Source organism: Petromyzon marinus, chromosome 40 (genome assembly GCF_048934315.1).
Source record: "Petromyzon marinus isolate PM22_M1 ecotype Great Lakes invasive population chromosome 40, UKy_Petmar_22M1.pri1.0, whole genome shotgun sequence".
NCBI lineage: Eukaryota > Metazoa > Chordata > Hyperoartia > Petromyzontiformes > Petromyzontidae > Petromyzon > Petromyzon marinus.
The window spans coordinates 8,469,230-8,583,112 of record NC_133706.1 but is presented as its reverse complement, the minus strand read 5'-3'; the positions used below and the strand labels follow the sequence as shown (position 1 = coordinate 8,583,112).

At 50.1% G+C, this 113,883-nt stretch overlaps 2 protein-coding genes across 7 annotated transcripts; both read left to right on the top strand.

The window, feature by feature from the left end:
- Window positions 1–40,923: 40,923 nt before the first annotated feature.
- Window positions 40,924–72,658, top strand: LOC116950682 (myocyte-specific enhancer factor 2A-like). Of its 3 annotated transcripts, XM_032968636.2 has the most exons (10): window positions 40,924–41,080; window positions 46,153–46,356; window positions 56,979–57,137; window positions 61,123–61,327; window positions 62,508–62,588; window positions 63,218–63,498; window positions 65,027–65,050; window positions 66,721–66,790; window positions 68,762–68,867; window positions 70,489–72,658. In XM_032968636.2, the coding sequence occupies exons 1-10, from the start codon at window positions 41,027–41,029 to the stop codon at window positions 70,820–70,822; spliced, it is 1,518 nt and encodes a 505-aa protein (XP_032824527.2). In that variant the 5' UTR covers window positions 40,924–41,026; the 3' UTR covers window positions 70,823–72,658. The 3 variants fall into 3 exon arrangements, with proteins under 3 accessions (XP_032824527.2, XP_032824529.2, XP_032824528.2); XM_032968638.2 differs by lacking the exon at window positions 62,508–62,588; XM_032968637.2 differs by lacking the exon at window positions 65,027–65,050.
- Window positions 72,659–79,636: 6,978 nt separating this feature from the next.
- On the top strand, window positions 79,637–112,098 carry ADAR (adenosine deaminase RNA specific). Of its 4 annotated transcripts, none has more exons than XM_032968965.2 (15): window positions 79,637–80,550; window positions 88,744–88,916; window positions 90,279–90,396; window positions 90,861–91,033; window positions 92,355–92,472; window positions 94,789–95,039; window positions 97,639–97,795; window positions 98,083–98,254; window positions 100,221–100,314; window positions 100,950–101,069; window positions 101,962–102,092; window positions 102,538–102,720; window positions 103,758–103,870; window positions 106,032–106,159; window positions 107,263–112,098. In XM_032968965.2, the coding sequence occupies exons 1-15, from the start codon at window positions 79,762–79,764 to the stop codon at window positions 107,501–107,503; spliced, it is 2,961 nt and encodes a 986-aa protein (XP_032824856.2). In that variant the 5' UTR covers window positions 79,637–79,761; the 3' UTR covers window positions 107,504–112,098. The 4 variants fall into 4 exon arrangements, with proteins under 4 accessions (XP_032824856.2, XP_032824859.2, XP_032824858.2 ...); XM_032968968.2 differs by lacking the exon at window positions 79,637–80,550 and adding an exon at window positions 88,144–88,215; XM_032968967.2 differs by lacking the exon at window positions 79,637–80,550 and adding an exon at window positions 88,240–88,617.
- Window positions 112,099–113,883: the final 1,785 nt, after the last annotated feature.

Genomic DNA, 113,883 nt, shown 5'->3' with positions numbered 1-113,883 from the left:
AGCAGAAGTGATGTGACCTGCGGTGTGGTGAGTTGGTGAGTGGGTGAGTGAGTGAATGTGTTGATGCTGGGCGTGGTGCTGGCCACCCACCCCCTCGTGCGCCGTGCAGGCCTTCATAGGTGCCGCTGGCTAACAACACTTGCAGCCAAAGGGCTGTTAAGGCTACACGGGGGACCTTTGTCTTTTGTTGCGTCTCGCTTGTGTTCAATTCGCTGTGCCGTGCCGGACTAAGCTAGTGCGGGGCTTGTAGCATGATGTTATAAAGGGGCCCTAAATATAAAAAACACAAATATTAAAACACACATTTTTTACTTGCGTGGTAAAGTAATTACATGTTTTCATTTGCTATACAGCCAGATAATACGACAAATCGCTAACCTTAAACACCCAGTCGTTCAAAAAAGTTGAAGGCAGTATAGTACTATAGTAATAGAGCAAGTGCAGAATCACTGAACCGGAATTGATAGCTTCAAAGCATTTAGCCCGGGCCCTTGAAAGTGCGAGGCCCGTAGCTACTACATATGTAGATACTTTTGCTACGAGGATAATCCAGCAATGACGCTGTGCTATAAATCTGGCGATCCGATTTCTATCGCTGCTCACGACCAAGAAGAGCGGCGAATATTTGATCTGGTCCTGAGCCTCCTCTCAGTCGACTCGGCCTTAACACGAGTAGCTGGTGCCGTGCGTGAACTTCAGCGCTGGGGAGACAAAGGTGGCAGGAAGTGGTGCTGGCCACCCACTCCTCTCGTGTGCCGTGACGTACGGGACACAGGCCACCCTCCCGCCACCTAACAGCACTTGCCCCAACAGTCTGATAAGGCTATACGGGGGATCTTTGTTTGGAGAGCGGGTAGCGTAGCAGTTAGCGCTACGAACCCGGCCAATGGAGTTCGATTCCCGCTCACGGCCAACACCGGAGACGATTATCTGAACCCGTTCTATAGGCCTCTCCTAGGTCGACTCAGCCTCAAATGAGTACCTGATCCGGTGTGTAAAACACATCGTGGTGCTGGCCACCCACCGCCTCGTGTACCGTGCCAGCCTTCACAGGTGCCCCGCTAACTGCACTTGCCCCAACAGTCTGTTCAGGCTATACAGGCGGTGTTTGTCTTTGTTTGTTTGTGGGCCTGCTGTGTTGGTGGTTGAACAGAGTGCGGATGAGACTTAAGCAGTCGGGTTCCGGTATTTTGCATTGCATTCAATTCAACAACAGCTCAAACCAATGGCTTAGGCGAGAAGCAAAGGTTCGTGTGGGTTTCCTACAAACTAGCGTCCCCCCCCCCATACAATAGCGATTCGACGACTTTGACGATCGCGGTATAACGAGACTCGTGGCCGCGCTGAACCCATTTGGACCCATGCGCTCAACCTTCAGCAATGCGAGCTGAGCGGAGTTCAAAATAACTCACGCAACGTACTCGTTGGTTCTTTCGGTAAGGTCACGTGGAGTATAACAATAAAATAAATCACGACGTTTCGGGGCGCAACACAAGCGTCCGTCATCAGGTGAGAAAGCGTGGTCGTGAGTGCAGGCGAACAGCCTGGCCCCAGCAGCAGCAGCAGCAGACCATCGCTTTCCCACCTGATGACGGACGCTTTTGTTGCGCCACGAAACGTCGTGATTTATTTTATTTATACTCTACGTGACTTTTACCGAAAGAACCAACGAGTAGGGGATTTTTGCAGTCACGAAAGCTTCAAAGCAACTCACACACACACACACCTTGTGAAAGACCCAACGCAGAAGATTACCCGGGGGGGGGGGGAGGGATGGATTTTGATCTTCCACGAAGCTCGTGGTCCACCCTGAACAGCATCCACTGCACAAACCGTGGCAGTGGATGCGAATTCCTGATGCACAAATGGAAAGTTAAAAACTCTCCAGCAGTAGTGGTGCGGCTGTGGTCATCCAGAACAGACCGTACAGCGAGCGTATAACCCACGCAATGCCCCGATCCACAAATACGAGGAAGGAGACATCGCAGCCGACAACACTCCACTACCGCTCCTGACTCGGCTATCTGTGGCTTGACCACCTCAATGTGAAAATCGATTTCGTTGCTCTGCGTCGACATCAGCAGGAGAAGGCAGCGTCAGACAGAGAGGATCAGAGACGCCTTGGTGCACGGTAGCCAGGGGTCACGAGTGGGTGCAGAGACGCGGCTCCGCGCCCCACAGAGGGCGCGTCAATGAATCGCGGAACATATTATTACAAGATAAAAAGTTACATAATAGTAACAATGATTGGCGGCCCTTTGTCAATCCATCGCAGGATCGCGAGTAAATTGTGGCTTAGGGAGGCCTTCATCCAGCAGTGGATTGACCACGGCCGATGTTGAACAACGACATTTGCATAACATTTTTATGGATCACTTTCTGATTAAACTTGAAAGCGTTAATGCATTAGTCCGGTCCGTCTGTGACCTGACGTGACAACACCTCTCCACGATCCGATATGAACCAGCTGTCGGTGTGAAGTTGTGTCGATCTGAACGTCACCTGAACTCAGTCGCCAATCTCCCCACACTGCCGCTTCCATCACACTCGAGCAGCGTTCTTCATGGCAAGGCCACCGTGGGCCACTGACGGTCCCTGGTGGCCTTTAGTGCGGCCCCTGACGTGCAGGCAGCCGACAATACACAACAGATGTGAAAACACCCCCACATCATCATCATCATCGTGCTGCTGTCAAACCCAGCAATGGTTTTAAATGTGTGACAGCCCTCGCACTGACGATGTCTTATCGGCGAAAGTGCCCCTCGGCCGTCTGAAAATTAGTGAAGAACACTGCCCTATAAGGTCTGTTGAAAAAACGCAGAACAAATATACGTAACGTTGCTTTAATGTGGCCATGGTTGTGGTTATAATAGGGTCATGGTTGTGGTTTTCATGTGGTGATTGTGGGTATATTGTACTTTGTAATGTGGTCATGGATGTCATTATGATGTTGGTATGGTTGTATTACGGCTGTTATTATAGTGTGGTTATAACGTGGTTGTTATGGTTAAAATGTGGTGGTTGTGGTCATAATGTGGTTGTAGTTGTCATTATATTGGTCGAGTTATTCAGTATAGCAGCTTCAATTGTGGTTGTAAAATAGTTCTACGGCTGTTGCTAATATTTATTGTACACGTAGTGCTGATGATGTTAACATTTACATTCTTGTTGCTATGTCATGTCGATTGGGATATATTTTTGTTGATGTTTGTTGATATGAACAATACTCTTAATTGTTGCGGACGTTGATATGTCATTGTTTTTTTATGCAATTGTTGGTAATGCGTCAAAATTGTCGTTGGTGTTGTTGATACAATTATTGATGTTGATTGAAAGTAAGGCCACTGAGTGTCATCCGGAAATAAAAAGTAAGATATCAATTTGTTCAATCATTTATTTAACTTCATTTTGAAATATTCTGTCACGTAGAGTTTAGGTTAAACTCATGAAAAAATGACGTTATTATTATTATTATTCACAAACGACAACTCAATCAAGAAGCAAGCTTTAAATCGGTGGTATTTGTCTAAAAATATGCATGCTCACGCGAGTAAGAAGTGCAAGAGATTAAATTACATGAGCAATTTGAAACATCTACAGAGACGACCAAAGGAAAATAAGTAAGACATAAAGGGAGAGGAAAATTGCAAGCGTCAGCAAATAAAAAAAAATCAGAAGAAAAAGAACAGGAACCAAGAAGCACACACAGCATGTGTAGATTCCTGGAGATGGAGGTGAACCCAGGTCTCCCATCATACCGAACCGTCTTCCGCATGTGTAGATTCCTGGAGATGGAGGTGAACCCAGATCTCCCATCATACCGAACCGTCTTCAGTATCCATAGATTCCTGGAGATGGAGGTGAACCCAGGTCTCCCATCATACCGAACCTTCTTCTGCATCTGTAGATTCCTGGAGATGGAGGTGAACCCAGGTCTCCCATCATACCGAACCGTCTTCAGCATCTGTAGATTCCTGGAGATGGACGTGAACCCAGGTCTCCCATCATACAGAATCGTCTTCAGCATCTGTAGATTCCTGGAGATGGAGGTGAACCCAGGTCTCCCATCCTACCGAACCGTCTTCCGCATCTGTAGATTCCTGGAGATGGAGGTGAACCCAGGTCTCCCATCATACAGAACCGTCTTCAGCATCTGTAGATTCCTGGAGATGGAGGTGAACCCAGGTCTCCCATCCTACCGAACCGTCTTCCGCATCTGTAGATTCCTGGAGATGGAGGTGAACCCAGGTCTCCCATCCTACCGAACCGTCTTCCGCATCTGTAGATTCCTGGAGATGGAGGTGAACCCAGGTCTCCCATCATACCGAACCGTCTTCCGCATGTGCAGATTCATGGAGATGGAGGTGAACCCAGGTCTCCCATCCTGCTGAACCGTCCTCCGCACTTGCTGATTCCTGCAGATGGAGGTGAACCCAGGTCTCCGTTCCTATCGAGGCATCCTCCACACGTGCAGGTTCCTGAAGATGGAGGTGAACCCAGGTATCCCATCATACCGAACCATCTTCCGCATGTGCTGATTCATGGAGATGGAGGTGAACCCAGGTCTCCGTTCCTATCGAGGCATCCTCCGCATGTGCAGATCCCTGCAGATGGACGCTGACCTCCACTCCTGCTGACCTCTGTGTAACCTCGATTCCCTAATTCAACCCTCCAATCCAACCCCGGTTCACGACCTGCGCTGGCTGCCCGCACCTCCCCGATCACGCACAATCGCACACAATCACACACACAATCATAGAATCACACACACAATCGCACACAATCACGCACACAATCACACACGATCACACAAAAAAGAAAGACAAAGATCCCCCGTATAGCCCTAACAGACTGGTGGGGCAAGTGCTATTAGCGAGCATCTATAAAGACCGGCACGACGCACGAGGGGGTGGGTGGCCAGCACCACACCCGACCGCCTTTGTCTCCCCAGTGGCGATGTTTACACACCGCACCAGGTACGCATTTGAGGCTAAAGTCGACCTCGGGGAGGCCCGGCATCGGTTTAGATAATCGTCACCAATGTTGACCGTGAGCGGAAATCGAACTCGGGTCGCCGGGTTCGCAGCGTAGCGCTAACCACTGAGCCACCGCTCCCTACGCAATCACACAATCACCATGCCCTTGCAGAGCAGTGCAACCGTTTCGATGGGGATAGCACGGTTTAAATTTCTGTTTTCATTTTTCAGTCAGTTGTATTCTCCCCTGCGGATGACGTCTTGTTTGTACGGTCGTTTGCTCCATTAGCCTGGCATGTTATTTGCGTGATCATCAATTCTCACACACGTACGGTTCGATGTTTGCATCTTGAGAATTAGAATGTAATTAGTTGATGTCTAATTTTACGTTCCAGTAGGAATATAACACAAAATAACCCAACAGCGTCGTTGTGGAGAACGCGACTAACACGATACAAACATTGACAATGTTCCTCCTACCTGCAATTGAATCTTCAAATATTCACTTATTTATTTGCATATATAGGAGATTATTGAACGCATGGCAATTATTTATAGGTGTTTTATGATCCTTTAATATCACCGAGGCTGCTGTTAAGGGTGTGTGTTAGATTACATTTGTATTATGCATGTTATCTTCCTGGAGGTGTGTTTTGATTAGGATGACCAAATACTATAATTGAACCTTATGGCGGTTCTCCGGGGTACCATAGAACCCCGGTTCTCGCACAATGTCCGTAACGTAGTCATTTTTAGTCTGTTGATGGTCGGCGATGCGGCAATCGACTCATCTCGACGAGCTGCTCACGATGCACCACTATGGTGCATACGAGCATTCAGGATTTCGGCGCAATCGTCCTCGCTGTGTTTCGACATCGCAGAGTGGCACTGATTTCAGATTGATTGGTACCCCAGGCACGGAGTTCAAGTAACACACCTGGAAAAAAAAGTGTCCCAGAAATAAAATATTTAATTGCCTCGGTCATTTTTTTTATTATTTGGTACCTCGGGGTACCGCCATAAGGATCAATTGTTATATTGCAGAATCATGAGAAGTGTCAGTGGCTTGTGGATGCCTTTATCCAGCAGTGGATTGAACGTGAACAATGATGATGACGACTATGATGACCAGATAATCACAAATATTGGCCATTTCCACTGCGGGGTCGAAATTAATGGATATTTCATTTTACACCGCATGTGTTTGTGCCAATCTTCCTCCAGTTGTATCCTTACTGCAGAATGTCCCAGCCTTCTCTGGTCTTAACTCACATAAACACACATATATAAACAAATAACTCTCCATAATTTATGTCGAGGAGCATACATTCTGTACGAACGTTGAGAATTACGGCAAGAGAAGGCGGCTCGCTGGATCGGGTGTCAATCCGCCGAGCTGGCACTGAAATCCCTGGTTCGAGTCCAGGCAGCTGTCGGTGATTGAACCGTGGGCGTGATGATCTCAGACCCCCATCGGCAGTGGCTACACAGAAACCGCGTCGCTTTAAATTAGCTTCTCGCGCTTAATTTTTCGGTATGTTTCCCGCGATGCAGTGAACATTGCTCTTCCGTCCGTAGAAGTGCACAACATGGCAGAATTCTAAATTTGAAGCTTTCGTGACTGCAAGGATCCATACTCTTTGGTTCTATTCGGTAAAGTCACGTAGGTAAAAAATAAAATAACAAAAATCACGACGTTTCGGCCACAACACAAGCAGCCTTCATCAGGTGAAGGCAAGGCAACTTAATCCCTCTCACACAGCTTCAAAGCCGTGGTCTGAGCTTGGCTCTGTTTCACTCAAGCGCAGTCTTCGAGACAGTCTGGTCCCTTCACCTGATGAAGGCTGCTTGTGTTGTGGCCGAAACGTCGTAATTTTTGTTGTTTTGTTTTTTACCTACGTGACTTTACCGAATAGAACCACCAGAACAAGGCAGAAGCGTTGCGACATCTCTCTTCGGCGTAGTACGGAGTTAGACTGATGGCCTTAATCTAAGTTGTCTTGTGGTTGTTGTTGTTGTTGTTGTTTGACTTGCATCCCACTGGGATTTTTTGCACACAGCGTTGGTGTACGGTGCCTTTTTCAGGAATATTTTAACTGTTTTTTTTCCATGGATTTTCTGTTTGCACAGTCACATAGTCACTTTGAGATGTTTTTCCTTGTTCGTGTTTTTGTTTTATTGTTTGTTGTGGTTGCACACGATTCAAGAGCCGAATGGCTCACAGGGCTATACCAAAATAAACTGAAACTGAACTGAACTCCGCAAGATATCCGAATGGATCTCGCGACGCCGATATAGCAATCGGGATATAAACATTTGGGAGGAAGGGGGTGGGTGGGGGGAACAAAAGAAGCGAACGTTCGAGAAATTGCCGCGCCGCGGAGTCAAAATATTAATGGGGGAAAGAAATTGAACATTTGTCACGCAAGTAAGGGGCGCTTATGTAACGCGCGACGGTGAGTGTCCCTTTCTGCAGCACTTGGAAGACTTTTGCGCGACTCAAGCCCAGCTGAACTCACGTCGCCTTCCCTTTTAACGCTCATCAGCGAGTCGCGGCCACCTCGGCAAGAGCCGAGCAGCTACATCATGGGACCTGCTTTGCCAGTACCAAAATACGAGAATAGGTTTTCCCCTTTTTTTTGGCAACAAACACAGGTGTTATGATGTTAAAACACCAAACTGAAACCTTTTACAAGGAATCATGTCTGCATTAACCACAATACTTGTGGTCAGAATGCAAACAAAAAACGTACTTTGATAGCATATGCATTGTCCTTGAAACTGATTGGTCCACACCAGAGACAGCTTTCTTTTGAGCCTCGTCTCAAAACGGTGTTAGACCAGAGGACGCCAAAAAACCCCCGCCAAAAAAACTCACGACGTTCCGTGCGCGAGGGAGCGGTGGTGCGGTGGTTAGCACACTGCGTTTTCGGAACCCTGGCCACGTGGGTTCGATTCCCGTCCACGGCTAAAATTCCATCGTGCGCCATTCCAAACATTCCAGCCACCATATCGGTGCTCGCTAACATCACTTGCCCCAACAGTCTATGTAGACTATACGGTGGGGGGGGGGGGGGAGAGACACGTGTTTGTGTGTGCTCGCTAACAACACTCGCTGTGTCTTGATTTTGTCGCTCGTTTATACTCAAAAAGTATCTCGATGGCCTCTTTAGTGCGCGGGGGCGAGCTTTTGCTAAACAAAAAAGATAAATTTAACGAATGAGTGAACTTACCACATGTGATATCTTTTTTGCTACTTTCTTGTCTGCGTGCTCACTCACAGCAACTTACCCGAACCATCCACAGCGCTATACGGGGGACCTTTGTCTTTGTGAGAGGGTGCGCGACTGGGTAGGTGTGGGCGGATGGGGTTGGCTCATGGGGAGCTATGCCACAGATCAGTAGAATTGTAAACCACAGCAGAGCCCGCAAGACCTGGCCGAGTGCTGCTGCCCTACCGGATCGAGTGTCGTCCACACGACACCTGTTCGGATAAAAATACTGCGGCCCTGACGGACAGAGGCAGCGGGGATTCGAGGGGCGACGGCGGCGGTGGGGTGAAGGGGGGGGGGACTTGGAGTGGTGGGGGGGATGGCACGGTGGTGTGGTGGGGCATGGTGAGGGGGGGGGCACGGTGGGGGGCATTGTGAGGGGGGGGCACGGTAGGGGGCATGGTGGGGGGGGGGGGCGATGGTGCGGGTGCTGTTGAGCTCGGGGCTTGCGAGCTGGCAGTGAGTCTCGCATAGACACACACAGACACACATAGACACACACAGATACACACAGACACACAGACACACACAGACACACAGACACACACAGACACACAGAAACATAGACACACACAGACACACATAGACACACAGACACATAGACACACACAGACACACATAGACACACAGACACACACAGACACACAGACACATAAACACACACAGACACACACAGACACATAGACACACACAGACACACACATAGACACATAGACACACACAGACACATAGACACACACAGACACATAGACACACACAGACACACACAGACACACATAGACACATAGACACACACAGACACACATAGACACACACAGATACACACAGACACATAGACACACACAGACACATAGACACACAGACACACACAGATACACACAGACACATAGACACACACAGACACACACAGACACACATAGACACACACAGACACACATAGACACATAGACACACAGACACACATAGACACATAGACACACACAGACACATAGACACACACAGACACACAGACACATAGACACACACAGACACACATAGACACACACGGACCCATAGACACACACAGACACACACAGACACACAGACACATAGACACACGCAGACACATAGACACACACAGACACATAGACACACACAGACACACACAGACACATAGACACACACAGACACACACAGACACACATAGACACACACAGACACATAGACACACACAGACACACAGACACATAGACACACACAGACACACATAGACACACACAGACACACATAGACACATTGACACACACAGACACACAGACACACACAGACACATAGACACACACAGACACACACAGACACATAGACACACACAGACACACATAGACACACACAGACACATAGACACACACAGACACACAGACACATAGACACACGCAGACACATAGACACACACAGACACATAGACACACACAGACACATAGAAACATACAGACACACACAGACACACACAGACACATAGACACACACAGACACACATAGACACACACAGACACACATAGACACACATAGACACACACAGACACACAGACACATAGACACACTCAGACACACACAGACACATAGACACACACAGACACACATAGACACACACAGACACACACAGACACACACAGACACATAGACACACAGACACACACAGACACATAGACACACACAGACACATAGACACACACAGACACACACAGACACACAGACACACAGACACACACACACAGACACACATAGACACACACAGACACACAGACACACATAGACACACACAGACACACATAGACACACACAGACACACATAGACACACACAGACACACATAGACACACACAGACACACACAGACACACATAGACACACACAGACACACACAGACACACATAGACACACACAGACACACACAGACACATAGACACACAGACACACACAGACACATAGACACACACAGACACACATAGACACACACAGACACACATAGACACACACAGACACACATAGACACACACAGACACACAGACACACACAGACACACACAGACACACATAGACACACACAGACACACATAGACACACACAGACACACATAGACACACACAGACACACATAGACACACATAGACACACACAGACACACATAGACACACACAGACACACATAGACACACACAGACACGCATAGACACACACAGACACACACAGACACACATAGACACACACAGACACACACAGACACACATAGACACACACAGACACACACAGACACATAGACACACAGACACACACAGACACATAGACACACACAGACACACATAGACACACACAGACACAGATAGACACACACAGACACACATAGACACACACAGACACACACAGACACAGACACATAGACACACACAGACACACACAGACACATAGACACACACAGACACACATAGACACACACAGACACACATAGACACACACAGACACACATAGACACACACAGACACACAGACACACAGACACACATAGACACACACAGACACACACAGACACATAGACACACATAGACACACACAGACACACATAGACACACACAGACACACATAGACACACACAGACACACACAGACACACACACGTACGTTGCGTGACGTGCGTGTGTGTGTCTGTGCGTCATCGCCACTAGGGAGACAAAGGCGGCCTGGCTTGGTGCTGGTCACTCACCCTCGAGCGTGCCTTTCCGGCCTTCATAGGTCCTCGCAAACAGAACTTGCCCCGACAGCCTGTGAAGGCTTTACGGGGTACTTGTGTCTGTGTGTATGCACGGGGAGCGGTGGTGCAGCGGTTAGCGCTGCGCTGCGCAACGAACCCGGCCACACGCGAGTTCGATTCCCGCTCACGGCCAACACCCAGTGACGGTTATCTGAATCCGTTCGAGGCCTCCCCTAGGTCGACTCAGCCTCAAATGAGTACCTGGGTGCCGTGTGAAAACATCGCCACCGGGGAGACAAAGGGGGCCGGGGGCCTGGTGCTGGCCACCCACCCACCCCCTCGTGCATCATTCCGGCCTTCGCAGGTGCTCGCCAACAGCACTTGCCCCAACAGTTTGTTAAGGCTATACGTGGGGGATCTTTGTCTTTGTGTGCGTCGATTTGCTCGACGAGTTGAGGAAGTTGGCTCGGCATGGGATGTCGGGGACATTGCAAGGGGCTTGGCGTCTCACATCCTCAGCCCGCCGCTGGCCAAATAATTGATGGGGGCATAGTTGTGGGGCTTTTTTTGTATCTAAGAGACTCATGCCGGTGGCATCATTGTTGTTCGCGAGCGTGGGCACTCGAGATTTGTGGCGTGGCCCAGATGCGATTGTTTCATGGGGTTAGCGTGGTTTATGTGGGTACGCCACGGTGACTAGGAGATGTTAACTACCTCGCCTGGTATACAGACGGTCGTGGGTTCGATCCCGACCCTGACGCCTGCTGTATATTTTGAGCTTGTGTGTCTCTCTCTCATCATCACCACCACGGTGGCTAGGAGATGTTAACTACCTCGCCTGGTATACAGGAGGTCGTGGGTTCGATCCCGACCCTGATGCCTGCTGTATATTTTGAGCTTGTGTGTCTCTCTCTCATCATCACCACCACGGTGGCTAGGAGATGTTAACTACCTCGCCTGGTATACAGGAGGTCGTGGGTTCGATCCCGACCCTGATGCTTGCTGTATATTTTGAGCTTGTGTGTCTCTCTCTCATCATCACCACCACGGTGGCTAGGAGATGTTAACTACCTCGCCTGGTATACAGGAGGTCGTGGGTTCGATCCCGACCCTGATGCCTGCTGTATATTTTGAGCTTGTGTGTCTCTCTCTCATCATCACCACCACGGTGGCTAGGAGATGTTAACTACCTCGCCTGGTATACAGGAGGTCGTGGATTCGATCCCGACCCTGATGCCTGCTGTATATTTTGAGCTTGTGTGTCTCTCTCATCATCACCAACACGGTGGCTAGGAGATGTTAACTTCCTCGCGTGGTATACAGGAGGGCGTGGGTTCGATCCCGACCATGATGCCTGCTGTATATTTTGAGCTTGTGTGTCTCCCTCTCCCCCGTCGTCGCGTGAATTTTTCTCCGGGTCTTCCGATTTTTCCCTAAACATTTAACATCAACATCACGCATCTAGAGTATTTGGCTGCGATACATTTCCACTCGATAAGCCACTTCGTTAAGCTATCGTGTGTGGCCAGGTCGCTTCTAAAAAAAGAGTTACATAGCTCAGTGGACCTTAACTGTAAAAATAAAAATAGTTGTAGTAGTTGTAAATAGTTTACAATTGAAAGTGGAAGTGCTGTGCAACCAGAATGAGTTTCCACACTGTGGACAGTGGCGTTCCTGCAAATGATCAATCAACATCACGCGTCAGTGACGGTACGTACTCACAATGTCACGGTTCTACGTGTCGCTAAATTCTGCTATTAATCGTAGGCCTTTTTTTTTCCAAGCGTGCTGTCTGAAAAAGGATGTGATATTCCCCGCTACATCACTTGTAAGATTATTAAGACCTCTGCATTGTTGGCGATGTCATAAACTCGAGGCCAACATTTGAGAAATTTCCGGCCATTGAATTCATTGACACCGAAACATATTGCAGCCATTATGCAAATTCGGTGTTCAGGTATTCCTCGAAAAATAGTTTATGAATATACACGGTCTCTCAAGTACCTAAATAAATAATTATCGTGCGCCAGTGAACGAGTCAAATGTATTAACAATGCATGCGTTAGAACAATGGTTCTTAACCTTTACTGGACCTTTTGCAACCCCTTGGGTTCTCAATCGTAAAATGTTTTTATAATGTTAATAAATACATGGAGGGCTTGATGAACCAAAGTAGTTGTACTTCAGAATCAGAATCAGAAAGGGTTTTATTCGCCATGAAAGTTCACACAGACACGGAATTTACTTTGGCAGGATGGTGCATACATTCAACATATAGAAATCTAAAATCTTAAATAAGTGGTAAACAAGTCTTACTATAATAAGGGTTCAAAGTCTAACAAACACCAAGGGGCTAAAGTATATAAAATTGAATAAATATCGAATATAAAATAGCTATAAGATACAATCTTAAAATAAATAAATAAAATGACATAAGTTCATATTGGCAAGGTGTCATTTTGTAGATAAAATGTTAAAGTTAGTGTAAGTCCTTGGCCTTGTTTAAGAGGCCAGCAGCGGTTGGGAAGAAACTGTTTTTGTGGCGTGAGGTTTTGGTCCTGATGGACCGCAGCCTTCTGCCGGAGGGGAGTAGCTGGAACAGAGAGTGTCCAGGGTGGGAGGAATCGGCCACAATCTTCATTGCTCACCTCATGGTCCTCATGGTGTGCAGGTCCTCGAGGGTTGGTAGATTGCAGGCAATCACCTTCTCAGCAGTGTGGATGATACGCTGCAGTCTGCTCTTGTCCTTGGCAGTGGCAGCAGCGTATCAGACGGTTATGGAGGAGGTGAGGATGGATTCAATGATTGCTGTGTAGAATTGCACCATCATTGTCTTTGGCAGGTTGGATTTCTTCAGCTGCCGTAGGAAGTACATCCTCTGTTTTGCTCTCTTGGTGAGGGAGCTGATGTTCAGTTACCACTTGAGGTCCCGGGAGAGAATAGTGCCCAGGAAGTGGAAGGACTCTACAATTTTGACTGGGGAGTCGCACAGGGTGATCGGGGTGAGTGGGGCTGTATTCTTCCTGAAGTCCACAACCATCTCTACTGTCCTCTTTGGTTCTTTCGGTAAAGTCACGTAGAATGAGAATAAAATAATCAAAAAATAATAAAAATTCTCACGACGTTTCGGCCACAACACAAGTGGCCTTCTTCCTGTTGGGACGACAGAGTTGGTAGATTGCCTGCAATCTACCAACCCTCGAGGACCTGCACACCACGAGGACCATGAGGCGAGCGATGAAGATTGTGGCCGATTCCTCCCACCCTGGACACTCTCTCTTTCAGCTACTCCCCTCCGGCAGAAGGCTGCGGTCCATCAGGACCAAAACCTCATGCCACAAAAACAGTTTCTTCCCATCCGCTGAAGCTCTGTCGTCCCAACAGGTCTGTCCCTTTCACCTGAAGAAGGCCACTTGTGTTGTGGCCGAAACGTCGTGGGAATTTTTTATTATTATTTTATTCTCATTCTACGTGACTTTACCGAAAGAACCAAAGAGGATGAATCCTTGCAGTCTCGAAAGCTTTAAATCGAAACATGTCTACTGTCTTTAGAGCATTTAGCTCAAAGTTGTTCTGGCTACACCAGGTCACCAAGTTGTCAGCTTCCCACCTATAGTCAGGCTCATCCCCACCAGAGATCAGCCCAATGAGGGTGGTGTCGTCCGCAAACTTCAAGAGTTTGACGAAGAGATGACTGGAGGTGCAGCTGTTGGTATATAGGGAGAAGAGCAGTGGGGAAAGGACGCAGCCCTGAGGAGTTCCGGTGCTGATGGACCTGGAGTCAGAGACTTGTGTTCCCAGCTTAACGCACTGCTTCCTGTCAGACAGGAAGTCTGTGATCCACCTGCGGGTGGAGTCGGGCACGTTCAGCTGGAAGAGCTTGTCCTGAAGCAGGGCAGGGATGATGGTGTTGAAGGTAGAGCTGAAGTCCACAAACAGGATCCTGGCGTAGGATGCTGGGGAGTCCAGATGCTGTAGGGTGAAGTGGAGGGCCATGTTAACTGCGTCGTCCACAGACCTGTTGGCTCTGTAGGCAAACTGAAGGGGGTCCAGGAGAGGGTTTGTGATGGCTTTGAGGTGTGCCAGGACCAGGCGCTCAAAAGACTTCATTACCACAGATATAAAGGCGACCGGTCTATAATCATTTAGTCCTGTTGGCCTTAGCTTTTTGGGCACAGGGATGATGTTGAAGGACTTGAGACAGGCTGGTACATGGCATGTCTCCAGGGAGGTGTTAAAGATGTTGGTGAACACCGGAGACAGCTGGTCAGCGTAGTGCCTGAGGGTGGCTGGAGAGACAGAGTCCGGCCCTGCTGCTTTGCGTGGATTCTGCCTCTTGAAAAGTCTATTAACTTCTCCCTCCTGAAAGGAGAGAGTCGTCTCTGTAGTATGGGTGAGGGATGGGGCCTTTTGGGTGGGAAGGGGTAGTACAGGACAGTCCAATTGTCTTTCAAATCTGCAGTAGAACTCGTTCAGGTCGTTGGCTAGGCGGGAGTCGTTAGTGGTGTGGGGGGCTCTGGGTTTGTAGTTGGTGATCTGCCTGAGCCCTCTCCAGACAGAAGCAGAGTCGTTAGCAGAGAACTGGTGTTTTAGTCTCTCTGAGTACAGTCGTTTAGCCTCTCACCGCCTTGCTAAACCTGTTCTTCGACTCCTTGAATCTGTCTCTATCCCCACTCCTATACGCTTCCTCTTTCTCCAATCTCAACCTTCTGAGCTTTGCTGAGAACCAGGGCTTGTTGTTGTTGAAGTTCACCCTGGTACGTGTTGGGATACAGCAGTCCTCACAGAAGCTGATGTAGGACGTCACAGCCTCTGTGAGTTCATCCAGACTATTGGTAGCAGTCGTGAACATATCCCAGTCAGTACAGTCCAAGCACGCCTGCAAATCTTCCACAGCCTCACTGGTCCACTGTTTAGATGTCCTCACAGCAGGTTTACAGAGTTTTAGTTTCTGCCTGTATGCAGGAATTAGGTGGACCATGGCATGGTCAGAGTGTCCCAGTGCTGCTCGGGGGACGGCGTGGTAGGCTTTACTGACTGTAGTGTAGCAGTGATCCAGAGTGTTCCCTTCTCTGGTTGGGCATTTAATGAGTTGTATGTATTTGGGGAGTTCGTGGCTGAGATTACCTTTGTTAAAGTCACCAAGTACGATAACCAACGAATCTGGATTTGCTCGCTCCACACACAGAATCTGGTCGGCGAGCATGTGTTGGGCCTCTTTAACCTGAGGACACGGCGGCAAATAAACTCCGACCAAAATGAGCGACGCCCGTGCTAAATGATTTACTTTATAAAATGATCTGGCCACGTCCCGCACCCCCAGGGGGTGCGTGCACCCCATGTTAAGAAGAACCACTGGTTTAGAACTTAATTCTCGGCAGACTCTACGACTTCCATAACAAAGACAGAGATCACCCGTATAGCCTTAATATACCTTTTGGGGCAAGTGCTATTAGTGAGCGCCTACGATGGCCGAGTATGGCACTCGAAGGAGTGCGGTGGCCAGCACCACAAGCGGCCACATTTTTATCCCCAGTTGCGATTTTACACACCGCACCAGGTGCTCATGCGAGGCTGATGAGGCTGAGTCGACCTTTGGGAGGTCCAGGACTTGTTCACATATTCGTCGCTGGTGTTGGCCGTCCGTCAGCGGGAATCGAACTCGGGTGGCCAGGATTTCGTAGCGCAGCGCGACCGCTAACCGCGACAACTGCCGCTTCCGAAACGACTTCCATAACACACGCACGCAAACACCTCATAGCTGCTGCTGCTCCACGCCTTCACAATTTTTTCACATCCCATCTCACATCTCCCAACAAAACTGGTTCACAGCAACCTTCTCCCATCGCCACCACCCACTCACTCACTCTCTCGCTCGCTCACCCCACCCCATCGCGCTCCATCCCCACTCCCTCCTCGCAACCCCCTCACGCCCACTCTTAGCACCCTTATCTCTCCACCCACCAACCGGGCCAGGATCTGAGAGAGAGGGGGAGAGAGAGAGAGAGGGAGATAGTAAGAGAGGGTTCGCTCGTGAAGCCAGCTGGTCTGGCTTGGATTCTGCTCTGGCGTGGAGCGGCGGTGACACAAGGTGAACGCAGCACACAGAAGCTACCTCGGCTCGGCGGATTTGCCCTCCTTGTGTCCGGCGTCAGGGCTGGAGAGGGAGGGGAGGCTGCGACTGATTAAAGTGTGGGAGGAGGAGGGAGGAGCGGCAAAATCGGAGTGGGGGGGGACCGTGAACTTGAGCTTGCGGCACACGGGAGGGGAGGTGAGTCGAGTGCGAGCGGAGAGTGTGAGCACGCACACAAGACACACAGGCACACGCACAAATACCCCCGTATAGCTTTAACAGGCTGTTGGGGTAAGTGCTGTTAGCGAGCACCTATGAAGGTTGGCACGGCACACGAGGGGGTGGGTGGCCAGCACCACGCCCAGCCGCCTTTGTTTCCCGAGTGGCGATGTTTTTTTTTTTACACATCGCACTAGGTATTTAATTGGTTGAGTCGACCTAGGGGAGGCCCAGGACCGGTTCAGATAATCGTAACTGGTATTGGCCGTGAGCGTGAATCAAACTCGGGTCGCCGGGTTCGTAGCGCAGCGCGCTAACCGCTGCACCACCGCTCCCCGCACACACACACACACCGTAATACACACACACACGACGAACACGTGCAGCCTCCACTGGCTGTCGTGCACGCGCGCAGTGTCGGATCGAATGTGGATTGACGGGCACGATTTTCGTTTCTCTATCAAGCTGTGGGGTTCAATGGCTCCTTGACTGGTAGTCTCTCGCGTCTTATCTGTGTTACACGCACACGTGCTACGGATGTCAAAACTGTGTTGCGTTCTCTTTTTTTTGTCGGACGGTTCTGAATCATCTGCCCGGGAGATGTTTAGTTTTCAGTTGGGTCTGTAGCGGCTTTTGGCTGCGAGCCATCGAACAAAGTTGGTCACTGCATCGCGCGCTGTCAGATGCGCTTCTGAGGCCGTCTGGAACGCTCTTTCTATCCGATATTAGGAAGCGACTGGAGCTATTCACTTTAAAGTCTAGATTGAAAACTCGTTTCTCTAGAACTGCTTTTTGTGTTTAGTTTCTTGTCCTTCCCCCGTACCTCCGATTAGCACGGTTGGCTACGTACGGTGCAAACTAAGTTCAACATACATACACAACATGTAACAGTGAGTTCCGTGACCCGCACGGGCATTTTATTTCAATCGCATGCCATCGTCTCTCACTCTCGTCCTTAACGTCGATGGTGGACCTTCAGCACTCCTATGACGGCAGCAAGTGTGTCCGTCAAAAACAAATGCGTGTGTTGGGGCTGGCCCGAAATCATCTCGCGGGTCAGTAGCTGTGAAAAGTATTCTACGGGTAATGTCGAAATAGCAAATCTGAATCCTGACCAAAAATTGTCGGAATTTTGACAAATATTGCGAATTTAATTGCATCAGAATGTATGGAGAGAGAAAAAGCCCCCCCCCTCCAAGTGGTCTGTTAGCCTCCCCGTGTGACATTGCTGTGATACAATCGCAGCCGTTAAACTTCAGTGCACAGAGGCACTGAAGTTTAACAATGCTGGCGAGTAAGCGTGCGCGTAACCATTTGTCACGGTACGCGCGTGGGGTAGCGTGGTGGCTGTTGTCGGTGGCTATCGCGCTAGGCCACCTGAATTCAATTCCCGGATAACATCAGTGGTCGGTGGGATCTGCACCCTCCCCACCCCCCTCTCTCACCCCCCCACCCAGACCCCACGTTTCATCAGCCTTCACCGACCAGCGTGGTGAAGTATGGCCAGACAGTCCCCCCATCACGTGACCGGCATAGAATGCGGAGGCTTTCACCCAGCAGTAGATTGACAAAGGGGCTGTAGAGCTTATTGTCCCCTACACGTGTACGTTACATGTTTTGGTCGGTATTAACTTTCACACGGGACATTCTTATCACACGGCAGTGGATAAATTCTCAACGCAACGGCACCTCAACACTCTCTCACCTGTGTCACCGTACAGTCAGTCACGTTTTTAGAACTAGACTTGTGTTTTATTATTATTAAATTTTTTACCAGGCAAGGCCCGCTGAGTTATGTAGCTCTGTTTCAGAGGCGACCTGGACACAAATGATAGCTCAACGAGGTGGCTTAATCCCGTGGGAAATCTGATACAATTTTAAAAGCATGTGGAAACGACAAACCGGAGGAAAAAAAATCCACGCGACCACGGGGAGAACATGCAAACTCCAAATATGGGTTCGATCCCGTCAGTATCGGGTATCGAACCCACGACCTACCTGTATGCCAGGCGAAGGTAGTTAACATTTCGCTATCGCGGTTGTGATCATCCAGAACAGAACCGTGACACGTGCAACGATCGACTCGCGGTCCGATTCACAGACACGAAGTTGGAGGGAGGAATTGTGACAGAGCAGCGATGTGCCACTCCCGAAGCTAGCACGTGGCTCATTAACCACCTCATTGTACAATTTGAGCTGTTGCTCTAGAGTCCACATCAACATCATCAGCAGCCGCCGCACGAAGATCAAAATAATATTATTAGTTTCAATTTATAATTTTTATTTTATTATTTTTGATATTATTTTCAATTTATGTAAAAAAATATTATTCTATTTTTTGGTATCGCCGTGACTTTACCGAAAGAACCAAGAATATGAATTCCTGCAGTCACGAAAGTTTTAAGTCAAAATTTAGCCAACAATCTGTAATTGACGCGTAGGCTTTCGCGCCATTATTATTCATGATATAGGTTTTTGGGTTAGATCGCGTTATTTATAAATGTGTCGTAACCCTCCACCACCCGACACGGCCAATCAGCAAAAAAAGTGTCACGTTGACAAAAGACAATTAGTTCACTACTTTAGCCCACCGGTGTGTTGAAGAGTGAATCCACAACATTTACAGTTTGAGTACGACGTTTCGCTGGTAATTACATCCAGCATCATCGGGCGAATTGCGAATTGCCCGATGATGCTGGATGTAATTACCAGCGAAACGTCGTACTCAAACTGTAAATGTTGTGGATTCACTCTTCAACACACCGGTGGGCTAAAGTAGTGTAGTAAACTAATTGTCTTTTGTCAACGTGACACTTTTTTTGCTGATTGGCCATGTCGGGTGGTGGAGGGTTACGACACATTTATAAATAGCGCGATTTAACCCAAAAACCTATATTATGAATCTGTAATTGACGAGAAAACGCCATCGTGACGGGGGGGGGGGGAACCTGCTGTCATCTCCAGTCAGATAAATATATTCCATAATTGATTCGCGCGGTTGTGCACACGCGTGATGTAAAGTTATTTGTCCTGTGGAATGTGTGGACAGGTATTGCTGTTTCTGTTTGGTTATTCCTCGTCAATGTCTAGACTCATCCTTCGCGTGACGCTCTTCGAATGCCGCGTGAGTCTGCGCTGATGGGATTTGCGAGGTGCTTTTAGCAATACATTTGGGCCAAACTGCCGCATGGCATCACCGTGCGCAACGTGTGTTTTGATTTTTCTTTTATGAATGTAGAGGTCTAATGTAATCGTTTACTTCTATATACACATTCGTGTGGACTCTCTGGCTAACGCCTGTTGAGGAATGTACATAGCGTATAAGCATGCGTATTTGCACGTGCATGTATGTGTGTAGCGGTAGTGTAACGGTAAGCGTGTCTGCGCTACGAACCCGGCGAACCGAGTTCGATTCCCACTCACGACCAATATCAGTGAATAATATCTGAACCGGTCTTGGGCCTCCACTAGGTCGACTCAACCTTAAATGGGTACCTGGTGCGGTATGTGGGCAAAGACGGCAGGGAGTGATGCTGGCTACTCACCCCTCGTGTGCTGTACCGGCCTTCATAGGTGCTCGCTAGCAGCACTTGCCCCAACAGTCCGTTATAGGCGATTTCTAGAATCTTTGTCTTTGGAGCGGTTGTGTAGCGATTAGTGCGCTGCGCACTAATTCCTGCTCACGGCCAACACTAGTGACGATTATCTATACCGGTCTTGGGTTTCCTTCCCTAGGTTCAGCCTCAATGAGTACTTGGTGCGGTGTGTAAACATCGCCAATGGACACCCACCCCCTCGTGTCCCGTGCCGGCCTTCAAAGGTGATCGCTAACGGCACTTGCCCCAACAGGTTGGTAAGGCTATACGGGGGAGCTTTGTCTTTTGTTGTGTCTCACTTGTGTTCAATGACGCTGTGCTATAAATCCGGCGACCCGAGTTCGAGAAGAGCGGCGAATATTTGATCTGGTCCTGAGCCTCCTCCCAACACGAGTATTTGGTGCCGTGCGTGAACTTCAGCGATGGGGAGACAAAGGTGGCAGGACGTGGTGCTGGCCACCCACTCCTCTCGTGTGCCGTGACGTATGGGACACAGGCCACCCTCCCTACGCATGTAGACATGCAGACCATTGGTACAAAGCGAGCGTGAGTGTCAGCAGACTCCACTGTTGTACTATACTTCTATGCTCCCGTGCCCGTAAATTTGAAAAATAATAACGTTGCACTGTGAACCTGGTAAGCCGAGTTAAGCTCCCGGTCGCGGCGAACATGAGCGACGGGTGATGTCTGCACCGTTGCTGTGGTCTCGGCCCCTTCACCATACGGTGGAGTATGGTCAACGAACTCCCTACACTGAGCGCACCCTGACCCTGGTGTTGATCTGCAGCAGTGGATTTACAAAAGCCCCTGTGTGCGTGTTATGTCAATATGCAGTGCCGGATTATCCTAGTAGCACAAGTAGCTACACTTTCAAGGGCCCCGCGCTAAATGCTTTCAAGCTATCAATTCCGGTTCAGTGATCCTGCACTTGCTCTATTACTATAGTACTATACCGCCTTCAACATTTATGAACGACTGAATGTTTAAGGTTAGCGATTTGTCATATCTGGCTGTATAGCAAATGAAAAAAATACGATTACTTTACAATGCAAGTTAAAATGTATGCGTTTTAATATTTACGTGTTTTTTAATATTTAATTTAGGGCCCCTTTATAACATTTGCTACAGGCCCCGCACTTGCTTAATCCGGCACTGTCTATACGGCATTGCCATCGCTGGCTCCGGACCTACGTATATCTATCTACCTACCAGATGTTAACGAGTTTTGCCCCAACATTGTTCAGCCCGTCCACATTTGCTCAAATTTATTTTGCTAGTGACCTAAGACAGCGATGGTCTTACAATTCAGTTCTGCAGGAACTGCACGATGTTTTTTTGTTAAATGCACAGCGCACCCCTAAAGGGGTCGCCGCGGTGGCGAGCTGTCATCTCCGTCGCTGGGTATGCAGGAGTACATGGGTTTGATCCAGGACCCAGGTGATGGTGACGCCTGTTGTATATTAGGAGTTTTGCGTGTTCTCTCTCCCCGTGGTAGTCGAGTGAACTTTTCACCTGGTTCCTTCGGGGTTTCCTCCCCTCCCTTCACATTTACAAACATGCGTTTTAGATTATTCGGCTGCGATTATAAATTCCCACACGTGGTGATGATGATGATGATATCAGTCACTTCACTGTGGCGAGATGTTAACTGCCCCGGGGGTTCGATCCCGACCCTGACACCTGTATATTTAGAGTTTGCGGTGTCTCTCTTCCTGTGGTCGCGTTGATTTTTCTCCGAGTCCTCCGGTCTTTCCCTCCACATTTAGAATAAACAACGCGCGTTTACAGTATTTGGCTGCAATAAAATTCCACGCGATAAGCCACTTCGTTGGGCTCAAATGTGTGATGCCCAGGTCGCTTCTGAAAAAGAGCTGTACAGCTCCTTACCCTGTAAAATAAATAAATAAATAAATAAATAAATTTTTATTTTAACCTTTCGTGACTGCAAGGATTCATCTTCTTTGGTTCTTTCGGTAAAGTCACGTAGAATGAGAATAAAATAAAACAATAAAATTGTCACGACGTTTCGGCCACAACACAAGTAGCCTTCTTCAGGTGAAGGAACAAAAACTGTCGGGACGACAGAGCTTTAATGAACGCTGCTAAGATTCGTAGCGTCTTTTAAGCTGGTTGAGAGAAGTGAGGCACCTTGACAAAGGTGTTTACATTTCAATGCTAAATTCTCCTGTTTGACATGTAAACCCCCTTTATCGTTCATTAAAGCTCTGTCGTCCCGACAGTTTTTTGTTCCTTCACCTGAAGAAGGCTACTTGTGTTGTGACCGAAACGTCGTGAGAATTTTATTGTTTTATTTTATTATTTTATTCTCATTCTACGTGACTTTACCGAAAGGAATCAAAGAAGATAAATAAATAAAGTTGAATAGTTCGGTTTTGTTTTACTTCAATCAGCTATCACGCGCGGCCAGGTCGCCTCTGATGAAACAAAACAAAAACAGCAAACGGCTCTCAGTGGGCTTTACCTGGTAAACAACAACAACAACAACGTCTAGCATTGGTGGGCCCCCATGAATTTGCGCGTGCGTCTGTGCGTGAGAGCGAGTGAGTGAGTGAGATAAACAAGCAACGTGCAGGGGGGGGGGAGTGGAGGTAGGGGGAGGGAGGTCAGTGTCTCGCAAAGACCGACACATGGGAATGAGTCATTGCGGCGTGTGCGTCACTCCCGTGGGTGGCAGAGGGGGGAGCTTTTTTGTAGGGGGGGGGGCGGGGGGGGCAAGAGTTGTCTGTAAGTTCAGGGGGGCGCGCGTGCGTTTGTGTGCGCGTGCACGTTCTGTGCTCACGAACGCACAGCCCTTAGCCATCCCGCCAACCGCATGTAAGAGCCTACACGGGGGGGGAGGGGGGGCGGGGGACGTTTGCCTTCGCGGGTTGTATGCATGTACTCCGTTGAACTTCTTTCCCACCGTACGTAGCCAAGCGTGCTATGTCATCGGAGGTTTGGCGACAGACGCTTCAGGGCACTGCGCCTAAAAAACCCGAGCCCGCCCGAGTTTGATTCCCCCACCGAGGCTAACAATTGGTCACGGGTCGTATTCTCTGAGCCACGTTTCTGGGCCTCCGCTAGGTGGACTCTGCCGTAAATGATCATCTGGTGCGGTGTGTGTAAATACCAGCACTGGGTTAAGACATGCTGTAGGTGGAAGGTCCGGGCGTTATGTTCTGGCCACGCTGATGCCCGCGTGCGTTGTGCTTTAGGGCCCTTAATAGGTGCTCGCTAACAGCGCCTTTTCTCAACAGTTAAGGTTATAGAGGGGATCTTCGTAGTATTTGCGTGGGTGTTTGGGGAACAGAGGCAGACCCGAAGCCGGTTGAAGTATCTTTGATCAGTGTTCACTGTATGCGTGTTGAACTTCTTTCGCACCGCACGTAGCCAACCGTGCTCATCGGAGGTGAACACCGATCAGTTGTTGACCGCTCACTGTTCACCGCATCGATCCTGATTCAAAAAGATCCCCCACCACCACCAGCGTTCACCACCAACATTTCGCTAACGTGACGGGCCACACAGGGGCCCAACAAGTGAGTCGGCGCGAGGAGGTTTGCTGCGTTGACGAGGCGCAGTCCCATTCCACGATCCGCGTGTCATCGTAGCCATGTAACAACTCGGCGATTCGCCTTCACGCATCGTTAGCAAGATGACCGAAGCAGCTGCGCGTTTACGTAGAGCAATGGCGGTGGCCGACCTGCGCCAGACCCAGAGCCACAAAGTACCAACATGGTCTACAAACAGCCAAGTGTATATATATAGCACATTATATCAAACAAGTTATCGTGCCACTTTAATTCATTATCTCTTTGCTACTACCGTGATAGTGCTGCGTTCTTCGTTATGCCTCTTCGATGGAGCCGCGTGTGGGTGGATTCAGGAGCTCCATGCGGCTCGGGAGAGACGCCAGTCGGCCACCGCTGATGTAGAAACTAAACTTGTCACTTTCAATTTTTTCGGGGTTTTTTTTCGCACACACACAAAAGTATTCTCCAAAAATCCTGATATCCTGGGAGTCTGGTTTTCACAGATTAGCTGCGCAATGCCGTAATTTCCTCCCGGGTTATCATAGCCAGCGGCTTCAATGAGTGGCTCGTAATCGGGGACAAGTGGCACAGCTGCCCCACGACCAGCGCAGCAAGCAAGCTATGCGCCTGGCTTCTGTTGTTCATCGCTGTGGCTCCGACAAGCCGAGAATAAGGCGACCAAAAGGGTTCAGTTGTTAATTTGGGGAGGTTCCCGTAGAGGCGGACCTAACGGCTCGCCCGGGTTCGCTCCATGGCGGGGCGATGTATCGAGAAAGTCTGCGGGTGGTGCCACTGCCTCGAAGTCCACGGTGCCGGTCTACGGTGACCCCAGGGCCCATGCCAACCGCGTTGCGCTCACTCATAAGGGACGTGGGTACCGGGTTTGGTGCCGGTCTACGGTGACCCCAGGGCCCATGCCAACCGCGTTGCGCTCACTCATAAGGGGCGTGGGTAATGGGTTCGGTGTCGGGCTACGGGCCCCACTGGCTTCATGGACACGTGTGTCCGTCTTGCGGGAGGTTCTTTGCGCGTGAGTCTCAGGACCTATATTTAGCCAGTGCGTCCGACGTGCGTGAGACTTGGGCACAAGACACTGCTAGGTCTGACCGGAGTCTCATCTGACAAGCAGCTCATCGCCAAACTGTCCGGTTCTCTTGGGTTTTTCGTGAGAAAGTGGAGCGACATTCCCACCCACCCACCCGTCGAGGCACGGGTGGGAAGGAATTCGCCCGCCTTCTATCCCATGGACAAGGTGATCCATTTATAGATCTCTTCTTCTCCCGTCCTGCCACTTTTACAGAGGACGTTGGAACCATGAACTTCAGGCAGCAGTAGCAGCAGTAGCCTTCCGCTTTTTGAGAACATCATTATATAATCATCATTAGATGATGATCTGATGATGATGATGATGAGGGCGCCACGGTGGCGAGATGTTAACTACCTCGTCGAGTATACAGGATGGTCGTGGGTTCGATCCCGACCCTGGGATCGTGTGGATTTTTCTCCGGGTCCTGCGGTTTTTCCCTCCACATTTAGAAACAAAATGCGTTTAGAGTATTTGGTTGCTGTAAATTTCCATGCGATAAGCCACTTCTTTGAGCTTATCATTTGTGGCCAGGCCGCTTCGTAAAAAAAGCTATATAGCTCAGTGGGCCTTACCTGGTAAAATAATAATAAAAATGCGTTTTGGTGATATGTCATCCCGTCTGCGTCTGATGTTTCTCGTCATTTTTCTACCCTCTTTTCAGTTTCAGTTTCATTTATTTGGAATAACCCTGTGAGCCATTCGGCTCTTGATTCGGGTGCAACCACGACAAATAAAAAAAAAATACAAGATACATTTAAAATGTACTGTACGAAAATTGAAAACATCCACCAACAAGAACAATAAAATCTTCCAGAAAAAAGCACCATTTGTTTATGCTGCGTACTAAACTGTGCAAAAAAGTCCCATTTTTATATTAGATCACAAGAACAATCATAATTAAATTTAGATTAAAATTAAAGTCTCACTATATTACACAAAAAATCGGGCTAAACTAAATCTTTCTAGAAATTACTAAAATAATGCTATAAAAACAATGTAACAGTGATCGTAAGAAATGTGATCGAAAGTTAACAATAGCGAAATCCATAACATATATTATCACTAAACCTAGCATCCTTCGCGAGCTGCATGAGTCAATCCATAATAGCAGGAGTAACAATAGTAGTAGCAGCACACTATAATCTAAATACATGATAATTTCTCGCCTTGGTCATCTATAGATATATATATTTGATTTCAGGCCACTGGATAGCAGTGGCAGCTAGGGTTGTACGACTCCTCATCCTCCTCCACTCCCATCAGTCCATTCCGTTTTCCTTGGCCGTCCTCTGTTACCTTCCACAGACGTTGCTATTGCTTTTATCTGGATTCCTCTTTGGTGACATTTGCCTCTTTGGTGGCATTTACCCGATATGTCCCGTACCACAGCTTTTTTTTACATGATTCACATACAGTACTAGTATACCCCGCCCCTTGAAATAATAGGGACACATTAATGGATCTGAAAAAAATATCACTTTCATTTCATATCCTGCCCTTTTTGTGTCACTCAGCAACCTCACTCAACACACCAGTTGCATTCATACGACCTCCCTGTTGCCGTCTAAGATACAGAGACCATCGCTTCCACTGTACAGTATTACATCACCTACTTATGCCAGAAAGAAGACATCAGTGGCGTATACATATGCACGTTGAACTTTTTTCGCGCCGTACGTAGCCCACCGTGCTAATCGGAGGTACAGGGCGATTCATGTGAATGGATCACGGTCTATCCTTTTGAGGGGCTACGGGGTCTAACTTCATGAACGTTCCAATGTGTGGTCACGGGCTCTGGGGTTTTCGCTGGCGAAATGAGGCTGCCGCTGCTCAATCCCGAGAGAGGCGTTTGTGCCTCTCTCCCGGTAAAAAAAAAACTGAACAAATTGTCTAAGCTCTTCGCGCCCCGCCTCCCACCAGCGGAGTCTTGCGAGCGGCACACTTGGCAAAGGCGTCTCTTTTCGTATGAAAGTCGCCGCTCGGTGTGCGCTTTATGCTGCTGCTGCTGTTGTTGTTGTTGCCCGGTGCTTGCTCATTGATTTCTGCCAATTGATTTCTAGCAGTCCAAAACCATGTCACGGTAATATATAATCATCACAATAACCTCTATTTGCTAAAGCGCCTTTCATATTGAAGTATCTCAATGCGCTGCACGTAAAACTTACAACTACGCTCACAAAGTAGAGATCAAATCCCAGCGAAATAGAAAACTGATCATAAGAATATCGCTAACCACACAAAAAATTTCCTCTCGAGCGGCTCTCTCGAGCTCCCCTTTCGCCAGCAGTGACGCGAGCGAGCAATGGTAGGGCTGTACCTTACCGCGATCATCGGCAGGCCAAGCGGCGCCACGTGTGTGCGCGCGAGCGTGCAGCGATTCCTATGCTGGAGCGGCAGTGTCGCGGTTAGCACGCTGCGTTACGAACCCGGCTGCCCGGGTTCGATTCCCGCCCATGGCCAATACCAGTGACGATTTTTTGAACGGGTGTTGGGCCTCCGCTAGGTTCGACTCGGCTTCAAATGTGTACCTGTTGCGGTGTGTAAACATCGCCACTGGGGAGACAAAGGCGGCCGGGCGTGGTGCTGGCCACCCACCCTCTCGTGTGCCGTTCCGGTCTTCATGGGTGCTCGCTAACAGCACTTGCCCCAACAGCCTGTTGAGGCTATACGGGGGTGTCTTTGTCTTTATCTTTGCATCTATGCGTGGGTGGCGTGCGGTGTGTCTGCCTGTATCCGAGTGGGTTCGTTCGCAAGTGCTGTGAGAGCTGAATAATTGAAGGGACGGCAGGATGAGACGATGGTGACGTCATGGTCTCGTGGGTTTGTTGGGTGCGGTGGGGGGTGGGGGGGTGAATGTGCGGGGGCGCAACTTTGGCGAGATGTCATCTTTCTCCCAGGAGGTCGTGGGTTCAAACCCGGACCCTGACGATGCCTGCTGTATATTTGGAGTTGGGGTGTTCTCTCTCTCCCCCACGTGATCTCGTGGAGTTTTATCCGTGGTCGCGTGGAGTTTTATCCGTGGAGTTTTATTCGTGGTCCTCCGGTTTGGTTTTTTTTTGCCCTCCACATTTAGAATCGACGCGTGCGTTCAGATTATTTGGCTGGGAATATAAATTCACACGCTTGATGGTGATGATCAAAATCTACTTCGATGAGCTGTCATGTGTGGTCCAGGCGCCTCTGCAAAAAATAAAAAAAAACCCCGAATAACTCAGTGGTAAAATAAAATAGTTGAGTTAAAATTACACGCGAAACCTACTCTCAGCTCGAGTGTATGTGCCACGAGGTGGATCGTGGGAGGTTGAGGCCATCATCCAGCAGTGGATTGATCATTCCTGGTAACATCTCACAGTATTGTCACGGCATACTTGCTGGCTTGCAGGTGGCAGTGATTTCCCCCCTGCCCCCCCCCCCCCCCCAGTAATCCCCTGCCATTTCCTACTGCATTTATTATGTAAACTAATGTACACGTATATGCATCATTTATGTGTGCATACAGTTTATTGTGTGCATATGCACGCACGCCAAAAACAACCCCCCCCCCCCAACAAATGCAAGTAAATGGTTTTTAAATGCATTTGAGTAAGGCGAGTTGTGGAAGTAATATTAGCTTGCTGCGAACGTATTTGGGTGACTTTTTGCTGTGGGTAAATTTATCTGTGTTTGTAAATATAGCACGTATGAAATGTAATATTTACGTACGATGCAGAACAACTTAGTTTGGAGGTCAACTGTGATGCGAGCTGTGAAGTCGTGAGGTCTTCAGCTCCAGATTTATCATCCTCAACATCATCATCATCATCACTGCCGCCATCATCATCATTGTCAGTATCATAGTTACCAACACCACTGCCATCATCATAATCATAATTACCACCATCAGCACTGCCATCGTCATCATTATCATCATCACTATCATCATCATGGTCCCTCTGGGGTTGGTAAAATGAGTTCCATCTTGTAAGTCCACACTTCGTGAGGAACTCAATTGCACTTTACATATTTAAAAGTGTCCGTCGCAGGAATGTGCACGTTTCAGCACTGGCTCAGCAACACCGGTGGAAATTAACACCGCCAGACGCACATCGGAGAACGCAGGGATACTTTGATTTCTCTTCATGTAACAAAAATCCGTGCGCGGTCAAGCAACACGTTGAGCTACTTTCGCACCGTGCGAAGCCAACCGTGCTCATCGGAGGTGCGTGTGGAAGGACAACGATCCATGTGACCCAATCACCCTGAACAGACTCAATCTCGCCGGACCTCCTGAGCTCAGCCGGATTTGGCCTGATTCACATCTTTTGGGTCAGATCGTGTGTCGTATACCCTTCTCCACCCGACACAGGCGACTAATGAAGTTGTCACGTGACAGAAAAAAAAACGCGGCAAATTGTATTACCGAAGTCGCGGCAGCGCCGCTGTGTTGGACATCGATTCGCACACATTCCACAATTGGGTACGTTCGGACGTGTCGCTGATAGTTGCAACCGGCATCATCAGGCAGTTGCCATAATCATAATATTGGTCGCAGCAGCCTACACGTGTGAAATGTCGGCTTGAGCCCGTTCACTGCTTTATACGGGACACTGCCAGGCGATAGCAGCTGCTGTCGGCTTGAGACCCGAGGTGGCCAAGAGATCACAGAACAACAGTGCATTCTTGAATGCCTCGTACGGGTGCTCTCCGGATATTCGAATTTCCTCCCGCATGAAAGCCAAACGGCGACTTACGGAAATTGGTCAAACATCCCCGATGCGGGATCCTCTTGAAAAATATATTTACAGCTCATTGAGGGCTCGTCGGGATAAATAATTGTCGTGCATAATATTACACTAGCATCCATTAATTCAACAACACATACTGTACACTCCACACACACACACACGTGCGCGCGCGTCCAGAATTTATGCACAAATTATGGAAATATGTCAGCGTTTGGGGTGCCATCGCACGCCGCAGCCATTACCCCTTCTCGCTGTCCCACGCGGGCACCCTCCGTGGGCATTAGTGTGGCTCAATGAGCCCCATGGGGGTTGTGGGTGGGGTGGGTGGGTGGTGGTGGGGGGGACTTAGCTCCCCTAGAGAACACCAAGAACCATAATCACCCACACTCCCACAGGCATCGTGAGCTTGTGGGGGGGAGGGGGGCACCGCTCTGTTGCCATGATCACCCACCCGTTGAGAGGGCTGGGAGGGGAGGGGGGTTACAGCCACTTATAATTGTGTCTCTTAGGAGTGAGGGCGGAGGGGGGGGGTGCAGAGTTTGGGGGGGGGGACAAGAGGAGGGGTGGGAGAACGTCGTGAAATTGTTGGATGACGCTGCTGATCATTATCAGTCATGATTAATCCACTGCTGGATGAAGGTCTGCAGTGGATTGATCACAACCCCTGTGATGTGCGTGTTGGAGCACGTGGGACGGTGGAGTGGCGTGGAGTCTGTATTCGCTGCGATCTCACCGCGATCGTGCGCGCTCTGGCAAATCAGCGTTGGTGGTGCGCGAGTGGACGAATAGGAGAGAGACGTTCGGCCAATTGTTGTTGCAACTAGCTGGCCCGCCCCGGCTGCGCGTCTGTGAAAAAAAAGAGCCTTATAGCTCATTGGATTCATCCGTACCAATTTTCTGAATTCCATGAATGAGCGTTTGGCTTGATGCGCAAGGTGGGAGCCGGAGTACCCAGATAAAACCCCAGCGCACACACGATGGGGTGACGCTGAACGATCTGTCAGTTCGCTGACAATTATAATTATTTAGGTAAAACATACGATTTATGACGCGTGCACGTTTCACGAATCAGAACTCGGAGGTGTGGAGCCAGAGCTCAAAGCTCATTGTAAGCGCAGCGTGAACAGATGAAAGACTAAACAGGTGAGAGTCTGGATAGGTGAGAGCCGGTACAGGTGAGAGTCTGGATAGGTGTGAGCCTAAACGACTGAGCCCCTAAACAGGCGAGATCCTGGATAGGTGACAGACTGAACAGGTGAGAGCCTAAACGACTGAGCCCCTAAACAGGTGAGATCCTGGATAGGTGACAGACTGAACAGGTGAGACCCTATAAAAGAGAGCGCCTAAAGTGGTGAGAATCTGGATAGGTGACAGCTTGCACAGGTGAGAGCCTGGACGATTGAGTGCATTGTGCTGCTGCTTGAAGGTGGATGATGATGATGATGCTTGGAAGCCACTCAGCCAGGACGGGTCCTGCTGTGAACATAAGACATGGAACGATGCATCCGTTAATTGGTTAAAATGCATTACCTATACCCCAACGATACACGCACAGAATTGTGTGCGTAAGAAAATATATCTTGAACGAAAAATGTCGGTGGAACAGTTGCCTGCAGAGTCGAGGAGTCGAGTTATAGCACTGGCCACAATTCACACAAGTGGCGAGTTGTCCCACCCATCGCCTTCACCAGCCTGACTCGTGCTGTGAAGTATCAAGTATTGTCCGTACGACGTATTAGCCCGGCACGTCACGGGGAGGGCCCCTCGTTCGGCAGTGGGTTCACAAAGGACTGACAATGGCATTTCAAATTATAGACATTTGACGTCGCGATGTACACACCGGACGCAAACCGCGACGTCAGACGCCAATGCAAATGGAAGACAAAATAGAATCAACGCTCGAATTGATAGGCGACGCCGGATTAAGATGCCGTGATTCGTCAAGTCGTTGTTGGGGGTGGTGTGCTTGGGAATTGAAAGATCCACACGCCACTGAACAATGGCCCATTCATTACGTGTACACGAGTGCATCACACACACCACACACACACCACACACATCACTCACACATCACACACACATCACACACACCGCACGCACATCACACACACACATCACGCACACACACATCACACACATCCCACACACACATCACAAACACACATCACACACACACATCCCACACACACATCACACACACATCCCACACACACATCACACACACATCACACACACACACACATCACACACACCACACACACACACATCACACACACACATACATCACACACACACACATCACACACATCACACACACATCACACACACATCACACACACCGCACGCACATCACACACACACACATCACACACACACACATCACACACACATCACACACACACATCACACACACATCACACACACACATCACACACACACATCACACACACACATCACAGGCGGACGTGTGTCGGGGTGCTAAACGTCGCAGTCGTTATCGTACAACAGGAATGGGATTCATCACGAGAAGGCTGCGCCACTTTGATCCCAGCGCGCCTTCGGAGAGCACGGGGACATTTAGAGGCCCTGGCAAACATTCGTGAAGTCATTTTTTTTTGGGGGGTGGGGGGGATTGGAGAAATATATATTTTTTTACCTCTTTGAAAAGGAGAATTCACCCCCCACCACCACCACCACCTCCACCACCACCTCCCTACTGCCGCCCCCACCCAAAGACAACATTTGCGGCGCTAGTGGAGTGGGGGTGCTCGTGTGCGCGTTCGTGCGCGCGCGTTCGCCGCCGTTTCCGCTCCGGCGGGCGCGGACGGGCGGCTCGCACGCCTCGCCAGCGACAATTTCAAAGTTTTGTTGTTGTTGTTGTTCTTGTTGTTGTTCTTGTTGTTGTTGTTCTCCCAATGCGCGTGCTCCTCCTCCTCCTCCTGTGTTGGCTGTGTTGGCTGTTCGGCGCACGATGTCCGACGTTTCACTGCACGCGCTGGCAGCGTTGTCGGGAACTGGACGGCCGTCGGTTGTGGCAACGCTGCGACTGTTGCTAAAACAAATTAAAAAAAAAACACAAAACTAATTCGCGATGCCGCATCCAGTTCGCTGCAGCCTTCGACACGCTGCCCAGAAAGGCGGTTGTCATTACGATGATGACGGTGATCTTTTATATGAGAAGCAAAGCTTCACCGAGTCCCAGGACTTTGTCGGTTTGGTGCTGTTAAGGATGCTTGGCCCATTTCTTCACGAGTTTTCGGCTGCGGTTTTGTTTTTCTCCCGCATGGCACCGCGCGTTCGTTCGCCACGATGTCAGCCCGACACGAACTGAATGTCGAGTTCCGAACGAAGCTCGCCGGCACGTGGGGCGTTAGCGTCGGAAATTCCTCGCGAACGGCAACGCGGCAGGACCCGAACAGACATCAGTGAAGTTCATAGTTCAGTTTCATTTATTTGGTATAGCCCTGTGAGCCATTCGGCTCTTGAATCGGGTGCAACCGCAACAAACAAAAAACAAAAACATGAACAAGAAAACATCTTAAAGTGACTATGTGACTGTGCAAACAGAAAATCCAGGAAAAAAAATATGAAAAGTATTCCTGAAATAGCACCGTACACCAACGCTGTGTGCAAAAAATCCCAGTGGGATGCAAGTCAAACAACAACAACCACAGGACAACTAAGATTAAGGACATCAGTCCAACTCCGTATACAATAAACAAAAACATGGCCAAAACAAAAAAACGTTTTCGAAATCACCAAAATAAAAGCCATAAATGCAATGTAACAGTGATCATAGGGACTGTGACCGAATTTTTAACAATAAACTACATAAATTATAACACCAAAATCTATAGCCATATTTTAGGCCACTGAATAGCAGTGGCAGCTAGGGGTGTACAACTCCTCTAGAGCAGTTTTGAGTGAAGATCTCATAGGTAGTGATTCAAGTTGCAGTTTATTGGCAATAGCATTCCAGACCCGCGAAACACAACGCAGTCTCATCGGTCATTAGGGGCCGTCCATAAATGACGTCACGCGATTTTAGACGATTTTTGACCAGCCCCTATTCGTCACACGGCGTCACAAAAAATCAGGCCCCCCCTCAAATATGACGTCACAAAGCTCTGCCCCTCCCCCCAAAACCATATTTCCATTTTGAAAATAAAACATGCTTCAAATCGCTTGAAACTATTGTCATCGTAGTGCGTATTTAATGCGGCGCTGCACTCTGATGTTGTAGGAGTGTTGTTATAACAATTAGTGTTGTTATCCCAATTCCATATTTATTGAAAGTTGCGCATTTTGACGTCACATTTCTCAAACCCCCCCCCCTCTTCGTCATACATCGTCACAAATGTCTGACCCCCCGCCCCCTAGGTGCGTGACGTCATTTATGGACGGCCCCTTATGGTTGTGGGGTGAGTCGATGATGCCCATCTCTTGCGAGTTGTGACCCACGTTGATTTTCGTTTGGTTGCGCCGTGGGGTTGATTCCCGGTCACGGACGTGCAAGGACGTGGCATGTGAAGCGCTGTCCTGGGTTTCTCCAAGATCGACTCTGCATCCTCACACGAGTGCACAGTGCAGCTTGTTACCATCGGCATTGGCGAGACAAATGTAAGTTGTTAGCATTTGCCCCAACAGTCTATTCGGCTATGTGGATGTCTCCTGCCTCTGTGCGTGTGACACCACTGGCTTGTGCTTGCGTGGCTGAGCGTGTGGAAGGAGTTTTGAGTAAGTGGCGCGCAGGTTGGTACGGTGCGTTGCGTTGTGTATGCAGGATTTTGTGTTGTTGGCTAAAGCTCAGAAACTTTAATTCCACCCACCGAGATTCAATTCCTGGACAAGTATTGTCATTGCGATAAGCATTTGGCAATTACAGAGTGACGCCCACAGGTACGGTTTTCCTAGGTTCGATTCCCAGCCAGGGATAACACCAGCGGCAAGTGGTATCTGAACCTGCCTTGGGTCACCTCTAGGTTGACTTAGCCTTCAATGACTAAGCCTTAGTGTGTAGTGTGAACATCATCTATGACAACAAAAAGGGCCACTGACCGAAATATCACCAATTTTAGATCTGTTATAATATAAAATTGTGTTTATATATAATGCATTCCTCTTTAGGGTAGTGTCACTGACGGACGCGTCCAATTTTTTGCCATTTGTGCTAGCGCAACAGTGGCAACGCGGAAACACGAAAGTTTGTTTACTGGAGAAACAAAGGTGGCCGGGCGTGGTGCTGCTTCCGCCTCCTCCTCCTCCTCTCTTTGTGCGCCGCGCCGGCCTTAATAGGCGCTCGCTGACAGCACTTGCTCCGGCAGCTACTCCAGGCTGCAGGGTGGGGTGTGTGTGGCGGGGGGGGGGGGGCTTTGTCTCTATCTGTGAGTGTCGGATGTGTTTGCTCACAGGGGTTCCTGCTATTGTGTAGGGGTTTTAGGAAGAGGCCTGGGAATGCTCCCCTCGGTGTCATTGTATCTCGGTGTGTCTCTCTGCGTCTCTGTTTTCCCTTGCCCACTTGTAAGTGCCCCCCGCCAGTGCGACGGTCGATGTACGTTGAACTTCTTTCGCACCGTACGTGCTAATCGGAGGTGCGGGGGGAAGACATGAAACTGAACACAAAAGGAGTTCGAAAGAAAATGAGCTTTCCGTTTAAGTGCACAGCTCCAGTGGCTTCCTAATGTCGGAAAGAAGAGCGTTCCAGACGGCCGCAGAAGCGCATCTGAAAACGCGCGATGCAGTGGCTGGCTTTGTTCGATGGCTGAGCTAGAAGCCGTATGTACGCCGAACTTCTTTCGCACCGTACGTAGCCAACCGCGCTAATCGGAGGTGCGGGGAAAAGGACCACACAAACTAAACACACCAAAAAAATCAGTTCTGAAGAAGTGAGTTTCCCCATCTAGATTTTAAAAGCGCATAGCTTCGGTGGCTTCCTGATACGTCACGTTAATCTTTTTTTCACAGCATAAATGAAGAAAAAAACCGCCCCCTTTATTATCCACGCCTAAATAGACGCTCGCCGATCCGTTCGTGTTTGCAAAAAAATGATGCAGTGCAAACGGTCCTCCGGTCGAAGTTGGCTTCGATGCTCGCGGCACGGTGCCCCCTTCATAAGTCGCAGCGCGAGAAACGATCATTTGTGACGCCCGCAAAGTTACTTGAAAGTGATAATGGCCACATTCGTTTGAGGTGAATAGGGCTAGCACAGCTGTACAAGGCCATTTTTAAAATCTTGATTGAAAACTCACTTCTTTAGAACTGTTTTTTGCGTGTTTAGTTTGTTAGCCCCCTCCCCCCTCCCCCACCGCACCTGAATAGCGCGGTTGGCTACGTACGGTGCGAAAGAAGTTCAACACACATTTGGCTTTTGGCTGGTCATCGTACAAAGACGGCGGTCACCGCATCGCGCGGCGCTTTCAGATGCGCTTCTGCGGCCGTCTGGAACGCTCTTCCTTCCGATGTTAGGAAGCCGCTGGAGCTATGTACTTTAAAATCTAGATTGAAAACTCATTGCTTTAGAACTTTTTGTGTGTTTCGTTTGTTATCACCCCCGCCGCACCTCTGATTACCGCGGTTGGCTACGTACGATGCGAAAGAAGCTCAACATACATACAAAGAAAAGACACACAATGCATAATTGAAACGGTAAGAAAAATTATAAGAAAATAAATATTGAATCGAATTGTGACCCCCATCCCTGAATCGCGACAGCTCAATCGCCGGGGTGGCGAATCGTTTAAATGTATAATTTTACATCTTACTGACGTATAATAGTAGTGTCCAACATCCACACACACCGTGAATTCATTCTCAATGGAAGGCCTCTGTGTTGTGGCGTCAACATGTTAGCCTTTTCAAACCAATCCATAATGAATATGAAAACAAGACACACATTTAAGGTTTTTTTTACTGTTCTGCCTTACCAACACGAGAGAGAGGCTCGGTATTGAATCGAGAATATTAACTTCCATGGACAAATTGCATGTCACGGTGGAGTGATATTGTTATGTATGGCTGGAAGAATAAATGCATTTTGTTTTGCATGCTTGTGCCGTTTACCATAGCCAGGTGCAACAATTCGTCGATTAATATCGGTTCTTAAGCTCACAATGAACGCGTTGAATCGCTCGCTGAAGAGTCAGGTGGCTGTAGGTCCGTATACTTCGTCCGTTTGGGTTCCCGTGACCCCCCCGTGCTCGAGGTCAACTATCGTTCACCACAACGTAAACATAACAGAGGAGTGGGTTTCTTGGCTGGAATCGTGACCGCGCACGGGCGAATAACTTTGGAGCACGTGGCGTGGGGGGTGGGAGGAGGGCGTGACGATTTACACCTTGATTAAATATCCCAAACAATACACATTATTGCAAAATATAAAATCATATAATAGTAATAATGATTGGCAGCCCTTTGTCAATCCATCGCTGGATCGCGAGTAAATTGTGGTTTAGGGAGGCCTCCATCCAGCAGTGGATTGACCACGGCCGATGTTGGCAACGACATTTTCATCATATTTTTATGGATCACTTTCTATCTAAGCTTGAAAGCGTTAATGCATTAGTCCGGTCCGTCTGTGACCTGACGTCACGACACCTCTCCACGATCCGATATGAACCAGCTGTCGGTGTGAAGTTGTGTCGATCTGAACGTCACCTGAACTCAGTCGTCAATCTCCCCACACTGCCACTTCCATCACCTTCGAGCAGCGTTCTTCATGGCAAGGCCACCGTGGGCCACTGACGGTCCCTGGTGGCCTTTAGTGCGGCCCCTGACGTGCAGGCAGCCGACAATACACAACAGATGTGAAAACACCCCCATCATCATCATCATCGTGCTGCTGTCAAGCACAGCAATGGTTTTAAATGTGTGACAGCCCTCGCACTGACGATGTCTTATCGGCGAAAGTGCCCCCCCTCTGAAAATTAGTGAAGAACACTGGACTTAGGCACCACGGTGGCGAGGCATTAACTACCTCGTCTGGTATACAGGGGGTCATGGATTCGATCCCGACCCCGACGCCTGCATATTTGGAGTTTGCGTGTCTCTCTCCACGTGGCAGCGTTGATTTTTCTCCAGGTCCTCCGATTTTTCCCCTCCACATTTAGAAACATGCGTTTAGAGTATTTGGCTGCTATAAATTTCCACATGATAAGCCACTTCTTTGAGCTATCATTTGTGGCCAGGTCGCTTCGGAAAACGAGCTATATAGTTCAGTGGGCCTTACATGGTAAAATAAAATAAAAATTGTTTTAAATAATGTTCACCAAAAAGGTAGCGATACCTTGTTTTTTAAAGATGGGGGACATACAGACATTCAGAAAGGGGAGGAGGGAGTAATGACCCGGTCAATGCAAAACAAACTTTAAAACAAATTCCAGACACTTACACAGAATGAGTAATGATACAGTCTGCGTTTGTATACAGTGCAATCTGCTCTAGCTCTCGCTCCCCTTTCCTGGGCAAATGTGTAATTGTTATCATTATCACCACCACGATGTAAAGGCTGCGATGCCCCATCAATAAGTTGCACAGATGCTCGCGTTTTGTAAAGCCTCCAACTACTGCAGACGGTTTGTATATCAATCAGATGAAGCTTGCAAATTATGAGGACGCCACCGCAGGTCTGCGGTTGTGATCGGTTATTACAACGTATGTTTAATATTGTAGAAAGATTTGAGACATTCGAACAAATATCTTTTGACTTGGCGAGATGTTAACTCACTCGTCTGGTATGCAGGAGGGCGTGGGTTCGACCATGACCTTGTTGTATAATTGGAGCGTGCGTGTCTTTCGCTGCTATGAAATTCCACGTGATAAGCCCACTTCGTTGAGCTGTCATTTGCGGCCAGGTCCCTTCTGAAAAAGAGCTTCACAGCTCAGTGGCCATTACCTGGTAAAACATTTTTTAAAGATATTTCGGAAGTTTAAATTTAGGTGGGGTGCTTGGCCCTCTACAATCCTCCTGATGCCACTGGGCTGGATCCACTCCCATGTCTTCCACTCCCTCGAGCACTCCACCCCCAACCACCCTCCCATCTCCCCAATCTCAGACAGGGCTTAGGAAGGAAACTCGTGTGAGCAGGGGTGTCCTCGTGTCCTGGACACAACCGGGCCAAGTGGCTTCCAGCCCCAGGCCTTGCGGCTCACAGGAAGTGGTACCGCGGCTCGGGTTCAAATGTCAAATGCACAACAGTGCTGCCTTCCTGTTGTTGTTGGAGGCGGGCAGGCGGGAGGGCAGCACTTGCCCCAACAAGCCTGTTAAGGCTATACGGGGTACCTTTGGATTTGTTATGGGGAGCGGTGGTGCAGTGGTTAGCGCGCTGCGTTTACGAACCCGGTTCATTTCAGGGCCAACACCGGTGACGAATATCTGAACCAGTGCTGGGGCTCCCCAAGGTCGACTCAGCCTTAAATGAGACAAATGCGGCCGAGCGTGGGGCTGGCCACCGAACCCCTCGATGGAGAGAGTATGAGAGAGCCTTCATAGGTGCTGCTCGCTAACAGCACTTGCCCCAAAAAGTATGTTAAGACTATCATCGGGGGATCTTCTGTTTTGAAGGGAAGTGATGTACGTACGCAAAGAGAGCTCACACGTGGCAAATGAGAATTATGAAATTGAGTGCGTAGTGCACTTTGTTTTGCCATTGTAGTGAGCACGATGGGTCTTGTTTTGAGATTTCGTTTGAACTCGAGTTCAAGCCACCTTTGGAGTTTTGTGGCAAAGATCGATACTCGGTTGTTTTCAATTATAATGGGTAAAATGTGAATTATTTTTTACGCATTATTTTTAGTTATTGGGGTCCTGAATGCATTATTAATGTGTGTATGTTGAACTTCTTTTGCACCGTACGTAGTCAACCGTGTTAATCGGAGGTGCAGGGAAAGCACAACAAACCAAACCCAAAAAGCAGTTCTTAAGAAATTCGTTTTCCAGCGAGTATATCCCTAAATGCATGTAAACAAACATCTGGAGCGAGATATGTTTCTAAACAAGAATGCTTTAAAATATTTATCCATCTTTTTGATCTTGCGATTTTTTTAAATGAAATTAACATCGGTAAATAAAAATGGAAAACAGGGGTTCTAGTAAAACGTAGTGCGCGTTTCGTTGTGCGTTCATTCGCAAATTGGCCGTGTCCTTGTTTTCCTTATGATGGGCGCCGCGGTGTTGAGATGTTAACTACCTCGTCTCTTATGATGGGCGCCGCGGTGTTGAGATGTTAACTACCTCGTCTGGTTTACAGGAGGTCGTGGGTACGATCCAGACCCTGACGACGCCTGTAGTATATTTGGAGTTTGCGCGTCTCTCTGCCCGTGGTCGCGTGGATTTTTCTCCGGATCCTCCGGTTTTTCCCTCCACGTTTAGAATCAACATCACGCGTGTTTAGAGAATGTGGCTGCTGTAAAGTTTCACGTGATAGGCCACATGGTTGAGCTATAATTTGTCGCTTCTGAAAAAGTGCCGCATAGCTCAGTGGGCCTTACCTGGTAAAATAATAAAAACAAATGTTTAGTTTAAACAGCTTCGTTTATAATGAGACGCGGCTGAACAGGTCCCGTGTGCTCATCGGGTTGGTGGTGATGTTGTTACACAGACCCTTGAGAGCGAGGAGGAAGAGTGACAACACCGACACGCAGAGACAGAGAGAGAGAGCGAGAGAGATACCAACACGAACGAGAGAAGAAAATTGGAGCGTGCAAGCGAGAAGTTGGGGTGGGTGGGTGGGGGGGGGGTCCGGTGGGTTGGGCTGTGGGGGTGCCGGTGGAGGGTGCAGGAGGGAGGAAGAGTTTCAGGCTGCCCTGGTGGAACATCTGAGTGAGCGAGACGATGGGGCGTAAGAAGATCCAAATCATGCGGATAGTGGACGAGAGGAACAGACAGGTACGTTGCACACACGCACACACGCACGCGCGCGCACGTTTACGTACGGCAATTGTTACAAAGACAAAGATCCCCCCGCCCCCGGGTAGCCTTAACAGACTGTTGGGGCAAGTGCTGTTGGCGAGCACCTACGAAGGCCAACGCGGCACACGAGTGGGTGGGGTGGCCAGCACCACGCCCCCGGCCGCCTTTGTCTCCAGGAGCACCAGGTGCTCGTTTGAGGCTGAGTCGACCTTGGGGAGGCCCAGGACCGATACAGATAACCGTCACTCAGGTCGCCGGGCTCGTAGCGCGGCGCGCTAATCGCGACACCGCCGCTCCCCACGTTACGCACAGCGATTGCTACGCACGCGCAGTCGCCGTCAAAGTTCTCCGTAGACAATTCACACAAACGCGCGCGCGCTTCGTGGGAAGTAGTTACCGTGTTCTCTGAACGATGCGATGCACTTCAACCACCGACACCCGCTCTGTAATTTAAGATCAACGTCGGGGGCTGTGCGTGGTGTGCCCGTGATGCTGTCCACCGCCTGGCCCTGCCGGCCTTCCAAGGTGCCACTCGCTAACAGCACTTGCCCCAACAGGCTGTTGGGGACTATACGGGGGATCTTTGTCTTTGTGTGAGACTAGATTTGCATAAACTTCATTGACACCTTGGTACACGGTTTTCAGTGCGTCTTTTTCGGCGCGTCTTATAATCCGGACAATACGGTAATATGCGCGTACCAGGAGGGTAACACAGATACACTGATCGTGTCTTTGTGGAGAAATGGCACAAACGATTTAAAATAATCCTTGATAAATTATTGTTAAACGTACTTTTTGTTTTGCCCAAGTATATCCCAGTTGTACTTTCGGCGTCGAGTAATGAATGAAGAATTCCCACTTGGAACTCCCGTAGCGAGCAGTGCATCACCCTGTGTGAGAGAACAGCCCTGCAGCGTGATACCACAGCTAGGGGCCATCCATTTAGTACGTAAGCATGGAGGGGGTGGTTAACCCAAATGCGTACGCTTGCGTATTGGGGGGGGTCTACTGACAATGTACGTACGCATAGGAAACGGGGGGGGGGGGGGGTGAAGCCTCGATAATTTGTCTACATTGACCTTCAAATGAGACGCATTTCATTTTCTTCAGCTGTCAGACAACAAGTACTACCGGGAGAGGTAGGACTGTGGGAGAGGTGTCACTTGTGTGCCACCCCTGACTGCAGCTATCACGCAGCTCAGCAGTGAGTCTGACATAGTCTGGCGGCCTGCCCCACCATGGATGATTCCACGTCCTTCAATCTGGCCTCACTGCAGACTGCCGCTGGCTCAAGGTTTAAGCTGCCGCGGTGCTCTCTGTTCGTGCTGCTGCTGCTGCCCCCCGGACTTGAGTACTGACACTGCTCTGTACGTCGGGCTACTGTTACAGCAGAGTTTTAATTGTGTGTTTAGCTGCCCCCCGGACTTGAGTACTAACACTGCTCTGTACATCGGGCTACTGTTACAGCAGATGTTCAGTCGACGCACTTCATATAGAGACTGGTTCACCGAGTTTTAATTGTGTTTAAGATCACAATAGACGTGTGTTTTTTAACAACCAGTCAGGATGGATAACACGGTCAAATGTAACTGTTTGTACAAAGCTGTGTGTAAAGCTCGGCCTGGCGTTTGGACCTAGTGGGTACTAGACAAACGTGTTAATGGTACGCAACTTAATTATTTAATGCAGCCGGCGGTGGACTATCTGTTCGCTAAAAACACGTTAATATTATTAATCCTTGATCGTTTCTGCGCGGATTAAATATCGGCCGTTCTATAGGATTCGGGGGGGGGGGGTACGTTAAGCGTACGTACGCAGGTGGGAGGTGTGGGTGTAAAAAGTTCGCGTGCGTACAGGGAGGGGGGGAGTTAGTCAAGTTTTGACAGATTTTTGCGTACCCACTAAATGGATGGCCCCCTAGTGCACTCCCGTAGCGAGCAGTGCATCACCCTGTGCTAGAGGATACCCCTGCAGCGTGATACTACAGCTACTTCTGAAGTCACTTCAGCCGCCCACCTTATCCACACTCGGGGCACTCCCCCTGCATGCCCTGCAAAGCGCGTTCGTCGCATGGCGGACGGACTAAACATTTTAAATCTCGGAGCTTTTAGTAACAGATTAAAGTGACAAAAAAAATGTTCCCTCTAAATTACTTAATAAATAACAATGCCGTTAAGTATCCAGGAAAACCTCACTGAAGCCAAAGCACGAATTGTTTTTTTTTGTTTACAGGAAGGTGTCCCCCATTGGGGATGTTTGGCAAAATTCCAGTACCGTGGTGATTAGCAAGAGCCGGCGTGAAGAGCGTGACCGAGTAGCGCTGCAGTGCATGGAGCACGGCGCTATGAACTCGTCGGCCCGAGCGAGTATCAGTTTGATTCACTGAGATCTCGGCCCGCTTGCGTATCATCTCTCCCCCTCCGCACAGCCCGCAACGATGAATTGGACTGGGGGGGGGGAGCCCTCCCTGAAATTTCGTGCAGCATGGCCCGTGCCAACGCCGCCACTGCCTCGGTCTCCCCTGCCCAGCACTATTCCACCCTCCCACAGAATCCACCCACCCACCCGCCACCGCCACCACCACCACCCCCCACCTCTTAACTCCATTCCCGGCATCGCTCAGGCAGGCTCGCTCCCGCGAGATGTACAGTGGCGCTTCTTGCCATGTTTACGGCCCCGTTGCTGCCCGCGACTCTCTCCCGTTCGTTTCCATGCGAAGTCGTTCGGCGTCAGCCAGTCCAGGTCGCTGTTGCGCACGAGACCCATCGTGGTCTCGTGACGTCTCGCGTGGTCAAATAAATAAATAAATACACGTTGAACTTGAACATCCACTGCTGGATGAAAGCTTCGCCCAGGCGGCTGTCACCACCACTCGATATCCCCCGCTAGGATGCAATCCCACCAAGTGCAGACACTCGAACTGATCTCATGATTGTGATAATTGATGGTTCAAAATAATGTATTCTCATCATCTATAACTTGTGACGGTGATGCTGGTTTGTCGGATGTCATTGGTTGTGCCGTCTTCTTGTTAGCCACGAATGTTGCTTTGTTTAACCAGCTGAGACCTCGGGAGACCAGACTGAGTCTCGTTCACACGAACGACCAGGCTCACCCGGGTGACAAACTCCGAACATAAAATAAGTTGGTAGAGCAATGAAGCCAAGGTAAAGCAAAGCTGCGAAATTCACGATGAGAGAAATCAACGATAGTTTGCCGCTCTTGTCAATCGCATTGCCATTTATCACTAAGTTGTAATCGATGACAACTGCAGTCACTATGATCATCAATAGCATTGCTATTAGCAGCATCTGAGACAATGTCATCATCGTCAGTTGCATCTTTACCGTTATCGCCATCTGTTACTTTGCCATTATCGTTGGCACCAACACCACTATCATTGCCAGAATTTGCAGCTCCATCGCTATCATCAGCTGCAGCAGCATCAGCAACATCATTATCAATATCATGAACTCATCAACAGCAGCTGCTGAACATTTATCAACATAATCGTTCCTTTTCACATCATCGTAAATGTTAGCATCATGATCAACAGCAGCAGCATCAGCTGCAACTTCATCATCAGCTTCAATTACAGTTTATCAGCAGAACTCGTATTTTGACTGGCAAGTCATGGAAGCGTGTGGTTGGGCGGTGTTGTGGTAACACGTGTCCCTTACAGCGCGAATTGCCTGACTCGATTTCATGTCTGTGTGGAGGTTGTATGTTCTCCTCCTGTTATGCATGAGTTTCCTCCGGGATCCTCCGGTTTCCTCCCACAGCTAAAACATTAAACCCCCCCCACAACAATCTAACTGGCATTGGCCAAACATCCCCAACGCAAAAAAAATTAACCTGCAAATGTCTCTAATGGGACGACGCACAGCACCAACATTGCCCCCGAGTACAAAACGCTTGGCAGGACCCTTCTGAAAAAAAACGAGAGAGAGGCCGGAGATGCAGTGAAACTTTCCGGGGTAAACAAGCAGAAGAGTAATAATCATAACAAATAATAATAATCAGCAGCAACAAATGGCAATCCATCTCGACCAGGGCCGAGAACGGGCAGGCGAACCGTCTCTTAGCGGCTCCGGTGTCGTCTGCGAGAGGAGCCCTGCACAGCTTTTTCTTTTGCATGGCTCCGAATGTAGGTGCAGATCAACAACTACAATTTCACGTCACTTCGTGCACGGCTGATGATGGGCGGTGGTGATGATTCAAGCTCCAATACTGCCCGTGCATTGGGGAGCAGAGAGGACTCTGCCCCCCGCAAATGGGTCGTCATTGATCCGACTAAGCTGCTAATTACGGGCACGGAATTAATTGAACAAATGAACGCGCAGCCGCAGATGCAGCAGCATTCCATTCTCTCTCCACTGCTGTACCGCGGATCGGCACAAAATAAATAAACGAGTGAATCGAACCGCACATTCATACACGTGTAGTGACTGACTCTCAGAGACACTAAGCGTAGGAGGCACTCTGTTTATTAACAGCCTTAACAGTTCACACTTTAGTAACTACGGTTCCCAGTCAGGGCAGCTGGCAGACTGCCTTACTGACGACGCCGAGATGGTGAAGACTCCAGCAGCAGCACGACGGGGATCCCACTCCACACAACAGCCCCGAGCTCCCCTCCCGGGGCCCCTCTTATACTGTCAGCGTGGCATGGCTCCGCCCCCGGCCACGCCCCCCCTTCTGGAACCTACCAACGGGTTCTCGATGTGCCCCTTCCGTGACCTTTCCCTACATCCCTCTGGTCTATCACGTGGCCTGCTGTCAGTCAGGGCTGCTGTGGCTGCAGATCCCCTTCCCTGCCAGCAGCCAGCGCTATGATGCTGCTACGTGACCGATTCTATGTCACTACACACGTACAAAGACAAATATCCCCCACATAGCCAATACAGGTTGTTGGGGAAAATGCTGTTAGCGAGCACCTATGAAGGCCAACACGGTGCACAAGGGGATAGCGGTGGCCAGCACCGCCTTTGGCAGCGGCCGCAGCCGCCCATTCTCTCTCCGCTGCTGCTGTTGCTGCTGCGCCGCAGGTGACGTTCACGAAGCGCAAGTTCGGGCTGATGAAGAAGGCGTACGAGCTGAGCGTGCTGTGCGACTGCGAGATCGCGCTCATCATCTTCAACAGCTCCAGCAAGCTCTTCCAGTACGCGAGCACCGACATGGACAAGGTGCTGCTCAAGTACACCGAGTACAGCGAGCCGCACGAGAGCCGCACCAACTCCGACATCGTGGAGGTACGTGGCGGCCTGCCCGCCCGGTGCCACCCGGCCGACCCTGCCCGGCTGTCGAATTGTAAATGTTGTCGATTTTACTCTCCAACACACTGGCGTGCTGAACCGGTAACTAATTTGCATGTTTCGCCAATTCGTTACTAATTGGCTGTGTCTGGTGGTGGCGGGTTTAACGACACATTTATATTTATGTAGCTAACCCAAAAAAAACTCTATTATGTGTGCGGGTTGTGTTTGTGGTGTTGGTCCGCTGATACAGTTAGCCGCACGAGGGCTCCATGGTGGCTAGGAGATGTTAACTACCTCGCCTGGTATACAGGGGGTCGTGGGTTCGATCCCGACCCTGACGTCTGCTGTATATTTTGAGTTTGCATGTTTCTCTCTCCCCGTGGTCCCGTGGATTTATCTGCGGGTCCTCCGATTTTTTCACCTCCACAATTAGAAACATGCGCCTCGAGTATTTGGCTGCTATAAATGTCCACGTGATAAGCCACTTTGTTGAGCTACCGCTTGTGGCCAGGTCGCTTCTGACAAAGAGCTGCATAGTTTAGTGGGCCTTGCCTGGTAAAATAAAAAATAACAGCGGAGTAATCGTGATAGAGACTAGAGGGGGTGACCCGTGGCTAGTAGCCACCCACAACCACAGGCATACTTGATGTGGTGTGCTGGGTGGGGAAATATTTTAACCGATGAGAATTGCGTGTGCCGTGCCGTTTTAATGTTTTCACTTAGATCGATTACCGGTTCATCGATGATCATTTATCAACCCGAGTGTGTGTGTGTGGGGAGCAGCAGTGTAGTGGTTAGCACATATTGTTCTACGAACCTGGCGCCACCAAAAACGGTGACGAATATTTGAACCGGTTCTTGACCCTCTCATAGGTTGACTCAGTCTTCGATTGAGCACCTGGTGCTGTGTTAAAAAAAAAAAACATCGGCACCTGCGGAGTCAAAGGTGGTGGTGGCCACCCATCCCGTTGTGCACTCTGATGGGCCTCATAGGTGTTCCCTAACAGCACTTGCCCCAACAGCTTGTACAGGCTATACGGATGGGGGGATATTTGTCTTTGTGCATGCGTGTGTAGTTCGATGCCCGCTCACGGGCCAACACCGGTGGCGATTATCTGAACCAGTCATGGGCATCCCCGAGGTCGACTCGGCCTCAAATGAGTACCTGGTGCGGTGTGTAAACATCACAACTTGGGAAACAAAGGCGGCCAGGCGTGGTGCTGGCCGTCCGCCTGCTCGTGTTCCGTGCCGGCCTTCATAGGTGCTACTCACTAAGAGCACTTGCCCCAACGGTCTGGTTAAGGCTATTCAGGGGATCTTTGTCTTTTTGGTATCTTATGTGTGTGCACGTGTGTACATGTATGTATGTATGTCAGAGGGCATCTATAGACAGCGCCACACGAAATGGGGGGGGGGAGTGGGGGGCAAATGGGCCAATTTGCCGCCCCAGGATCGTCCTGGGGGTGGCCTTCATATATGTGTGTATGAATATATGTATGTTGAACTTCTTTCGCACCGTACGTAGCCAACCGTGCTGATCAGAGGTGCGGGGGCGGGGAAGGACAACAATGTGTGTAGATATTGTATAGGTTTGTGGCAGTCTGTGCGTTTATACATATATCTATGGACGTATATGTGTGTGTGTGCGCATGTTTGCGTGTGTAGGAGCGGTAGTGTAGCGGTTAGCGCGCTGCGCTGTGAACCCGGATCCCCGAGTTCGATTCCCGCTCACGGCCAACACCAGTGACGATTATCTGAACCGGTCATGGGCCTCCCCTAGGTTGGCTCAGCCTCAAATGAGTACCTGGTGTAATGTGTAAACTTCGCCACTAGGGAGACGAAGGCGGCCGGGCGTAGTGTTGGCCACCCCACCCCCTCGTATGCCGTACCGGCCTTCATAGGTGCTCGCTAACAGCACTTGCCCCAACAGTCTGTTGAAGCTATACGGGGTATCTGTTTTTTTAATCTTTGTATGAGTTGTGTGTAGTGGAATTGATTATTGTATACGTTTGTGCCAGTCTATGCGTTTATACATATGTCTACATACGTATATATGTGTGTGTGCATGCGTGCATGTGTGAGTTGTGTGTAGTTGGAATGTCCCTGCCAGGTTGTTCCCACAGCTGTCGGGAAAACGAGCCCCTTATTAGGAACGTGCTTGGCACACACACACACACATGCACGCTCGCTCGCTCGCCCACGCGATACACATAACACTCATACGCACGTACGTGCAGACACACATTCACAATCAGAATCTTTATTTAGACTGCAGGAGGAATCCGATGAGCTGTGAAGCTCTCTTTTTTATCACAGATGTCCAGTTCGGGGCGGGTCAGAACGTTACAACAACAAAACATACAAAAACCACGATAGGAATGCAAAGTATAGAGAAAAAAGGTAAGCAAGTCACTAAAAATAAATATAAATTAAAGTACAGTATGTTTAACACGTAGGCTTTCGCGACCAATATCATCCATAATATAGGTTTTTTTGGGTTAGATCGCGTACATATAAATGAGTCATTAAAGCCGCCACCGAGATTATAAATATTGTGGATGTTGTGCTGTGCTAGTTTAGTGGGTTCACTGAGAGACACACACTAACTCAGGAGGCAACACGTTTATTCTATGGACCACAACGGGATAACTACGTAAACCGGGTCGGGACAGTCGGCACACTGCCTGACCCACAATGCCGAGCACGAAGACCGAAGACCCAGGGGAAGAGGCAGCACGGAGGACTCCATTCCAGCAGACAACCCTGACCCAGCCTCAGGACCTCCCTTTTATGCCCCCCAGCGTGGCCTGGCTCCGCCCTCGGCCACGTCCCCTTCTGGAACCTACCAGAAGGTTCTGGCCATACCCCACATGTCCCTTCTGTCACCTTTGGCCCACATCCTTACCCTGGCCTATCACGTGCCCTTGCCAGCTAACCGGGCTGCTACATTCTCAGATGCCCCTTCTCTGCCAGCCACCAGCACTACGCCCCTTAGGGACCCATTCCATGACATTGCTTGCCCTACTGGCAGAGAGGGCTACTCCACTCCCAGTTCCCCTCTCTATCAGTAACTGGCGCTAGGCACCGTAGTGACCCATTCTACATCACTACATCACCCCCCCCCCCCCCCTTATAAAACTCAGCCGTCCCGGCTGACCTCCATACCTAAAATAACAGGACAATCTACCTCCAATAACAAATTTCAATAATAATGATAAAAACAATAACAACCGTCGACAAGAACAATACGTACACTTACCGAATAAGATTTGAAAAACAGCGTGTCACAACCCATGAGCACAAGAAGGACCCAGTTCAACCGGTAACACAATCCGGCTCGTATTTGCGACCCCTGACAGAAGGCATTGGGATAAATAGGACGCTGGAGGTGGTTTATTTGAAATATATAGATTTCGAACGGGTCCTCATCACCGGACCCCCAGGTGGGGCAGGAACGGTTCCCCTGGAGGTCCCGGGGGAGACTTGAAGATGGCCCAACGGGCGCAGCCCCTCCAGGGAAGAAGGAAAAACAGGAGGAGAAGAAGTGGATGCTGGCCGCTCCGCTCTCCTCGTCTGGCTTCCGGTCGGTTCAACCGGTGGTTTCGCGGGTGTTACGTGCCAGGATCCTGTGGACGCGGAGGAGCGGAGGTCGGTAGAGTGGAAGATGACGCCGTCGTGGATAATTTCCCCTGGTCGGCGTGGCATCCCCTGGAGATGTGACCCGGCAGGCCGCAATTAAAACAGACGTCGGGAGCACTCCTTGGATGAAGAAGAGTCCCACCCCGTTGTTCTCGCTCCCCTCGCCGATCTGCATCGCCTTTCCCGCGAGAATCAACGTTGACCGATGCACAGACTTGGGAGGACTCTGTGCCTTCAGGCACCTCCGTATTTCCCGAAAGTCCTCTGCAAGCAGCCACCCCAACTCGCCGCCATACGTTAAAGTGTGCTTGAATGCATTGCGCAACCTTGAGTAAAGATAAGTCGTCCTCTTTTGTGGCGGGCATGAAAACATTCAATTCTTGGGCCAGCGTCAACATGCGCCCCAGCACCAAAGAGTCCAACCCTGCTTGCTCCGTCTTGGGGTAGGCTGCCTACGGCAGCGAAATCAACGCACTGTGGAAGGTGAGGGGCGAGGGAGCGTCTTCGCGTAGCTATACTTCTGCTGCACATTGGATGGCGGGTCGAAGATAGAGCCGCCATTTGGGTGAAGGCATGCGGCAGCGTCACTCTGTCTTTCGGCGGGATGGCATAAAATGCTGCCAAGGCGTCGTCGTCCAAGGTGGTCGGAAGCGCCTGTAGCGCCTCTACATCGGTCCATCCGGCCAGTTCGCAGGTGGTGGTAAAACGCCGCTGAAATGCCGCCCAATCACCCCCTGCGGCAGTAAATTCTCTCACAAACGGCAGCCGCTTCTTAAGGGATAGCACTTCCCTGCGCGAGTTTTGTGGGAGATCCAATTTGGCGGGAGTCGTTCCGTGCCCAGCCGGCAAGATGGCGGCCGCCCGCGTGGGCTGGAGCTACCCCGCTTCCCACGCTCGTCAGTCAACAGCGGCGGGGCTGTCCAGACGCGGCTCTTGCACGCCAGTGTCTTCCTCCAGGTCCTCCATGTCCAACTCCGCCACCAATGCTGCTGCGGACAACAGGTCCGCGAGGCGGGCGCTGCTCATCCGGCGTGCTCGTCTCGACGACGGTAGCGCAGAGACGTCGGTTTCCTCCTGCTGTTCCGCCGGGAGAGCGGTCTCAGGAAAATTATCTGGGGTCGCAGTCCCTGGAGCTGTCTGGGGAATCACTTCCCTGCTTTCTTCCTCGTCTGAAGACACCATGGCGAAGTTTTTTTTCTCGTGAGCATCGCACACCACTAGAAGTTTCTGCTAATTATTTTAAGCACTTCTGACACCAGACATAGTGGATTGACTGAGAGACACACACTAACTCAGGAGGCAACACGTTTATTCTATGGACCACAATGGCATAACTATATAAACCGGGTCAGGACAGTCGGCACACTGCCTGACCCACTATGCCGAGCACGAAGCCTGAAGACCTAGGGGAAGACATAGTACAGGGTACTCCATTGCCCGCCAGCGTGGCCTGGGGGGCAATGGAGAAGGGGGCGTGGCCAAGGGCCACGTGGCCAAGGGCCACGCCCCCTTCTGGAACCCACCAGAAGGTTCTGGGCCATACCCCACATGTCCCTTCTGTCACCTTTGGCCCACATCCTTACCCTGGCCTATCACGTGCCCTTGCCAGCCAACCGGGCTGCTACGTCCTCAGATGCCCCCTCTCTACCACCCACCAGCACTACGCCCCCTAGGGACCCGTTCCATGACATTGCTTGCCCTACTGGCAGAGAGGGCTACTCCACTCCCATTTCCCCTCTCTATCAGTAACTGGCGCCAGGCGCCGTAATGACCCATTCTATGTCACTACACTAGTAACGAATTGGCATGTTCAGTTTACGTGACAAACCTTACTAATTAGCTATGTTGGGTGGTGGCGGGTTTAACGACACATTTATATTTATGCGATCTCACCCAAACCCCCCCCCCCCCCCTAGATTATCAAGTACAGTATTTAAGTAGAAATTGCGAAAGTTTTTCAATTCCGGTCGATTTTTCAACAAGAAAGTAATAGTAACATGCACAGCCACATGAGCCATCGGCTTAAAAAATCCATACATGAGCGTATTCATACAGACAAGAAACGAACATCGTTTTGTTCATTTTACGAATGCTTTAGTTCGCAGAAACGGGAACGCACACACAGGAACTCCACTACTTAGGTTCCAGAGGTCTGTTCGTAAGTCGATTTGTTCGTAAGTCCAACTTTACTCCTGTCGATTCCAAACATGTTGTACAGCATGTACCCTAAATATGGGGAATGGCTTTCAAAGTTGTGTAATCTCTTGTGGATGTAGATGTCACTGGCTCTTCACGTTCTGTATTGCGCTGCGGTTGAACTTATGACTCTCGATCCGAATAGGCAACTGAACATACGGACAGATTTGTTCGTTTCTCTGAAAGTACATTGGGGCAACGTTGGCACGTGGTTGGAACCGTTGGATGCTCTTGTGCTGGGTTCATCAGTGCACTCTGCCCGGCACCTTTGAAATCCTGGGTTCAAATCCAGGTTTTTATCCACCTGCACGTAGTGAGTTCATGGGGTCAACCCAACCACTGCCACCTGACACCTCAAAATCTTCGCGCACGGAGTTGCTATTGCAGAATCTGCTATTTCATTATCATTGTTACTCCTGATTGCCCGGGAAAGCCTCAACACTATTTTTTTTGCAGGGGGCAACTGTTGCTCGTGAAGCATTTTTTGCCACGAGTTATTTTGTCAAATTTGGCAAACTGGCACACAATGGCCGACTCGTATTGCAGTTACGTGACTGGATCTTTATCGTCCACTGTGAAGCGGACGCGGTGTGTTCTATGTGTCTGTGTGTACATATGTACGCATACCTGTCAACCCCTCCATCAGAGCCTACCTTATTACAGACCAATTCAGACCTTATTGGTCACCCCGTGCCCTTATAAATCTGAACGTTCATCCTGCAAAGTCCCATCACAAGGGAGAAACACAAACAAATTGACAGATTTTTTTTTTGCCCGTATTGAAACGCTGTACGCCGTATGGACCTGAAAACTCAATTTCCCTGCAGACGAATACGGGGTAATCCGTGTGGGTTGACACGGTATGTGTATGTGTTAGTTGGGAGCGGTGGCGTGGCGGTTAGCTCGCTGTGCTAAGAAACCCGGCGACCAGATTTTGACTATTATCTGAACCGGTCTTGGGCATCCCCTAGGTTGACTCAGCCTCAATTGAGTACCTGGTGCGGCGTATAAACATCACCGCTGGGGACACAAAGGCGGCAGGGGGCAGTGTTCGCCACCCACCCCCTCGTGTGCCGTACCAGCCTTCATACGTGCTCGCAAACAGGCACTTGCCCTAACAGTCCGTGACAGGCTATGCGGGAGATCTTTTTCTTTCTATGTGTTTATATTGAACTTCGTTCGCACCGCACGTAGCCAACCACACTAATCGGAGTCAAATTTGAAAGAGAGTGGCCTTGACCATTCGTCTGCCAGTAGGGGGGCGACGGACGTGATGCTTAATCCCAACCGAGTAGTCTGCGGGAAATTCTCGTCATCTGACGACGTTTGGAAGGCACCTAGGACTGGCCCCTCAACAAAAGTCGCGACGTGAATCAGGCTGCCCGTTGCCGTTGTAAATTAGAACGAGACACGTCACAGCGCGGGGTGACCCAGCGGTCACACGGCAGCGGTGGTGTCGGCCTCGCGTCCTTTTAGCTTCTCGGCCGCACTCTTAAGCTGTTGGGTGCATGTGAGTGGACCGCCCTTTGCCCGTGACGAGTAGGCCCTCGTTGCCGGGGGAAGGCTAGATTAGGTGCCGAATAAAATGTTTATTTCCCCGTCCTCAAGTTTTTGTTGTCAATTCAAGTGGCGCTTGTTGGGAGCGGTGGAGGAGGTTTTTTTTTGCATGCCGGGCGTGTGGCGAGTGAGATCCGAATCCAGACCTGGGCTTGCCCCCTCATCAACGGGCACTGACCATCGTGGTGAATTGTGGTCAAGCTGCCCCCATGACCGACTGAGCGTGGAGAGGCCTTCATCGAGCAGTGGATCGACACGGGGATGTAGAGCGGTCTATGCCATTGAAAGTTACTGGGAAAGTCGTTAGTCGCGAATTTTAAACGTCCTTCCTAACAAAATTGCACCCTGCTCGGGACCAGGATGAAATTAATACGCGTCCTTTAAATTCTGATTTATAAGCATTTGTGATTAAGTCAGTAGGTTGTAATGCACAATGAGCGACACGCGAGGAATTGCATCAAAGCGTAATTATAATAAAATATTGCCAAATCAATTTGTTTGTTACCGTTATATACAGGGCAACGCTACGACCACCATGCACCAGTGAACTGCAGGAGAAAAAAAAAGCCACGTTTATAAAAGTCAGAATAACTCTGTTGTGGGAATTGAAAAAATATATATCTTGAGACGTGAAGTGCATTACAGTTCTGCTAAGCCAGTGCGCACTTTTACCCATAACGCAGAATGAGTTTTTATGCAACGTTGGTTTGTTTTGTTACATTGGACAGAGCCCCATCGTTAATACTGGGTGCTTTGGCTAATGACATTTGACAACCCCAGCCGAATACGTTTAATAAACCCGACTCTGCTGAAGAGACCCAGAGAATAAAACAAATCTAATGAAAACTGTTCCAGAGTTTGCTTGCTTAAAAAAACGCCGCGGGATAATGTCCGTGTGGAAAGCCAATAGGCTGATGGACTCGGACACATATTTTTTTACTTACATGTATGTATGTTGAAACTTCTTTCGCACCGCATGTGGAGACACAGTGACCTGGGTCAATCACTGGTGATTGATAAAGCAGACCCAGAGGGAGAGATCTGTCTATGCGCGCGCGTGCGTGCGTGTGAGTGTGTGTGTGTCCCCATGTGGGTGCTCGTGTGCGTGTTGGTGTGTGCTGCTCCTTGCACGCGTGCCCACACGATCCCATCTAAGGCAAGGGCTGTGAGTGATGTCATGCGGCTGGCTGTCAGAGCCGCAACAGGTGTGGGTGGAGCAACAGGTGTCTATCCCAGCGATGTGCTGACTGGGGAGGCAGGGAGACAGAGCCTTGCGAGTGAGAGCTTTGAGAGATTGAGTGAGAGGGTGAGTGGTTGAGTCGGTGAGCGAGTGGGGTGAGAGTCTGAGTGAGACGGTGATAAGAAGTGAGTGTGGTGTGCGTGAGTGTGAACGAGTGAGTGGGAGCGGTGGCGCAGCGGTTAGCACGTTGTGCTACGACCCCAGCAACCCGAGTTCGTATTCCCTCTCACGGCCAACACCGGTGACGATTATCTGAAGCGGTCCTGGGCCTCTCGTATGTCGACATAGCCTCAAATGGGTACCTGGTGTGGAGTGTAATTATCGCCACAAGGAAGACAAAGACGGTCGGGAGTGGTGTTGGCCACCCAACCCCTCGTGTGCCATGCCGGCCTCCATAGGTGCTCGCTAGCAGCACTTGCCCCAACATTTTGTTAGGGCTCGACAGAGAATCTTTGTCTTTGGTTGAGTTTTTGGCTTTGTGAGCGAGAGTGGGGGGTGGTGGAGGGGGCGGGGGTGGAGTGCATCCTGGGGGCTATTGCCCCCCCCCCCATTTAGTGCATTGGGGGGCAAACAATAGACCTCTGTCCCCCACTACAAATCTCCGTGGACGCTTGGGTGGAGGCCGATACTGACCAACACAGATCAAAAAATTAACGGCAAAGGAGGCCTCATGATGTAAACCCTTACCCCGAGCCCTCATTAGACTGATAGTGCGTTGGTCTTTGAGTTGTGCGCCTTTTGGCGTCATCTGGTCGAGCACCGTTTGAGACGAGGCTTAAAAGAAAGCCGTCTCTGGTGTGGACCAATCAATTTCAAGGACAATGTATACATTATCAGAGTGTGTTTTTAGTTTGCATTCTGACCGCAGGTATTGTGGTTAATGTAAACATGATTCCTTGTAAAAAGGTTTCAGTTTTGTTGCCAGAAAAAAGGGGGAAAACAACTATTATTATGAACGGAGTCAAATACAGGTGACATATTTGAGGTTTTTTAGAATAATTGTGGGGGGGGGGGGGGGTGACTAACTGGAAGGGAAGCAGTCCAACACGGTGAAGTATGGGAATAGCTGCCCCTGACACACATCATCGTCGTCATCATCATCATCATCGTCGTCATCGCGGTCCATGGATAGATAGCCCCGTAGGTGGTCACTGCACACTTTACCATTTGTTTTCACTTTGCTGTCTGTGTTGCGTCAATACATTCAAGCAGTGGCACGCATCTTTCTGGCACCGACGTCTTAGATCGTCGTCAAGCCATCCTCTGTTCGGTCTTCCTCTCTTTCCGGTTCCTTACATTCTTCCCAGCAACACACTTTTACATGTTTCTGTTGTTGTTGTTGTTGTTATCCATCCGACGCACGCGTCTGATCTTTAAAGGTGCATTGAAAATCGTTGATGCTGATACTCCTGCCGTTATGGAGTGATTCATGCTGCCAGCTATGGCTGCAAAGTTTGGTCGTACATGTTATGTATATCGTTTATTGTTAAATTTGAATGACAGTTCCTATGATCACTGTTACGTTGTTTTTATTGCTTTATTTTTTGTGATTTCGAAAACGTTTTGGATTATCCCATATTTTGTTTGTTGTTGTACAGAGTTAGACTGTCAACTTTAATCTAAATTGTCTTATGGTTGTTATTGTTTGACTTGCATCCCACTGGGATTTTTGCACACAGCATTGATATACGGTGCTTTTTCTGAAAGACTTTGCTGTTTTTTCATGGATTCTTCTATTGCGCGTAGTCACTTTAAGATGTTTTTTGTTCATGTTTTTGTTTGTTGCGGTTGCACCCGATTCAAGAGCCGAATGGCTCACAGGGCTTTACCTAATAAATGAACTGAACTGTGTCCAAATAGCTGCCCCTGACGCAACAGCCCACAGCGTTTCACGCTCATCGCCCGCTCCCAGCCGGAATCCGCGTGTCCACCGTTGTCGCCCAACGCCCTTGTCCCCCCCCCTCTCCCTTCCCTGCTGCCTCAGGTGCTGAGCAAGAAGGAGCACAAGGGGGGTGAGAGCGGCGGCGAGGGGCAGGACGGCGACGGCGTCGACGGCGGATTCCTGCTCGCGCCGGGGACCCAGGATAAATACCGGCGCATCAACGAGGAGTTTGACAGCATGATGCGCAGCCAGAAGCTCGTGGTGAGCGCGATCCGCGGTCGCTCGGACGGCCCGAGCTCTCGGTGACGTTGAGTAGGACGACGACGACGATGGCGACCTATGCAGTGAGGGAAAAAAAGTATTTGATCCCCTGCTGATTTTGTACGTTTGCCCACTGACAAAGAAATGATCAGTCTATAATTTTAATGGTAGGTTTATTTGAACAGTGAGAGACAAAATAATAACAAAAAATCCGGAAAAACGCATGTCAAAAATGTTATAAATTGGTTTGCATTTGAATGAGGGAAATACGTATTTAACCCCTCTGCAAAACATGACTTAGTACTTGGTGGCAAAACCCTTGTTGGCAATCACAGAGGTCAGACGCTTCTTTTAGTTGGCCACCAAGTTTGCACACATCTCAGGAGGGATTTTGTCCCACTTCTCTTTGCAGATCTTCTCCAAGTCATTAAGGTTTCGAGGCTGACGTTTGGCAACTCGAACCTTCAGCTCCCTCCACAGATTTACTATGGGATTAAGGTCTGGAGACTGGCTAGGCCACTCCAGGACCTTAATGTGCTTCTTCATGAGCCACTCCTTTGTTGCCTTGGCCGTGTGTTTTGAGTCATTGTCATTCTGGAATACCCATCCACGACCCATTTTCAATGCCCTGGCTGAGGGAAGGAGGTTCTCACCAAGATTTGACGGTACATGGCCTCGTCCATCGTCCTTTTGATGCGGTGAAGTTGTCCTGTCCCCTTAGCAGAAAAACACCCCCAAAGCATAATGTTTCCACCTCCATGTTTGACGGTGGGGATGGTGTTCTTGGGGTCATAGGCAGCATTCCTCCTCCTACAAACACGGCGAGTTGAGTTGGTGCCAAATGGCTCGATTTTGGTCTCATCTGAACACAACACTTTCACCCAGTTGTCCTCTGAATCATTCAGATGTTCACTGGCAAACTTCAGACGGGCATGTATATGTGCTTTCTTGAGCAGGGGGACCTTGCGGGCGCTGCAGGATTTCAGTCCTTCACGGCGTAGTGCGTTACCAATTGTTTTCTTGGTGACTATGGTCCCAGCTGCCTTGAGATCATTTACAAGATCCTCCCGTGTAGTTCTGGGCTGATTCTTCACCGTTCTCATGATCATTGCAACTCCACGAGGTGAGATCTTGCATGGAGCCCCAGGCCGAGGGAGATTGGCAGTTCTTTTGTGTTTCTTCCATTTGCGAATAATCGCACCAACTGTTGTCACCTTCTCACCAACCTGCTTGGCAATGGTATTGTAGCCCATTCCAGCCTTGTGTAGGTCTACAATCTTGTCCCTGACATCCTTGGAGAGCTCTTTGGTCTTGGCCATGGTGGAGAGTTTGGAATCTGATTGATTGATTGCTTCTGTGGACAGGTGTCTTTTATATAGGTAACAAGCTGAGATTAGGAGCACTCCCTTTAAGAGTGTGCTCCTAATCTCAGCTCGTTACCTGTATAAAAGACACCTGGGAGCCAGAAATCTTTCTGATTGAGAGGGGGTCAAATACTTATTTCCCTCATTAAAATACAAATCAATTTGTAACATTTTGACATGCGTTTTTCTGGATATTTTGTTGTTGTTATTCTGTCTCTCACTGTTCAAATAAACCTACCATTAAAATTATAGACTGATCATTTCTTTGTCAGTGGGCAAACGTACAAAATCAGCAGGGGATCAAATACTTTTTTCCCCTCATTGTATGTGGGGTAACCTTTCTGCGCGTGTGTATGTATGTGGAACTTCTTTTGCACCGTACGTTAGCCAACCGTGCTGTTCGGAGGTGCGGCGGGGGGGGGGAGAGGACAACAAACCAAACACAAAAATCAGTTCTAAAGAGATGAGTTTTCAATCTTATTGTGAAAGTGCATAGCTCCAGTGGCTTCCTAACATGGGAAGGAAGAGCATTCCAGACGGCCGCAGAAGCGCGTCTGAAAGCGTGCGATGCGGTGACCGTGTTTGTTCGATGGCTCGCCAGAAGCCGTTTCGAGGATGACAGGAGTTTGCGTGATGGTTTGTCTGATCTCGTGAAGGAGCATAAACCACCACGTGAGCTCCGCTCACCCTCGCAGCAGCAGCAACGGCTTTATGGATAGCCATCGAACAAAGATGGTCACCGCATCGCGCGCTTTCAGATGCGCTTCTGTGTCCGTCTGCAGCGCTCTTCCTTACGATATTAGGAAGCTACTGGAGCCTTGGCACTTTTAAATCTAAATTGAAAACTAATTTGCTTTTAACTACTCTTTGTGTTTAATTTGTTGTCCTTACCCCGCACCTTAAAATAGCACGGTTTGCGACATAAAGTGCAAAGGAAGTTCAACATACATACGTGTAAACAATATAACAAAAGGTTTTACCTTTTCTGGCAATAAAACTGGTGTCAAGATGTTAAAACACACCAAACAGAGTCCTTATTCAAGGCATTCTGTCTGCATTAACCACACGTGCTTGTGGTGAACATGCAAACAAAAAAAACATGCTCTGCTAATGATTAATGCATTGTCTTTGAAACGGATTGGACCGATGAGTTTCAAAAACAGTGTATGTATTGCAAGTTGCATTTTGTGATTCCGTGAATTGATTTTGGGGTCAGGGTGGCGCGGGTTGTGGATCGCTGCGCAGCATTTCCGCATGCGCTGAAGCAATCAAAAACATTGTCACGATTGTTCACGTGACAAAGTTACATGTTTTGCTGTGTCGGGTGGAGGAGGGTGCACAGCACACATTGGCGTTTTACTCACGTGGCAATCTGACCCAATATGCATGAATTGACAGACTTGTTTCCATTTAAAGCTTTCGTGACTGCAGGGATTCATATTCTTGGTTCTTTCGGTAAAGTCACCACGTAGAAGGGAAATAATAAAATAATTAAATTTAAATAAAATACAATTTTCACGACGTTTCGGCCACAACGCCAGCAGCCTTCTACGCGAGTTTACCGAAATAACTAAGAATGAGACTTGTCGTTGTGTCTCTTTCTCTCGCTCTCTCAGTCTCTGTTTCCATATTTAATGTTTCTTTCTGTCTCCTAAGTGTATCGAAATTGTTTGCTTGTTCTGCTATTGCATGTTAAAGCTTCGATCATTGCCTCTATCTCTGCCGATGCCTGCCAGTGTATCTGCTCTGCCCTCTCACTATCACGCTGTGTGTTTTGGTGTGTCTATATTTGTAATTTCTTTCGTCTCCTCATCTCTCCATGTGTATTCGTGAGTCTTTACTAGACTGCAGTATTTCAGGAAAATGCTTTGCATGAATTTCGGTTCCTTTTTTAAATAGGTCGAAGGTCACAGCTCTTCATCAAAACCACAGGTCCCCGTTTTCTTTCGATCGGAATGATCCTCAGGTCAACTCTGTGCAGTGAACATTACTTGGGCGAGTGACAGTAACTTGACAGTCAGGCTGACAGACGGACTCGTGACATTTCTCGTCACGTCAGTCACGCTGTTTAGTCTGCATCTCTCTCCTTCTCTCTCCCCTTCTCGCTCCTCGTGCCTCTTTCCCTCCGTGCCCCCCCCACCCCGTGCCTCTCTCCCCGTGCCACTCCCCCCGTGCCCCTCTCACCGTGCCTCTCAAACCCGTGCCTCTCAAACCCGTGCCTCTCCCCTCTCACTGTGCCTCTCCCCCCGTGCCTCTCTCCCCGTGCCTCTCTCCCCGTGCCTCTCCCCCCGTGCCTCTCTCCCCGTGCCTCTCCCCCCGTGCCTCTCCCCCCGTGCCTCTCTCCCCGTGCCTCTCCCCCCGTGCCTCTCTCCCCGTGCCTCTCCCCCCGTGCCTCTCAAACCCGTGCCTCTCCCCCCGTGCCTCTCCCCCCGTGCCTCTCCCCCCGTGCCTCTCCCCCCGTGCCTCTCCCCCCGTGCCACTCCCCCCCGTGCCTCTCCACCCCGTGCCCCTCTCACCGTGCCTCTCCCCCCGTGCCTCTCCCCCCGTGCCTCTCTCCCCCCGTGCCCCTCTCACCGTGCCTCTCAAACCCGTGCCTCTTTCCCCGTGCCCCTCTCTCCCAGTCGGCCTCTGGCTTCCACTTGCCGATGTCTCTGTCGATGGGCGACCCCTCGGGGGTCTCGCTGCCGTCCTTCTCCGTGGGGGGGCCCTCAGTTGTGGACTCGAGCCCCTGCGGGATGCTACCCCCTCCGCCCCCTCCCCTCCACCCCCAAATGCAAGGGGCGCTTCTGCGTCTCACGGGGGGCTCGCCAGCTCCCCCGGCCCAGGGTAAGGCACGAACGACCCTCACTGAACACTTCCTTAAACTCTTTCTTAGCCGGAAGCATAAACATCGTCATCATCATCATCGTCGTCGTAGTCTTCATCCTTTATTATTTCAACCGCGCCTCCCACGCAGTGCATCCTGATGTACCGGAACATGGGCGGTACTTGAGTCCTTCAGGGATCGTAGACCAAATACAAAGTTTATAAAATATATATACAGGAGTGGTAAAGAAAAGATAAGTAACATTAACAAGCTAAAATGTGTTCATTTCATTTGAGTTATTTATACGCCATCTGAAATTCATATCTCTCTCTTATTTAGTCTCAAGTTAATTAATTGCGAGTGGCATTCATAATATTTCAAGGTCATCTGGAAGCCTGTTCCACAACCTTGGTGCCAACATCTGCTGGACGTCCCACAGTTGGCCAAAGGCCTCCTGCCCCAATGTCTTCCACTGTTCACGATGTCCAGCCACTTTCAACCAGTGCGCTTTCCTAAATCTTCTCACCTCGTCTCACCATCTCATGTTCTGCCTTTCTCTCTTTCTCCTTCCCTCCATCGGCAACCCGTTCCGTCGCTAATCTCTGCCCTCTGCTATTCGGTGTCCTGCCCAACTCCGTTTGGTTTTTTCTACAATTTGTTAATTTCATGTTTTCCGAGTTTCAACTCCCAAATCTTATCTTCTCATTTTCCCCTCGTGAACACTTACTGGTCGATAAAAAAAATCACTCCGTACCTGAAAGCAAACACGAGCGTGATTGTATACATTATATAAATCCGCAGACAATGTCTTCTTAATAAGTCTGTCTCTCTGTTGCTGAAATTATCCACTCCCAGAGGACCGGGCGGCTCATTTGTTGTGTAAAAAAAATCTTAACATTCTTACGTGGTGAGATGGATATGAAGGAGACTTATTGCCTGCTTATTTTGTTTTTACAATTGAACACCGATGTTGATTACCAAGGAATGCCTCAATGAGCCTCAGGACTCCATCTAAAGAGTCTTACAATGGGACATTTGGTTGCTTACTCTTTTGAATATTTTCTGTTTTACCTCTGTGAGGAAACTGCAGTGGCCAGCGAGAACACTCGTGAATTTGAGCTCAGAGAGAAAAGACAATAATGGAGCTCCTCTGCTGAGTGAATTGACACTAACCACACAAATCGATCTTATATTCCCTAGCTGTTCTCCCATCCAGGTGCTGGTCAGAGTCAACCCAGCTTAGCTGCCAAGACGTGCCGAGGTCATCATTAAGGGTGGCTTGTACGTGGCACGCACGTAATACTAATAATGGCTTTTATTTACACCGAAAGCCTCGCTGAGTCTCAACACTATTTTTCAGATGTTTGGCCAATTCCATTTAATGAGGCATTTTGCTCCCGGCGAGTAAATTATCCGGAGAAAATCGACACTTACGAGGTGGTAATACTCGACGTTCAACACAGATCGATTGTGCTGTCATCTCCTGACCACCTCACACCCGAAGCCAAAAGCGCCTGGTACTCCCATCCTGGTTTTCCCATCCTGGCATTCCCGTCCTTGTATTTCCATCCTGGTATTCCCATCCTGGTATTCCCATCCTGGTATTCCCATCCCAGTAATAATCAGACTGAAACCTGCTCAGCTTCCAATATCTGACAATTTCGGCTGCATTCAGGACAATATTGTCATACTTGCGTGATGACGTACTGCCGGGCTCGATGGTGGTGTCTCACTGAATATTTTCCATGGCACTGGTAGACGGAAGCAGTCACGTTGCTCGTTGCTAGAACCAAAGCTAGAGGGTATAGTGGATGTGGTGTGCCAGCTGCAGGAAATATTTTCCTGGTCTCTGGCCCAGACAGGCTGAAATTAATCCCTGTCCCATCTTTCCTCCCCTCCCCTCCCCGCAGTCAACGGCTACTGCAGCCCAACCCAAGTGTCACCCAGCCACCTGGGCTCACCGGGAGGGGGCAGTCTGGGGGGCAGCAGCACGGGGGTGCAGGGCCTGATGGTGGGGGGGGGCTCCAGTGCGGGGGTGCTGGGCCGCGCTCCCCCCGGGCGCTCCCCGTCCTCGCCGGGCACGCTCGGGGCGGACAGCTCGTCGCCGGGACTCGGCGTGGGGCTGTCCAACTCGGCGGGGCGATCGCTCGCTCAGGCCGGGAACAAGGGTGGCCTCATCCCGACGGCGCTGGTGAGGACCGCGGTGGCTGTGATGGCAGTGGAGGTGCTTGTGGGGGTGTGGGGAGCGGTGGGTGTAGTGGTTAAGCGACCTGCGCTACGAACCCGACGGCCCGAGTTCGATTCCTGCTCACGCACACACCCAGTGAGGATTATCTGAATCGGTCCTTGGCCTCCCTTCAGTCGACTCAACCTCAAAGGAGTACCTGGTGTGGCGTGTAAACATCGCAACTGGGGAGACAAAGGCGCCCGGGTGTGGTTGCTGGCCATCCACCCCCTCGTGTGCCGTGCCTGACTTCATAGGTGCTCGCTAACAGCACTTGCCCCAAAAGTCTCTTCAGGCTGTAAGGGCGATCTTTGTCTTTGGTGGTGGTGGTGGCCAGCAACACGATGCATAGGCTAATCCCCTTTCCTGCTCGTGCGTGCAGGGAGATTCCAACTCCATGTTGTAGTGCCTCTTAACGAAGGGTTGATAAGTTGACGCGTCCCTAATGGGGGGGAGGGAGTGGAGCAGCACTATAACCCTGATTTTAAAAAAAAGCACATGATCCAATACGAAATTAAACTTTTTCGTAAAGTTGCGTTGCTGTTAGCGAGCGGTGAATGCGTTTTAAGACGACGTAAGCTACGCGTGATGGATTTCGTCCGATGGCAGTTTCGATCAGTACGCAACGATAACGACAACGCACACGGCGCCTGTCGTGGCCATTACAAAGTTCCCAGCAGTGGAGCGAAAACGTTGGACATCATCCCATAACGACGTGCGGTACCGCCCAAACTCACATTCGGAGAGCTAGCTGGCACGGTTGTCTACGTAAGGTGCCGAAAGACGTTCAACGTGCGTACACGCGTGGGGCCGATTGTGCGTCGCATCCACCGAGTAATTTTTCCGACTTCTCATTGCAAGCACAGTGACGGACGAGCTTTCACTGTCGCCGTGGGATTCGTCCGCACAAACCGTGGCAGGAGCAGTTGCGGGCGCTTGACGCACAAATGGAACATTTCTAAAACTCCCCGGTGTGCGACTGTGGTCACCACCCAGTAGGGAAGGCCACGTGACACGTAACGACTCAATGCCCGTTTCACAATAACGAGGTCGGAGGCGCCGTCGCAGCGATGCTGCACCGCTCCGCACCTCCTAACGCAATCGTCTGCCTCAACCACCTGAGTGTAAAATCACAGTTGTTTTTGGTCGACAGCAGTGGTTCTTAACCTTGGGGTGCGCGCTTGCACCCCAGGTTAGATGCCCCTTTCTGGGGGAGGTGCGAGACGTGGCCGGATTTTTTTTCGAAGGTAAATAATCGAAAACACCAATGAAGCACGGGCACGTTAGTACAACTACTTTGTTTCATCAAACCCTCGATGTATTCATTAACATGAAGCGTTGTTTTACTATTGAGAACCGAAGGGATGCAAGACCCGCAGTAAAGGTGAGGAACCGCTGCTCTAGGGCAGCTTCACCCGTACGAAAAAGTGTGCAGTTTGTGGGTAGTAGGCGCCACACTCACCGGTTTGCGTGTGATCCGTGTTCACACTCACAGCTCGAGGAGCAAGATTTGGATCTGGTGAGTGGAATGGTCCCCGCTGTGTGGTTTGATCCTCAGCTCTACATCGCTTCGTGTGCCACAAACAACTTAATCCGTGCGCCACAAACAACTTAATCTGTGCTTGGACCTTTGCGTGGATCTGTTCTGCATGTGTTGGACTTCTGTGAAACTAAAAAGGAATGCATTAGAAGGGGTGTGTAATGTAAACAAAGGCTGAAAACTAAAACTAAACTATTTTTTTTTATTTTACCAGGTAATGTCCACTGAGCTATGTAGCTCTTTTTCAGAAGCAACGTGGCCACAAATGATAGCTGAACGAAGTGGCTCATCGTGTGGACATTTATAAAAAGCCGAATACTCTCTTATCATGTGTAAATTCATAGCAGACAAATACTCCACACGCACGCTTTTAAATGAGGAGGGGATAACCGGAGGACCCGGAGAAAAATCCACGTGACCACGGGGAGAGAGACACCGCAATTTCAAAATATACAGCAGGCGTTAGGGTCGGGATCGAACCCACGACCTCCTGCACACCAGGCCACCATGGTGCCCCTTTAACAAATACGATGATACATTCCAGATGAAAACATGTGCACTAAGCTGATGTCTTACAAGCGACTTGCAATGGGGAGACAAAGGTGGCCGGGCTTCATGCTGGCAACTCCCCCCCCCCCCCTCATGTTCCGTGCCGGCCTTCAAAGGTGCTACTCGCTAACAGCACTTGTCCCAACAGTCTGTTAAGGCTATAAGGGGGGGCTGGGGAGGTCTTTGTCTTTGTGCCCTACAGAAGCGAGGATTTCACTGTGCTTTTCTTAATTGCACTCTGGGTAATAGGTGGCTGATTCAGTGCCCCCGGTCAGGAAGCTGAGCCGGCACCTTTCCTCTCCCAGGTTCTGTTCCCACGTGGACAATGCATACATTGGCTGTGAGGTCCTTGGGGGAATGGGGGGGGGTGCAGCTGGGGTCTCGTGTGCGATGAGGTTCATAACCTCATCCAGTTTAACAAACACGAATGTCATGGTTTGGTATAGATCTGTCGTGCATGTTTACGTGGGTGTGTTGACACGTGCTCCATAGGTGTTCACTTCAAGCACTTGCCCCAGTTGTCCGTATGGCTATCGGGGAATCTTTGTCTCTGTCTGTGTCATGTACTGGTCGTTTTAAAAAAAAAATACCGAATACCTATTTTTGGAGCGAATCGGGATTGCGTCACAACGAGTTTGATAGGGAAAATAAAGGTCTTGACGCAACGTTTTGTTTTAATTAATCGGTATGCTGTTAAACGGTTTATGCGGTAAAAGGTTTATTTTTAAATCAGCAGATTACCGGTTCACTCGGTAGGGTTGGCAAGCACGCAGTGTGTGTGGAGCAGGAGCAGAGTGGTGCATGACTTGTGCAACAAATCCCGTGACGTGGGTTTTTATTATTATTATCCGAGCTTGATTCCAGCAAAGACGAAGTGCCAAGGGTTATCTGAAGCAGTTCTCGGTCTCCCCTAATTTGACTCAGCCTCAGTTGAGTAGCGGGTGTGATGTGTACCTACTCGGGAGACAGGTGGCCGGGCATGGTGCTGGTCACTCATCTACTCATGCGCCGTGCCCGCCTTCATAGGTGCTCGCTAACAGCACTTGTACCACCCGTCGGTTATGGCTATACGGGGGATCTTTGTCTTTGTGTGCGTGCAGACTCGGAGACTTGGCGTTGCCCAGGCCAGTTCATCGCCTGGGTTCCACTGTGTGATGCCATCCTCTTATGGTGTGGGACACACACGTGCACGTTCAACATTACGAGAATCATCCTTATGGTTTAAGCCATTATCATCATGATGAGCAGCGTCACTGTCATCGTTATCGTCAATAATTAGGATGAACATCGTTATCATCACAATCAGTGGCAGCAGTTAGCAGCACCGTCGATCGGTATCGTCATTGTCATCATCGTACTATTGTTATCGTCATCAGCATCCGCCGCACTTGCAGCAGCATTTTCAGTTTCACCAGCAGCAGAAGCGAACCATCAGCAGCAGCAGCAACATCAGCAGCAGCATTCTTAATCATAAGCTGCAGCTTCATCATCGTCACCACCATCAAAATCATCATTTTAGTCAGCATCAGCTGTTGCTATGCAGCCGTTTCGGGCCCAGAGGAATTGGTCCCAGCTCAGCACTGACGTCTGACCATGAGACACACACACACACACACGCGCACAACCAAGTGATGCATTCACTGCGGACGGACGGACGAGCTGCCATGGCAGCCACATCCCCCCTGCATGTGGTCTGCCCCTTGTGAGAGGAAAGTACCACGGGGGTTGATTTTTCTACGTCTGCAAAACCAAAAAAACACAACACCGCCCATTGCGCTCACTCCATCAAGGTGGCCCCACTGTACGAGACGCCACTTATGTTCGGGGTTACATTTGTGTTCAAATGTCACGAGTCCATTGCATGTCAATTTTAGCATCACCAGAAGCCGCATGCAAACTTCATGTTAAAATTGGCACTGTTTTAACACGGTCATTAGAAAGATGATGATGTCCATCTTAATTTGATTATGAACAGTTTATGTGTTATTCGTGGGTTTCGGTAGAATGTTCATGAATGAATCAATCGTAAATTATAATGAACACAAACATCGTCATTACTGTCGTTGTGGAGAATATAAGTAACAAATTACATACAGTATCTAAATAAGTTCACCAGAATTGATTTTAAGTGAGCCTGATGAGGTACTGAATGTAAAAATCGGTCTAGAGTTTTTCTTGCATTGAACCAAACCTGCCGATATTATGCACTCCCAGAAGGCCGTGTGGCTGGTGGGATGTGAGAAAAATACTTTTATATATTTTTATGCAGAGAGACAAATATGCCAAGGAGTTGAATTGCCTGCTTATTTTTTTTTATTATACATAGGACTGTAATGATTCTCTGCTTCATTCTAAATCGATAGTCACCAATCCAGTGTTGGGATAGAGTTGAAAGATCTATATTTTTTTATTCTAGATTTGAAGTTTTCGTGACTGCAAGGATCCATAATCTGGTTCTTTCGGTAAAGTCACGTTCGTAAAGAAAATAAAAATATAAAAGATAAAAAAGATTTAAAACAATTTAAATCACGACGTTTCGATTGCAACACAAGCAATCATCATCAGGTGTGAAAATCACAGATTTTTTTTTACTAAAAATATTTTTTACTCAAATGTTTAGCTGTGATTTTCACACCTGATGATGATTGCTTGTGTTGCAATCGAAACTTCGTGATTTTTAAAAATCTTTTTTATCTTTATTTATATTTTTTTATTTTCTTTACCTACGTGACTTTACCGAAAGAACCAGATTTTAAATAGATATTTTGTTATTGTTTAACATTCGTGAGTCATGTGAAGAAATTACACACGACGTTCATGTATGAATGAAAAACACCCACTTTTCTAATCATGTATATATAATACGTTATTATGCACTATTGTGGATAAGTGAACAATATATAAATAAATTTCTGTCTGTACCTTCTCATAACAAATATATATTTAAGTTCATCAGCCTATGGCTCTTCTGGATGTATGTTGTCCGGCAGAATTTGTTTAAGCAACCAAACTCTGGACTGGTTTCATTCTCCTGGTTATCGTCAGCAGGGTTGTGCCACAACTGGCCAAATTAATATTAAACGGGGATCGTAATAATATAAGTAAATGTGTGTCCGCGCGTGCTTGTGTTCATCTCGACAGATTTGGGATTGACTGGTGCTGAGCTGGCCACCTTGTCAAGCTTTGGCCCCATGTCGCCCTGGCAACGACAGGGAGGACCCCTTGGGCCCACGCTCGGAGCACTCGCGTGAGTTCCTTGACTCGCAGGCATGGCAGAGAGGGAGGCCACACGACAAAAAAAACAGAGACAAAGATCCCCCGTATAGCCTTTACCAGACTGTTAGGGGCAAGTGCTGTTTGCGAAAGGCTTATGAAGGCCGGAACGGCAAAGTGAGGAGAGGGGGTCGCCAGCACCACGCCTGGCCTCCTTCATCTTGCTAGTGGCGAGTCTAAAGACTCGGTGAGGCTTTTCTGATGAACTAAACTAAATATAAAGGTGCAGGCTTGCAATTGTTTAGCCACGCCACTCCTGGCAGTCGGAACTCCACTCGTGGAAGCTCTAGATAGCCCCTTCTAGAGGGTAATTCTGGCCTACTCTTCTACGCTGGCCAAACATCTGGAAAGAGTTTGAGGTACCCCACACATCGCCCCCACCACATGTGACCGGCCGATCGATTGACTGTGGAGTACCTACTAGTCTGGATGGACATCTACGTGGACAGAGGCGGTGGGGATTTAAGTGTAGTGTTGTAAGGACGAGCAGACTTCTTTAAGAGGCACACTCTGTTTATTGTATTATTTCCTTATACAACGCTTAACACACAGAGGGATATTCGGTCCCCTCACCCGATACCCTAGGGAGGTACAGCCTCCGGACCTGGCGGGACTCACACGTCTACCGCTAACCTCCTTGATACCTAAGGAGGTACAACCTCTGGACTTGGCGGGACTCACACGTCTACCGCTATCCTAGTCCTCCAGCTAGGACCTAGGGGAGGCTATCTGACCCACCGCTGGCCCGGTGGGTCCTGACCACTGGGTATGCCGAGCCTTCGCCCTTAGAAGGGCTGAAAGGCTGGTCCAGGGTCCTAGCTAGGCTTCAGCCCAGTCTTCTATCTTCGTGCAGGGAGAGAACTCCCCGAGGTCCGTTGGGTCACCGTCTTATACCCCTTCGTGGCCAGGTAGAACCAATCACACATTCCCACGTGGAACCGTCTGATTGGTTCGTACCAACCCCTGGCTACGATCCGTTTCACCTCGACTGACCCCAACCGTTGTACCCAGGGGTAATGCTGCACTGCCCTGGTGGCAATGCAGGTTACGCAACAGCGCGTAGTTAACACCTCTACATCAGAAACGCCGTCGTTTCAACCTGCCATGCTGGGAGAGCGAACCGACAACCTCGGTGTGCTAACCAGTGCACAACGGTAGCATCTGCCAAACAAAGGGCAATGATAATAATTATTATTATTAGTAATGAAGAGCCATGCTCGTTGGTTCTATAGGTAAAGTCACATAGGTAGAAAAATAAAATAAAACAAAAAATAATATATCACGACGTTTCGATCGCAACACAAGCGGTCGTCCTCAGGCGGAAAAAATAATCCACTGCTGGATTATAATTTTTAAAAAAATCCACTGCTGGATTAGAATAAAAAATAATCCACTGCTGGATTATTTTTCTGAGGACGACCGCTTGGGTTGCGATCGAAACGTCGTGATGTATTATTTTTTGTTCTATTTTATTTTTCTATCTACGTGACTTTACCGAAAGAACCAAAGAGTGGATTCCTGCAGTCACGAAAACTTCAAATCAAGAATGAAAAGCCAATAACCGCTTCTCCTTACGCGACTTCTCTCTATTCCAGGGACCGGGCTTCGGGCATCGGAAGCTCCTACCTGCCTCACACGCATCAGCAGCAGCAGCACCAGCAGCAGCAGCAACAGCAGCATCAGCAGCAGCCGCCACAACAACAACACCAGCTGCACAGAGTACAGGGAGGCACGCAGTCGGACCACTCTCCCGCCGACAGCCTGAGCAGCTCCGCCAGCTCGTACGACGACGGCACGAGCGACCGGGACGACGTCGCCACCTCCAGCGTTCTGTCCCTGGGCCACGCCTCGCACGGGGCCTCTCAGGGCTCCCTCTCTCCCACCTCGGCCAAGCGCCTACGGCTCGGCGAACAGCGCTGGATCACATGACGGCATTCAGCTGCCGCCACCCCCGTTTTTCCCTGCTGTCACCCCGTCCTCTGTCATTCCCCACCCCGCTCAACAACCCCCATTCCCTGATCTTGAATTATTGCTCTTTTTCTGCTACGTCCCAACTGTGGCCACCCCACGCCGCTGCCATCATCCACCGCGACCACACCTGCAGGAACGAATGTGCCTCCGAACGTTGTATGCACAGGGTGCTCATTTGGGTGACAGCTAAGAGATATAACCTTGGTTTATAAAAGGGAAAATAATCGAATACTCGAAGCACAGCTTAACTTTGGCCACTTTTACAGTTAGCGTATTAAAGGAGCTTGAATCGTGGAATATTTTGAGGCCAGAGGACTATTCTCGTGGCCATATTTAATTGATGTGCATGTCCACGCCGTGATTTTCTATTGAGGCACAATTTCGAGGCACCGCTAATTGGCGGCAGACTCTGGCCCGGTGGTAAACTGTATTTCTGTGCTCCAGAATTTGTCGAACGTCCCCAAGCGCCGCGATTGGCACGATTGATTACCTACCAATTGTCCTGGCTTCGGCCGTGACTCACCGCTCTCTCGATCGTACGAGTCGATCGTCGATTTTTAACAGCATTGCCAACGGGAGAGGAATTTTTTTTTGTTTTATTCAAGTCGGTCTCATTTACCTTGAACGTTGTTTTTTTTTGTTTGCTTTGCCGGCGGCTGTGCTTCGAGGCGCTTCTTGAAACCAAGTGGCCCCCCCATGTGCTTTGGCCCCGGGTACAGGCACGTGGGGCTTGGCAAGGCGGAGTGGAGGTGTGTGCGCCCTGGTGGTCTCGTTGGAAGGGCGCGTGCGGCGTGATAGATGTTTGCCTTTAGCCAGCTTTAGCTGAATAACGCCACAGAGAGCCGATGTAGGTTGGCGATGACGATGTTGGTGATGAGAATGTTTGTGATGGTCCCTTTTTGAAGAGCATGGCAATGTCGATGGTGAGGGTGATCATGTGGAATCTGGTGACGTTGGAGATATAGTGGATTACGGTGAACGTTGTGATGGGTGATGATGGTCCAGCGGAATGCGGCGGAGACGGTGATGATGGAGGGGTCACTGAATAGAGTAAAGTGATGGCGATGATAGTGGTTACCGGAGAGATCATGTCAATGGTAATACCGATAGTGGCAACAGTGGATGGTGATTGATGATGATAAGGGCAGTGAAGGTGATGATGGTGATAATGTCAGAGGTGACAGAGGTAGTGGTCATGATATTGGATGAAGGTGTTTATGGATGTGACTTGATGGTGACGGTAATGATAACAGATACGGTGATAATGATGATGCAAACACTTTCTATGCCAAGTTGGAACTGTTGTTGACAAACATCAGCATTGAAGGTGTGAGTTTCACCAATGTAGTGAATTGCTTCCATTTCTGTAACAAACCTGCCATGCATTCTTCCCTCGCACACCTCTGAGGCCCCACTTATCCCTAATCAATTGCGATACAAGCTGGACTTGTACCACAAATATCTTGAAACCAACTTGGGATTTGACGGCGAGAGATTGAAATGAGTCAGAAAGTGTACAGAGCTATAAGAAACAAACAAAATACCTAATATAAAAGTGATAATTATTACAAAGAATACGGACTCTTGCGGTAAACTATTCACCCCGCAAAAGCATCATGCCTTTTTCTCTGAAGCTTGTTTTTAAATTAGCACGATAATTTAAGCGAATTAAATGAGGTTTAAAAAAAAGTAAATAAAAAAACGAACGTGGAAGTTTATCGCTGACGAAGTTTAAAAGCACTGATGTTTTATTTGTTCAAGATTTAATAAAATGTAGAGTTTGGCCAAATGTTAGTGTAGTTGGTGAGTGTGTCATTTTTGGGAGGGTAGGGGGTGACGATTTATGGGAGTGTTGCATTTAGTGTATTTGTACACGTGTGTGTGTTCGTTTAGCGGTTAGCTTACTGCGCTACGAACCTGGCAACCCGAGTTCGTATCCCGATCATGGCCAACATCGGTGACGAATATCTAAACCAGTCCTGGACTTCCCCTAGGTCGACTCAAACTAAAATTAGTACCTGGCACAGTGTGTAAAAACATCGCCACCTGGTAGACGAAGGCGGTCGGGGGGAGGTGTTGGCCACCCACCACCTCGTGTTCCGTGCCTGCCTTCATAGGTGCTCGCTAACAGCACTTGCCCCGACAGTTCCACAGTAAGTCCTGGTGTGAAGGACATGGGCCCGCATCCGCTCTTCTGTCATATATAGTCCAGCATATGTTTTTTTTTCTTGAACTCGACGTGCATTCATGATGTGTGGATGCGCTGATGCAGGAACAATGTGTTAGTAATTACAAGCCCATGGCCTGCACAGAAGTCTTACAGACTCCCACCGTTATTATTAAGCTGTTCCTCGCCGCTTGTTGATGAGGAGGTGAGCCCACAGCAGCTGGGAGACTCAGCTTCCCACACCTCGCCTCCACGCTCCCCTCCCCCCCCCATTCTTTTGTTTATAAGCAATGCCCACTCCCTGTTGTTTGTCAGTTTCCTGCCCAAAGTGGAGGACTGTCCACCCGCCAAGGTGACCGGAGCCAGGATCAGTCAACCGGACCACCTGCATTCCAACCAGGCGCGGAGCCACAGGGGGGGCTGGGGGGGGGGGCTCAGCCCCCTCTGAAATTTTGGGAAAGTCGGTAATCGGGATAACCGGATATCCGGCTGCTGCAAAATGCTGCTGGCTACCACCTTGTGCTGCCCTGCAGGCTGCTTGAACGGCAGCCTTTCGAAATTATCGAACTTATGAGCCACATCAGCGGCTCCGACCTATTAATAAACTCCGCGTTCAAATCCAAGAAAATTCGTTTTATAAATTTGTGGCGCCCATTGGAAAACATAAACACTGGATATCTCAGAATATTGAAGTCAGCCCCCCCCCCCACAAGTCAAAATCTTGGCTCCGCCCCTGATTCCAACAGAGGTCTAGGGCGGTACCGGTCCATCTCCCGACAGAGGAATAGCAGCCTCTCCTTTGGAGCGAGAGTTCGGACATTCCACGTGGCCAACCGCAGTAGTCTCCTGTTCCTGGAGGAACCCAAAGAGGGTGGTGGTGCTGGTGGGGAGTTCGGTCTGGCTCCGCACAAATGCAGACTGGCCAGAAGATGCCATAAACGCATTACCCCCTTGGGGCCTCCAGAACGAGCTGAGTTGGGTCTTTCCACCGTGGCATTTTGTAGTAATAGTGCCAAGCGGAAAGGGTTACCAGCTCATCACACGCAAAAAAACGAAGACAAAGATCCCCCATATAGCCATGAACAGACTGTTGGGCCAAGTGCTGTTAGCGAGCACCTATGAAGGCCGGAACGGCACACGAGGAGGTGGGCGGCCGGCACCACGCCCGGCCGCCTTTGTCTCCCCAATGGCGATGATTACACACCGCACCAGGTACTCATTTGAGGCTGAGTCGACCTAGGGCAGTAGGCCCAGGACCGGTTCAGATAATTATCGTCACTTTTGGCGTCATCTGGTCGAGCACCAATTGGGTCGAGGCTCAAAAGAAAGCCGTTCCTTGGTGTGGACCAAATAAGTTTCAAGGACAATGCCACATATATATTACCATAGTATATTTTTGTTTGCATTTTGACTGCAGGTATTGTGGTTAATGCAGACATGAATCCTTGTTAAAAGGTTTCAGTTTTGTTGCCAGAAAAAAGGGGAAAAACCCCTTTTCTTATATTTTGGTACTAGCAAAGGAGGTCTAATGATGTAGATGCTCACCCCGAGCCCTCATTACTTTGGTAGTGCATTGTCTTTGAGCTGTACGCCTTTTGGCGTCATCTGGTCGAGCACCAATTGGGTCGAAGCTCAAAAGAAAGCCGTCCCTTGGTGTGGACCAATCAGTTTCAAGGACAATGCATATATATTATCATAGTATGTTTTTTGTTTGCATTTTGACTGCAGGTATTGTGGTTAATGCAGACATGAATCCTTGTTAAAAGGTTTCAGTTTTGTTTGCCAGAAAAAAAGGGGAAAAACCCTTATTCTTATATTTTGGTACTGGCAAAGGAAGTCTAATGATGTAGATATCGTCACTGGTGTTGGCCGTGAGCAGGAATCCAACTCGGGTCGCCGGGTTCGTAGCGCAGCGTGGCGTTCACCGCTACGCTATCCAGTGCCTCGCACACACGCACATCACAAAGACAATCATACACAATCACACAACCACAACGATCTTGAAGACCAGTGTAACCCTTCAGATGGGTGATACCACCGTTTCCAGCAACGTTATCAATCTCTGTCTCATTTGTATTGTCAGTTGTATCTTAAAGATGCAATTGGCATCATCGTCAATTCTCATCACACACGATTTGATGTATGCATCTTGGGCGTTATGTGTTCGGTCACGAAGAATATGTTCAGTAATTGGCAAATAACCAAATCATCATCATCGCCTCTCCAGGATCAGTACAATTCGAGCACCACCTAGTGGTGACTTTGGTTGTGACGTTAATACAGAAATCTTGTGTCGTACGCTGCTGCTGTTCATACCTGTCAACCCCATGCGGTTTACCCCGTATTCTTGTGTAGGTAAATTTAATTTTCAGGTCCATACGGCGAAGAGCCGTTTCAATACGGGCAAAGGAAAATGTGCTGTCTATTTGTTTGTGTGTTCTCCCCTGTGATGGGACTTTGTAGGATGAACGTTGAGATTTATAAGGGGCACGGGGTGACCAATAAGGTCTGAATTGGTCTGTAATCAGGTAGGCAGCACTGATAAGGGTTTGACGGGTTTGTGATGTAGATGCAGAGCGACGACTACAATTTCACATTTAGGCGGTCAAGCCGTAGATAATTGTGTCAGGAGCAGCCGGAGTCTATCGCTGCGATGTCTCCTTCGTATTTGTGAATCGGGCATTGCTTCGCTGTACGATCTGTTCTGAGTGACCACAGTCGCGACCACCACTACTGCTGGGGAGTTTGTAGTTTGACCTTTGTGCATCAGGAATCCGCATCTACTGCCACGGTTTGTGCAATGGATGCGGTTCAGGATCTTCCACGAGCTTCATGGAAGATCAAATCTCCCCCCCCCCCCCCCCCCAGGAACCCAGGGGAATCTTCTGCGTTGAGACTTTCACCAAGGGGTTCGCAGTCCAAGCCCCCCAATACACTTCGCTGGTACCCCACCACTGGGGGGGGGGAGGCGATAGGAGTCGAGTTCAACTCCGGTGAAGATTGATTGGAGTGTCGAATGGAGTTCAAAACAACGTGAAAGACCCATGGCAGAAGATGCCCTGGGGTTGTTTGATCGTCCACAAAGCTGCTCGTGGATCCACACGAAACCGCATCCACTGCGCAGACCATGGCAGTAGATGCGGGTGCCTGATGATGCACAAAAAAATGTAAAAAAATATAAAATAATAAAATCCCGCAGTCGTGGAACGTGTGACGAAGACGCAATGCCCCGAGGTCCCTAATAACGAAAGGAGACATCGTCACGGGGATTTACACTCCGCTACTCCTGACGGGGTTATCCGTGGCTTGACCCTCCTGAGTGTGACATTACGCTCTTTATTATCTATATCTATATAAAAAAAGGGAAATGTGTAAATGTGTGTGTCTAAAGAATGGAATCTTGGCGCGCGCGAACGTAAGCTTTTTTTTCCTCCCCCCGAACGCGCGTTGGGTTTTATTTAAAAAAATATATATTAATCAGGTAATGATCAAAGTTTTTTCCCCCCATTTTTGTATATGTTACGTTTTTGAGAAGCTTTTTCAATATATTTTATTTATTTTTTCTCCCCCCCCGGGCAACGTCGGATGCTTCCCGCTAAGTTTAACGTCGGCCGTACCCAGGGGGTCGTGCAAACATGAAGCTTCAAAGCTCTGTAAAGGGCTGCTTCGTGACGCTTATTTATTATTATTAAAGATCCACGCCGTCTCGTGTTCACCGCACAGTGCGTTGCGGCTCCTTGAAATATCGAGGTGTTGTTTGTTTGTTATTGTTTGTTGTTGTTGTTGTTTCTACCGAACAATGAGGCGAAGGGCGGCAACAACAGCAGTGTTTAGTCGTGTTACGAAAGAGTGAGGAGGAGAGTGAGGAGGAGAAGGAGAAAAGGAAGGATGAGAAGAATGAGGAGGAGAGTGAGGAGGAGAAGGAAGAGTAAAGGATGAGAAGAATGAGGAGGAGAATGAGAAGAATGAGAACATATTATTAGCTCTTGCGGTAAAGTCACGTAGAAGGGAAACAATAAAATAATAAAAGTACAAAAACAGTAAAATTCTCACGACGTTTCGACTGCAACGCAAGCAGTCATCATCAGGTGTGAAAACCACGGCAAGAACATTTTTTTTAAAAAAAGTAAATAAAAAAGAATGAGAACCCCAAGAATCCTAAAGGATCCCCTTAGCAACGGCGCGCCTGGCAACGGCCCGTGACGCGGCCCCCGTGACGCTTCACTTCCCGGTGGTCACGTGACCGCCTGGAAGTGAAGCCGCGCGGATTTCCCGTTTCGTTGTCGTCACTTTTCGGCCGCTCGGTTTAAAAACTCAAAGCAAGCAGCGACAACAACAACACCAACAACACTCATTTACTTGTAAGCGCGATTATTACCAACGACGGCAAACGACGTGGGGGCCGAACGGAGCGAGGGCGCGAGACGACGACGCGAACTCGAGCTGCGAGGAGCCATCGCCTCGCCCCGAGTCAGGGCGGCGGGCGAACGCGCGGCCGTGGCCACAGCCCGCGGTGAGACACGGGGAGAGACAGGGGGGACACGGGGAGAGGCACGGGGAGAGACAGGGGGAGAGACAGGGGGAGAGACAGGGGGGACAGGGGGAGAGACAGGGGGAGAGACAGGGGGGACACGGGGAGAGGCACGGGGAGAGACAGGGGGAGAGACAGGGGGGACACGGGGAGAGGCACGGGGAGAGACAGGGGGGACACGGTGAGACACGGGGAGAGGCAGGGGGAGAGACAGGGGGAGAGACAAGGGGAGAGACAGGGGGACACGGTGAGACACGGTGAGACACGGGGAGAGACAGGGGGAGAGACAGGGGGGGGCACGGTGAGACACGGGGAGACACGGGGAGAGACAGGGGGAGAGACAGGGAGGGCACGGTGAGACACGGTGAGAGACAGGGGGAGAGAAGGGGGGCACGGTGAGACACGGGGATAGACAGGGGAGAGACACGGAGAGAGACGGGGGGAGAGACAGAGGGGACACGGGGAGAGACACGGGGAGAGACAGGGGGAGAGACAGGGGGGACACGGGGAGAGACAGGGGGAGAGACAGGGAGGACACAGGGAGAGACACGGGAAGATACAGGGGGGACACGGTGAGACACGGGGAGAGTCAGGGGGAGAGACACGGGGAGAGACAGGGGGAGAGACAGGGGGGGCACGGTGAGACACGGTGAGAGACAGGGGGAGAGACACCGGGAGAGACAGGGGGAGAGAAAGGGGGGACACAGTGAGACACGGGGAGAGGCAGGGGGAGAGACACGGGGAGAGACACGGGGAGAGACAGGGGGGACACGGTGAGACACGGTGAGAGACAGGGGGAGAGACAGGGGAGACACGGTGAGACACGGGGAGAGACAGGGGGACACGGTGAGACAAGGGGAGAGACAGGGGGACACGGTGAGACAAGGGGAGAGACAGGGGGACACGGTGAGACACGGTGAGAGACAGGGGGACACGGAGAGACACGGTGAGACACGGGGAGAGACAGGGGGAGAGACAAGGGGAGAGACAGGGGGACACGGTGAGACACGGTGAGAGACAGGGGGGACACGGAGAGACACGGTGAGACACGGGGAGAGACAGGGGGAGAGACAGGGGGGGCACGGTGAGACACGGGGAGACACGGGGAGAGACAGGGGGAGAGACAGGGAGGGCACGGTGAGACACGGTGAGAGACAGGGGGAGAGAGGGGGGGGGCACGGTGAGACACGGGGAGAGACAGGGGGAGAGACACGGGGAGAGACAGGGGGACACGGTGAGACACGGGGAGAGACAGGGGGACACGGTGAGACACGAGGAGAGACAGGGGGACACGGTGAGACACGGTGAGACACGGTGATACACGGGGAGAGACAGGGGGGACACGGTGAGAAACAGTGAGACACGGGGAGAGACAGGGGGGACACGGTGAGACACGGGGAGAGACACGGGGGACACAGGGGGGACACGGTGAGACACGGGGAGAGACAGGGGGGACACGGTGAGACACGGTGAGAGACACGGGGAGAGACAAGGGGGACACGGTGAGACACGGTGAGAGACACGGGGAGAGACAGGGGTGACACGGTGAGACACGGTGAGAGACACGGGGGACACAGGGAGAGACATGGGGACACGGTGAGACACGGTGAGACACGGGGAGAGACAGGGGGGACACGGTGAGACACGGTGAGACACGGGGAGAGACAGGGGCACACTGGGAGAGACAGGGGGACACGGGGAGAGACAGGGGGACACGGGGAGAAACCCGGGGAGAGACAGGGGGACACGGGGAGAAACCCGGGGAGAGACAGGGGGACACAGTGAGAGACACGGGGACACACGGGGAGAGACAGGGGGACACGGGGAGAGACAGGGGGACACGGTGAGAGACACGGGAAGAGACAGGGGGACACGGGAAGAACAGGGGGACACAGGGAGAGACAGGGGCACACGGGGAGAGACAGGGGGACACGGGGAGAGACACGGGGAGAGACAGGGGACACGGTGAGAGACACGGGGAGAGACGGGCACACGGGGAGAGACACGGGGAGAGACAGGGGAAAAGGAGGACACGGGGAGAGACAGGGGGACAAGGGGAGAGACACGGGGAGAGACAGGGGGACACGGGGAGAGACACCGGGAGAGACAGGGGGAAAGGAGGACACGGGGAGAGACAAGGGGACACGGGGAAAGATAAGGGGACACGGGGAGAGACCGAAATCAACGAAGCCTTATCTTATGCAAGAACACAAGAACATTCCGAGCGACCCCCTCCAAAGGAATATAATAGCGTGCCTGAGAGACGGTCAAAAAGTAAACGTCACGCAACTCCGAATACGTCTGAAACTGCCAAAGAAGGAGGTGAACAAGGCCCTCTACACGATGGAAAACGAAGGGTTTCTACTACGGGAGAACGGTGAGGACTCGATGGCTCCACTGTGGTCGCTGGCCACCACCAACTTGCGTGAGCATGACCTCCCAACCTCGATAGCCATTGGAGCCTTCTCCCCGCCGGCCTCCTCTTGTCTAGCCCCCGCCAGCGCAACCCATGCGCGACCACACGAGCCTCTGCGTGCTTACGAATCGGATTGGAAAAGCCGGCTGAACACGTCTGCAATTAAAATAGAACACGACGAAGAAGCCCCCCCAGAGTGTAGGGCCGTTCTCCTTCGAGATGAACCCTCCTCGCAGGAGGGCGCCGCAGGTCTTCGGGAAGAAGAGTCACGCATTCCACCTATAGGAACGATGGCCACCTCGGGTGGCAGCAGGCCAGCGCGGCCACTACCAAAAACGGACGAGCCTGACTGCAGCGCCGACGTGTCATCGGTCGATGGTGCCATGGACGTCGTCCGACCGGCGTCCGATGCCCTCCACGCAAACTACCCGCGGCCCGCCCCGGTGGCCGCACCTCACTACAACGGCGGTGCCCGCGAACCTCTGCCCCTGGCCAGGAAGCGCCCGTTTCTCGCAGCAATGACTGCGGCAGGATGGTCGGCGTCAGTGCAGCAGCCTCAAGGGAGGACGCAGGTGAGCGCCCGAATGGGTTCTGTGTCTCCTTTGCTACCGTTTGTAGTTGTCGAGTCGCCGTCATCGCGTAGTTGTTGGAGCAGTGTGGAATGTTGCAGATGTGTGTCCATTGCCACTAGTCGTATAATGATGCCTTCCTTTGTCGATTTTAATTTGGTTATTTTTGCTTCCTATACACGTATTGAACCGTGTGTGTGAGGATCGATTATTCATGTGATTAATTTGCAAACTAGCTTTATTTCCCGTGGCCATGCCTCATGCCACCTGGGTCTATGCCGTGACCTCCTTCCAATAGCGAATCTTCAACACTTGATGTGGCCTCAAAGTGCACCGAGCCTAGCACAAGCGCTGTGGTGACGTCACTGCCACTTCGTGGCGAATGGCGGTTGTTATTGGTGACTGCTGGCGTACGCCTACTCACTTATGTCTAGAATCTAAATACAAATCGTTCGTACAAACGTAAGCATGGTGATATCTTATATTCTTGGTAAGCATGGTGATATCTGTGACGTCACAACACACCACGTGCTGTTCACCTTCCGACCCCAGACGATACTTATGGGTGGTATTTTAACCCTTTTCCCGTTCCGAGATGCCTGCAAGTTGCAGGGTGGGTGTCTCGTTCACCTCCGAATCTCAGAACGTGGAAGCGTTTCAGTGTAAATTTTCTTTAGAGGGATGCGGCGCTGCTGTTTTTAAAGACATCGTACTCACCGCACAGAACCATAGCGACACGACCCCACTCTATGATAGCTGGTGCCAATCTGTCCCAGAAGCCCTCCCGCATGGCCTTGTGGGAGCCTCCGTACTGATAAAGTTAATTTATTTCAGTTTTTCTTCCGATCCGAATGAACCCTGCCGTACACGTGTGTAGTGAGTCCAACTGAGTCGCAGACGTTATCTTGGGAGCAACACTATTCCGATTAACGTAACACAACACGATCTACACTCGGGTCTCCAATGCCCATCTAACCACGCTACGGCAGAACTAGACACGGTTTGCTATCCCGGCCCGGACCACAAACGGGGTCCCGGACCACGTGGCTAGAGGCTTCTTCTCCCCGACGTGGATCTTCGTAACACCAGCACACGAAGAACCCCGAGCTCCTCACGGAGCCCTCGTCATAAGCTCCCGGGCTGGGGCTGGCTCCGCCCTTCACCCCGCCCACCTTCCAGGCCTCTCGAGCTCCTTCTCGAAGATTCTCGAGAGCTCCTTTGGACCACGTGTACGCCCCACGGCCCACGTCCACCGGTGGCCCCCCTCCAGTATTGTCTGGTCACGTGACAGCAGCTCAACCAGAGTATCATGCCCCAAGGTAACCCTGGCTGGCTGACGCTCCCTCTCGCTCCCTCACCGGGAGCCCGCACCGCACGCTGCTCGCGGTGCCTCGGCGCTAACCAGCGCTCACCCCAACCCCGCTAGGGTCGGTACTGCATCTCGTAACCCAGGCTGCCCGTAATGACAACACGTTACCGGCCGTGGCTTCACAAGCCCCGGCACCATACAGTGACAAGGACAGTCACTACATCACCCCCCCCCCCCCCTCTTCGTAGCTTCCAGCCGTCCCGGCTGCCAACTCCCCCCAAAGCAAGCAGCCGACATATAAATAACAGAACAAACACCAAGTGTGCTCCAACAACATAACAAAGCAATAAATTACCCAACCCAACTGTACAATATATATATATACCAAAACACAAAAAAACGACCGATCAAACCGACAACCACGGCGCACAAGATCCCCACAATCAGCATCTCCCACCCACAACGTGTAACAACGCCCGTGAGCTCGATGGCGAGCAGCATCCAAATACTCGCCACGACTCACGTGAGTGTGACAGCCCATGACGGTGTGGGAGGGTGCAATGCGCGGAATCACACAAATTGAGTCTTTGAACGAGTCTGTGACGCCGGTCCTCCACACGGATTGGGCTAGTCCGCCTTGGGAGGGCCGGGGAAGGGCAAGAAATCGACCCGACGAAGCCGGCTCTTCACGACGAGCAGTAGGCCGGGTCGTTGGGTTCTTAGCCTTCTGAGCACGTGAGGCCATCACGAGCGGCCACGTGCGAGGCATCAGTTGCGCGGCGCCTGGGGGCGGAACAGAAACACTCTGCTGAGGACCCGCATTGGCAGACGCACTCCCCAGCTCGTCGGGCACACCCGACACTCAGCCCCTGCGATATGAAGATGAAAAAAACTCAAACGGAGTGATGAATGGTTTCAGGCGAGAGGGGTGCACAAACCAGCTCCACTTTCCATACGAAACCTGTACACACTGCGGCCACACGACCCGAACGACATCAACCAGCCCCCTCCAAGGTTTTAGCAATTTAGGTGATGTGCCCACCGGCACCTGCGGGCAATGCAACCAGGTTCTGTCCCCCGGCGACCAATCGCACAAGGAAATGCGGGCACCTTTGAACCGCTCGTTGGCCAGCTGCCTTGCCCGAGAGTTAACACTGGCGGCTTCCCACGCCTCAGTGAGTTTACCCATCGTGAACCGAATCGTGTCAGAAATTTTGGACACCTTCGGGGCGGGCTCGGCCTGCAACTGGACATCGATGGGAGTATCATACTCTCTCCCATACATCAAAAAGGGAGAGTAGCCGGTGGACGTGTGAGGGGTCATCCTATAAGCGGCAAGAGGGGTCATCCTATAAGCGGCAAGAAGCGCAGGGATATGCAAATCCCAACCTTTTTATGTACCCAGCAGGTCGCAAACCTCCCGCAGCAGCTTGGATGAAAACATTTTCCCTGATTTATTAAGAGGCGCTCAGGAGCCCCCTTATCCAGGACATAGCCATTGAGGAATGCCTCGGTGATAGCAACAGCCGACTGATTTGGGAGCGGCCAAGCCATAGGCAAGCGTGAGAAATAACCTCAAGAGTAAGTATTTGTTGCCCCATGCCGAAGCAGGAAACGGCCCGAGAACATCAACGGCATCAATTTCATTTACCCGTGACACCTGGATGGACTGCAGTGGAGGACAACAGGATCTTGCCGGCGGCTTCCGCCGGGCACATTGCACGCAGCCTTTCAGTAGATCTTCAACGTCGGAGGCCATGGCCGGCCAATAAAAATCAATTTTAAGCGCGGCCAGCATCTTCTGCACTCCGAGGTGCAACAGCCGATTATGCACAGCCCACACAACCTCGCCCCGCGGGGCGGTAGGGACAACAATAGCATAACGGCGCAATCCTCCACCTCGTGGTGCCGCACCATCGGCGGTCACCCTGACACGCCGGCGCGACTTAAAGAGGGACTAATCCCCTGCCTGTAGACGTCCCCATACCTCATAGTCCAGACCCAAAGTTGCATCACGCGCAACAAGAACGTCGCCCATCCCCCGCATCGCGCTCGCGGCAGACGCAACGAGAGGGGAGGTTGAGCCACACGGCCGACAACGACCCGAACCAGAAAAACACCCGCACTCTCCGGGCGCCGGCAATCGCGATAGGGCATCGGCGTTCGTGTGGCGAGAACCCTTACGATACGGGACATTGAATAAAAAATCCTGCAGGATTTCAAGCCAGCGCGACAATTTACCAGAGGGCCGGTCCACACGCAACGCGTACTGGAGCGCCGCGTGATCTGAGCGCACTTCGAAGTGCCGCCCGTACAAATACGGCCGATGTTACTGCACAAACACGACAATGGGCAACAGCTCCCGGCGTGTGACGCAGTACCACTGTTCCGCCAGGGACAGCACCCTACTGCCATACGCAGCTACGTGCTCCACACCATTTACGACTTGGGATAACATGGCACCAATGCCGGTATTACTGGCATCCGTGTCCAAAATGAATGGCAACGAAAGTCGGGATAACGCAGGGGAGGGGCGTTAACAAGCCCATCGCAAATGGAGTGGAACGCAGCCTCCTCCACCTCCCCCCAATTAAATTTGGGGCCCTTAGCCGTCAGAACGTGGAGAGGTTTAGTTATGGACGTGAACCCCGCAACAAATCGGCGATAATAAGAGGCGAAGCCGATAAAACTGCGCACCTCACTAGCCGAGGTGGGGGTCGGCCACGTCCGAATGCAAGCAGTTTTCTCGTGGTTTGTCACGATACCCGATTCTCTGACTATGTGGCCCAAGTAACGAACAGATTTTTGGAGCAGATGACATTTTTGGGGCTTGAATTCAAGTCGGCCACGCGCATTTTAACGAAAGCAGCCCGCAGGCGATCCAAATGTTCATCAAACATGCGGCCAAAAATGATTACGTCATCCAAGTAGATTAGACACGATTCCCACTGGAGGCCCGCCAAAACCAATTCCATCATCCTTTGAAAAGTGTCAGGCGCGGAATGGAGCCCCATCGGAAGCCGGTTAAACTCGAGCAGCCCTTGGGGTGTCCGAAAAGCCGTCAAGCGGCAACTGCCAAAATCCGACAAAAGGTCGAGGGTTGAAAAGAACCACGCGCCCGCTAGAGCGTCCAACGAATTGTCCATGCGAAGCAGGGGGTAGGCATCCGCGACCGAAACTTTGTTCAGTTTTTGGAAATTGACACAGAAACGCAGACTGCCTTCGTGCTTCTTAACAAGGACGATTGGACGGCGAAATGATATCCACAGCCAACATTTCATCCACCACCGCACGAACATGGTCCTTTTCAGCCGGACTCGGGCGGTAAGGATTCTGCCGAATGGGGGCGGCATGTCCCGTGTCAATATGGTGGCTCAACAGAGACGTCCGACCGATATCAAATTTTGACTTACTAAAAATATCAGAAAATTCCCATAGGAGCGCTCTCAGCTTTTTGGCCCGCGGACAAATCGCCGCATTCCGAACACAGTTTATCAATCCATGCCTCATCAACCACCGGAGGTCCGTGAGAGCGAATGCCGACCCCGACGTTGCCCACGACATCCGCTTTCGGACACGCCGGGGACTCGTGAGCGATCACGGCATTAACGACTTGAATAAACGGTGGCTGGTCCTGGGAGACCAGCGTCTGTGCCGCAACGAGCGACATACCCCGACTGAACTTATTCGAGGGACCCAGTACAATTCCATCCCCCACAGTGCGCGCATCAAGCAAGGCACCAGCATTTGCGCACTGGGCGGGATCCGTACCGTGCGGCACGCAAGTGCCTGTACCGTGGCATTAGCAGAATACATGCGAGTCTGGGACGGAAGAAAAGCCATACGCCGTCCCGACGGCAACTCCAAACAGCCCTGGTCGATACGAATTTTCAGGGGCATCTTGCCGAGAAAATCAGTCCCCAGCAAGCAGGGGACAGCCAGGGCCGTGGAAACTAATACATGGCCTGACAATTGGACATCGGCAGTACGCAACGCAATGGAGATCCGACCGATAATTCCCAACGATCCGCCGATAGCGGCGAAACACGGAGCATCCACCGGCTCCAAAACCCGACACCGGGGGGGCAAAATGTTATAGATTAGCTCGGAGATAATGGTCTAAGACGCACCGGAATCTACAAGCGTGCGCACCCCAACCCCCTCAATGAACCCAAGCACAACCGACGATCCCACGGTCACCGCGACCACGCGACCCACCAGCTCCGACCACTGGTCTGGTCGGAGCGGCCATGCGTCGCGAATACACCCCGACTCCCCCCGAACCCGCGCGCGACCCCGCCGCAAATCGGACCCCCCCGGATGAATGAAGGGAACCCTGGGGCCGAGTGTGAGGTGCGCCGCGACTCGCCTTAGGGGATATGGAGTCGTAGGAAGGCGGACGTCCCAGGGCCCGCCGTCGAGGAACATGCCCCGGCAGGCCGCAGTTGTAGCAGGTGACCCGTCCGTCGCTGGAACGGGACGAAGCAGACCTTGCCCGCCGCCGGTCATCCCGCCACCGATCTCTGTCACCCCGACGATTGGCGCCCCGCTGATGCAGCGAACACGCGGACGCAGGCTCTCCGTCCGCAGAGCACGGCACCAACACCCTGTCATGCTGCAGGGTCTGCTGCGCCTGTATACACTTGGCAATCTTGCGAAGACAACTCCCCGTCCTCGGCGGGAAGCACAGTGCGGAGATCCTTGGCGAGCTCCAACATTTTCTCGAGGACCAAGGCGTCAAGGCCATCATGATCCATTCGCAAAAACGCGGCCTATGCCAAGTGCTAAAAGCGCACTCCTGTAAGTGATGGCCGATTCACCATCCCCTCTCCGCCTCACAGCGAACTTCTGATGGGTGTTCAGCGGAAGCTCAAAAGTGGCGGCCGTCTGGTCAAACACCTGCGTGAGGGTGGACCTCTTGGACAACAGGATGGTGAGGAAAGCCGCTAAAGCATCATCTTCAAGGGCGGCGGGGAGCGCCTTCAACGCGTCCGCCTCCGACCACCCGCCACGTCGGCACGCTACGGCAGAACTAGACACGGTTCGGACCACAAACGGGGTCCCGGACCGCGTGGCTAGAGGCTTCTTCTCCCCGACGTGGATCTTCGTAACACCAGCACACGAAGAACCCCAAGCTCCTCACGGAGCCCTCGTTATATGCTCCCGGGCTGGGGCTGGCTCCGCCCTTCACCCCGCCCACCTTTCAGGCCTCTCGAGCTCCTTCTCGAAGGTTCCCGAGAGCTCCTTTGGACCACGTGACCACCCCACGGCCCCCGCCCACCGGTGGCCCCCCTCCAGTATCGTCCAGTCACTTGACAGCAGGTCAACCAGAGTATTATGCCCCAAGCTAACCCTGACTGGATGACGCTCCCTCTCGCTCCCTCACCGGGAGCCCGCACCGCACACTGCTCGGGGTGCCTCGGCGCTAACCAGCGCTCACCCCAACCCCGCTAGGGTCGGTATTGCTTCCCGTAACCCGGGCTGCCTGTAATGACAACACATTAACGGCCATGGCTTCACAAGCCCCGGCACCATACAGTGACAAGCACAGTCACTACACGTGTACGTAATCGAAACAGAATCGGAAAAAAAACTGATGATGTACACGTACGTGTGTCAACGGAATGGGAAAGGGTTAAGGTTACATTTGGGGTAAGGGAGCAATCAAAACTACTGAGCAAACTAGAAACCCTGCATACGACAAAGTACACAGTGGACACAGTGCAGAGATCAGACGACTCCCCAGATTGTCGCCGCTACGAATGAGCGGAAATACTTAGGGGAAATACTTACTTAAATACCATCCATTTAGTACATACGCAAAAATCTGTCAAAACTTGACCCCTACCCCTCCCTGTACGCACACGTACTTTTTACACCCCCCCCCCCCCACCTGCGTACGTACGCTTGACGCCCCCCCCCCACCCCGAATCAAGGATTAATATTATTAACGTGTTTAAGCAAAGAGATAGTCCAAAGCTGGCTGCATTAAATAATTAAGTTGTGTACCTTGGCCACTGATGTTTGCTGAGCTGCGTGATAGCTGCACTCAGGGGTATGGTGGCACACAAGTGACACCTCTCCCACAGTCCTACCTCTCCCGGCAGTACCTGTCTCACAGCTGAAAAAACTGAACTATGGCTCATTTGAAGGCCAATGTAGACAAATTATCATCGAGGCTTCACTCCTCCCCCCCCCCCCCGCAGTTTCCTATGTATACGTACATAGACCCCCCCCCATACGCAAGCGTACGCAATGCGTATGTACTAAATGGATGGCCCCTTACCTAATAGATATGCTAATGAGTGTGCGACTGTACACACTGTGGGCCCCGAGGAAAGCTTAACGCATAACCGAGTGTGAGTACACGCTGTGCGGCTAATGAATATGTTGCTGTGAACACAGGGCTGTGGACCAATAGTGAGAAGGGGCTCGTGTATTTAAGCGAGTCTGAACACACGGAGACTGCGCGGCTAATGAATGTGTTGCTGTGAGCACAGGGCTGTGGACCAATAGTGAGAAGGGGCTCGTGTATTTAAGCGATCGCGAGTACACGGGAACTGTGCGGCTAATGAATATGTAGCTGTGATTTTAGCCACAGCCAATAGTGAGGAGCGCATAATGCCTAAGTACGTGTAAACACTTGGAGCTATATGGCTAAGGAATATAATATCTATGAGCACGGTGGGACAGGCAGAAAGACCGGGGAGGCAGTACGTCAGCAGCCACAACCTCGGGAGGGTTTTACGCATTTTGTGACTGTGAGTACGCGTGGGGATGTGTGGCTCATGCATATGTAGCAGTCAACGCCGTGAGCTGCGGCCACTAGGGAGGTGGAGCTTACGCGCAAGCCAACACACGGGGCTGTGTGGATGCGTCGCGTGCAGGGCGTGGGGACTCAGCTCGTGCCGGTGGGCCCCCCGTGGGGAGCCTTGGCCCCGCTGAGCTCCGTGTTGACGGAGAAGACGCCCGTGAGCGAGCTCATGGAGCTGGCGAGCACCAAGGGCCAGCTGTGCAGCTTCAACCTGCTGAGCAGCTCGGGGCCGGCGCACGACCCACGGTACCGCCCGGGGTTTGTGTTTGTGTGGAGCGGTAGCGGTGCTGGCTACCCACCTCGTGTGCCATGCCGGCCTTCATAAGTGCTCGCTAACAGCACTTGCCCCAACAGGCTGTTAAAGCTATACGGGGGACCTTTGTCTTTTGTTGCGTCTCACTTGTGTTCAATGCGCTGTGCTATAAATCAGGTGACCCGAGGTCGATTGCTGCTCATGACCAAGAAGAGCGGCGAATATTTAAATTGTTCCTGGGCCTCTTCTCAGTCGACTCGGCCTTAATACGACTAGCTGGTGCGGTGCCTGAACTTCAGCGCTGGGGAGACAAAGGTAGGAGGACGTGGTGCTGGCCACCCACCCCTCTCGTGTGCCAATGGCGGCCTTAATAGATGCTCGCAAACAGCACTTGCCACAACAGCCTCTGTACGCTATGTGGGGAGCTGATCTCAGTAGACCTATTTTGTATTGCACCGCCTGTCGATCAGCCTTTTGTTACCTAAATTCCCTGCTAGAATTTCCATTCTGTCTTTGAGTATCTTTGTCCCTCTCTTTGTATGCCTTTTTTCCAAGTCTGCATGTGTCAGTTTGACTGTCCTGTCTCTCAACTCCTTTCTGTGATTTTGACTCCCTTTTCTGTGTCTGCCCTTTCTAATTAGCTCTCTCTTCTCTCCGATTCTCTGCCTGGTGTCCCAGCCTCACGTGCATGCCGTGGTGTATCTCCGTCCTGTCCCTGATGTTTCCCTGCAGCTGTCTTTTACAGCTTCGTCTCTCAGACTCACTGTCTTGTCACTCAGTAACTCTTTGTCTTCGCTCAGTATCTCTGCCTCATCTCTCAGTCGTGCATTCTATAATCTACCCAGTCTCTTGAGTCTATCGTTGCTGCCTTGTTTATCAATCTCCCAGTAGTTGTCTCTGCCAGGATAACTGTCTGTCACTGTCCTCTCTCCCAATACTTCATTCCCTGTCCTTGACTGTCTTGTCTCTTTGTTTTCCTGCATTTATCTCCATCCCTGTCTTTAATTTAACTGCCTTCCCCTCTCACTAAGTATTCCTTTTATCTCTATCCTTCACCCTAGTCTCAGTCCGTGTCTTCTACTCTTACAGTTTTGTCTCTGCCCTGACTCCGTCACTCCCTGTTCCTGTCTATCTCGGCCGTCCTCCTTGATCTCTCTCCCTGCCGGTCTCTTTCTCGCCCTCCATCATACAATTCAGTGGCTAGCCCGGGCAAGAGTCCCATCTCCTGCAGCCCGGCTTCACTCCGTATGTACTCGCGTACCCGCTGGCATCCGTGCGCCTGTGTGTTCATGCTCACGTGCGTGCGGGCTCGTGGACAGACAATAGGAGAGCCTGCTCATCTCTCTGTGGCGCAGGTTCCGCATGCAGGCGGTGCTGGGAGACGTTTCGTACAGTGTCGCTGAGGCCTCCAGCAAAAAGCAGGTGAAGCAGATGGCTGCGCTGAACGCCCTGCAGGCCATACAAAAGAACAAGGTGAGGGCCGGGGTGATTGCATGGCACCCCCCCACCCACCCCTTTTTTGTTCGGCCGCATCCCTGTTTAACCCAGTGTACGTCCGTTTAGAGGTGGGTGGAAAGAAATGTCATATACTAGCGGGAAGTACACGGGGACTGTGCTGCTAATGAATATGTAGCTTTGAATTTAGCCACAGCCAATAGTGAGGAGCGCATAATGCCTAAGTAAGTGTGAACACTTGGAGCTATATTGTTGAGGAATATAATATCTACGAGCACGGTGGGACAGACAGAAAAACCGGGGAGGCAGTATGTCAGCAGCCACATCCTCGGGAGGGTTTTACGCATTTTGTGACTGTGAGTACGCGTGGGGATGTGTGGCTCATGCATATGTAGCGGTCAACGCCGTGAGCTGCGGCCACTAGGGAGGTGGAGCTTACGCGCAAGCCAACACACGGGGCTGTGTGGATGCGTCGCGTGCAGGGCGTGGGGACTCAGCCCGTGCCGGCGGGCCCCCCGTGGGGAGCCTGGGCCCCGCTGAGCTCCGTGTTGACGGAGAAGACGCCCGTGAGCGAGCTCATGGAGCTGGCGAGCACCACGGGCCAGCTGTGCAACTTCAACCTGCTGAGCAGCTCGGGGCCGGCGCACGACCCACGGTACCGCCCGGGGTTTGTGTTTGTGTGGAGCGGTAGCGGTGCTGGCTACCCACCTCGTGTGCCATGCCGGCCTTCATAAGTGCTCGCTAACAGCACTTGCCCCAACAGGCTGTTAAAGCTATACGGGGGACCTTTGTCTTTTGTTGCCTCTCACTTGTTTTCAATGACGCTGTGCTATAAATCAGGTGACCCGAGGTCGATTGCTGCTCATGACCAAGAAGAGCGGCGAATATTTAAATTGTTCCTGGGCCTCCTCTCAGTCAACTCGGCCTTAATACGAGTAGCTGGTGCGGTGCGTGAATTTCAGCGCTGGGGAGACAGAGGTGGCAGGACGTGGTGCTGGCCACCCACCCCTCTCTTGTGCCAATGGCGGCCTTAATAGATGCTCCCAAACAGCACTTGCCACAGCAGCCTCTACGCTATGTGGGGAGCTAATCTCAGTAGACCTATTTTGTATTGCACCGCCTGTCAATCAGCCTTTTGTTACCTAAAATCCCTGCTAGAATTCCATTCTGTCTTTGAGTATCTTTGTCCCTCTCTTTGAATGCGTTTTTTCCAAGTCTGCATGTGTCAGTTTGACTGTCCTGTCTCTCAACTCCTTTCTGTGATTTTGACTCCCTTTTCTGTGTCTGCCCTTTCTAATTAGCTCTCTCTTCTCTCCGGTTCTCTGCCTGGTGTCCCAGTCTCACGTGCATGCCGTGGTGTATCTCCGTCCTGTCCCTGATGTTTCCCTGCAGCTGTCTTTTACAGCTTCTCTCAGTATCTCTGCATCATCTCTCGGTCGTGCATTCTATAATTTACCCAGTCTCTTGAGTCTATCGTTGCTGCCTTGTTTATCAATCTCCCAGTAGTTGTCTCTGCCAGGATAACTGTCTGTCACTGTCCTCTCTCCCAATACTTCAATCCCTGTCCTTGGCTGTCCCGTCTCTTTGTTTTCCTGCATTTATCTCCATCTCCATCCCTGTCTTTCATTTAACTGCCTTCCCCTCTCAGTAAGTATTCCTTTTATCTCTATCCTTCACCCTAGTCTCAGTCCGTGTCTTCTACTCTTACAAATTTGTATCTGCCCTTACTCCGTCACTCCCTGTTCCTGTCTATCTCGGCCGTCCTCCTTGATCTCTCTCCCTGCCGGTCTCTTTCTCGCCCTCCATCATCCAATTCAGTGGCTAGCCCGGGCAAGAGTCCCATCTCCTGCAGCCTGGCTTCACTCCGTATGTACTCGCGTACCCGCTGGCATCCGTGCGCCCATGTTTTCGTGCTCACGTGCGTGCGGGCTCGTGGACAGACAACAGGAGAGCCTGCTCGTCTCTCTGTGGCGCAGGTTCCGCATGCAGGCGGTGCTGGGAAACGTTTCGTACGGTGCTGCTGAGGCCTCCAGCAAAAAGCAGGCGAAGCAGATGGCCGCGCTGAACGCCCTGCAGGCCCTACACAAGGACAAGGTGAGGACCGGGGTGATCGCACGGCACCCCCCCCACCCACCCCTTTTCTGTTCGGCCGCAGCCCTGTTTAACCCAGTGTACGACCTTTTAGAGGTGGGTGGAAAGACATATCATATACTAGCGGGAAGTACCCGGCATTGCCAGGGTCTTAAAACTATTTCAAACTACTCTGAAAAATCGAACAGCAGTGCGTACTGACTGTGGTGGTACCTGCTATGATTACAGCAGTGCATACTGACTGTGGTGGTACCTGCTATGATTACAGCAGTGCATACCGACTGTGGTGGTACCTGCTATCACTACAGTAGTACATGCTGACTCTATAGCAGTATTTATCGACTCTATAGTTCAAAGTACTCACCTGACAAGAGTGGCGTGGTGAGGACTAGTCCCGTGCAGAGCCTCCGGCCTCGCCTAGATTGTCCAGCCGGCTGAGGTGGCAGCTTGGCAGGCTGGGCTGCTTCCCCTGACAACCCCCTCCCAGCCACGATCTCCCCGGCCGCTCTGCAGTAATATCTACGGCCTATGGTGGTAGCATCTAGCGACTGTATATAGTAGTAACTGCACGCATCGGGGTGGGGGGGACATCATCCAGTGAAGATTACAGCTCAGCGTTTAGTGTATTTTTATAGCATTTTTAACGCAAAAGAAAATGTCCCTCTCACTCCCCCCTCCACCAAAGGCGCGTGAGTTGGTATGGCTGTGCACGCGTCATAAATAAAGAGATAGCATGCAAAAATCGCACTAAATCACTAATTCAACTAATTCAAAGTTGATGGATGTGAAAAAGGAATAGCGCTTGCTCACAGCGGGGCTTACGGCCTGGTACCTGGCTATTTTTATTTAACGTAAAACCCACCGTTGGAGAGCCAAATCCTTCACAAGCGCGCGAACACTCACAAAGCCAAACACAAACCCACAAACAGACAATTTTTTTACTTTTTTATATATATATTTTTAGGGAGGAGACAGAAAGGGGAGGCTCAATGGAGACAGCAGCCTCTTCACAGAGGCAAGAGGGGCCTCTAGAGACAGAGAGATATAGTGCAACACATGGAGAGATCAGTTTAACACGTAGGCTTTCACGACCAGTATTATTCATAATAAAGGTTTTTGGGTTAGATAGCGTTATTCTAAATGTGTCGCAGCCCACTACCACCCAACACGGCCAATCAGTTAAAAATGTGTCACGTTAACAAAACGCCAATTAGTTACTTATTCAGCCCACCGGTGTGTTTGAAGAGTGAATCCACCACATTTAGAATTTAAGTACGACGTTTCGCTGGTAATTACATCCAGCATCTTTGGGCGATTTGCCAGAATAGTGAAGCCATCCACCTGCTTCCGGTCTTAAGTAGTGCAGGATGACATCATCATTGTTAAACCCCATCAGGTTTCGAGATCAGAGGCGGAGGTGGGGGGGGGTATTGAAATTATGTAATAGATCAGTAATTGGCCAATTAGCATGTGACTCCTCTATAAGGAATTGCAATATGTATTGTGTATTCCTTAATAATACGCTTCAAGGCTGTGCTAAGTCTGTAGCTATAAGAGCGGTCAAAATTATTTATATTTTTCTCAATTTTGAGTGATTCTCTAATTAGTCTTGGCCAGTAATAATTAGTTTTGCATAACACTTCGAAGTTATGAAAATGTAGAGCTGTAGACATGGTCGCTGATTTCGAGGTTGGAGGTGAATCGTTACATTACCGGTGTGATTATGCCACTGCTTGTTCTTGTATGTGTGTCTTTGCACACGTCGGTGGGTCTTGCGCATGTCTGTATCTGTGGTTACCTGTTTGTCCGTGCGTATATGTGTGCACCTCTACGGTATGTGTCCACATGTATCCGTGTGCATCCGTGTGTGTCTATGTAAATGTGTATATGCCTGTGGGTGTCTGCGCGAATCCTTGTGCTCCTCTGTGCGTCTCTTAGTACGTGTCCTTTTGTTCATAAAAGTATCCGCATGCATGTCTGGACTCATCCGTGTGTCCTTTCTAATTAGCTCTCTCTTCTCTCCGGTTCTCTGCCTGGTTTCCCAGTCTCACGTGCATGCCGTGGTGTATCTCCGTCCTCTCCCTGATGTTTCCCTGCAGCTGTCTTTTACAGCTTCACTGCACCTATGCTCACCTGTGTGCCCGTGTGCACCTTTGCGTGCACACTTGTGTGCACCTGTACCCCTCTGCGTCCCTCTTTACGTACTACGCGCATCTGCGCACGCCACCCCCCCCCCCCCCCCGCCACGTGCCTCTCGCGGTGTCATGCGTGCGTCTCTGCCATCCTGTGCCATGTATCCGCGTGCGTGTTTTTTTGCAGCGCAACTTGTGCGGCGGGGCCGAGGCGACGTTGCGATTCCCTGTGAGCGGTGATGCCGCGTGCACGTTGCCTACCGGCAAAACCGCTCCCTGCACGTTCGCGAGCGACGTGGCGGGGGGCGCATCGGTGAGGGACATCCTCCTCATGACCAACAAGAACCCCGTGAGCACCCTCCTCGAGCTGGCCCAAGCCAAGGGCTTCGCCTGCGACTTCACCATGGTGGCGCAGTATGGACCCCCGCACGACCCCAGGTGCTGCTTGCGATGCGGGGTAGTAGCGTTCAGCGGCGGCGGTTGTGCTGTGGCTGTTTCGGCGCTGGGTCGTGTAACAAAAAAAGATCCAATGCTGAATTCGACTTTTGTGCCACCTCGTCTGTCGTCAGTGATTTTTTTTGTATCTCTCAAATGAGCATTTCTGGGTGGTGCTTGTCTACTGTTGGCAGGGATAAGTCTATCCATAGGGAAACTATTGTTGACATCCCCACAAAGTGGTATTTATTTTATCGATCCCAAATGAATGATTGGCTGAGTCAACCCCCTAACCAGGATTGAACGCAGAACCTTTCCGCTTGCGAGCTGTTTGATCTACCGCTTACCCACCTGACACGTCTGTCCTCTCCGCCTTCACCAACCCGCGACTACCAACGTGATGAACCACAGGCAGTCCCCAAGACACTATGGGGATGAAACTGAACGTAATAAAGCGGTCTGAGAAAGGTGAAACTCCCACGAGCATCGGTCGTGCATTAAGCCTTGGCCGGTCGACCGTAAGAACGATAATAGAAGACAAGGCTTGAATTGTCGAACATGCGAAGGGCTCAACGCCTATGAAGTCGACCATAATTACACTGCAAAGGAGCGGTGTTATCAATGAAATTGTAATAGTTTGATTGCATGGCTTGAGGACTAGGATCTGTGTCTTGTGCTGCTTAGCCTTATGCTGATCCAGCATCAGGACTCAAGGAAAAATTAAACTGATTTTCTTTGGTTCTCTTCGTGTTACTATTTTATTTTATTTACTGTGCAGTATTACAGTATTACATGCAAATGTACAATATTTCGTCTTGTTTGAGAGTTTTAACAATGGCTGCATTTTTTGTTGAACTGTAACACATTTTATAACATTGACCGTTATGTACAATTACATGCAGTGCAATTCGTGAGTTCCGAGATACGAACAAATCGACTTGCGAACGGTTCTCAGGAAAGAAACCCGTTCGTAAGTCGGGGAGGGGGGCTTGCCCGACTTATCAAATAACCATCACGAACCGCACGGCATTGGGGGATACCCACGGCCAGCATTGGTGTGACAAAAGGGCTGCACATGCCCATGTGCGTGACTGGCACCAGCCAATCCATCGCGCAATCACAGCTGGCTTTTCTAAATGCGTTGAGGTCGGACAAGGATCATGGATTACTGGGGTAGAGATTTGGCAGCGTCACCTGTGAAGGCAGACAGGGTCTGTTTATATAACGGCTTTGTCGTTTGTTTTGTTTTCCTTCGATATTATTTTTTTGTCCTTTGTAAAAAAAGAATTCATGCGTCATTGGAAAATGCTTTGCGCTACGCCATGTTCCATCTCATCTCGGTGGCATGGTAACGGACAGAATTTTACAAGCACGATGCTTTTTTTTACATGTACGTTACAAGTATAATCACACACGCGTGTGTTTTTATTATGATTAAATTGGACGTAAAATGTTTTTATCAGTATCTTTGTATTAGTATCTTCTTAATTCTCTTGTGATCTTTTTTTTTATTTAAAGCTTTCATGACTGCAGGGATTCATATTCTTGGTTCTTTCGGTAAAGTCACGTAGAAGGGAAACAATAAAATAATAAAAATATAAAACAATAAAATTCTCACGATGTTTCGACTGCAACACAAGCAATCATCATCAGGTGTGAAAACCACAGCAAGATCGTTTGACTGTCACACTTCTCTGTCCTCTACACAGAGGCTAAAATAAATAACATTTCAGATTGAGCTGCACTTACAGTCTATTTGTGCAATTGACAACACCTTCAATTTTGACTTAAAACTTTCAATTTTGACTTAAAACTTTCGTGACTGCAGGAATTCATATTGTTGGTTCTTTCGGTAAAGTCACGTAGATTAAAAAAAAAATGCTACATTTTTTATTAAATAAAAGCAAAAACCCACGACGTTTCGATTGCAACACCAGCGGTCATTTTATTTTCTATCTACGTGACTTTACCGAAAGAACCAAGAATATGACAACACCTTGCTTGTCCATAATGAGTAATTTAATCTCTAATGGCGGTGTATATGTTTGCATGGGTTAGTGTGTGGCAAGGGATGGTATAGTGGTCAGCTCACTGTATTACAAACCCAGTCACCGAGTTCAATTTTCAGCCACGGCTAATATCAGTGACGATATCAGAACCCGCCCTGGGCCTCGTCTATGCAAACTCGGTTTTTAATGAACACCTGGTGTGGTGTGTAAACGTCATCACAGGGGAGACAAATGCGGCCGGGCGTTGGTGCTGGCCACACTATCTCCTGCGATGTGCCGTAAAAAGAATAACAATCCGGCACAACGCCAACAGCACTTGTCTGTGTTTGTGTGTGGGGAGCGATAGCGTAGCGGTTAGCACGCTGCGCTCCGAACCTGGCGACCCATGTTTGTATCCCGCTCACAGCCAACAAATGAGTACCTGGTGAGGTGTGTAAAAATCGCCACTCGGGAGACAAAGGCGGCCGGGCGTGGTGTTAACCAACCTCCCCCTCCTGTGCCATCCCGGCCTTCATAGGTGCTACTCGCTAACAGCACCTGCCCCAACAGTCTGTTAAGGCTACACGGGGGATCTTTGTCTTCGTGCGCCACAGGTTCGTGATGCAGGCTAAAGTTGGAGGCTGCGTCTTCCCGCCCGTGACGAGCAACAGCAAAAAACAAGCGAAGACGGACGTGGCCGAGGCGGTGCTGAGGTCTCTGCTGACCGACGGGGCCTCCCTGGGCCTGTCTGACCCGATGGCGTCCGCACTGGTCTGTCCCCACGCGCGGATCGTGCCAGCTACATTGCGTTATTTGCCCTGTTTGTTCAGTCTCATTTGTCCTCCGTTAGCCTGATGTTACATTCTTAACCAAGTGCAAATAATCAGTTTCTACATGCATGATTGAACACGCGTATCATCAGCATTCGAATACATTTTAAGGGATTAATTAAATTAACGCATTGTTTACGTGCCTATTCATATCTCGAGATAGCTTGTCATTGTGGGAAGATGCCATTTATTGCGTGACCCTGTCATCAATGTGCGCGCGAATGGCAGAACTACTCCGGCGAACGCACCTTCGAAGACGAAATCGCGCTGCTCAGCCACCAGGCGTTCAACAGCATGACAAGCGCGTGCCAGCACCTGCTCACGGGTCGCAAGATCCTGGCGGCGATTGTGATGAAGGAAGGCAACGACGATCGTGGCAGAGTCGTCAGTTTCGGCACAGGTGGACACCGGCGATTTTTTTTGTTTCCAAAATTTGTTTTTTTTTTTTTACCAGGTCAGGCCCACTGAGCTATACAGCTCTTTTTTTCAGATAGCCTAACGAAGCGGCTTATCGCGTGGGAATTTCTAGCAGCCAAATACTCGAAATGCGTGATGTTGATTTTAAATGTGGGAGGGAAAAACACGGATGACCCGGAGAAAAATCCACATGACCACGGGGAGGGTGAACATGCAAACTCCAAATATGCGGGCGTCAGGGTTGGGATCGGACCCACGACCTCCTGTATATCAGGCGAGGTAGTTAACATCTCGCCACCGTGATATACAGCAATTGGTCACTTACCGCAGGGGTTTGCATTCGTGAAAATTGCCACACAAAGCAAATTCGCATTTAGCATGAAGAGTAATTTTCCCATAAAGAATAATGGTAAATGTGGGGGTGCCGTTCCAGCCCGTAATTTTATCACTGTTTTTATTTGACGGTACAGTACACTATAAATATGCTTTGCATGACGAACCATTTATTTCAATATAAAGTGTGTGAGCGAGAGCGATGTGGCGAGTGAACAAACATAAGGGAGTGAGATTACACTACGCCAACAAAGATGCCGAAACAAAGAATGGGGAAAAGGGAGGCACTCCGTGTATCACGGCACGCATCGGTACTACAGTACCACTACTACAGTTACCGGTACTAAAATACTACGGTACCAGCTACCAGCGTCACCGTACAACACCGCCGACGCTCACGCCGCTCAGAAGAATAGTCGGTCACACGCTGACCTCCTCGCGTTATAGCGGGCGCGGTGCGCACTGAGCGCAAAAAACGCGTTGAAGCCAAAAATCCGTCACATTGAACAGGGATTTGCTGTGCTGAGGAAGCACGCGGAGAGTTTAATTGTCAAGTTCATGCCACGGATGAACCACACTGTCTTGCTAATCTCATCAAGGAGCATAGACCATCACGCGAACACCGACTTTTTGGCTAGCATCGCTGTGCTTTCACATGCGCTTCTGCGGCCGTCTGGAATGCTCTTCTGATGTTAAGAAGCCACTGGCGCTTTGTACTTTTAAATCTAGATAGATAACGTATTTCTTGCGAACTTTGCACATTTAAATCTAGTTTGAAAACTAATTGCTAGAGATTTTTTTTCCGTGTTTAGTTTGTTGTCTGTTCCCCGCACCTCCGATTAGCATGGTCGGCTATGTACGGCGCGAAAGAAGTTCAACATACATACGTACGTACAGCGTGACGCGTAGCGAAGGCGATAAGGAAGGAAAACAGGATCATTTCGTGGGCCAGTGTGAGTTAGACGCGTGGCTTTCTCAGTGACAGATGTCAATGATCACAAAAGGTGGGAATCATTTGTCGTGGATGTCAACCCTCAGTTATAACGATGACACGAGATGGATAGATAACGTTCTGCCATTGTTGCCTTTATCGACTTATAGGGTGTCTTACTCTGTTTATCCTAATTCCAACTGTAATGCTAACCTTGATGCTCACACTATTCATAGCCCTGGTGGTGAATGTTAACCCTCACATTAACCACCAGGAATATCGGCGGTTAATGTGATTTTATGGCTTATTGAGATTCAGGGCTTCAATTTTATTCAGGAATGCGGGGGGGGGGGGGGGGGTGAACCACTACTTCTTACTCCGCATAATTTATCATGTGCACAGTCTCTCATTGTGACTCGCACCACAATAAGAATAATTTTACTCACGCTAATCATCGTTATCATTTATTATTCATTCCATGCCTCCCATGCAATAAATCTCATAACCCTCACCAGCGGCAGTGAGGTTCGCGACTCGCGATGACAGTACGATGTCGCGAGCGCAACGGGCGCTGGCGCGGTAAAGCCGAGCAGCAGTGGCGGCGCCGCCATCACTCTGACCGCCCCTCTGCTGTGGCACCACCCCCTCCACTCCCACTGCTCCCCCCCCCCGCCCCCCACCCCAGGGAACCGCTGCGTGAAGGGCGAGGAGCTGAGCCTGAGCGGGGAGACGGTGAACGACAGCCACGCCGAGGTCATCACGCGCCGCGGATTTATGCGGTGAGACTTCCGTCGCGCTGCGCCGCCGAGAGTTTTTTTTTTTTGTGTTGGCAGAGCCGGGACAAAATGCCGCACGTGGCCCGATCTGTGGGTCCCCTTGCGTGGCCCCTGTATGTGGCCCCCTCTGAGGCTCTCCCTCCCACCCCCCCCCTCTCGACCTTTCCCGATGCACCCACCCCTGGATTGAAGGTTTGTGATGAACTGCCCCATCATCCCCACCCTCCTGTCTTGGGGCCCTGCTTCCGTGCACGAGCAGTTGGTCACGAACTGCAGGAAAACAAAGCCACTGCGTGACCTTTTGCCCGTAAGCGGTGGCCAGACCGTGGATCGTGAGCCATATGCAGAAGGTCGACAGTTCATGCCTCGCTCTGTAGCTACGGTGTTCTATGGATCCAAGTCAAAACATTTCTTCGACCCACATATTGTTCGAAGGGGGTACATAGCCTCTGATTTTATCCTAATTATTGCTGTTCACGCAATTATTGAATTAAACAAAGCTTCATTATCGTGCCGAGCAGCATAGCTACAAGTTAAATACGTACCGACAAGATGCGACCTGGTTGCTTTTTCCGATGGTATCTTGACGCACGACGCACCGTTTCGCTCCCTCCTCTTCCCTTTCCTGTCTCTGGAAGGTTCCTGTATCACCAGCTGCTGAGCTACGACCCCGCGGAGGCGCAGCCCGGCGTGTTGGTCCCGGGCGAGGACGGGAAACTGCGCGTGCGGGCGGACGTTAGCTTTCACCTCTACATCAGGTGGGGCCCGGCTGCCACGCGCCACGGAGGCATGGGTGCAGAGCACGCCAGCGGATGAGCGACAATTAAAACATGAAAATGTAAACATTGCCCTTCTGTAGGTGTGTATGTGTGTGTGTTTTGAACTTCTTTCGCACCGTACGTAGCCAACCATGCCGATCAGAGGTGCGGGGGAAGGACAACAAGCTAACAATCGACAGGGCACAGTGCGTGGCTCGGAAACCGTGCTCGCTTTATCCATAACATAGCACGAACGCGGTCTGGCAGTTTGACTGCTTACACTATTCCGTACCATGTTGCAGGACATGGTGTTTCGCTTCCACCTTGTCTCCGTGTTCTGCTCGACCCTTTGTGCACCTGACACATCATCTCTTTTTTCCCAAGTTCCTAATAACAATAATAACTTGTCATCCAGCAGCGGATTGACATGTAAGTTTCATTGCCTATGTGTATTTACGCTTTTGCGGTGGCAGAATGGTGAGAGTAGAGCAGGCTTGAAGGGATGGGACCTGTGAGGGCGCCACGGTGGCGAGATGTTAACTCCCTCACCCGGTATACAGGAGGTTGTGGGTTCGATCCCAACCGTGACACCTGTCACGGGTATTTTTCTCTGAATCTTCCCGTTTTTTTTCCCTTCAACGTATAGAATCAACACGCGTTTAATATTTGGCCGCTTTTAAATTTCCACGTGATAAGCCGCTTCGTTGAGCTATCACTTGTGGCTTGGTCGCTTCAGAAAAAAGAGCCCAATGGGCTCAGTGGGCCTTACCCTGTAAAATAAAAAAAATAGTTTAGTTTAGAGCTGGCCGGCTGGCTATGTGCGACTCTCACATCCCGAACCCCCCACCCCCTCCTCCCCCACCGTCTCCCCACCCATTCCCTCATATTCCAGCACTGCACCTTGCGGAGACGGCGCAATATTTGACAAGACGTGCAGCGATGGGGCGGCCGGGGACCCGCACACACACGCGCCCATCTTCGACAACAACAAGCAGGGCAAGCTGCGGACCAAGGTCGAGAACGGTGAGCGACTAAACCTGCGGGGTCGTGACCTCTTGACCTTATAAAATGCTTGAGTCGCTTAACATCTTGCCCTGAAGATGAAGCCAACAAAAAGTTCTGGCTTGGCCGGAACGGAAAGGCTCGCCTGGTGCCCTTGAAGCATTTGTGCATCCTGGGATTTAGTCCTCTGTTAAAGTTTTCGGGTCCCATGCCCGACCCGACAGACAAACCGCAGGGCAAGCTGAGCAGTGAGGATGGCCGGCAGTGGAATAAACAGGGCCTATAAGCAGTAGCATTTTACTTTGGGGCTTATTATCACATTCTAATTGGGGTTTGTATTATCATTAAAATGAAATGGAGAAATTGGTAATAATGGTGGCGATGATGTTGATGATCGTGGCAGCGATGACAGTCGTGGTGGTTGTGATGATGAAAACGACGGTGGGCGGTAACATTGTTGGCACAGGCGAGGGCACCATCCCGGTGGAGTCGAGCGACATCGTGCCCACGTGGGACGGGGTGCAGCGCGGCGAGCGTCTTCGCACGATGTCGTGCAGCGACAAGGTTCTGCGCTGGAACACGCTGGGCCTGCAGGGAGCGCTGCTCTCCCACTTCCTGCACCCGATCTACCTATCCTCCATCACGCTGGGTGAGGCAGGGAGGCTATGCTGTAAAGAAGGGCCATTGCCTGAAACGTCGCCTATTTTTATTTTAAGGCCACAGTGTTATTGACGAGTTTTCGAACTCTACTACTAAATGACAATTTTTATTTTACCAGGTAAAGTCCACGGAGCTATGAGCTTTTTTTCAGGGGCGACCTGGCCACACATCGAAGTGGCTGATATCGTCACATGTAGGAATTTAAAGTAGCAGCCAAATAATATAAGCGCTTGTTTCTAAATGTAGAGGGAAAAAGCGGTTAACCCAGAGAATAATCCACGTGACTACCACGGAGAAAACATGCAAACTCCATATATATACAGGTGTCGTCAGTCGGGATTGAACCTCCTGCGTACCAGGCGAGAAATATAACATCTCCCCACCACTGTATTCGATAAATGAATAGGCAGTTTTGGACTCCTTCAGGGAGAAGTGCGATAGATTTCGCTTTCCAACACAAAAGTCAATTACTGGAATGTTTCATTAGCATTTCAATTGGGTGTTTGAATGGACAATCAAAAGGGGACAGCTTTGTCCATGAATGGACACAGCTTCATGCATGGTTAAAACAGTGCCTGTTCAAATGCCCATTCCAATGCTAATGAGGATGCCAAGGCATCTACCCACATCTGCAGACGTGTTGAAAAAATCACGTTTTACCCCGCGGATGATAAATGAACATTTTCCACATCACTCAACATCCACAAACGATTTACGGATAATAGGAAGCTCTTCTCAATGTGGGATGGAACAATATGAGAAAATCATGAATAATAGGGAGAATCGGTGCGTGGAAATTAGGAGTCATGATTATCTTACAACATCGCATCTTCGATTAGCACGTTTGGCTACGTACGGTGCGAAAGAGGTTCAACATACGTACATCTGTGCTTGGCATAAGCGTTTATAATTTGACAGTCGACCGGTTACATCTGGCAGGGTTCAAAAGTACGGCCAATCACCATTGGACATGCTCGCCAATTCTCATCGGTCACGGATGGGCGGTCGCCATTGTGTGTCGCGCAGGCTACCTGTACAGCCACGGACACCTGGCGCGTGCCGTGTGCTGCCGCATGGAGAAGGAAGCAGCCACCTTCAACAGCGTGGCACCCGCGGGCTTCTCCCTGCACCACCCGCGGGTAACGCGTCACACCCGCCACTGCCCATCCCTCCCGCTGCCCATCCCTCCCGCTCCCCATCCCTCCCGCTCCCCATCCCTCCCGCTGCCCACCCCTCCCGCTGCCCACCCCTCCCGCTGCCCACCCCTCCCGCTGCCCACCCCTCCTGCTGCCCACCTCTCCCGCTGCCCATCCCACTCGCTGCCCACCCCTCCCGCTGCCCATCTCTCCCGCTGCCCATCCCACTCGCTGCCCATCCCACTCGCTGCCCATCCCTCCCGCTGCCAACCCCTCCCGCTGCCCATCCCACTCGCTGCCCATCCCTCCCGCTGCCCATCCCTCCCGCTGCCCATCCCTCCCATTACCCTGGTCTGCGGATTTGGAGTGACCTGCTACTAATGAATTAATTCGTAATTTATCCCTCTGTGTAAGTTGTTGCTCAAGACCAACCTTATCAAATTGCATTCTGTAAACCCTCGCATCATCTTTATCTCATATCTCTCTTGCCATCCTTTCGTTCATCCCTTTACAATACTTGTGTTCCCCCACCCACTCCTTAAGCGTTGTGGATTTTGATGACACTTGCTTTTTTGTCAGATGTTCGTTGTTTTGGCAAGCGTCGAAATAATTGGGATTTCCCCAACGAGAGAACAAAGGACACACCCTGGGACGAAAAACAATGCCCACAGGAAGCACCTTTAGCGAGAAAGAAACCGGGAACAAAAACACGTCAAGCTAATTCTCTGGGTGTGACGTCGCACGCCTTTATACCAGAGCTTTGCAGGGGGGGGGGGGGCTAGGTGGATCATGCAGATTTACATTGTGTGCCACGAGGATCCCAAATGCCCTGGACTGTGACGTGGCCAGGTGCTGACAACACAGTGACAAGTCTGTGTGCAGCTTTGCGTATCAGCTTCCTCTCCCGCATGCAAAACGCTCCTTTAAAAATGTCATTGGCTCAACATCCCAGCACAAGGCTCCTGCAAATGATTATTGAGATTCAGTGAGACTTGGATATAAACGTAGCGATGATGCCCTTCATTCATCCAGGGAAGTCTCATTGATTCTTAAAACCTTTTCAGGAAGAACGGCAAAACTTCACAGACGATATTTCGGGCAATGGCCCTTCTTCCCAGCACACATAGAGAGACCAGAGTAACATTCAAGCTGAATCGCCGATTATGTGTTGACAATACACTCAAAGCGCTATACGGATAGACGTCAGAATCCATTGCCGTGCCCGTATAAAGAACATCTCCCTACTCGCGTCACTCAAAGTCGTAAAGCGGTGGTTCTCAACCGGGGGTACGCGGATCCCTAGGGGTACCCGGACCCCTGGGGGTACCTGTCAATGTGCCAGGGGGGTACGTAAGGTGATTAATAAATGTTTGAAATTATTTCGTCGTGTATAAGTTGTGATCACGTGACGCCCGGCAGTACAAAGCGTGTACACGTTACACTGCTCGTATTGCAAGACCTCGCTCGTTTATCAAATTAATATTTATTTAAAATGTTTGCTCGTCTTGCATAACACTCGCAGGCCAAGTTACTCGCAATCCAAGGTTTTACTGTACATGAGAGTCATTGGTGAATAACAATGTATGAATCTGCCAATATAAAATAACTACGTTAACATGTTTAGCCATATGGTAACCTAGAATGATATAAAAGACCGTTCTAAACTCATTGATCGTAATGTGGTTTCCAAGAGTAACCACCGAGCATTAACAAATTATGTCATGCATCCAGATGTTCTATTGAATTTGTTTTTATTCGCTTGCAGTTACTAGCTAGTTAGGATACCTCACAAAATGGACAATTGGTCTAAATGTTGACGTTCATTATTCATACATTTATTTCTCAGGAACCATATTGGGGTCGGGCAAGGAGGGTGCTTGGTTGAAACAATATTCAACAAGGGGGTAGAGTGGCCAAACAAAGGTTGAGAACTGCTGGCGTAAAGGACTGCTCAATTGCCAACCAGCCATGCGTGCACGGGGATTGACTGAGCTAGTCAAGTGGAAGTGATGGCAGTGGATGATGGCAGCACCAACCGCGTTAGCGGTGGACAGCCTCTTGACTTGCGTGGAATAAACGACGATGGCACTGTGCGAGACACCTGCATGCATACGTGCACGGACGCACGCGTCTGCGCGTGCGGCGCGCGTGCGTGTACCGACAGGTGGGGCGGGTGAGCGTGTACGACTCGGCCAGGCAGGTGGGCAAGACGAAGGAGACGAGCGCCAACTGGAGCCTCGGGGACGAGCGGCCGGAAATCCTGGATGGCACCAAGGGCAAGGCTCTGGACCAGTAAGGTGTCGCGCCGTGTGTCGGTCGTCGTCGTCGGGTCATCCGACCGCCCGTCGGGAGCAGAGTTGGGAATCGCGAGGCCCACCCACCGACTGCCACCCCCTGGCGTCTGTTTCACAGCGGCCGATAAAGATTCCGTGACGTTATTCGGAAAAGAGTAAGCCGTTTGTGTGCCAGGATCACGGTCCAAATTGGCAAAATACCGAATTACCTAATTGGGTAAAACTATATAGGAACATTGCCCCTTCCTGCAAGACTATGTAAATGTGTTCATAGAGCCTCTCTGATAGCCTTGCGGTATTAGAATGGCACGAACATTAAATGTACCAATTGGATTTATCCCACCGACTGATCTGGTGCTCGACGCATGTGCAGCCGTTTTTCAAATGCACCCCTGAACGAGGACCTTCCCACATCGTTGGAGTCATGGGGGTTATTTGGTCATACTTCACCGTGCCCATCAGTGTGGGTTTGTGAAGGTGGGGGGGCATAGAATTGCAGTACAGTAATGGATTTTGCTGTACCACCCTCTTGCCTGCCACGTGGCCCCGCAGCCGCCTATGACAACCTATTTGTGGATGGTAGTCGCCCATCCAGGCACTATACAGGCTCAGTTCTGCTTAGCTATTATGCATTTATGTATGTTGAACTTATTTCGCACCGTACGTACCCAACCGTGCTAATTGGAGGTGCAGGGGAAGTTAAATGGCCCACGGAAGTGATTTCACAGAGCTACTTCTGTGATCACTTTAAGTGACCTCTGGTTCGCAGAATTGAGGGCAGCACTTTCCCACCCATTCTGCACACAAGAGTAATGTCCATCGCATTACAATCAAACTGATATTCACATTTTTTTGAGCCAAAATTCTGCCCGAATTAAGTGTTGAACAAAATTTAGTGTCACGGTTTTTTGTGCAATCAGTGGTGACAACTCACGACACTTTGAGAACCAGGTTAATCACGGACAACAGCCTGGATTGAAACTCAGGGTCCCAGTCATGCCAGCTCAGCGCTCTGACCTCTAGAGTCACCCGATCACCTCCAATGTTGCGGATATTATTTATTTAATTTAAAAAATTCGCCGTGAACGTATCTGTTCCCAGGACCGGCGCGTTGGTGGTGTCCCGCCTATCCAAGCGGGCGCTATCGAAGGCCTTCACCCTCACGTGGCACAAGTTCAATCACCGGGAGCCACCAGGGGGCGGCAGTTATGCCGAGGCCAAAATTGCTGCGGGCGACTTCCAGATGGCCAAGCAGCGGTTGTGGGAGAGCCTGGAGCGGCTCGGCTACGGAGAGTGGATCCCCAAACCGCAGGAGGAGGAGCAGTTCTCTATTAAGGAATGACAGCGGAGCCGAAGGTACCATCGTCGTTTATTCCACGCAAGTCAAGAGGCCGTCCTCTGCGAACGCGGTTGGTGGTGCCATCATCCATTGCCATCACTTCCACCACCTTCTGCTAGATCCCGACGTGATTGCACTAATAATTGGGTAAAAAAAAGCTGTTTAAAGGAAGAAGTATGCCAGAAACCACCACTTAATATGTTGTTTCTATAAGTGGTCATATTTGTTCATTCCGTTGTGGCCACGAGTTGTAGTGGTTGCCCACTCGTATAAGCATGGGGTGGCATTACACTCATGTTCACAGCTCTAGACCAGTGGTGGAAATTGCACATTTTTATGATGGGGGTGAGTTAATCCATAAGAAAACAACTATTGACTTATTTATTCCACCATAGAGGAATGACTAGCTCAGTCAACCCCCGATGAGGATTTGAACCAACAACTTTCAGCTTTACGAGCTGCATGCTCTGAAGTATAAACTACTTTTACATTTCTGTAATTCTAGCTGATGGCTTCGTGATGTTGTCATCGCACAATTGCTTTGTTTTTTTCTCATCGAGTGCCTGGAAGGTGAGTGGACAAAGATGGTCACTGTGTATCTAATGGGTGCAATAATAGCAGTGAGGCCACGTTCATAAAAGGGCCAGATAAAGTGGTCCAAGATTCCCTGCCTTGTTGTGTGTGTCAGACATAGCGTGCTTTTGAATTTGAGTGTCATTTTTTTTCTGCACAAGTAAAAGCTTTATTAGAGTTAAGCACTCCATTGCTGCCCACAATGATGTCGGCCGCTGTCTCTTGGCCAGGAATGTAACGATTTCACGAGTCGCTTATTTGTCATTGACGAATGTGTCGGGAGGTCATTGAGATCGGTTCGACTGCCGTAGGTTCTCACAGTTGCGCTGCGTTGTACGGCGTACCATTTTCTACGGTATCCGACGTTTTGCTCCCATGTTGCTTCGAGGCTTGTTAGGAAATGTAATTCTAATATTCAGAACAACAACACGCAGTATAACACGAAAACATCCTGGAAAGCTCTGGGAATCACTATTTACGCTTACAATACATGTGTAGTGGTTTCCACAAAGGCATACACTTTAACTTGGAGGCAACACGTTTATTACAACACCCCAACAGGGTTTATACATAAACGTACACTGGTTAACTAGACCACAACGGGGTAACTACATAACCGGGTCAGTCAGTGACACACTGCCTGACCCACGATGCCGAGTGTAAAGACCGAAGACCTAAGACGTCACTACACATGCATTGAGTCAGCAGCGTGTGATTTTTAATCACTGTAGATTTTACATGCAATACAGTGGGAAAAAAATTAATTGACTTAGGAATTTAAGAGCAAGCCTTGATTCTTGACGGTTTGTCAAATTGCTGAGTGAGGGAAAATGTAACATCTATACAATAGGAACTTCTCAAACTATGTCAGTGATTTAAAGCTTTCGTGACTGCAGGGATTCATTTTCTTGGTTCTTTCGGTAAAGTCACGTAGAAGGGAAACAATAAAATAATAATTTATTTTTTATTATTCTTGGTTCTTTTGGTACTGTCACGTGACTTTACCGAAAGAACCAAGAATATGAATCGCAGCAGTCACGAAAGCTTTAAATCAAAATTTATTTTTTATTGTTTTATATTTTTATTATTTTATTGTTTCCCTTCTACGTGACTTTACCGAAAGAACCAAGAATATGTCAGTGATGGTTAAACACAGAATATAAACATAACATGAAGTCACAAGCTTATTGGCTTTTTAATCGAATATTATCTAACAGCATTTGTTTAAGAGTAAAACCTCTGGACCGGTTTCGAATTTCTGGGTCTCATCAGCATAGTCAGGCTTTGCTAAACAAATCTGTGGTTTTGAAGCGACGAGCAGTTTTAACATATAGCCGATTACATAGTTTCACGATTTAGAGACTCGGTGATGGACAAAATTGAATTGAGGCCAAGCACTTATTTAATAGTAGTGGGTGATGTCGCAGTGGCGGAGCCACAGGGGGGGCTGGGGGTGCTCAAATGCACCCCTGAACGAGGACCCCCCTGAAATTATGGGAAAGTCGGTAATCGGGATAACCGGATATCCGGATATCCGGTTAAATGCTGGCTGCCACCTTGTGCTGCAGCCTTTCGAACTTATCGAACTTATTAGCCGCATCAACGGCTCCGACCTATTAATAAACTCCGCGTTCAAATCCAATAAAATTTGTTTTATAAATTTGTGGCGCCCATTGGAATACATAAACACTGGATATCTCAGAATATTGAAGTCAGCCCCCCCAAAGTCAAAAACCTGGCTCCGCCCCTGCTGGAGACCCATAGTTAAGAGCAAAGTCTGCATATTCTATGGCAAGATTTTGTCGCTGGTTAAACATTCCGGATCGTTTGCCATTTTGGCCATTGTCGTCTCAGAGAAATATCGCATAATTTAGTACTACATTGTAACCTAGAGACGTTAATGTGTGGATGGTGTTATGGATAAGCCAATTTCAGGTAAGAGGGTCATATATATACGAGGAGTTTAATTTGAAGTCTATCAGAAAAAGAATGCGTTATTTTATTTAGTTTAAATGTTGTCTGGTTCAGAGGCAATGCTGTGATGTACGTCTGATTTCCACTGTTGGTTACATGCGGTGTGAAAGTAGTACAACATACATAGGTAAAGGTCAGTTTAACACATAGGTAAAGGTGGCAGCACTGAGGCATTCAATTTTGTTCCATGTCAGCATCCACCAGGAGTCTTCTTTAAAGTCTTACATTTAGAAATTCCTGTCGGGCCCACGAACATGTGCAGAGAGAGCTTTAAGGCAGGCACCAAAATGCCCCCCCCTCTCATCTAGCTCTCCTAGCCCGCCCACCCACAATCCCTTAACTGAACAAGATCCGGCAAGGGCTGCAGCCTCCATAGGGACACTACTGACTGGGATACCCCCTGCATCTTAGGACGTCCGTTTGTTTTGTGAGGATAGTTTCTGCGAGTAGCCGTATAAGGTGAGGCCTTTTCATTTTCTTGAGTTGGAAGCTTTGGTACAACTGCTAAATTTAAGAATATAAAGAAGAGTTCTGTAAATGCTCACGGTGACTACAAAAAATATTTTTGTTGTTGTTGCAAGGTGCAAATCCTTATTTTGATTGGGCCATTGGGATTAACATGCATCAGAAGCAATTAGGAAGTCAGCTTGTAACGATGAATGGATTCGTTGGTTGTAATCTATTTTTACACTTACAATACGTCGATTGATTTTTTGTTAATACAAGAATGGATTACTTCCGATTGCACGCGATATGCTGTAACAATGGAATTGATCTTCGCGATTGTGCTGTGGAATTGTCCAATGTGCTTTCACGTTACCGCGTTTTGTTCGGCACGATATCCCGACGTTTCACTTCACATGCTGGGACCTTTTTTTTACGGAAGTAAATTTTTCGGGAACTGACTTCAGTTCTGCGAAACTTCAGACATATTTGCCGAGCAACACGCAGTACAACCCACAAACACATAGGAGAGTAATACGTTGTTATATTGAGGCTAATGGAGCAAAGGAGATGTTACAAAAAAATGGAACAATCAAGAAAGAATTCAGACAAGATGGTAAGACTGTGACGACGTTGTTTTAATCGTATAGGCACCCAGAATCATGACGATTCATAGAATTCCTTGGGTTCATCGTTCCTTGCCAAGAAACCAGTAATTGACTTCTTAACAGCTGAAGATGCTATCTCGGATTAAAATTCAGTGTCACGCGGTGCTCTCATATAAAGAGTTGTGGTTTGACTCGAGCGCTGTAGATAGATGACATTTATAACAGCCCATTGGCATCAGAAATCTCTTTTTTGGGGGGCGGGGGGGGTTAAAATAAGTACAGCACAACATTGTGATTAGAGAAGGAATTCAGCTGTAGGGAATTTGATAACTAGCTCTCTCCAAATTGATATCACTCTTAGAGGTAATTTTTTACAAATATCCCACTGCGACCATTGATGAGAATTTAGTGAGACTACCAAGATGACCATTACAGCATATTTTCACATTCCTATAGGCTACAGTTGCATGCCCGTTCCACATAACATTGAATATAAATTCAAGTAATCGCTTTCATAGATACTCTTGAACCAAATTCATGTTGTAATTAGTGATCTACTGTACTGAGCATCATACATATCAGTACTGCATGCCTATCTGTAGATGCATAGGTGAGAGCCTATTGAGATATTATGCATATGTCAAACACGTATAATCATGATGATGATATGGGATTTTTTCTAAAACCGATAAACCTGTGTGTACCATTTCGAAAGCGGCAATTTAGCTTATTACATTTGCAGCACTATGTATATTAAATCATTTTAAATTTTTACCCAGGAGGGTCTTACCGAGTCTTTAAAGGCTCCCTTTCAGGAAGGTCGTGTTTGAAACATATACTGGCTAAACAGAACGTTGTGTTACGTGACATGCCACTTTGCGTACACAAACAGATCCTACCAGTTCACCAGTGGGGTCAGTCATTTATATTTAGTCGCTATTCCACATAAGTAATTTTTTTAATTATATTTTTACATATGTAATAAAAGACTTCCACGACGATGCTTGTCAGGGTGCTTCTTTAATTAACGGTAGTACGGCACAGCTCCGCTCCCTCCCCCTGCAGGCGATTTCCCTCTTCTCAACACCGTAGACGAGGCGTCCCTCTCCGAGTACCCCCGCGGCTCACTCCACTCTCCCAGCCTCGCCGCTGACTGACGGCGTGCCGGAAGGAGGGGAGAGCTCTGTTGGAGGATCCACCATGTGGCCCGTGGCGAGGTGGGGATGAGCAGCGATGCGGTCCGGAACCCAGGCTTCCCACACCGACCACGAGTCCTCCCCTCCCTCTCCTTTTATTCACCCTGGTGGAGCTTGGCTCCGCCTCTAGCCATGCCCCCTCGTGGAACCTTCTCGATGGTTCCAGAACCTCTCTTTGCGACTCTGCCCGTCCTCCCTGGCCCAGATATTATCCCCCCTTCGGATTGGATGCTGATTACGTAATGGTGCCTGTCCCCGTTACCCTCTGGCACCCCCCCCCCCCCCCCCCCCGGATGACGCTCTCTCATTACATCACCCCCCCCCCCCCCCCCGTAATGAAAAGACTAGCCATCCCGGCTAGAGATGAACCCAATATAGGGCCCATAACAACATATAACCATGAATAAGAGAATAACGGACAAAGGCAGCAAAACAAGGGCATAAGAACAACGCTCTTCCGTGGTCGGCACGCCGGGCGGCAGGGTAAGCGATGGCGGAGCGGAGGGCTCCTTCGCAGCAGGGTCGGCCCGTTTGGGGTCGCAGTTCACGTTGGCAGTCAGGGGCTCGGATACTGTGGGCGGTAAAACAACCGCGCCGCCTCAGGTTCGTCAGACACGTCAGACTCCGGCAGTCCAATTTGTGGAGATGAAGGAGCAAGCCGAGGAGGAGCAAACGGCTTCAACCGCGAGGGGTGGATGAACCAATGACGGTGGCCCGCCCGGATACGCACACACTGTGGACATTTGATTTCGACCACCTCCACAGGTCCATGCCAGGGCTAATGCAGCTTAGGGTAGGCGCCAACAGGCACTTGAGGGCAATGTAGCAAAGCCCTGTGCGCACAACGTTCATTGCGCGCTTGTGTCTTGGTGGTGTTGATTTTAGCCGTTTCTCGTGCCTCAGAAATCCGTCGCAGGGAATTGTGGACGTGTTCCGGCAGTTTTGATTTAGCGTTAGCAATCGGCGCACCCAGTTGGGCATCAATAGGGGGTACGTTTTCCCGCCCATACATAAGGGAAAACGGCGAAAGCCCCGTGGAAGGGTGCGGGGCCATCCTATACGCAGCGAGCACGCTCGGCACATGCAGATCCCAATCCGCCTGCTTGGCATCCACCGTCTGACAGAGCATGGCGGACAAGGTCTTGTTCAGACGTTCAACCATTCCGTCTGTCTGAGGGTGGTACGGCGATGTTCTGATTTTCTTAGTGCCCAAAGCATCGCAGACCTCGCGCAACAATTTAGAGGAGAAGTTCCGACCTTGGTCCGTAAGCAGCTGTTCGGGAGCACCCTTATCCATCACATAACCGTTCAAAAACGCATTGGCAATGGAGGCCGCCGACTGGTCTGGTAGCGGCCAAGCCATCGGCCAGCGAGAAAAATATTCGACACCCACCAAAAGGAATTTGTTCCCTCTAGATGTGACCGGAAGGGGCCCTAAGACATCGAGTGCCACCAACTCGTTGATACGCGAGACCGAAATTTATTGCGGCGGCGGGTGACATTTCTGCTGCGGCGGTTTCCTCTGAGCGCAAGCCATACAAGATTGGATCCATTTGGAGACATCGGCTGTCATCCAACGTATCCTCCC

Bases quoted from the DNA above. Each gene is read 5' to 3' on its own strand.
- LOC116950682 (XM_032968636.2), top strand. From the start codon at position 41,027: ATGGGGCGTAAGAAGATCCAAATCATGCGGATAGTGGACGAGAGGAAC. The intron at 57,138-61,122 runs GTGAGCGCGATC...CCTCTCTCCCAG, and splicing joins TGCGCAGCCAGAAGCTCGTG to TCGGCCTCTGGCTTCCACTT. The intron at 61,328-62,507 runs GTAAGGCACGAA...TATATTCCCTAG, and splicing joins GCCAGCTCCCCCGGCCCAGG to CTGTTCTCCCATCCAGGTGC.
- ADAR (XM_032968965.2), top strand. From the start codon at position 79,762: ATGCAAGAACACAAGAACATTCCGAGCGACCCCCTCCAAAGGAATATA. The intron at 102,093-102,537 runs GTGAGCGACTAA...TTGTTGGCACAG, and splicing joins GCGGACCAAGGTCGAGAACG to GCGAGGGCACCATCCCGGTG. The intron at 102,721-103,757 runs GTGAGGCAGGGA...TGTGTCGCGCAG, and splicing joins CCTATCCTCCATCACGCTGG to GCTACCTGTACAGCCACGGA.